Consider the following 112,189-nt stretch of genomic DNA (forward strand, 5'->3'; position numbering starts at 1 on the left):
ACAATTTGCATGCCATAACAATTACAAAGTCATTTGAAAGAGACTGCAATTAAAAACGGGCTTGAAATGACACCTGAAAGCTACATTAAAACACAAACCAATGATTTTTTTTCCAGAATGACGTCTTATACGTTGATATTTGTTTAAAAAAAGTATTTTCATCCTTTATTAGAAGGCATGCCTGACTTTTAGTGTATAAAAATATTACAAAATGTCTTTACTTTCATCTCCTTTATCTCCTCACGAGCATATTCATTGCTGTCTAGTGTCCTCTTGTGGCTAAAGGGTGTAACTGCATACGCGATGTTGTTAAGGTCTTCATTCAGGTCACCGATTAAGATTTATGTCTACAACACGGTAACGTTTACATTTTCCGAGTCTTTCGGCTAATATATTCTAAAAGCAGTTATCAAAATAACTCTAAAAATAGAGGAAGTTGTAGTTGCATATGAGGATCACCTGAGGGCAACAATTGCACACGGACGTCAGTGAAGATATAAAAAAATAAAAACAAATCATTACATAAATGCTCTGTGAGTACACACGTTTTATTTTGCAGCAAGTGTCATTTGTGGATGGTGAAGCTATTTAGCAATGAACCCTTCGTTTTGAAAACGTGTGCAGTAGTGGCTTTGTAGCCCAAATGGGGGAAGTAGTGAGCTTTGACATTCATTGTTAACCGCCTTCATATTAAACAGCCGAAGAAGAAAACCGGAAGCGTCTGGTGCGCATGGCGCTCTTTGAATAATATTTTCTTCTCTGCTTATAAACACAACTCTCGGTTTGCTCGAAATCGATAATTAAGTTATTCCCACAGGATACAGGTACGTGTATTTAGCAGCATGCAGCACTGAGTTATCTTTAACTAAAATCTCTGAACAACAACAACGTAACTCAAACGTCGCTTTCAAGCCATTCATTTCTGTGCTTGTTAGCCGGCTAGCACGGTCGTCTTAGGATCGCTAGTGCAGTAATAGAAGAGCTGCTTATGTCAAACGGAAACGTCTTAGTCAAGATGCATTTTCTGTGCTGATTATCTGTGGACCGAAAACTCGAGTGAACTTGATAAAAGTAACTGAACTGCGACCCTGCATGCTATGCAGCGGTTAGCGTTAGCATTCGCTTTAGCGGTGACTTACAGTGACATATACTTTCTCATGAATGTTAACCGCCACTGGCAGACAGAAAACAAGCTAAAGCTAACTTATATTAAAAGTACATTTCATTTTCCAGTGAAGCATTAAAGTGAAGAAGTTACTGATGTGTTATTGATGACTCAGTGACACGTTGCGTTTTGGCTAACTTTAAACAGCAATAAGATACGTTATACATTTTAAATATCTCGTCTTTCCCCCCTCTCATATATATATATATATATATTTCTGCTGAAACGTTATGCGTTTTGTATGCTACAGTGGATCGTATTTATTAAATTAACTTTGCCACCAGATTCACTTGCTCATTGATATATCAACCCCTCATTTAGTTCTCTGCGATATGGAGGCTGATTTGTATGACGAGTTTGGGAACTACATCGGTCCAGAGCTGGACTCTGACGACGATGATGATGACCTGGATGCAGAGGACAGAGACGTCGACGAGGTATGCTTAACACTCAAGAACCAGCAGTAATTACCAGGTAGTACCGAAGTTCGTGTTTGCAGTGTATACATGAGTTTGTGGTATTTACAATTTGCAGGGTGATGAAGATGACGAGGATGAGCCAGCGGATGCTGATGATGATGTCCCTGGCATGGAGGTGGTCCTGCATGAGGACAAGAAGTACTATCCTACAGCAGAGGAGGTCTATGGGCCTGAAGTGGAAACTATTGTACAGGAGGAAGATACACAACCACTTACAGGTAGGGCTGCTTAAATTGATCTAAAGATGGAAAAAAAAAACCTTGTTGACCAAAATCCAAGGTTTCTACATACAGAAAAGAGGTTTTTGCCTTCTCTCAACAGAAAATTACCAGCACCATGACTAACATTATTATAAATGTAAAGTCGGCATTATTTTAAAAATGGGCTTTAATTTAGTCAAAAATAAAAAAAAATGATAGGAAAATGCTTAGACTTCTGTCAAGTAACAGATGCTCATGGCTTTAACTTTGAGGACCAATCATGCTTACATGTGTAGTCACTAACGAGAAACCCCGAAGGTCTTGTCATCTTGGTCGAGCTGAACTTAACAGTGAATTTGGGTTTGTTAGGAAGCAGCATAAGTGGAAGAACATAGATGGATGAAAACAGGCGCAATAGTACACTGGGCAAAATTAAAGGAAAATGTAAATGTTTTGAAAACCCACAGATTCCCTCTCTGTATTTTCAGATACATTTTAACAGTAGACTGGATTTTTCTGTACTGTAAACATAGTCAAGGAGTGCAGTCTTAAAAATGCTTCTTTTCATAATCCTGTACACAATATTGTCTTTTTACTCCTTCCAGAGCCGATCATCAAGCCTGTGAAGAACAAGCAGTTCACCCTGATGGAACAGGAGTTGCCTGCCACAGTTTACGATATGGAGTAAGAAATTTTCAAGTGTTTCGTTGCATCTGAAAATGCAATTCAGCGTTTCACAGACTGATCTCGTGTAATATTCTTTACACATTAGTCCATCTACATGCATTTACAGTGTGTCTTTAGCAAGCAGCATTAACCCTCTTCTCCCTCGCCAGATTTCTCGCAGATCTGATGGACGGGCCAGAGCTGATTCGTAACGTCACCCTCTGCGGTCACCTTCACCACGGCAAGGTTAGAGTCTGCCTTATTCCTGCTCCGGGCTCAGGCTTCTTTAAATATGCTCTTCCAGTCGTGGTCCTCCTCCAGCATGTAGCCAAGCGAACATGTGTTCCTAAGATGAAAAATTGAACAGATTTGGAACATTTTGGAGCATATGCTAATAACATGGCTGCACTTTAGAGCCATCTGTGGCTCACGGGAATCTAATGAATGTGTTTATTCCATTCAGACCTGTTTTGTGGATTGCCTGATTGAGCAGACACACCCAGAAATCAGGAAGAGAGATGATGTGGATGTGAGTGTTGTGTACAATAATTCAAAATGTTTGCAGTCTGTTATACATAAATTCTGTATATGACAGCTGAGACCAACATGATCTGTTTTACTTTTTCAGCTCCGGTACACAGACATCCTCTTTACCGAACAAGAGGTGAGTGGCTTGGTTTAACAGCTGTAATGCTACATAGCATTCATTACTAAATAATTCTATCAATATTTATAAGTATCCAGAGTCTATTTAGCCTGAATATCTTCTTTAGAAGACTGTATTGATGTTTTCCTTGCTTTTGCCTGATCCATGTTTTTATAGAGAGGGGTTGGCATCAAAAGTACCCCTGTCACAATGGTCCTGCCTGACTCCAGAGGAAAATCCTACCTTTTCAATATAATGGATACACCAGGTATTGTATTCACACTGGATCCTTTAGTTGTTAGATGCATATTTTGAGGTTTTATAGAATGAGCTAAAAGTTGCTGACAAAAAACATAAAAACTAACAAGTCTACTTTTGTGCTTGTCCTCCCATAGGCCACGTGAATTTCTCTGACGAGGTCACATCTAGCATCCGCCTCTCAGATGGCGTTGTCCTCTTCATAGATGCAGCAGAAGGAGTGAGTCAACTCCTATTTGCGGTTCTCCCAAACCAACACCATCTATATCTTTTTATGTCATTATACGTGTGTTCTTCAGCTGCCCATAGATCTCACAGATATTTGTGTATCTCTGCCCAGGTGATGCTGAACACAGAGCGTCTCATCAAGCATGCAGTTCAGGAGCGAATGGCGATCACCATCTGCATCAACAAGGTTGATCGTCTCATTCTGGAGCTCAAACTGCCGCCCACAGATGCTTATTATAAACTTCGCCACATTGTAGATGAGGTCAATGGTTTGCTGAGGTAATACTGGGAACCCCTCGCTAACAGTGTCTGAAGTGTTTTATGTGATTTTTTTTTTCCCCCCCCAAAGGAAATTATCATAAAAATATTTGTTAATAATAAATATTATTGTCTTGGTGTATGTTAAGTTACTACGTTTAAATATTTTCTAATATGATATCTTGGTGGTATGAGGTAGTGTGAAGCTTGCTAGCACTGCACTGCTGACAATAGCAGGATTCTTTATTTTGTCAGGCGGTAAACATGGTCGCAGCAAGAATTTCTTTTAAAGGAAAGCCACATTAATCTGGAACTGACCACCCAGTGACACTGGTTGCTGATTGGCTATTTCTCTTCCCTCTCAGCACATATTCTACAGATGAGAACTTGGTGGTGTCTCCTCTCCTTGGAAATGTCTGCTTTGCCAGCTCTCAGTACAGCATCTGTTTCACCCTGGGGTCCTTTGCAAAGATCTACTCAGATACCTATGGTGAGATGACTTTTGGGCTTATAAAGTAGTGAAATCAGTGCTTCACTACAGCAGTATTAATATATTGCTGTTTTTAACCATAAAGCTTTGTCTGAATATAGAACCATGTGTATTTCTGCTATTTTGACCCAATTTAATTCATTTAAAACATGTAAATGCATAAGAAACATGGCATCCTTATACAGTTTATCTATTTCAGTTTTTATGTGTTGTTTATGTTTTGTTAAATGAACCTTTTTTGTTTACATAGCATAGTTGATGGATTAAATAATTTCTGGTTTCTAAAGTACATTCGATAAGCTAAAACCATAAGATTACAAAATACTCTGAAGTTAGGGGGCTTTTAGGTTGTAAATCTAACAAGTGCTTATGGCTTTTACTGAAAGCTGATGTATAATATATCGTTTTGATATTTTTCTGTCTTGAAAAATAATCTTAACACACGTGATTTTGATTTTTAAAATGGTTCAGGAAGCCTGAAAAACAAATGTCAGAACTGAAGAATCTTAGTTCAGTCTGGGGGCTTCAAAGCTTCGACTTTCATGTGACCAGCCCTACAAAAAGCCATGACTTTATTTCATACACTGCACAGTATCCTCTTACCCTTTCTCTCTCTGTTTGTAGGTGACATCAACTATAATGAGTTTGCCAAGAGGCTCTGGGGAGATATTTATTTCAACCCCAAAACGTGAGTAGCTAATGTGGATACGCAGCTACGCTCTTAATACACCATTACTATTATTACTACTACAGCAGTTTTCTCCTCTTCCTAATTCAGTCGCAAGTTCACGAAAAAAGCTCCCAGTAGTAACTCCCAGCGCAGCTTTGTGGAATTTGTTCTGGAGCCTCTCTACAAGATCCTCTCACAGGTTCGATGCATTTAACGTCTTATTTATTTATTTATTTTTTTAACATATGCACAACCAGGTAGCTCGGTACATTCTGGCTGCAGGAAGGGTGGGATGAACTCGCAAAGCTCTGTGTGTAATCCTTACCTAAATCCTCTTTGTGCCTAGGTGGTTGGGGATGTGGACACGTCTCTCCCTCGAGTTTTGGATGAGCTTGGTATCCATCTGACTAAGGAGGAGCTGAAGCTGAACATTAGACCCTTGCTGAGGCTCGTCTGTAATCGCTTCTTTGGAGAGTTCACTGGTATTGCCCGATTTATTTATTTTGTTTTGTTTATATATATATATATATATTATTATTTCTTTCTTTTTTTCAACTTAAAATACTATACAGGCTTGTATGCTTGGCTGCGTAATCAATAAAGTAGTAATAATACTATAGACTATTAGCTTGTCTGTATTTTGTAGCTGTAATCTGTAGATTAATGGTCATTCTTTAGAAAATCTGAGTCTCATATCTCCAGTACATCAAATATTGAAATCTTGGCGCTTTTCTTGCAGGCTTTGTAGACATGTGCGTGCAACACATTCCTTCACCACAAGAGGGTGCTAGGAACAAGATCGAGCACACCTACACCGGAGGTCTTGACTCAGACTTGGGGGAAGTCATGGCAGAGTGTGATCCTGATGTAAGTTTAATGGAAGGTCAGGTTTGTTGTGTGCTGAGAAGATGCAGCAGTTAATTACTAAAGGTGGCAGTCTCCTTCCAGTGGAATTCTTTCAGGTCTGATGCAAAAAAAGTCAAAGGGCTCCTTGAATTGCTTGAAAAACACAAATTGTTAATTGATACCTTTACTAAAAGTTATGTTCCAGTGGTTAAAACTTTCCACTTCTTCATCATTCCTCTTATGTTCTCATGTCTGTCGTCCTCAGGGTCCTCTGATGTGCCACACCACTAAGATGTACAGTACAGAGGATGGCGTTCAGTTCCATGCTTTCGGTCGGGTGCTGAGTGGGACCATTCAGGCAGGTCAGCCCGTCAAGGTCTTGGGAGAGAACTACACACTTGAAGATGAGGAGGACTCTCAGGTCTGCACTGTGGGGCGTCTCTGGATTTCTGTGGCCAGGTATACTTTTAAAGCTTGAATTCTTTGTTTTGTCACAAATCAGGGATTGGTTATTAAAATTTCAGTTCATCCCACTATTTTAGGTATCAGATTGAAGTGAATCGAGTGCCCGCCGGCAACTGGGTTCTCATTGAGGGCTGTGACCAGCCGATCGTCAAGACCGCCACAATCACAGAGCCCAGAGGGAACGAAGAGGTGGGAGATCGGCAGAAAAATATGCCCAACGTCTTAGAAAAATAAAAAAAGAGTCAAATCCAGATTCTCATGTTTTTTTTAACTCTGCCTTTTAGGCTCAGATTTTTAGGCCGTTGAAGTTCAACACAGCATCAGTCATCAAGATCGCAGTGGAGCCAGTGAATCCATCAGAGCTGCCCAAAATGCTCGACGGACTGAGGAAGGTTAACAAGAGCTATCCTTCTCTCACCACAAAGGTATGACATCACACATATTTCAATAGTTTTCTTCTTTTCTTTTTTTTTAAATAACAGCCTGAGCCTGTTATTTTAAAGTCAGTATGTTTTAAAAGATTTCAGTGTAGTTTTACCTTTGAAAGGACAAACATTGGAAGTGTCACTGCTCCAGACTGTAATCTAAACAACAGTTAAATGAATTGACTGGTGTGTTTGTCTTTCAGGTGGAGGAGTCTGGAGAGCATGTCATCCTGGGGACAGGAGAGCTTTACTTGGACTGCGTCATGCACGACTTGAGGAAGATGTACTCTGAAATCGACATTAAAGTAATTTTTCCTCCGCATTGCTTTACTAATGATGTACAACTTGTGGCATTTATTTCACGTCTCGTAATGACAACTTTAGGGACCACGAGAATTAGTAAGAAAATTTAAATGATGAGATTTAGTTTTTGCTGCAATTTCCCTGAAAGTTATTAGGCTGTAGCTGGAATGTTAGTCTGTTAAAGGGGAGGAAACGGTGTGTTATCCACTCCGCTGCCAACCCAGATGTGCTTTGATGTTTTTTATTTTGTGGTTTTTATTTACTTTTTTGGTAGAAAAATGAAACATTGCTTTCTATTTGTAATTTCGCTCCTCGTCCCCCTCAGGTTGCCGACCCTGTTGTGACTTTCTGTGAAACGGTTGTGGAGACATCGTCCCTGAAGTGCTTTGCTGAGACGCCTAATAAAAAGTACGTGTCGAGGGTAATATTTTTAGATCTTATCCAAACAAACAACAGCATGAGGGCAGTCTGGGATAGATTATTAATATAATTTAGAGCACCCGGCTCTAAAATAATTTTCTTTTTAAGTTTTAAAGTTTCAAATCTAATGCATGCTGTTTTGCAGTTTGTAGTGTTTGATGTTGAGAAGTTAAATATGTGCACTGTTCAGAGTGTTTCAGTCAGTCTTTCCCTTGAGCTGAGTGTCTCTCCAACCCATAATTAGTGATTGATAGATGTATGATATGATTGACAGGAATAAGATCACCATGATTGCCGAGCCCTTGGAGAAGGGGCTGGCCGAGGACATCGAGAATGAAGTAGTGCAGATATCTTGGAACAGGTAGGTGAAGACATTACTCTTATCCTCACACGTATAGAAGATAGAATGAACTAAAATTATGTAATTTACTTTTTTATTTTAGACGTGTTAATTTCTTCCTTTTCCTTCTAATATGATACCAGGGTTATAAAATACTTAATACTTCAGCGCCATCCTGACCAATATTTTATTTTCATTTATCTTATTGTAAAAGTCTACAGTCAAGCGGCGCTTCACAAATCTAAATAGTTTACAACATGGAAACTGCTGGCAACACTCAAGAAACAGAAACAGATCAAATTTAGATTTTCCAGAAAAGACCTAAAAAGGAAAGAAATGCCCAGTTGATTAATGGTTTGGGGTTTTTTTTATTTGTAAATGAAAGTAAAATGAACTCATGCCAGAATGGTGGGCACATAGAATGAAAAAGGAAGGAAAGAAAGGGTTCATGATCCAAACAATACCACATTATCTATCAAACGCAGTGAAGGCAGTGTTATGTTAGCGGAATGCATGGCATCCAGAGGCACTGGGTCACCGATTGCTACTGATTTTGTGACTGCAGCAAGAAGTAGCAAGATGTTTTTAAGTTATAGAACTATAGTTTCTGCTCACATTCAGTTAAATACTGCAAAACTAATTTGAACATTACAAGAAAAGATGCAGAAAAACGCATTGGAGCAGCTTTTTAAGGTAAAAGACATGCACGTGTTCTTAGATGGCTAACTCGGTCACCTGACCTCAATACGGCCGAGTATGATTTTGGTTTTTTTTTTGTATATATATTTTTATTGAAGGAAAAAAAAGGACTTGTTACAATAAGGTGCATTGCTATTATTTAGTCCCCCCCCCCCAAAAAAAAACAAAGAGAGAGGAAAAAAAAGAAGAAGACTTTTTCTTAGTCCTTTTGTTTTACATTCAGATAGCGAAGAAATGAACTCGGTGGCTTGACAGTACATATTATGAAGTTGAGGGTCAACCTGACATTGTACGATACATGGGAGATACACCAATTCAGGGCTGGTCTTACCTAAATTCAGGGCGGATGGGGGACACAAAGCTAATCCATTTATTCCATATTTTGTAGAATTTGTCTTTTCGAATTTTTAAAAAGAATGTCAATTTTTCCATTTCAAATATTTCAAAAAACACATTAAACCAATCCTCAAGTGTTAGCGGAGTTGGATTTAACCACTTTCTGGTTATTGGTTTTTTGCTGGCCACTAATAGTGCTTGTAAGAGCTTTGTGTCCCCTCCCCGGACCGAGCCAGCAACCAAGCCCAAGTACAAATTTACAAATTTATCTTAAAAACCTCACACAGAGTTTTATGAATTCCCAGCCAGTAATTTTTTAAGTTAGGGCAGTCCCAAAAGATATAGTAATGATGTGCCTCTTCTGATCCACATCTTCTCCAGCATTCCGCTGTCCCATTTTTATATTTAGATCTATATATCTATTTATTTAGATTACTGAAGCCAAAACTAAAAGCACAAGGCCAGGAAAAGCATCTCAAGAGAGAGAACTATTTTTTTGTGCCAGACTTTATACAATCAATGCTGGTATTTTACATTAAGGTATTAAAAATAATCCATGCATTTAAAATTTGGACAAACATTTTACAGTTGGTTCTATTGGTTTGTCGATTTTTCTAGCGCTTGCACAAATGAAGGGACACTGTATTAACAAAAAAAACCTCAATGGTCAATGAAAGTCTATATTTTAGTCACATCTTAATTGCCTCTTATGTTTCTTTTTCTTTAAAATGTATTACTGGTATTCAAGACTATTGGGTGAAGGAAATGTGAAATACAAAAGCAGCTACTGTCACCAATATATCTATTTAAAGTGTATATAAACAACTTTCTGTATTTTAACATTAAGGCAATATGAAGAACAAACGTCTGTGCATTATGAATGTATGTCTTCATTTTTTTTTAAAAATCCTCCATGCTATATTGATCAAGTCACTTACAGTAATTGAATCATTCACTAAAAGCATGGATGAATTTCTTCCTCTCTCTGACATGATTACATGCATGAGTGTCTATGGTGCTCGAGAGAGGCTTCCAGTCAGTACATGTCTGAGCTCATTGGTACCCAGCAGAGCCAGCATGGGATACTCTTCCTCTTCCATTAACCCCTTTACCCCCCAGCGAGCCAATATCTTTAATGTTACACAGTTGCACAGTGGTGCAGCCCTCTTTTCAACTGGGCTCTGTTCTTTTCTCATGACAGGAAGAAGCTGGGAGAGTTTTTCCAGACCAAGTACGACTGGGATTTGCTGGCTGCCAGATCTATTTGGGCCTTCGGACCAGACACTACAGGACCAAACATTCTTGTAGACGACACACTGCCTTCTGAGGTGAGGTTTTAATTCAGCCATGCAGCTCAGTCACAACAGTGTGTGCGCCTGTTTGTCTATGCAAAGATTTAATGCTAGACGCTTTTTCCTACTTGAGCACAGACTCTTCAAAACAAAATAAAACTCTTTGACAGTTTAAAAAAGCATCCAAAAACATAACAGAAAATGGGGCTTTTAAAAGCACAAAATTCAAATTGTTTTTATGCAAAAGAATTTGTCATTTGAAAAGCTGAAACCCTGTGAGTATTTGGCAGTTTGACTTTTTTCAGTCTTGCCGAAATTCATGCATTAACAATAGAAACCCAGAGGAGCATACTTGCACCAAATCTCAAAATCCCCCATATTCATATGAACATCTGGATCTGAATTAGTTTGTGATACTTCAAGGTGATGACACTATTTCTTCACTTTTCAAATTAACATTTGTGTATATGAGACATGGTCTCGTTTTTGCTCGATTCCAATCGGGAATTTCAATCACTTCTAAACTGGTCCAAGGTCCACATCTGGTTTAAAAAAAAAATCATGCAAATGAGCACAGTTTTTTGAGTAGCTTAGAGACCGACAAACTGAACCAATCAGAACTTGTTGGCAGTGCTCTTAAACCAGGGGTCTCAAACTCCAGTTCTCGAGAGCCGCTGTCCTGAAAACTTTTCCATGTGTCCCTGTTGCAACTCACCTGAATACAGTTAGCAGGTTATTAGCAAGACTCTATAGAACTTGACTGCATGCTGAGGTGGCAATTCAGCCATTTGATTCATGTTACAGCAGCTCATGAGTGAATGAACACGGTGCAATAAAAGAACTTTTGGAAGTACATTTTTCCAAACACTTACATTTACTTAAATTGACTTGAGTAGGGTTTGGGGTTGCCACTTAAGCATGCAGTCAAGTTTTGTTCTCTCTGAATGACCTACTAATTTATTCAGGTGTGTTGCAACAGGGACACATGGAAAACTTTCAGGACACTGGTCCTCGAGGACTGGAGTTTGAGATCCCTGCCTTAAACTATGCCGTTATATGAAATTTGTGACAGTAGTTTAGTTATCGATGATTCATTTTAATTTTTATTCTATAAGATCAAAAAAATACATTTCAAAGAAACAAAAGTTTAGAACATCCACTCCTGGCTAGCTGTGCTTAGTTTCTACCCGTCAAATCATACAAGGATATTGAACTGTCAAGGTTTTAGCCAATCCTCCATCAACTTGTGTTTCACCTACAGGTGGACAAAGCACTGCTTGGTTCAGTCAAAGACAGTATTGTGCAAGGCTTCCAGTGGGGCACCAGGGAAGGACCTCTGTGTGACGAACGTAAGTTCTCTCTTTGATCCCCGCACCACTGAAACACGCTGCTTCTATGGAGAAAATCTTTGTTTTGTTTGGATTGCATCTGGTGCTGGAATTTCCTCCTAACCTTGTAGAAACTGTACTCTGTCAAAATGTGCCTTTCCTCATCAGTGTTATTTAACCATAATCGTGTGTTTTGCTGCCTTCAGCCATCAGAAATGTCAAGTTCAAGATCCTGGACGCGGTCATAGCTCAGGAGCCTCTCCACAGAGGAGGAGGTCAGGTCATCCCAACAGCAAGGAGAGTGGTGTACTCTGCTTTCCTCATGGTGAGCTCATTCTTCCCCCGATCCCCATTCTTCTCATCTGCCATTAGCTTCTCCAGTTTTTCCTTTCACCTGCACTTTCTTTAATGTTCCATTACCTTGATTAGAGTATGGATCTTTGCTGATGTGCGGTCTTTTTAATTGCAGTGTGATAACATTTCTCTTTCATGATGTTGGCTTCTTTCCTCATCTTCTTTGGCTTGTATGCTGCTGTTTTCATAAATCTGTCAGTCAGCTGTACATGCCATTGCCGTATTTTTAATTTTTTTTTCTCCAGGCTTTTGTCCTTGCTTTAATGTATACTGTCCCTTATGTCTCAGGCCACTCCGAGGTTGATGGAGCCATATTACTTTGTAGAGGTTCAGGCTCCAGCTGATTGTGTGTCTGCAGTTTACACAGTGCTGGCTCGAAGGAGGTTTGTCTGTTTTCATTATATATCGATGTAGGGTTTAGTGCAAAGCAGTGCAAATATTAGTAAATACAAATTCCTTCTGCTTTTTAATTATTGGTGTCGTGTTTGTCATTAATCAGGGGTCACGTCACCCAGGATGCACCAATTCCAGGCTCTCCTCTCTACACAATTAAGGCTTTCATCCCAGCCATCGACTCGTTCGGCTTTGAGACAGACCTTCGCACGCACACACAGGGTCAGGCCTTTGCTCTGTCTGTGTTCCACCACTGGCAGGTAAGATTTAAAGACATTAACTTGCTTTCCAGCTCATGTTTGTTCAGTAAAGTCAGTAACAACATCAGTGAAAATCCAGGTGGAAATGCTAAGAAAACGCAGACATTCAAGGAGCTTTGGAGACGTCTAGAGGTGTCAGACTTACACATGGAGTTTGGTACGCGCTGTACTTTAATACAAGTAAAGAAAAAGCTTAGATTCATTGAGAATGAAATAATGGCCAACCCTCACCTGCTTGCACCTGAGGAGCGGAATAAGATTTTATCAAAAGAGACAAAAAAAACCACCCCAAAGATACGGTTAATTTGTGAATTTCATAGTGAATATTCACTAAACGACAGCGTGATTTTTGGTTCGTCTGCTGAAACCCATGCACTTACTTGCACGGACAAACTCTGACACCACATAAAATTATGGCAGCTTGTGCAGCAGAGTGACCCACGTCGTGCACATGTCTGCCACTCTGGTTAAAACGCTTTTGATGTGGAGTAGAGGGGAGTGTTGAGTCATTACGTTTTAAGTATAACGTGGCTGTCCGGGTATCTTTCTGCACATGTCTGACATGTGTTTGTGTCTGCACTCTGCAGAGCTGTGTCAGGGAAAATTAACTCTACTTAGTGTAGATTAATACTTTGCTGCTCTGAAATTAATCTGAAAGAAAAAAGGATTATCCTGGATGGAAATATTAAGTATTTTTATACTCCTAAGTTTTGTTTTATCCTCTTGAGGTGAAAATGAAAGTGTGACAAGAAGCTAGGCATGAATTATTTATTCATAAGCTTGTTGAAATACTGTAAAAAGATGTATTATAGGTACACTGATCCTTTGGGACATGAAAAATAAATGAAACCCACTGATGACAAATGCACACAGGGTTTTTTTTTCCTCCCTCGTAACTTATTTCAGTCAACTTGTTAGGTTCCAAAGTATTGTGTGTAGTTTTTTTTCCCTGAGAATATAAATTACCCTTCATGTTTTAGGGCAGTTACCAACTCAGATTTCCCCTGGGAAAATTCCTAATTTTATTTTCATTTTTAAAACTGCAGCAGAAATATTTTGATATTTTGCAATTATGTGAACCAGTGTGATGAATTATTTCCACCTAGCTCAGTTGTAGAGTGTTTGGAGAAACCCTCCCTCAAAAAACAAGGGAAGTCCCCCCCAGCAGACTTCCAAGATGAAGTACCAATCACCATGACCACCTATCCTTTAATGACTCTTCAAAAGGCAGCCTCTCTTTCTGTAACCGATACAATCAACAGTATTAATGTTCACTGCTGACTAGTCCTGCCAGCACATATAGATTCAGCTGTCCCAGATAATAAGAATATAGCACAGTGAGCTATGCTGTTTGCCACATTTAACTCAAGAGGCTATATTGTGCCTCCCTCATTAGTTTGATCATGTAGTGCCAGTATTGGCATGCTATCAGTGCGCTGCTGACTTATTCTTGTTCGAGGCTCCCATCCATCTGTTGATTAGGCTTCAGCCATGCTATTGATGATATTTTTCCCCTTTTCCTCTACTTTTAATCTCTCCTCGAGGCTGAGAAAGTCTTAGTTACTTGCCTCACACTACTTACTTCAGATTCAAGCTTTCCTCTTCTTCCTGGATTTAAGAACTGTATCACATCTCACTAAAAACTTTCAAAGGTTATCCAATGAGTTAGTGGATTTAATAAATTGTTTAAAAACCTTCAAACTAATTTCTTCTGACTCAACTTGTTAACAAGACGCTGATGCCATGTCGGTCACAGACGAAAAGAGTGACAGCACTTTCACGTTGCGCTTTCCATCATGTTGATGGACGCACCCCTGACTCAGTAACAAAGGGACAGACTTGCAACTGAATCAGATATTTAATGAAATGCCCACTCAGCTTGTTAATGCTCTGAGTTTGATGTGCTTCGCGTTGTCAGATTATTTCACAGATTGTGCACAGTTGAGTAAAAAGGGGAAGAATTGCCATGTTGACCAGTCACAGCTGCCATTTGCTCTTTCTCTCTTTATTTTTCACCATGACGATCGTGTTTGTCTTTCAGATTGTGCCCGGTGACCCTTTAGATAAGAGCATTGTGATCAGGCCCCTCGAGCCTCAGCCTGCCCCCCATCTAGCCAGAGAGTTCATGATCAAGACCCGAAGACGCAAAGTGAGCCTTTTGACCACTTGTTCATCGATACTTCTATAAAATGTGCTTGTAAATTGTCTTATTTTCTTTATGCTATCTAATTATTTTTTGGGTTCTCCGAAGGGCCTGAGCGAGGATGTGAGCATCAGCAAGTTCTTCGACGACCCTATGTTGTTGGAGCTGGCCAAACAAGACGTGGTGCTCAACTATCCCATGTGAGATCACAGCATTCACTGCAAACTCCAGCAACACCACCAAGACCTCTGCTGCTCAATGAACAGCAAATCCTGCTTGTTTTAGAAGTTATGGGGTATAATGTTGCTACACCTTACCCATTGCAGAGCAGCTGTAGTTGTCAAACATCGCAGAAGTTTGTTGCTTCATCAATCTCTTGTATTTTTATTTTTTATATGTACAAACTGTCATTGTTTTTGTAGAGGAAAAAGAGACATATGGTGTTCGATCTAGCGTATGTCTAAATAAAAGTTTGTAAGTCAAAGGTTGAGATGTCTGGTTCTTTCTAGTGCTGCAATCTTTTAACTTAATTTTACATTTCAAAGTCAACGTATGGGTGTATTGGATTTGAAACACCTGGATGGGAATCTTCAGTGTTTGTGTCTGTGGGTGAAAATGTTGCTTAGTTGGACTTTTTGCTGATGGCTTGAGTGAGCGGTGCGTGTCTGTCTGGAACTCAGTGTGGGCAGTGACTGATAGGTTGTGGGATGATTTGAGGCAGCCAGGAAGGAAGCAAAGGTTAGGGTCACATGACCAAATAAAAGGGGGAACAAAGGAATGATGGAGCATATCAAAGGAGACAGATGTCATTGGATTAAATGTTTGGTCTTCCTTCATCTTGAGTGTGTGCTGTAAACTTAAAAGGCCTGGAAGTGACACAACCCAACAAATGACTTCTTCCTATGGATGTAGTTTCAATGGTGTGTAGAGAATGTGGAGTGGCTCAGGTAATTTCAGGTAATTAGACGAAGGGGTAGGGTTATCCAAATTTGTGTCAGGCTAATCAGCAGTACATTTACAGTGAAATAAAATTGGCCCGCTGTGTAACTTTTCTGTAGCTGTGAAGTTGTGTGAATTCAAATTTAACAGGAAGGAGCTAAGAATGTAAAATGAACAATGCCAGGATTTTTTTTTTAAAGGTGTCAATAACTTATATAATGCTGTCATATAAAATCCACTTTAATGATGTGATTGGGTTTTTAAGGATGCTTCATAAATCATAAATCCATATATAATAGTTTCTAAAGGCCTTGGTTATGAGTTTTCAGTTGCCCAAGTATATTAAGAGCTCATCTATAGGCAGGATAAAATTTGGCAAACAATACAAACTGCCTTCTCAACTGATGGGATCACCAGAAGTCAGTTTATGTAACTTACAGAGTATAGCATTACTTAAATGCAGGTTTGATATTTTTGGGGGGGGGGTTTGTATGGGAATTGTTTTCCAAAAGTTTGGTGGTGCAGTATCCCAAATAACTCCTTCTGAAAAATCCAATAAAAGCATGAAGAACTGCCTGCAACTCAGCATTTAGGAGACCGTCTTTTTGAGCAGTTTAAAGTTACACAATGAGTGATCCTCCAGCCAAATCAGCAGCAGAGAAGTGGATAATGCTGCAGGAGCAGTTTGAGAGGCACCATCTGCTGTGAAACTTGATTTCAAACTGACCACAGCCACTGCGCTTGGTGAAAGATGAAACTTTCAAGCCTGTAGGGTGTAAGCATTTGAACACAAAACCTATATACTGAGTACATTATCACTCTAAAGAGCAGCTTTTAACTTCACTTCAGGACACATTGGTTGGCGTATCTTGTCACACCTTCGGAGCACAGCAGTGTCTGAACAGCTCGGTCCTTCATCACTCACCACTGACAATCCCTCAAACAGTCCCGGAGGTGATGGAGATTGGGAAGGTTAGCCCTGGAATAGGAAGAGTTGAAAATGGCAAGCTACTTTTGACATTTGGACTGAATGTCAATCCTGTTCAGGGTGACAAGTGATTTTTGTGTATTTATTTATTTTTGGCAAATGTGGGTAGATAGCAGGGGTGGGGTGGGGGTTTCTCTGCCCTTTACAAATGCTTCAGGGAAGGAGAATTGAAAGGAATTGGATATTTGTGAACAAGAACTCACTAATATGAGCAGCGAAGCTTCCTTTCTCATTGATGTATTTAGATGCAGGTTCTGTCAGAGGTTTACATCCAGTTACCTCTGTTCTAAAAGAATATGATCAACTCTGCGCATTTGTTAAGTAAGCGTGCACTCAGACACGGTCCCATCACTCCTCCCTTATGTGCTGGCGTGAGATCGTGCCTGGCCCCGGGCGCAGAGACGGATGGCAGCAGTTCTTGCCGGTCTGAACACAAGGCCCCGGAGCAGTCATTACAATCTGTGGTCCCTGTGCTAAATATAGACAGGAGCAAGGTTCTGCCGTGGTATAGGGCCAACTAGGGGCACTCTCCTCCTCCTCAGTCAGGCCTTTTCCTTTGCATCTTCATCTGATTTCAACATCTCATCAGTCACCCTTTCCCACAGTTTGTCCGTCCTCTGCTCTTACTTTTTTATTCGTGCTGTCCTTTCTCACTGCAACTACACACCTCTCAGGCTCTGCCATGTGTCTATGACTCAATCACACTTGTCTCTTCCTGCTAACATCATGAGCGGATCTCTCCCTCTGGATTATCCGGCACAACGTGGACAGCTATAGGCACTGAGAGTCCAGGCAGACAGTTTCATAATAAGAATCTGTTTATAGCGAAGATGTAGCCACAATTATCTACTCGCTGAAGGAAGATTATGAAGGTTGAGTCAGCCTCCAAACAATGTCATGACTACAGCAACTACAAAGAAGGCAAAAAAGAAAAAAAAACTATACAAAGTGAAGCAAAACAAACAACGAGTACTTTCAGACTGGATGTCTTGCTGCTTTGTTGAGGCCTTTCATACGTCTGCACCAGGGGCCTGCTTTCTCATAAGTAAAAAAGGCAGTCGATCTGAACGATGTTTCCAAACCTTCCCAGAATATATCCTATTGCTCCTCCTTTCATATCTACCTTCCAGCAGATCCATGAAAATCTGAGGTAGGGGATTTGATCTGGCACACAAAGAAACACATGACTGTGTGACTCCTGCACCCGCGGGCACCCAAAGAACCAACAGTACTGATTCATTTCCTATCAGGGGATCCAGAGGTTAGTTCATGCCAGAGTTTAGCTCACATACTCATTGAGGCTGCACATGCATGGGTGCCTGCAGAATCAGAGAGGGTGGATGGACTCGTGAGCCACCCCGCCTTTAGAACAATGAAGCTGCAACCTCAAAGCTGCTAGCTGTCTCAATTTGCCAAATGAACCATATGTGTTCCCATGCTTGAGGCCTTCTAAACAAGCAGATTGAGACCAGACGTGGGCCCTCACTCAGTGGTGCGATTGAGATGGTAATGAATGGTAGAACACCTTGAAGTGATCCAAATCATTTCATGAATTACTCATCTGTAAGCCCCTTTTCACTGTAAGGAATCGAAGAACCCTGATCCCTTCAGTCACTTCCTTAGATATCGTTTTTGTTTTTTGCCCTTCTCCCCCGTCCCTCTTCTCAGCTGTTTTTCTTTCCCTCTTTCTTTCTTTCTCCCCCTCTTTCCCCCAGTCAAGTCTGTCCCGTATTCAGCAAGTGAAAATAAAATAAACAATAAAAGGTGAATCAAATGGACCATTACGGCAAGGCTGGGATGGTCAATTTGGTAAAGTAAATCCGTTGGGCATCTTTCTTCGGCTTTAGACAATAATTCTGATGGCAAAAGAGCCAAACGGGACAGGCAAAAAAAAAAAAAAGGATATCATTTGCAGCCCAATAATTATTCATTGTTTTTTGTCAATGGTTAAATTAATTAACCTAGTTTTTTTTCCCATATAAAAAGCCAAGTACGTCAAATTGACACTTTATTTGTTCTTTATGGATTTGGACCACAAACGAAACTACACCAGACTAGACCAAGACTAATCTTGCTAAATAAAGACAGTTTTAACTTTGCATTTCTTTCTTTATTTTTTAGGGGGTTTTTTGTATTTCTCCAGTTTGCTTTTATGGGAAGAGAAGTGTCCCCCATTTGCTCTGAATTAAATTTCCTCTTGACTGCTGTAAATATTTTTATAATGTAAACAAAACATTTTTTTAGCAAAACATTACAAACATTCTGAGCATGTTTTGAAATTTTTTGATTTTATTTTTAGATTTATTTCATAAAATGTCTTCTTTTAGACTAGCTGAAAGAAAATTCACATCTACACTCACCGGCCTCTTTATTAGTAACGCCTTGCTACTACTTGCTCTGTTGGATCCTCCTTTGCCTTCAGAACCGCCGTTATTCTTTGTGGTATAGATTCACCGAGGTGCTGGAAACATCAAGAGATTCTGGTTCATTTTGACATCATAGCATCACAGTTCTGCTTTAGGTTTGTTGATTGCACATCCATGATGGGAATCCTCCTTCCTGTCACATCCCTAAAGTAGCTTATTTGGATTGATATCTGGTGACTGTGGAGGCCATTTGAGTACAGTGATCTAATTTTCATGTTCAAGAAACCAGACTAAGATGATTTCAGCTTTGTGACATGACCACCATAATCTACATGGTGGTCATAAAGGAGTGGTCATGGCAGATCCATGTTTTCATGCTGTTTAGTATAAATTCTGATCCTATTTAAATGTTGGAGCAGAAACTCAAACTTAGACCAGGCCACATTTTGAAGTTTTCTGTTGTCCAGGTCTTGTGAGCTCGGCTGCTGTAGCCCACTGGCTTCAAGGTTCAGCGTGTTGTACATTCAGAGATACTCTGCATTCTCTGTAAATCCTCGAGATGGCTGTTTGGGAAAATCCCAGCAGATCAGCAGTTTCTGAAATACTCAGACCAGCCAGACTGACACCAACAGCCATGCCATGTTCAAAATAACATATGACATTGTCTCCTCATTCCGATGCTCAGTTAGAACTTAAGCAGGCCTTGTTGACCATGCCTGATTGCTTCCATGTGATTGGCTGATAGATTAGATTTGCACTGATGAGTAGAAAACATGTTATTTTTATTGCACTATGACAGGCTTGCAAAACAGAAAGAAGTATAATTACTATAAGTCATTAATGGAGCAAAATCAACTGTGAGGACTATTTGTTGTTTGTGAAAAATGGATAGAATTTTCCCCAAAGCCCATATTTTCCCAAATCACGGTCAAAATACATATATTTTTTTTTTACCCTTCTATTAAATTTAATAGGTAATAAAAATATATTTCCAAAACCGAATCTGTAAATCTTCCACCCCAGTGTGCCAACAAAAATGAAACGATGCCTTTGAAACTGGGTTTATCTAATATTGCCCATATAAGTGTTCCAGAGTGACACACATTTTATTTATAATGCCTCATTGCTATACTAAGGAAATACACTTGCAGTACAATAGCACATTCCACCCCCCACCCCCCCGTCCCCGCCCCCAATATATCTGAGACCCCACCAGCGTCTTCCGTTAATTGTGGATAAGCAGATTAAGAACATAAACTCATGGCAATACTAATTTGAATAAATAAATAAGTATTACCTCTAACATTCCCAGTGCTTTTTTATAAAAATATATTAAATGTTGTATTCAAATGATACCATAGCAGATAATTATCCTATTGATTATTCCATTATAAAACAGCAGAAATACGCCGAGCCTCTAACTGTGATATCTGAACGGCTGCACCACAAACAAAGACTACAAGTACAAACTGCCCTTTCCTTAGGCAGATGTTTATGGACCCGAGATGTGTGACCTGTCGGGTACGCGCACTACCAAAGACACGTACGCGCAACATCGCTGCTCCCCTCCTGCAAAGATGGGTCTCCAAGCTTACAGTCAGAGACTCCAGCTGTCACTCATCGATATCCGCGTTCAGCTAATGTCAGACTGCATGTGGAAAACGGCGAAGGCTCCGTTCCCGATAAATACGAGACAAGGACACCGCTGGATGGAGGTGGACCTCCAGTGATCAACAGATCAGCAACTCCACTGTTCACTCCCCCTGTGAGGACAAGACGAGGAACCCGAAAGACAACGCTGGAGCCAAATGGCACATGTGAGCCGCTGACGTATTTATTAGCAAATTCTCGAGCCGGTCATAGTGATATGGACAAACTAGCGCTGAAGATTTGGTTTTAAAAAGCCGATACAGCTGTTATCAGAGCTGGTGTGGGTTCGGTTCTTGTCAAGATGACCAGACTATTGTTTAGCATCGCTGTAATGGAATGGGCCCGCAGGAATTTTGGCACCGGTTTTACGCAACAGACCACATAGTTGAATCGACGTAGCTCGACCGAAGACAGAATAGCGTGGCTGGCATGGACAAAGACTGCTTACACATCTCGTAGTGATGCTCTGAGACTAAATTGAAACCCAATAGTGAAACATCCTGCTGGTTCCTCCCGAGAAGTGGAGCTGATAATCAACGGCGGGATTCAAGTTTGGACCTCACCAAGTCCAAAACGACCTTTCCCTCCCAAAAAACGGATCATCTTATATCTTAAAGCATCCTCACAGACTCGCATAGCGGTAAGAATACGCCTGTCAATTGCTGTAATAGTGTTACAGTGTCCCTCCTTTGTTCCTAAAGGGGCTAATTTAACCCAGCGGGCACCCTGCTAAGGTTGCTTGGGGGGGTCATAGACGCACCATTTGGCACCATAACGCACAGAAGACGGTTTCAGCTTTTCGTTTCATTTCTGTTGGACCGAATCTCCTCTGTTGTTTGGCATGTGTAACAGAGTGGTCAAGGCCAAGCTGTGAGCAACAAGAAATCAACTTCTTTGTACAAGTGTGCTTTGGGGAAGGAGCTGCAAACGACACGTCTAATTAATATAAACTGTCAATTCAGAGACACATATCCGCACAACAGAAAACAAATATAGGTTAAAAATCCACGCTGTGTATGCTTTGAGAAACAAAACCAAACCCATTTATTCTCAAATCATATCAGCATGTAGACGATGTAGAGGGCGGTGCAGGGATTCTCCTCAGGGTTTCGTTAAATCCCGCAGGAGCTTTTGAGATTAGTTGAATCGCATGCAGATTCTATAACGGCATTATTGGTAAAATCTTTGTTTTGTATAATTAATGAATTGATTTCACAAGTATTGGACGTATATGTATAGCTTTTAAGAGGTTTGCATTGATTTAAATTTATGAATAGAATTTTGGCAACATTTGAATTATTTAAATTAGACCAAAAATGTTATCTGCATCAGTAAAGCTCATTATAATTCAGGTTTATTTCTTATGAAATGTGCTTAAACTAAAAGAATATAACAATAAGGTTGTTCATACCATTCCAGATGTAAATAACTGTGTATTTAAAAAATATATATTTTAATATAAAAAAAATCAATTCAAATCAGAATATAAAGACAGCAAATTAAAAAATAAATAAATACCTAAAAGCACTCCCCAGGTTTTTGTGAGTGTCTTTATCCGTGGTGCTCCATACCTACATATATTTGCTGATTCAGGGATTATTTCATAAATCCAGAAGTCAATATATCAAAAGTAACATTCCCACCACTTAAAGCTGAGAAGCAGCCAGCACCCAGCATTATTCACCATGATGAGAAACCCTTTCATTGTGCTGGACGTCTTTGAATTATGCCGCATTGGCTTCTCTGTCGAGCATTTGTCAATGCCATACGAGCAGTGTCTCACATATGAGCCTCCATAATGAGTTTCTCCCCCTGTGCTTCAGAAAAATCCTCGCTATATGTGCAGCTATTGTGATGGATTTGGGATATTGCCAGTGAAAGAGCTTAGGGCTAGTGAGTGATGCTTACTTTGCACATAACATATGGATGCTATGTATTTATTTTGAATTTATTCCTTGGTAGGATTCTAAGAGCAACATGTCAACCTCCATTTGCCCTCCATTCTTTGTTCTATATTTCCATCAAGTAAATGCAGTTTTGGCATTTCACAGCCTTGCAAACTATAGATTTAATTAACATTTTCTGCATGTGAAACTACTCTGCAAGGCAGTCCATCTGTGCTGTTGGATTCTCCCCCCACCTTTTTACCCTTGTACCCCACTGGAGACCATTATTTAACTCTCACTGTGCATTGGGGGTGGAACCTACGCCAGTATGGGAGGAAGGGAAGGGAAGTCCACCCCTGTGTACTCCAGCACTGCGAGAAAGATGAGGAGCACATTCTCTTTGGCAGCAAGAAAATGCCCCATCAGTTAGTATCATGATGAATGCGTTACTGTCCTCTTTTTATATTCAATACAATGCTTTTTTGCATTATTTCACCCCTGGGGACACTAAAGAAACTCATGACCTGGCAGATATAAGTGATAAATTGTGCATGGATGTTTACTAAATGACCAGAAGATGTCCCAGAAAAGTTGGAGATATGTTACATTAGGTGTCTGGTAAGTTGATTTATCCAATCGATCAAAGCAAAAAAAAGAGAAAAAAGCAAAAAAAAAAAAAAGCAAAAAAATGAAGTAAGAAAGAAGAAAAGTGCTGAGCCTTTACAGTAATCCCCCCAAAAATGTAACTTTAAGTCAAGTCCAGAAGAGACAAACAAAAGAAAAGAAAAAGACCAAGCAGGCTATCCGCTCTGCTGAAAAAGCATGTGATGATTTCCAAATCGCAAGATCAAAGCTTGAAATTTAGAGTGTACACTACAGAATGTCACGTACCTGAAATGAAAGAAATGCACTAGTTACTGAGGACGTGTTAAGCTTAAGCTTTGATTATATATGCATTAAAATATGTATATTTGAATGTACCTGTACAAATATGTACATATGTAAGAAACATTTTACCTTTGTAGCTGGTGGACGTGGGGCTATATTCCTAAATACTTTAAAGCTGCACATTTTAAAAGCTCCATGTGTAAAAAATGAAAAAGTTAATACATGTTATTAGTCGGATTGTTTCAGTTGAATGAGTCTATTCCTGTTGCTTGGCTCAGGACCAAGCCACAGGATACAGTGTATTAAATGTTCATGTATAGATCTCATTATGGCTTACTATGAATGGTCAGTACTGCAGTATAATGTAGAATGCATTAGCATTGTCTTCTTTCAATTTACAGTTAAAATTTAGTATGATGCTCCTTAATTAAAATGAAGATGCATTCAAGTTTCTTGAGCCTTTGTAGGACTTTTGACGAAAACAATATTTTGCATAGTTTGAGGATCACAGCTCAATGGCGGAGAAGTCAATAATAATTTTTTTCGGATTCAAAATAAAATCTTTGATGCCAATATTACTACACAAGAGTGGAAATGTAAGAAAAGTTTATAGATGTCAGTTGGATGTTTGAATCATAAAGAAGTGAAATATGTTTGCTTCCGAAAGTCTACATACATCTTATTGTATGATTCATTATCTGTTTTGTAAAATTTCACAATGTATTTTTATTCTATGAAACAGGTTAAAAATTAGCAAAACATGTTTTCTTGTATTAAGTTATTTTGCATTAGTTTGATGCTCCTGCCCATTTTAGGTTTGACACCACAGTATTACATACTACAGTATTACATGTCTGTGAAGGTTCTCAGTCATCCAGGTCATCGTAGTCAAAGGAGCTTGCAAAGAAAAGCATCTGGACTTCTTTAAGTTACTTGAAGATGTTTCACTTCTCATCCGAGAAGCTTCTTCAGTTCTAAGGTCACTCCTCCAGATGGTTTGAAAGAGGAGTGAAAGAAGCCATCTATGACCACTGTGAGCGACCATCTTTGAACAGAGGCGGTGGTTTACGACACCAACTGTCTGCCATCTATAATCCAGTTTTGAGTTCCCTCCCCAGACGCCTTAACGCCCACTCACATCCTGGGCCATCTGACCTCAGGAATTCACATGATAAGGTGGGGCCAGGTTTCACAATGAGCTCACCTGAAACCCTGGCTGATTGGGACCCACACCCAGATCATCAGGGGGTCCTTTTGTCCCTCTGTGGGGGGATACTCCCACTAGGCTTATATCTGGGACTCTCCACCATTTGACCTTAGAACTGAAGAAGCTTCTCGGATGAGAGGTGAAACGTCTTCAAGTAACTTATAGAAGTCCAGACGCTTTTCTTTGCAAGCTCCTTTGACTACAGTATTACAGTGTATTTTGTTAGGCACCCAAGATAACAGCAACAATGAAGCCCTGCAACTCTTCAAATGTAAATAATAGCAGTAAAGAATCATTAATACAAAGTAGTTTTAAAACCATGAAATTCCTCTTTTAGTTTCCACCGCTGAAAACTGCCTTAATCTCTAAAATATATTATGTGTATCAAATTATCTACCTTTGTGCTGTTATTCGAACGTTATTTTACGATAATCACTTGCAACTAAATCAGCCGTCTGCAATTACCATAATTGTCAGCTGAAATATCTGCGGGATGTGTTTAAGTCAATTACATGCTTTATGGCAGCTATCTTGAATAAATGAAGTAATTCACTTCCTGCTTTTTCCAGTTCTTTCCTTCAGAATGTGTGATGTGGAGCCAGTACAGTAAGAGCTAAATTTTATGCTTTCAGCCACTACTTCAAAAAAACCTATCCCTACTTGCATATTAGAAGCAGGTGTTGTGCAGCACAAAACCGTCAGTCATCAAAACATGCAATGTTACTGGAACCTCAAAGAAAACTGTTTGAGTGACGAGGGAGTGCAGTGTAGTAGATAAAGTGGGAAAAATGTAGAGATGTTGGGAGATTCTTCGCCACTGCAGCGTCTCCTAACTGGCTTTGCCCAACATGAAACATCAAGGTATTATGTCTATATCTTGTTTAGCAGACGTGAGCACACAGGCAGGCTTAATCCTCAGAGTGCAGCACACTGAGGGAAAAGTGTCTTTATGCCTGCCAACTAGTCTGGATTCCCTCTGCTTGACACTGTGTACTCTGCTCTGCAATTTCTGGTTGCCAGTTCCTGTAAATGACTTTAAAGTAAGAGCAGAAGGAAGGTGGCTTGCTCTCTTTGTAATTACCGAGCGTTTAGAATTTTAAGAAGTCACCAAATGCAAATGATAGTTAGAGCAGAATGTGCGTTTTGCTGCATTACTTCCATGTTTGCTCTATAAATGCACATTTGTACTTTGTTTATAACTTGGCTGTCTTTGGTAGTACAGTTGGGATCTAATTTACGGATTTGCATGATGTGGTGGAAATGTTTCTGCAATGAGCAAATGATTCTGGGAGAATAATTTCATTTAGAAGATTTAGTGAAAATATTAAAATTTGTTTCACAACACTGCTATAAAAATAACTGGTAACTAACTGCATCTGGTCTCTTAAGATAACTTTGAAGATTTTAATATGTTTTGCAAATACTTTTCGTTAAGCTAAACTAAACAGATTTTGACCTTCACGTGCTTCCCAAATTAAGTAAGTTCAGTGGTGAGATTATTGTAGTTTGATGTGTGCATGTGAGTGCAGTTGAGCATGCTCTGTGTCCTGTGTGCCTGATATTTAAGGGGAGACCTTAAATATTGGGCATCAAAGAGTAGGGGAGGGTTGTGCATGCTCTCTGTGACTCAGGATGACTCCTCTGGAAAACGAGCCCTGGAGTCGGCCCTGACCCCTCGCAGTTGTGTCGGTGCACGTGTCGCCGTGATGCCACAGCAGATCTCCGAATCTTTAGCTAAAAACAGGCGATGGGGAGTGTCTGATTTTGTCTAACAAAGGGAATCCTGAACACCAGGATTTTTGTGTCATCCTAGTTGTATTGCTGCAGCATGTCGTAGTCGTGCAATACACGTGTCCAGATCGCAAAGTCCCTGCAATGCAGTAGTGCTGTGTACTTTGATTTAAAACTGCAGTATTGCGATATAATTCTATGACACACTCTTTCCCTGTAGAGTTTGATTAATATGTTGATTAGTAAACAGGAAATTAAGTAGCAACAATTTTCATAAGTGGGCATTAATTCTAACTGTAGAATAACAAACTTAATTTATAAAGCAATTTCCCAATAAAGCTGCAAAGTGCTTCACAGAAAGAAAGTAAACACTTACAAAAACAACAAATAGGAGCAAAAAATAATATTAAAATATATATGCCATAAATCAAACATCTATAAAGCCCTTTCAACAAAAGAATTTTTAAAGTAGAATCTTTCAGGGAAATAAAGTTGCCATTCTGCTCTTAATTGGCAGATTGAAAACCAGCAGAATACTTTTAAAGATCAAGATAAATGCCCAGGTGGATAAGAGGTTAGTAGGTCTATGATGTATTCGGGAGCAAGGCCATTCAATATTTAATGATTCTTTTCAAATTAATGCTTTAAAATAATGAGTAGGATTTTATGAAGCAAAAAGCCAGTTCCGGGATCTCCATTGTGAGGATTTTTGACTTTTTCCCATTAACCCTCTCAAGGCAGGCGTTGCAGATTTGCAACAGTTAAAAACTAACAACCTGATTACCCCACATACATATTTTATGAGTTTTTTTACTCAGAAGTACCACTAAAGGACTTGGTTGTGCATTAGCAACAAAAGGTTTAATTTGAGCCTGAGAGGGTTAAAATATAACTTCCATTTTTGGAGTGGAATAACTAATGGAATAACTAATAATTAGTCACAGCACTAACTAGGTATGTCAACAGCTTTAGCTTGTTGGATTTTATAGTTTTTGAAAGTGAATTTTTCTGCCATTCAATGTGATGTAAATGCTAAGAAGGAAGTAAATTTATTCAGCTTTAATTGAAATAAATGGCACAGTTACATCCTTAATTACTAGCACCCATTCCGGTATGACATATTCAAAACAGACCACAGGTAAAATCATTTATACTGATGTGAAACAGAGAAAACTAGTAAATGCCTCCTTGCAGAAGGCACAATAGGGGACATTTATTGTAAGAGAAGAAGATATAGGCAGACAGAGAGAACCCCCCGTGAGTGTGGATGAAATTGGATGTCACTTTCACCTACCCAGCACTCATGAAGACATACGGGCAGTCCAGCAAATGAAAACAGTTGTGAGGGACCTTCCCACTGGGAATGTCACTATGACATACTGGGATCAGCTTAGACATACATACCATGAGCCTGGAAACATACATGCAGATGTACCGAGACCTGCATGTACAGAGATGTTTGCGCTTCAGTCAGTGTTGCACATGCATATTCAAACTGATATGTCCTGCTCACGAATCTGTGTATGCTGACACATTTACATATGAGCATAGCTGTCATAGCCCAGGCTGTGATTCGGGGTGACAGGTCTTATGCCACTTCCCTCGGGTCATCGGAGGGGCGGAGTCACAACGTGACAGGGATGGGGGCAGAGAGATGTCTTTCATTCACTGTCACTCACCAATGACACAACCTTTCCTGTGGTTTACTCACATTCCCGGGTTCAGCAGTGATGAGGTAACGTTTGAGCTTCTGCACTGTGTGCTCATGTGACTCATACCTGTTGTTTTGGTTTTGTCTGCGGTTGCTCATCTTAATCTCCTCTTGTTGGTAAACTTGTATTAATGTAAAGTGTCAGTCTGACAATCATCAGAAGTTCTTTAGTATCTCAAATTATATATATGTGAAGGCATCTTTAATATATCTGACCAAACTCTCTTGGGTTTCTTTGCTTCCGATTATTAGAAATCTAACAATTACTGTGCCTGTGTATACTCTTAGTTGATTCATTTAATTTTTCTTTCAAAATTTTGGAAAATACCCATTATAACATTTTAAAGGCTGAGGGAATGTACCCAAAACAAAGAATTTAAATTAATCATCATATGTTTAAATATACTTGAAAAAAATATTGAAAAGCTCGACATTCTTCTTCTTCTTTGGAAAAAAGACTGAAATAAGTTTTTTGCAATTACCATAGAAAAATGTTATATTGAGTGTGTTTTAAACATGTTTTAGTTTGATAGAATGCAGGTTAATTTTAAGGAACATTTCTTTATGAGAATGAAAAGCTTGTAATGTTTTATCTTAAATTTTGTTTCAAAACTTGCCATGGTTCCCCCTAAGAGTAGTCAGTAAAGAGTACAGGAAGTATTGTGGCCTGGGGGACCTCTGACATCCCTCACATTACTCTCCTGTCTGTTCTTTTTAACCTTTTTACTCCCCATTTGAAATATCATTGTCTTGGGTGTAATATTTTTAAGGACAGATGTCATCCATGATAAGAAGAAATGAACATTAAATTCAAATAAACTTAAAATAAAAATGTATTAAATACACTTCAATCCATTAATTAAAGTAAGTGGGATCGATATTGAAAGAGTAAATGAAAACAAATTTCTGTGGGTAATGGCAGATGAGAGACTTAGTTGAAAAGCACACATTAAATATGTCAATTATGAAGATTAAAGAAGCACTGTAATAATAAAAGGACAATGCATCTACTTTTTCTTCTTCTTCTTAAAAATGCACAGTTTGGATTTTTTACTATGAGTGTTGTTGGGATTATACAAATTGACTATTTTTACAGCTTGAGACATTTAAATATGCAGATCTCGTGAAATTCTGAACAACATAAATTTGTTCAGAGGAAAAAATAATGAACTACAGGGAAACATTCAAGGCATGCTTTCTACAAGAATAAGCATCTCTTGTGTAAATGTATAAGGATAGGATTAAAATGAATGTAGATAATAACAGGTAATGTAAAGGTTAAATTTAAGGACTGTTGATGTGACTTTTCTTCAGTAAAATTCTTTGCATGGCGTTTATACTGTTTCCTCTGCATGAAGTGATCTCATTTTTTTTCCAAGACCAACATGAAAAACAGTCATTGATATGATAAACTATCATTGCACTCAGATGAACCCTAAATACTACCTCAGTGAATGAGTTTTTGCTATATCTAAAAATAGCCATGTACTATTTCAGTGTATAACTCATCTTCTTCATGTGCTTTGTTAAAATAAAATCTAAAAATCACACAAATGCATTTAATGTCCTTTATTTTTATAAATAATACAAAATTATTTTGTGTACAATAGACAGTTTCCCATTCAATGAAAAAATACAAAATACCACAATGATTAAAATCATGTTTTTTTAATTAAATTTGGCAGAGCTGTATTTGAGGTTTCACAGAATGGGTTCAATGATGTCATCGTTATTAACTCTAATACATCAGCTCTAATCTACAGATTTGAATAAGTTCAAATTTATTCTAGTTTTCAGATGTCACTCTGACCTGGTGATGGAATTGTGGCCTCACAATGTTACAGCTGGATCTGACTAAATCTGGATGTGTTTCAGGTCAAAAGAAAAAGAAAAAAAAAAGAGCCCTGGACAGTCACACAGGCCCAGAGACCGGTTGACAAAAACGGTGTATTTCAAACAGTTGCAATTGGTTGCTTGCAGTAACTGTAAAAAGTGATTGCTAAAGCTCCGTTCACACAGGTAAGCGATTCCCTGGTCACAAGGAAAAAGTGCTTATTCCACGAACAGTCGGCAAGTGGCTGCTGTACTGTTTATTGCTGGCAGTCACCAGTATGAAATTCCTATAAAGAGAAATATATCTCGCTGCATCCAAAATGTGCTTATGATTACTTTGGTTGCCAGCATACTCCCGCAAACTCCCATAGTTTTGTAGAAGGTTCTGACTTATGTGTAAACAGTCGCAAACTGCTCGACATGTGTTTGTGAAACTTAAAGAAGTGCAATGCAAAAAAGAAACTGAGAATGTTGACCTTCAAAATAAAAGTTGTGTCTTAATTCAAAAGAGACAGCTTTTCCTTTAAAGGCAAACATTCTCTGTCTCCAGTTTACATTTAACGGTGAATTTACATTGAAATTGTTTCACTACAGCTGAAAAATAGGTGAGGCACCCTTTGTTATTTTGGATAATTTGGGAAATCCTAAAAAAAACCCTCATTTTTGACCCAAAAGGTCACTGATATCAGATTTTGGAGGGCCATAATAATCAAAATCAAAGTTTTCATAGCAAACGCACATACGGTTACACTAGAAGCCTGTTTTTCAGCCATGTGATCACATAATGCTGTTAAACATTATCAGCACAGGTGCAGTGAAGGAGGGCACACATATTTTTTAATGAAACACACAGAGTTACCTTTATTATCTGAGCAAACACATGCAAGTCATCAGCAGAATGCCACTACAACTGTGGAGAGCATGTTAGGGGATCTGTGCCACAGAGCTGCACATGGCAAAAGGCATGCGCTGATGTGACCGTAAGCGCTCACGCCCGATTGGCTCAGCTGGGGCAGCCACGGCTGGGTGATGTCCCCCTCGCTCTCTGTCACAGGCGGAGCTAAACAGAGCAGCCAGGTTCACAGACCGCGGCCGAAACCCTGTCACTGCCTTGCCTGGCAGACTCTGCCACACTCTGAGAGGCACACACATACACACACACACACACACACACACACACACACACACACACACACACACACACACACACACACACACACACACACAGGCTAAAATGAGATGAAAGCTAGATGCAGGGCAGACTGCATGAAGTGCGATATGTAAGACGTTTTTTTTTATTTTTTTGTTGCCTGCATGTGTAGTCTTAATGATTTATCCACAATAACCCTGTGAACATATTACTTCAATTTCATCCCACGCCTTCTTTTCACAATACCCCTGAAGGTCACCACCTCCATTACTGGGTCACAAAGCTCATAATCATTAGCTGCTGATAGACTCACTGAGGTGTCTCCAATCATCATTCATGAAATGCCTTTATTGATGCATTCTTACATTATAAAAACCTCCAGCTCCGTCTTTTTCTTTAACGTGTTTGAAACATAAACCAGAATAGTGTCCCTTTGATTTACTTTTAAAGGAATTTTGTTGAATTGAACAACTGCAGGGGGTTACACTAATAAAAAGATAGAAAGAGACAAGCTAACACTGGGTTATTTTTAGCCACTGTTCCATATACAACATGTTCCTCCTGACACAAAGATGCTCTGGGGTCATGTTCAGTGTTTATACAGCCTCCAATGGAGATGTCATACCTAAGACTAACTGGATTATTGGTTAAAACTCAGACAGAGGAAAGTAGGTTTTGAAAATATGCTGCAACCTGACTCCTGGCTTCCTCTAATACCTGTGAATATATATTCATAATGACTGGTGTTTTCTGCTAATCTTTTACAGACCATGTGGATCAGGTAAGTAATGATAGAAACTTTCTGTCCTGTCTTCTGTCCCGTTTCGTTAACCAGTTAAATCATGAGAAACTCTTCTTGATTTTTGGAGTATGTTTTATTGCTAGACTGTGATAGCACCACAGAACTTCTACTTACATTCAGATACTTTACAGTTGTGTGAGGAAAGCCCCACACACAACCTCTCAGCTTCTTCTTGTCTGCATCATTTTTGGGCACCAAAACACCGAGTCTTTTTTTCCTCCACTTTATTGTTACATCACCCACACGTGACGTGTCTTCCAGGACATTCCTGTCCCGTCCTTTCCTCTCTGTGTCTTCTCCTGGAGTCATGTTTAAACAAAGTAACATTCATACATGAGTGGGTTTCTATGACTACGAGGCCCCAGGATTTTTTGAGCCGTAGACCATCATGGTGCGATGGGTATAGGAAAAAGCCCAAAGGCGAGCACAGATGCTCTCGTGCTACTAGTGTTGCCTTGATAATAGCCTTATGGGCTAAAATTTGAGACTCCACATCTAAAATGAAAGAAAAAAAAAAGGAAAAAGCTGATTCACTTGACAGAAGTGCTTAAGGCCTAACTTTAAATAGCTCATTGCAATTTCTGTTTCCTCTTCTTCTGTTTTTTTTTTTTTGTCCTTCTGTTGGACGTAGGACTGTCTTTAACTCTTATGAAGCCTTAGGGCGGCCTGTTTAAATAAAGGGTAACTCAGGTGAAGATCATGTTTGTTCGAAATGATAATGATTTAGTAAATGCATGCGCAGACGGCAGGGAGAGCAACATCAGTTTCCTCGACTGGAACAGTGCAGTACTTTCTGGATTTTATCACAGCTCCTGTCTCCAGCTTGGTGTGGGAAAAGATGAGCAGTCTAGAACCAGCTGTCTGCTCAAACCTCCAGAAGTAGTTCCCCTTAAGGTTTGAAAAAACATAATCCTTTATGTATGTACACATTCTTATTTGTGTTGTCTTTAGACTTGTAATCCCCACAGTTTCAGATTTGGCACATTTTGCATTACCACGATAGCAGCAGACAGCATAGTTTAGGACTGCTGCAGACAAAACAAGCCATTTCCACCCTGAAGGGGTCCCTGCACTGAAGCCAGTTTGTATCTGTTATTAAAGATACACATTGTGACCTTCTACAAATGGCATTTCTAGAGGGGTGCAGAGTGTGGCACGTTCAGTTAAGAGGCTGAATAGTACTAATATGATTCAAGTAGATACAGCTTTGTTATGCTTTAATTATGTTCGATCAATTTTGATGGAAATACAGATGAGACGATTGCATCAGGACTATATGATTTTAGTGATAATATAACGCCATTCAAAACAGAGATTACCCTAAGCTACTTGTGCAAATGCTGACATTGCTATACAAAGCTTTGATGGTGTTTAAAGTAAGTTTCCATGACTATAACAGCTTATATAAAAACAGGCAATAATAGGTCACCTCTAAGTGACATTGGTGAGTTGGCATGATAGTGTTTTCCTATGGCTCCTTTAATGAGAAGCAGATTGAGCCAGATGTTGCATTAGCATTAACAATCATAATTAGCAGGTGGACATCTGAATGCACACAATCACACACACTCATATAAAGAGAAAAATCAGAAAATACACTGTGTTGTTACTGCCCATAATAAACAGCTATAAAAACTTATCTAGAGAGTATTGTCTATGTATGAGTAGAAATCAAAACAACTTTGGTCTGTAACCCTTCTTACGTTTTGCACTCATCTTTACTTTATCGCTTATTATACCAGGAGCCGTTCATAGCACTAACAAGAAGAGACTTGATTCTGTTTACTTTATTCTTGATGTAGATACAAACATTGGGTTGTGTGGTCTTCAGAGTGATGAAGGAGATTTCATTAGGCCTTTGGTGGTTGTATAAGCAGGGTGCCTAGTCTGTGAGGTACCCTGAAGGATTTGCCTTAGGCAATAATGTATTTATGGAGTTAATATTTTTGGCTTAAAAAATATATTTTTCTTGAGCCACTCCTTAATAAGACACTTCTTTTTATAGGTTTACATACACATGTAACCTCAAAAGACCAATTTCTGAGGGTATAAAAACTGTTACTCTATTATTTTCTCTGTCCTTTCCCCCTTTTCCTCTTGTTGGGTAATTGTCGTTCGATAGTATCCACACTGTAGCTGTGAATGCAGGCTTTTCTTCTTTTACTCCTGGGTTTTAGATCCAATATCAGTGAGAGCACGATCAATTATTTTGCACAACCAGACCTGTCAGTTAACATGGCAAGCCCGATTGCATCATTAAACTTGTATTGGAACAAGTGTAACTGCAGGCAAGAACATATTGCTGGAATAGGGCTCGTTTTGTTCCCCTTTCCTTTCAGTATGTTTCCTTCTCAGCTCTCCAATCCTCTTATGCCTTTTCAGTCTTTTCTCTTCTCCCCCCTTCTGCATCCATAAAGTGTTTTGTAGGAAATTTGATTGCCAAGTTCCGTGTACATTCACCCACCATCTGCTGAAATTGGCTGCAACTGTGAATCATTTCTTAATATTGGCAGCTTTGCATTGACTTGCCTCCTTATTTTTCCTCCATTTCATCTTTTCCCAATGTCTGGCATGCTTTGACCTATTAGTAGTGAGCAAAAACAACTGTCCAATCCGTAACTCTCAATAAAAGACAGCTCACAGGAAGAACACTTGAACCATAAGTGGTTGGACTGTAGAGATAAAAGTTTTTTACTGGGAGTATATGCTAGCAGATCACACATGAAGTATGAAACTGTCTGCTTTTGAAGTGGTGCAGTCAATATTTTTCCAGCGAGTGATTCAAAGAACTCATTGATATTCATATAACACATTAAAACTACAGTTTGTTGGGGTTTTTTTTACAACAAATCCATACTTAACTTTATGTTATTTATGTTATTTATGCTTAACATTTATATCATCGGTAGAGGATAGAGGATACAATTTGTGCTACTCTGTTACTATGTCACATGTAATATTACTTCCCTGAAAATACTATAAACCGCTGGGAAGCTTCATTTATCAAAAACATCACCTTTGAAACTCTTGATCTCATTTGTTTACATTTTTTAACAAAGCTAAAGTTGTACAATCAAGTACAACATTACAAGTACAACTATTATAAGATGCAGTTGAGTAGAAGTGGAAAGTACAATCAAAAATGTAACTAAAGTTAACTCAAGGAAAGTAAAGAAAGCAATTACCAGAAGTACAGCCCTTCAGTAAATACTTTGGTATGCTTAAGTGCCACATCAGCATGCTAATATCCTTACACAATATTAATATGTGCCTGTTTAATGGCTTCTGCGTGCTATATGCCCACTATCTTAGATTACCAAATGTGCTAATGCTAAACAAACTAATCACAAAGTAGTGCCCTGTTATAAACCTTTGGTTAGAGTCATGTAGTTAAAACTCAATGTACTGAGTGAAATTGTAATCGGTTGTATATGGATGCTGCTATTGCATGTCATTAATTTTATCCGCTCCCTCCTATAGATTGCGCTCCTCTTTCCAGCTTCTTTTCCCCCTTTATCCTCAACCCAAGGTTTCAACTGTTCACGGTCTCTTTGTTTTAAAAGAGGTTTTCCTTCCCCACAGTCATAAAGTGCTCGCTCACACCTGACCGTTTTCTCTGGAGGTTCTTTGGCTTACATTATGAAGTGCTTTGAAATGACTATTATGAACTGGTACTGTATAAATAAAATGGAGTGTTACTTAATGTAACGCCATCATTAAGTCTTGAATGTGAAGGAGTGTCTGACAAATTTAGAGTTCTCGATCCTGTAGAGATTGAGATGCTTCAGATTGGATCATAGTGGCTTATTAAAAACCGACCAAGAGGCCAACATTGCCATAGCTACATCTGCACTGGTATCTTGGGAACAATTAAGGTCATTGCCACTCACCGTTACACATTTACCTCTTGGGTCTCACCTGTTAATTTGGTATTTACAGTGACCCGAGTGTCACTGTGTGGTGGCAGTTTGTGAAGGATTTTTTAGTTTGAACTCTATTTCAACTCTGTCTCTGAGTGTTATCCTTTGATAAACCTTGGCCCTTCCTTTACTCCTCAAGGAAAATACAGTGACAGTGGAGTGATCACATCCATGGTGCAGTCAGATGAAAGTGAATGAAGGCTGATGAATGCTGTGACACTGACAGAGACTTGTTATCTACCGGTAGATATTAAAGTATAATAACTTGAAAAATCCGTGTCCTCTGCCAGTCAGTTTCCCAGTGCTGGCCTGTTATATTTATGACTGATGTCTTCTGGATTTGTCAGATGAAACAGGAACAGGGTCAGAGTTTTGTGTTCAAATGTTTTGGCTGGCTGGTGCATCCTTGAGCAAGACACTTGACCTCTAACAGCTCCTAGCACAGGGTGAAGTATTGCCTCGAAGCAAACAAGTCATGAAGAGAGAAGATGCAGGGGGAAAGCAAGAGATCAGTATTCAGGGCTTACGAAAGTAATTCTAAGATTTATTATCAAATTTAATTATTAGAAAATTAAGATGAATTAAGGATTTCTGTTCAAAAGCTATTTTAAAACACTGAAGATGTTGGTAGTCATTCAGTATTCTGGCTGCACACCACAGGTGGCAAGATTATCGGTGTTAACTAAATAATTTATTCTAACAGAAGATTCAGTTGCAGATTATCAAGGGTCCGTGTCATTAACTTAACCCAAATAAAATCTTAATGAGAGCACTGGGAGCTCCTCTATGCATCGTGTGTGCACATGCTCCCATGCATGTTTGTGAATGCACTCACATTTATGCCACCGTGAACCCTGAATGCAGCGGGATCCCTCCTCCTTTCTCCACACAAACTGAGCCAAAATCATCATCTCGGCGTTCAGTCACTGTGATGGCAAGGATGTCTCTACTTATCTGCAGTAAACAAATTCAACCGTGGCTGGCAGTGGCATTTGGCCTCTGTGTGCTCTCCTTCCTGGCAGCATGTGTGAGTGGAGCTGCTGCAACTGGAGCAACAGAGGATCCTGAAGCCGACGGTTTCTCCTCTAACGTGTCTGATTTAAACAGTGCGGCGCCGCAGGCTGAAAGTCACATTTCATTAAACAATGCTAATTAATTTTTGCGGGAAGTCATGCGTGTTTCAAACTGATTGACTCATTGTCACACCCTAAATAGATGAAGCATTAACGGTCCACCACATGTGATGCTTTGAGTGTCAATTTCACGCCAGCTGTAGGGGTGGAAGTTATGGTCTTAATGTTTGTAAAGTCAAATTTTGGGTATTAAGAAAAGGGTAGCTTCATAGGGCTGCTGCTAATCAGTCACTCATTACTGTTGTTGCATTGTAATAATCCTCTGGGACCTGTTTGTGCTTTATGTTCCATTAACAGCGAGTCTGTCATCTGTATGGAGAGCGCTGACAGAGTTAGCTCTGACAGCAGGGGGGCGGATGAGCGCTGTTGGCAGGTATCAGGTCTGCTTTGGCTCGAGACAATGAGCTTCATGGTGAATCTGGGCTTCTGCACAGGAGCAGCCTAATGCTCTTAAGACTCCCTTCATCTCATTCCCTCTTTCCCGCTTTACCTTGCTTAACCCATATGTCTTTTCCCCATGCATTCCCACTATCATTCCTCTAAGGTCAGTGTAGCTGAGCTCAGGGACCCATTATTCATGGTCAGTCATAAGCCAGCTCTTTAATCATATGACAGAGTGCAAGAAATCAGTTTCATCAATAAGTGGAGAATTTGTGCTTTCTGTGTGTGTGCATGTTTGTGTGTGGTAATTGACCCTTGTGTTGCAGTTGGCATATCTTTTTGCACTGTGGTGGATTATTCCTGTCTCCCTGGGCTTGTTAGTGGTTTGTTTCACATCGGTTCCATGTCACACTGAAAGCACACAAAGCCCCGCGTGGATAAGAGCGTGATAGTGTGTCTGCTCTGGGTTCCATCGACACAAAAAAAAAGAAGTTAAGAAAAAAAAGAAAAAGCCATAGCTAATTGACATTAAAACGGCATCATTTCAGCCTCATTTGTTCCTGAAAAACCTCAAGGCAATTTGTCTCCAGCAAAAAAAGTTAAGTTAATTGCTGCTTCTTTTATGCTTTTTGTGTGCTTTTTGTGCTTTTTGTGTGCTTTGTTATCCCTCAACGATGCAACTTGTGGCTGACATCAAAATGAAACATTTTACAAAACAAGAAAGAGCTAGTGTGCCTCCATTTTCCTACTGCAGTGTCTGCTTTAAAAAAAAATATCATAGCGCAGCCATTACTATTAAAATGTTGCCTTGAATCACGGTCCTCTGTGATGGTACAGCACAGAAAAGAACGATGGAAGAATCCCCTCATGAAAACAACATTTGATTTTGACAACTTTACATTCCCCACTAATATACAATGGCAAATGTGTACTCACCAGCCACTTTATTAGGTATGCTGTTCAGTGGCTCGTTAATGCAAATATCTAATCAGCCAAGTAGACATGGCTAACAAGACCAGCTGAAGTTCAACTGAGCTTCAGAATGCCGCTTTCAGAGTCACTTACTTTGAAAGAAAATGGAGAAGGCATGGGTTTTGGTGCCTGATGGGCTTGTAAGAGTATTTTAGAAACTGCTGATCTAATAGGATTTTCCCACACAACCAGAGAATTACAGCGAATGGGCCGAGTGGGTGAAAACACCTTGTTGAGGCCAGAGATGAGAGGAGAATGGACAGTCTGCTTCGAGCTAATAGGAAAACAGTAGTAACTCAAATAAACACGTCTTACAACGAAAGAATAAGAAAGCATTTCTGACCTTGAAGTAAATGCACTATGGCAGCAGAAGACCACACCTAGTGCCACTTCTGTTAGCTAAGAACAGCAAACTGAGGTTACAATTCACAAACACTCGCCAGAAGTGGTCAGCATATTTCTCGCACCTTGTTGAATCTATGCCACTGAGAATCAAGGCAGTTCTAAAGGTAAAAGAGGGTCCAGCCCACTGCTAGCAAAATGTAGTTAGCAAAGTTTCCAGTGAGTGTACATTAGAGATGAAATGAACACACTGTTTCATACCACTCTCCACTTTTATTTGAAATCTTAATTTACCAACGCAGCAGAGAAAAAGGAAATATTGCCCTTGTGAAGCAGGTGGCATTTAAGGAGTCCCCTACATAGTTAGCATCTGGAAAAAACAACAGCTCTATACTCTTTTCTAAACTTCAATCACATTTGATTGAGTGAATGGTTTATAAGGATTAGGAGGTGGGCTGAATATTGGAATAAATAAGGATCCATAATGGGTCCAGAGGGAAAGTGTCTCAGTGAGCTTCAGCCACACCGTCCCTCTGTGCTAGCTGAAAGAGAAGGAGAAACAGTGTTTAGAGGAAGGGCTTTGAGTATTACCAAGCAGGTAAGTGAAGGAGAATTAATATGACATGTGGTGTTGTTCCAAAATTTAAGTTGTAATAACCTGATTTAATACTTTCTATATCTGTAACACGTTTGGCTGTCAGATTAATAAAAATCTCTAGCATGATGTATTTTTTCTTCTTAGCCAATCAGCTTGTGAAACCAATAAAAAAATAGAAAGAAACCTTATTACTAGCATAGAGTGGACTTGAAAAGAGAAGACTTGCTGACTAATTCTCAACTTTGGAGTTGGAATCCCCTAAAGGAAAACAGGAGGTGACAGGAGGTGAACTTAGATTTGTGATTGCTGTTGTTAAGTTGCGCAGAGCAAATGCAAGTGGAGCACAGACACCCAATAAATGTTGAAGAAGTCCAAATCATTTAGAATTGCACCTGGATTCTTGTGCTCTAATATTAAAGCTGATTCACCAAATTGATCGATTTGTTTTTATCTTATGGGATTACACACTACACTAAATGTCTTTTGCAAACATTCATCAGACATAGTGAAACAAGCAAACTGGATATTTTTTGGGCTTTAGGAAACGGTGACATGTTTTTTTTTCTAATAATATATGATTTAAGGAAAAAGTGTTTTTTTTAAAGGAATTAATTTAAATAATTCATAGTTGAAGAGGCACATCACATGTAAAGTCAAATTTGGACTCTAGTGTGAATGCAGCTTTTTTCTAAACTTGTAGTATAATTAAATTGTCTATATAAGGGGCTGTTGGCTTCACGTGGACTCAGACTAATGGAATAAGCCATTATGCAAATCAAGCAGTGTATCTGATATGTAGGAAGCGAGAGTCAGTCCTTATGGTTCTTGATGGATGATGAAGAGAAGGAAGTGGAAGAGGGGGGGATGGAGATGGCAAACAGCAGGAAGAGTGACTGTATTGGGATTTGTGGGGGTGGGCAGTGAGATAGGGGGGATTGTGGGGGAAGGAAACACTAGTCAGCCAAGTCCTTGCATTTCATTTATTATAATACCTCTATACTGTGAGCCAGCCTTTGAGTAAGCTTCATTTTTTTGCTGTCTGTGCATTGGCACTGACTGGGATGTTGCATGAGAGCGTTGTCTCTGCTCAGCTCTCAGTGCCATGAGCTGAAACAGGGGACTCCATTCATGCGCTCTGATTTTGTCTCATTAGCCTGTGGTTACCATAGTGGCTCCATAGTGTAGTAGCTTACAACGAGTGAAAGAGTCTCAGTTTGGATCTAGGAGGAGACATAAATCCCTTTGAGTTGCATCATCTCGCAAATCTGGCAAATCCAACATGCAGAGTTACCCACTGTGGCGGCCCCTTGTGAACACAGGTGGAACCTAAAGTATCTTAGACTGTGGGTGCCATATGTGCTGAGCTGCCTTTATGCATTTGTATGTTGTTTCTATAGAATAAGAGAATTTACATTGCTGGAAGTGTTTTCCAATTTATCATATTTGTAAACTGGACATATGTCAGCAACCATTATTTTTTAAGATGGCAGACAGATGATAGCAACAAATCAGGGAAGGCGGGAGGAGCTGGTGTACTCGTTTCAATTTCTGTCAAGATTTTGCCGCCCTCTGGTCAAGAGTTTTGAAATTGACCCTTGTGTTCCCCTTGTCCAAAAAGCCTACTTTAGCTCTTGATCCGGAAGAGTGGTTTTTGTTTTTCCTTTCACACTGATGTCAAATTACAAGCAGCAGAGAGGGAACAAGTGTGTTTGAAACACACCATCAGAGCTCTCCTCTGGTTCATCTCCATCACCATTCTGCTCTTTGTTCCTATCAGTCTTTCAGACAGCAGAATGGCCCCTACAGTATAGACCGAGGCTGAAAGCTGCAGCTGCTGCACACACTGAGCAGAGGCGAGGGACAGCACTCCCCCAGTTACTACACACACACACACACACACACACACGGATGGAGGAGAGAGCTGCTCCTCCCTGTTTGTCTGATGTTTTGCTTTGCTTTAATAGCAAGACTGATGCCATTTAAAACTTTCGCTTCATTTCACTCAATGCAAATCCAGCTGCATTAGTGGGTTGCCAAAGTCCTTCACTGACATAGGACAGTACATGCAGTGGCTCTACACAGCCAGCTCAACCTAATTAGTCCTAATGTTAGTTAAAAAAAAGTACAGCTATGCAGAGACTTTTTTTTTGCATATGACTAAAATCTATATTTAAAAATACCTTTCTTGCCCCCAGAATTATATTACATAATTTTAAATACATCACATCTACCACGTCCTGAATAAAGAATTATTAGTGTGTGAAATTAGCAGGGTTTTTTTTTCTTGCTGTTTGTTTTTCAACCAGACAAACAAAACTGAACATAAAAAACAAACAAAAAAAAGCTGTCTTCTAAGACCTTTTCCCCTATGTGCACATTTTGACAGTTGTTCAAGGTGACAAGTAATATTTATAATAGTTACTTTTAATAGAAATGATATCAACACTTAAATAAAAAAGAAAAAAACACTGACACTTAAAATGTTTGAGCAACTTTGCTGATTTTGTTAAAAGTTTAAAATGTTCTTATCATTGTCACACAACTTTGGATTTGAGGACCCAAATACAGACTACAGGGGAAAAAAGCCCCAAAAGTCAAAGTCTAAACATGAGGAGCCAAGGAAGAAATGGAATACAAACTTGGGCCCAGCTCCAGAAGACAGGTTCAACAAAGCCTGAGTCTAATCCTTGGTGGAAAACTCTTAGTTTTCAGTTGCAGAAAAGCTGGAAAAATGAAGCCATCATCACTGGATTTCTGATAGCATTCACCATGACAATGAGTAAATGAAGAACAGCGGCTTCATTTTTATGAAGCTATGTGAATGATGCCATTTGGGCGATCGTGGCTCAAGAGTTCGCCTTGTAATCGGAAGGTTGCCGGTTCGAGCCCCGGCTCCGACAGTCTCGGTCGTTGTGTCCTTGTGCAAGACACTTCACCCGTTGCCTACTGGTGGTGGTCAGAGGGCCCGGTGGCGCCAGTGTCCGGCAGCCTCGCCTCTGTCAGTGCGCCCCAGGGTGGCTGTGGCTACAATGTAGCTGCTATCACCAGTGTGTGAATGGGTGGATGACTGGGCTTGTAAAGCGTTTTGGGGTCCTTAGGGACTAGTAAAGCGCTATACAAATACAGGCCATTTACCATTCATCATAAACACCAGGGGAGAAAAATGTAATTGTCATCCAAATTTACCTTTACAGGTAAAGGTGAAACCCGACCAAATTTTACTTTTGATCTTTAAGTTAAAACTATCCAGCTTCACCCTGACAAGGACAAAATGCAGGTCCTAAAGGACAAATATGAAATAATGAGATAAAAAAAATAGATTACTTTGACATGCGATATTATTTAGATTCATTAAAATTCATTTAGTTTATTTTCAATAAAAACAATGGTTCAGACTTTGCACAACATAATTTGATGACTATATTTGAATATATGAAAATATTTCAGCATAAAATCCAGTGACACAGACTGCCTGTATTCAAAAACCTCACTTTGAACTACATTTAGTCTCACATTACAACTTTCAACTAAAATATTCACAAAATCTCCAACTGATAAACAATGACAGGTATTTATTCACCATTGTGACTGATACTACTACTTCTTCTTCTTCTTCTTCTTCTTCTTAAAATGCTGATGAATACACTAATCCATGCTAAATGTTTTAATGTAGAGAAACTAGCAGACAACCTGACAACTGCCTTACTGACCCGAGTCATGGAGATACAGACTTCATATTTTATTTTGCTATATTTTATTCAGCGATCATCATTTGTGCCCTTGCATAGATGACCAATTAGTAAAAAAAATGCTAATTATTAAACACAACCAATATCTAACCAGGGTTTCAGTGCTTGTGAAGGTGCTTGGACATCAGTTACACAAATGAAAAAGCAGGAGTGAAGGAGTCAAAGAGAAACTTTGTTGACCCTGGCACCTGACACAGTTCTTGTGGGGCAGGGATAGCTCAGTAGGTAGAGTGGTGGCCCCATGATCGGAAGGTCGGGGGTTCGACTCCACTGAACGGCTACCCTGAGGTACCCCTGAGCAAGGTACCGTCCCTACACACTGCTCCCCGGGCGCTGCACTGGTGGCTGCCCACTGCTTCACTGGGTGAATGGGTTAAATGCAGAGGAACTATTTCCCTATGGGGACTAACACGCACACTTTACTTTACACAGTTTAAGTTTAAAGTCTCTTTCTAGAACAAAAAAGCCAGAAATTTCTCTCATGTGTCAACAAACTCAGAACTTTCACTAAACTTGCTTTCTGGAACAAAGCCTTGGGAAACACACTGAGACAAAAAGTTGGACTGGACTATATATACAGAGATCACTGATTAGGGATTAGACAAAGGAGGGGAATGAGATGCAGAGGAATGCAAATAACAACAGTTAATCAGAAAACAAAATAATCAGAGAATCAAGGCAGGCTGTCACAAAGCATCTTTAACTCAGGACATAGAAGAAAACGAACCTTCAAGCATTTAAAATCTGGAGAAAAAACCCCGGACAAAACAAAAGAGAGTACCATAGACTTGAATATTAACACTTAATAAGGGAACACAAAGGGACGAACATGGGAACAAAAAGAAAGGAAGGCAGACAGAAACAGAAACACTCGGGCAACTGCTGCTACTGACAGTAACAGACATGAACCAAAACACAAGATAACACAAAAATGAAGAAACAAAGCTCAAGAAAGGGATAAGATATAAGGCAAGTTTAACATAGACAAATTTCTTAGTTTCTTAGTTGTCTTCACTAAACATAAAACCTCAGAGATAATGAACATTTCCACACGGGCAATCGGTTTTCTTTGTTTTCACTAGCCCAGCCTTTCTTCTTCAGGCTCTGCTTGCGCTCACATAGAAGGGACGTTTGATGTATTATTTGACTCTTCTTCTGCACAATGTTGACCAGTTGAATCTCTCTCACCCCCCCCCCCCCCCCCCCCCCCAAACTCCAAGGCAGATGCATTATTGGAGGAATGTGTGACAGAGCTCTCTAAAAGAAAAGAAAAATATAGCAGTAAAAGGGGAGATTGCCATTGCAGATTGGACAAGAGATTAATGCTGCAGATCAAAAGAAGCATGCAGAGAAGTTAGAAAAAATGTATATGTTAACTCAAGATAATATGCAATATTTATTTTATTGTGTGTGTTCTTACTTAATTCTGACATGACAGCAGCAGTACATGAATTCTCACTGTGTCATATACTAATAAACAGGAGGTTGAAATCACTTACGCTTGTTGTCAGATTCTTCTCAAATTAATCTTACTGATTGGTGATAAACAGTCTACATGTTATGTGTTTAGCATGTGTTACCATGGTAACACCGTAAAAAGACAGCCATATTTGTTGTTCTGGCTGTTAGCTTCATAGTATGCCTCTCCAGGCCCGGTAATACAGAGCAACTCCAACACACCCAGGATATCTTTCCACCGTCTGGTTTCACTTACCCTGACAGCAGCAGTTGGGTTCAGGATCATAAGCAGGTTATTATCACCTTGATAAATCTATCATGGGATTCCAAATCTAGCAATCAGTACACTTAAAAAAGTGTTAAAAAAGTGGTGCTGACTTTACAAAGAAACTATAGTACTGTGGAAAAGTCTTGAGCCAACCTTCACTTCTTTACATTTTGTTTAAAAAAATGAGATTCTAACAATTCTAACAAAGTCAGCATTTGGTACGACCACTTTTATTCTTCAGCTCAGACTGAATTCTCTTAGTAAGTCATTCTTGTCATTTCGTTAAGTAGTCCTCAGGAACAGTTCTCAGGGCTTCTTGAATGACATTCGAAGCTCTTCTTTGTTGGGTGTTTTTTTTTCCATTCTCTGTTAAGACGATCCCACACTGCTTCCATAATGTTGAGGTCTTGGTCTGTCCAGGTGTGCTTTTACCACATTGGCAGTATGTTTGGGATAACTGTCGCCGTTTCCAATCAATTAATTTCTGGATCTGGCATCATGAATCAAAAGCTGATGGTACGTTGGAACATTTTTGTATTCATAATTTCATCAGTATCCCCAACACCACTGGCTAAAATCCAGCAGCAAACCATTCCAGAGCCATTGTGTTTTACAGGTAGACACTCACTGTTATACCTCTCTCCTGACCTCTGTAGATATTGATGATGGTTTAAACCAGATATTTGAAATTTGGATTCATCACTCCGTAAGTCCTCTTGGCACTGATTTTCAGTCAACATCAGCCTTTTCTCCCTGTTTCCCTTCATTAATAATAGCTATTTGACAGCCACTTTCCCACTGAGACCATTTTGGGGGACATTTTTCTCTGTTATTGGGTAGTGCAGCAGTGATAAATAAACAAGAAGGAAGGGGAGACATGCAGTGAAGTGCCACTGGTCAGACTTGAACATTTGCCTTATGGAATATGGTCGCCTGCTCACCCAGTGAGCTAAACTGGCTTTTTTCTTTCTTACTTTCTTTTTTTTTTTGTCTGGTCATAGCTGAATTTTTTCCTTTCTTAGGGGCATCACTCTCATACATGGTTTTTCAACAGTTTATTTTTTTAGGCTTGCCACTTCTTCTTTTGTCATCCACTGTACAGTTTCTTCCTATCTTTTAGACCCACACTACATGCCGTTCTGTGTATGTACTGTATGGGGTAGGTACAAAATTGGCTAGGTACAAGGAGTGGACTGTAAACAAGACATCAATCAGCCAATGTCCAGAGAACAACTTTGAAAGACCTTTAGAAAGATTGGAGAACTATTGCTCACACCACTTAAAAAAAAAAAAGTCTGGCTTCTTGGATGCAAAATAAAGATATAATAAGGAAAAGATGGCGGGTTCAAGGCTTTTCTACAGTACTGCATACTACGGGGAAAGTATGAAGAAGTTAAACACAGGGGTTTTAAGAATTTTCACCAGTGGGCCTGAAAAAGATGGACCATATTAATAAAGTTTAACTTTAACCAGGAAGGAAAGTCAACAAAGATTCTGCATGGTTATATTTGAGATTTTGCATATTAGTCTATTTATATTGGCGTAATATATTATGCTTATTATGTGAACACAACTATGTTTAGAACTCCTTGTCAAAGACCAGTTTCCCCATGGGACAAAAAAGTTTATTTTTAGCTTATCTTAAAGTTCCCTCACTGTATCTGTATATTTACTACTAAGATATGTTCCAGGCAGGACCTTTTTCTTTTTTAAAGTAGCCTGTTGGGTAATATATTAAGCAAAAAGCCCGGCATACTTGACTCCAGACAATTCACCAGTCTAATGGGAGCTGAACCATTAAATTGCCTGTTAATTGGAATTTCAGCACTAACATTTAAGTATATATAATGTATTTAATATACCATGGCACAAAGAAAAAAACTGCCCGTGGCTTTCCTCAGTGTATCTGAAGTGTCAGATTACTGTGTAGGTTCTGGCTTTCAGAAGGCTTTACGGTCACAGTATACCTATATTGCGTATTTAATGCAGAAGTACAAATCTCTTGTTAGCATTTATTAGAGGTAGTCCTACTCCACTTGGAAGCTGTGACTCTTTTGTGTCACATAAAGCCATAAAAATACATGCACACATATTACCATTTGCATTAATGTGCAGCATGTTTTTGCCATCCCGCAAATTAAATTCCTATTTTGCAGCAATAGTTTGGGAACCAGTGGTGTGGTATTTATAATGCACTTCTATGTTTTATCATATTTAAAGAACTGTTCTCTTCCTTTATCTATCTTCCCTCTGCCCAGCTTTTCAGCTCCTGCGGTATTAAAGATACGCTGCTGTAAAAGAAGTCATCTGTAATCCTACATGTGCTGTATGGCCCCTCTAAAGAAGGCTCATCAAGGTGAAACTCTTGTATGATTTTTTTAGACACTAAAAGCATGATAGCAGGTTTTTTGGGATGAGAGGGAAAAGCACACACTGTGCATCCAGGTGTGTGATATTTAGCAGCAGCAATCGCCTCAGGAGCAGAACCGTCAAACAAGTGAGCGCACTGTAATGAAAGACTAGCCACTTCCCTGGAGAATGTGAATAATGTGAATAGGAATAAATGACATACAGTACTTTGCATGAAAATACACACACACACACACGCACACACACTTTTTCTGCCCTTAGAACCTGTCACCAGTGGGTAAGGTGCTCCGCATGCGCACACACAGGCAAGCACGCACACTGAATACATCCATGCCTGAAGACACAACAAGAAATAATAATTGTGAGTCAGCCTCACATATGCATACAGACACACACATACAGTATATACACAGACACCGCCAATAGCCAATCTGCTTTTTCCATAGGAACACATTTTGTTGTTACGGGAGACATTATTTCAAATTAACCACACATTTTATTCTCATTGAGTGGATATTTTACACACCTTTGATTCAATAATACAGACCCACAGATTCTTCCTCAGCTCCATCTGCCCTGCTCCTCTTCCTCAGTCCTTCTCTGACAGGTCTCTATATTTGCAGGTGAGCCCGAGGAGATGATAGCAGTGTGTTTTTGTGTGCGTGGGTGTTTTGGGGACTTGCTCTGCATGATTATGTATGATAACATACGCATGCTGAAGTATCCATTCAACTCAGGTTAACTCGTCTCCTCAACACTAATTACAGATGTTAATCTAATCTGCGGCCGATGAGTTAAATGAGGCTTTTTATGGCGAGGCATGAGATGAAGTGTGGCTCAGTGATGTACGTGTGATAGGAACACACAACCTAAACCTTTTAAGAATTTACTATCTCAAAAAAAAGCAGTTGTCTGTTTTACTCCAACTAATGGCTGCAGCTATATGAGAGTCAAACAGCAAATATGAATTTCTGCACTTTTTGTCTCTTTTCTATGCCATTTGCAGCATAGATTATCTCTTCTAAAATTAAAAAAATGCTGTCACTGGTTTGCAAAATCTTGTTCACTGTCACTGGCATTAGCTTGCTTTATAACTAATGCATTTAGAGTAGATAAATGCACGCCCATCTAAAGCCTTATTATCCACACAGCTATAACTGTGTGATGATAGCATTATAAGATAAAATACGTTTATTTTAAGATGTTTAAATGCAGGGTTTTTATGGTTGAATTCTGCTAAAAGAAGATATATGAAAAGAAACGAGCAGCAACAAAATGCAGATCTAAGGAGCACATTCAGAGAATATGTGGTATTAGCCTGTCTCCCCTAAAGCCTTTCCACAGAGCAGAAAGCTTTTCTATTGTCTGCCACCGTGTTGCCTCTGACATGCAGCAGAGCTTTATCACATGTGCAAAGATTCCTGTTTACATACAGCAATTGAAGAGGCAAAATGGGAACCTGTTGATCTACAGATAAATGTTCCACCACTGAGCTGTACTCCCTCATGATTTGTACGTGCTTTATCTGTGAATTCAGCTCTGTTTGATAATGAATTGTATCCACAAAGCCCGAGTCAAGGAGGCAGCCTCTCTCTGAACTGCAAATATTTAACAGCCCAAATGTGTTTGTTCACTCGTGAGTCTCTGCATGTTTGTGTATGATAATGAACCTGCGCTTGTAGCATCCATCCTCCCTCTATTAATTAATTTGCTCCATGGCACAGATAAAAATCAACAATAGTTTATTATTTCCCAGGATTTTTGCTTTTTATCGTGGAGGAAAAAAGGCTTTTAAACATTTCCACACATAAGATGAAGATACATGAACCTTACAGAGAACTCATATACAACATGCTCTATAATAGCCAATAAAAGGATCAGAAGTCACCTGAATATGAATGTAATTTATATAATGATCTTTAAAAGAATACCTGACACTATTATTTTTTTTAGCTTGAGAGATACAGTATGAACAATAATTAATTTATTTCTTTTTTTGGACATGGGCATTCTGTACTCTGGATTATATAGCAGGCTGGTCAGTTCATTAGTGTTTAATGCTATTTAGAGTGTGCATTCATTTATGGCATGCTTTCTTAGGCTCCAGTAGTTGCCTGGAAAAAATACATACAAAGACAAATCTGAGTGCCCCCTGTGTTTACTTTATATGCCCATAAGTCCATGAGCGCTGCTTACGGTAGACTGAGGTTCATTTAATATTACCTCCTGTAGAGAGGCTGGAATGCCCTGAATGCAACAAGCAGGGGAAATTATTGTCGCAGAGCGAGAACTACTGGCATTGTTATACAGGACAGGAGATTGTATAACAACTCAGCCACAGGTGCCAAACTGGATCCTATCAACTTCTTAAAATCTGCAGTTTTCTGTTCTAATTTCATTTATTCACTGGAAGGGTTTTTCACAGAGGAAATAGATTTTGCAGATGATCAAATTAAACAGATGACTATAATGATCAAGCATTTTCAGACAAAACTGATGAAGCCCAGCTGAGTGACCCCACCCCCTTTTTTAAACTTGTGTTTAAACATTCATGCGTGATAATGTCACATTATGTGTGATAATGTCATAGTTAGAAAAGGGCATTTTGATCCATAGTCTGACGCTTTATCTTTCTGCTGTTCCTCCTTGTTCTTCTAATTTAGGGTTCACTTATAGTTCAATCCATGAATAATGTAGAAAATTAAATTTCCCTTTGCTCTCTCTGATGTATTTAATGTTTCTATAGTGGTGGCTGCCTATGTATCCAGCTCATTTCCTACAAATCTAAAAAAAGAGTACTTCCTATGATAAGGGTGATTTCAGAAAGGCATGAAATGATTTTTCGCTACAAAGGCAGCATTGATTGACTGGTGATAAAGATTCTTAAAGGAACACTGCAGCCTCTATAAGCACCCATGATTTTAATTAATATAGGATTTTTTTTTAAATACAAATGATCTGTTCTGCTAGTCATAACTCTAACCCTTTGCACTGCAGATGTGCCATACAGTATATGCATTGCCAAACTTCATTACAATAACATATGCTACGTCATCATTTACTTTGCAGCTTTCGGATCGTGTGATGTTGTTACCATTTTTTCATACTACCACTGTAGTGCAAAAAGGGGGCACCCAGATTTGAACTGGGGACCTCTTGATCTGCAGTCAATTGCTCTACCACTGAGCTATACCCCCTTGGTGTTAGCCCAGGAAATGACCTGTATATAAAGGCAAATGTAGATCAAACAAATGACGGGTTTTTACATGTTCTTCATTTGTAAACAAATAAAAGTTGTTTACATCCATGTAATGAACCCACTGACCTGCTGTACTTCCTGATTGGTTCAGTGGGATGGTTGCATCCACTTAAACTTTGGTTGTGAATATATAAAACCTATTAATCCCTGTGAAGGGAGACGAAAGTGGTAGCTAAAGTTAAACTGGAGCAGTATAAACTACTCAGACCACAAGAATGTCTCTTGCTCCCTGATTAATGTTAATCAGGTGAAGAAACTCTGCAATAGCACTAGAATGGACACAGAAGGCAGCAAGTAACCCAATAAGAAGAGGGGCTGGTTTGGTATTTATCGTAGAAATAGATTGCAGCTGAAGTGAAGTGTAGAGTCACTGGAGATGCCGAGATTTGAACAGCAAACCATTAAATTTAAAGGGAAATATTTTGTTTAATACCACCTTCTGCACAAGACATGCAAACATGCTTTCTGATACAAACTGCTAAGCCAACCCAAACATTAAAAAATGATACTTGCTTCTGAGTTTCTTTCTACATGCTGGCCCCATTAGATACATGGCCTTTAAAAGTAAAATGAAATATATATAAGATATCAAAGATTAAATATCTTTAAGTATCCCTATCTTTTCACAATTTTCCTTACCTACACGTGAGACTAATGTAGTAAAACAGAGAAAATAAGATCCCGCCACATTTATTGACAATGCATAAGATTAGAATTTAGGGAATTTTAAGGTTCTCCGTTTGCATTTTATTCTAAAAATCTAAACATGAATTAGAAACTCAAAGAAACTCGATCACTGAAGCACACACAAGCAGTCAGACCAGCCTCTCCTCTTTTTATTAGAACGTCAGAAAAAAAATGACAATTTATTCCTTGTTTGGTATTTTTTGTTTGTTTGTTTACATAAATAAAAACATTTCCACTACTAATTGATGTGGAAACGGCATTAACGTGAAAAAAAAAATAACTAAAATGAAATGTCAAACTTTCAAAATTTCTTTGAGGATGATCTCCTTAAATGTTTCCCTCTTGTTTAAACATCTGTGTGTCAGTGTATCATCTCAAATTTATGTTTGTTGATTCATATGTTTACAGCAACAGCCTGCCTCCACTCTGTGAGGTGTTCAACCCACCATTGAAGAGCTTAATTTGACGGCTGGCATTTGAAAAATTGTGGTACTTTAATTTGGTAAAATTACGACAGTCTTGAGAAAGTTTACCATCAGGAAGTCATCGATCAAATTTAACTTTCTTGTTTAAACTTGGAAATTCCACACTGCATATGCAAATGGGTCCAAAACACTCCACACATCTTGTACAATTTTTTCATAAAGCTAAACTTTTTGATGAAACCCATATTTTAAGATGACTCGGCTGTCTTGGGCTTCATGCATATTAATAGCTACTCATCAGTAGTGTTGTCGAATTTCCCAGAGGAACCCACCCGAGGGATTAATAAAGTTCTATCTTATCTTATCTTATCTTATCTCATCATTCTACGGCTCTGAAAGAGAGTTCTTTAATGGCCCGGGTGGAAGTATGTTGCAAAAATACAGACAAGAAGCCAAATGACAACTTTGTCGCTTAAGCCTCTTCTTTAAGTGCTTCACTGTTTACATGGACGATACACAGTAAAATGAGCCAAATTAGTTTGGTTTATGCAAGCCGAGTGAGGGATTATGGGTGTTAAGCGGTCCCAATCTCCTCAATCCATCTATGAGCAGCCTGTGTTATGACGTGCTCATATATACACATTTTCTGAAGGCTGCTCATATGCGCTCAGAATATAAAATGCACACAGAAGACTTAGAAGAACCCAGTGTTGATGACTTGCCTCAAATGCTAAGCAGTGAAACTGTTGATTGTTTGCTTTGGTGCTGTATGGAAAATGAAAGGCTTTTCCTTTGCAGTATGACAAGATCTGCATGTTATCTAGCAGCACGCATGACTACTGCATATATATGCAAGCATATGCATGTGTGACACAGATGTTTGCAGTTCAAAAAAAAGGCATGTTATTATGGATGGTTTTTGCACATGCTATTGGTGTTAACAAATTCTGGTTTCTAGTTTACTCTTATTTGAGTAATTGTATAGTGTGCTTCACATAGGGTGCAAATGGAATTGCATTAAGGATCTCTTGATTTGATTTGTGTACTCACCTTACAGTATAATGTGTCATGCTGAGAGACGTTGTTGTCAATGTGGTGCTATTTAAGTAAATACTGAAATTAAAACGAAAAACTGTGGACAAGGGAAGCAGTTAAAGACAGTCAAAGTTTGTGGCCTTCACAGAGGGCAACCAGAGTTGAACTGGGGACATGTTGAGCTGCAGTCATATGCTGTAACCCACAGCTAAACCCCTCTGCGTGGCAAACTAGCACTGACAGTAACATGGAGTATGTCCATTTCATGTCAGCAGGGAAAAGAATGAAACCATCTCTCCCCCTCAATGTCTGTGTAATCACACAAACACAGATGGTCTTTCACAGAATGACTTACTGTGTATTACTTGAATGCTAAAGTTTGTCACATAGTCTGATTAGAAGTAGCTGTAAATCACGATAAGCGTGCTTAAAAACCTATCACAAATTTGACTTAGCTCCAGTTAAGGACTTGGGTGTTCATTCCCATCATTACTCTGAACTTCAGCATCAGCACCATCATTAAAAACAACTCAAATGAATTGACATCAAAGGAAAGAATGTTCCCAGAGTTACTGCCAACATTAAAAAAGACTCACACATAGGAAGGAAACTTGGCAAAAAAACATTTTTAACCAAAGCTGTGGCTTTTGAGCGACATGATATGAATTTAAAGAAGAATTATACTCTGTGCTTTCTCAGCGTATGATCTGTGAAATTCGGCGATAGGAATTGGTCCGCTCAAAGGAGAGCGATAAGAAAAGAGGCTGCGATAGCGTGCAGTCCTAATTTGAGCAACCACCACTGGTGAGTGGATTTAGACAATATCAGACGAACATCTTTTATTGTTCGTAGCGTGCATGATTATGACTCATGAGGAAGCGAGGGGAGGGGAAAGAGGGAAGGAGTGAGGAGGGCATGTGGACGCTGGAAGAGATGGAGGATTATGATTGAGTCTTCATGCTTCTGAAAGCACCAACTAAAGTCCATAAACGTTGGCGATAAACGAAGACAAAAGGGGGTCCTAACTGGTGCTAGCAACATATAGTGAATATAAAAAATAGTTTAGTGTGCGTCTACATTAGTTGTCCATGTCTATGGGTTAGTTTATGCTGGGGGAAAAAAATCGAACAAACAAAAACCCCACAAAGAAACAAAAGAACAAGTTCATGTAAAATTATTGTTTTGATTGTTGCCTTTATTTTTATTTTTTTATTGATTATATTCATAGTTTAGTAAGTGTTATGTTTTCTTCTCTTTTCTTCTGTCCTGGTGAAATCTGCAGCATTTAACATTCAGTTTTTATGGTGCTTTATAAACAGAGCGTTACTTCTGTTTTCGTCTTTTTCGTCTTCTCCTTCTTCTTCTAAATATAGAGCAAATGAAGCATGTTATAAGTCTGTAGAAGAGGGAATTAGTGTAAGTGTGAGACATGCTTACCTCTTTTGCCTCTCCTTTGCCTTTGTTCTGAAAGGTCACATAGAATAAACATGTAAAGCCTGTTTTAGTAGCTGTAGCAGCAAGTAGTACTTATGGCTTAAGGGTATAGTCAGTACTGTCACAGTTACTAATTATATGAGATTGGACATCCAAACCAGGCAGCACGGTGGCACGGTGGTTAGCACTGTTGCCGCACAGCAAGAAGGTCCTGAGTTCAATTCCAACATCAGGCCGGGGTCTTTCTGTGTGGAGTTTGTATGTTCTCCCCGTGTTTGCGTGGGTTCTCTCCGGGTACTCCGGCTTCCTCCCACAGTCCAAAGACATGCAGCTTGTGGGGATAGGTTAATTGGATAATCCAAATTGCCACTAGGTGTGAATGTGCGAGTGAATGTGAGTGCGAATGGTTGTCTGTCCCTATGTGTTAGCCCTGCGACAGACTGGCGACCTGTCCAGGGTGTACCCTGCCTCTCGCCCAATGACAGCTGGGATAGGCTTCAGCGTCCCCCGCGACCCTGAAAAGGACAAGCGGAAGCGAATGGATGGACATCCAAACCTCCCATGTCATGAACAGCTGACAGTGAACTGGCTAAACAACAACAGCTGGTTAAGCTGTTTTGCATTATTGTACTAACCAAAATAAAAATTTCCCCCTGATAAAGAGTTTAATTACATCCTCACAACGTATGAGACTTTATTTACCATGTGTCCGAGTGCAACAATGTTAGACCCACTTCAAAGAAAGTTTGAATAACAACAACTAACAGCAGCTAACTCCAGATGCTAACAGCAGTGGCAAAAGCAGTAGCGCTTATTGACATTGACAAGTTCAGGATATCTTCAACAGCTCATCTCAGTATCGCTGTCATCACATAGAAGTTAGCTTCACTAACTCTTCCACTTGTATTAGTGTCCTTTTACAAAGTTTTACTGCCTCTTCCTGATTAAGTAGACATGGATTCATATTGACAGCTGAATTAAACGGTGGATTGACATCCGCTGTAGCTTGGATTATGCACTTGAATTGGGAGGGTTAAGAAAAAAGAATTCAGTTGACAGCAGTGAGGTTTCACATACTGTAACCTTCAATATAGAGATTAAATATCCTGTAGATATACAAACACATTAGTCATTTCAACATTCAGCTTTGTTTTTCTCAGTTCAGTTAAAGCAGACAGCACAACTTGTGGCCCTTAAACAATGCTGCAAAAGCACAAAGAGCTCTAATTACAAACCTACCTTTAGATTTGCTGAAATCCTCCTCATGTCCTGCTTCTCTCCAGTGGCTAGAGGTCTCACAAAATCAGTGAGTTGAGAATTATTTACCTCCAAAAGCCCTCCTATGTTTTGACTGTCTGTCAGTCCTAGACCTCCCCCCCTCCTTTACCCCTCCAAGGGGTATTAACCCCCCCCCACCACCACCACCACCTCTTCCTCATCATCACCACACATACAAACACACCCCCACCCCCAACCATGACCCAGTTTGGAGGGGATGAGGGGGGTAAGTGAGGACCATTGTGTGAGTACCACAGGGAGAGAGGCAAGATGCTCTGCCTCTCTCATTCCTCTCCCTTTCAGGAAGGACTCACACTTGGTTAAGCACACACACTGAGACTCTTCATAAGAGAACGTCCAGAAAGCCGAGTGTTTTGTTGTGAGGTTTTTGTTGTCGAAATGCCGCTTTTGATTTTAGGTTAGGTTTGTTTGATGTCAGGCGAGGTTAAGAGCCTGTAAAGGAGACTATAAGTGAGACGAGGAGATAGAGATGAGCGGGCCTCATGTTGAGAGACAAAGGACACAGTACCTGGCATCCGGGAGAGAAGGAGTAGAGTGAGTATGCTGCTTCATCACTTTACTTTGCTCCTTGTGTTGTTTTTTATAAAATTTCCAAGTATTTTTTTAATCTGAAACGATGTCAGGTTGCCTGACCAAAGATCCAGTATTTCCAAAACGAGACAGCAGATGAATGACTTCCTGAACTTGTTTGTAATCTTCTGGAGAACTTACATTACTATTTCTAACAGCGTAAGGCACAGATGCACGTGGAGAGGCTGCTCCTGCCTCAGAGATTCTTCCTGTAACATATGGAACTAGTTTTCCGTTGTGTTCCTTCCCTTTGGAAACTATTAATGAGGGATTTTTTCTTTTTTTTGCCACAAACGCAGAGAGGCATGCTTCTTGAAAACCCGCCTCTTATATGTAAAATGAAAAGGACTTAATTTAAGCAACGAGCTCCTCATTTTGAGATCTCCTTATAGGCCGGGGTCCATGACCATTTTCCTTTTTTTAAAAACTGTCAGCAGTTTCTGTTTTTATCTCTCACTACTGAGATTGATTTGAATTCCTTTATCTTTTCTGCTGCACGTTTTATGAACCAGAGGCCCAAATCGGGGTGCAGTGCCTACTTAACTCTTTGGAATTCATAGTTTATTTGTGTTTCATGGCCGCCCACATTGATCACTCTGCAAGTAAGTTTGATGTCTGTTTGTATGTGTGTGTCTGTGTAGAAACATGAACCATAGAATCTGAAAATAGATGTTAATTATAGTGTTCAAAACCATTTGTCATTGAACCTAATGCTAAGTCACTCTTGATGTGCATGATTTTAATCACTTGAGATAATTTTTTAAACAGAGTTACTGCTCAGGAAAAACAGAAGATAGTCAGAAAATGTTGGTAAGAATTTCCTTTTTAGCTATGCTGGATTTTTGGATGATTTGAAACACAGTACAGAAAATCCCTTTTCTACTTAATCCACACATTTGCCAGCTGTCAGTCCTCTACTGAAGCTGTAGACATTAAGATTTATTGTAATTATTATATCATGATATAGTTGTTATCTTTTAGTCAAACTGCAGATTCACAAAGCAGAAGCAGAAGCTAATGACCTTGTTGTGACTTAAATTTGGTGGTTTTATGTTCGGGTCTTATTGCTACAAAACAGCCATGATTAAACCCAAATATGACGATCCAGGGGGTTATCATGGACAGATGTCTGGCCAGCTACTGCGTGAGCAGATTAGTTTGATCTGTGCCGTCTGCGTAGGACAAGTTGGGACTGTGAAGGGCAACGGTGAAGCCTGAAGATGCCACTGGCAGAACAGAGGGAGAGGGCACTACGGTGCTGACCCCCACACAAGGACAGGCAGAGGAGTTCTGACTCTAGAAGATGCTCTTGGTTTTTCCTCTGATAACTCTGAGGCTTCCTTTTTAATGTTAACAGAACAATCAGCATTTATGGTGAATTGTGGAATAAGACATGTCACTCTCTTGGTATGATATAAAATGCAATAGCAGAAAAGACTAATGACAGGCTACAACACATACACAACTGACTTCACTGTGCCTGAATTCCCATTGCAACGCAAATTAATTATTAGCTGCAGTGTTCATTCTTTGGAAAGAAATATGTCTTTTTTGTGATTAAGCTTTCCAAGGACAGCATATTAAATTTCTGAACACACTACAGCATTTAGAGCACGGGCAGCTTGGAACTCAAGCACTGGAACTCCGCTGATTAAATTCCTGTTAATATAAAAATTGAAAATGTGACTTTATGACAAGCAAGCAGTGCAATTAACTCTTCTCCCAGTGGAATAGTTCTTTTTCTCTTGCTGGTTTGCCTGCCTGTCAGCCACGATATTCTGCTTTAGCAATAATTGCTGAATGTTTATTTTCACTATATGACTTTGTAGATGTGATTTTTATTTGGTGAAAGAAGATAACCCATCAGCTCAACTCTATAAGTACTAAGTACTAGTATTGTACTTGTCTTGTTGGATTTAGTAAGTACTAAATGCAACAAAACCTTGACACGGGGCATTGTTGAAGACAAGTAATATAAATAAAATATAAATAAAATACAGAGGACAAAAAGGGAAGCAGACATAAAGTTTAGGTAGCATTGTTTTCACAACACGTTGCTCACCTAAAACTGCTGCAAAAACAAAATATAATACAGGTTGAAATTATTTAACCTTTTACATTAACATGCTGTGATTGTCAATGTGATAACGCTTCTGGTTAGATACTGAAAAGAAAGAGAAACTTTGTCTGCCACTAACATCTACAGATAGGTCCCAGAAGGCAGTAAAAGTTCAAATGAGGAGTGTTTTAAAGGCAGCAGTCCAACAGCAGATCAGCAGGATCAGGAGCCAAATCAGCGTCGACTGAATAAAACGCTGACAGTGATATTTTTTTTCTTTACAATCACTTTAAAAACACTAAGAGAGATCTAATTGATGATTAGCAGACTAAGAAAATTAATTCCCTGTGGGAAAACAGTCTGTACTTTAATGGCTGTGGACTGACTGATCAATGACCACTACTGTAATTGTACAGGTTTGCTGGTCTGTGAATGAGTACAGTCGGAGTAAAGTGCAATATGTTAATTATGGAAAATGTTCCCAAAAAAATCAATGCAATCGCAATATGCATTTCTAAATATGGTGACCAGTAATAGAGTCATGCATTTATACAAACAGAAACAAATGTATAAATATACGCATTAGTGTGCTTCACTTGATTAAAGTTCAACCAAACGCTAATAAATCTATTAGCTTTACATGCGATCATTAGAGGTTTTTCTTTTCTCTGTTTTACAGTACATTTATTATTCAAACTGCCCTGAAACGTAGCAAAAAACCATTAGACATTCAGTCCTTCTTGTCAGGGTAGTACATAAAGTATAAAATAAACCTATGCAAAACATGATATATATGTAATTTAAGTACAGCGTTCAATATTTAAATGCACAACTTGCTCCAAAAATACTCCAAGTTAGTGTGTGCCAAGTCACAGGCAGGAAACTGAGGGGGCCTTTGAACTTGTAAGTGTGTCTGCTTGTCTGTTGGTCTACATACTATATCTGGATATGAGTCTCTGTGGATCCTGCAGGAGAAGAGTTAGTGACTGAGGGGATCCCTGCGGTGACGCTCACTGTAACTGTCTGTTTGATTCAGTACGTAAGGGCTGTGATGTGGAGTTTTCAACCCCCGAGAAGTGATCGTGTTAACTTCTGACCTTGTACTTCAGCGTGGCTCCGATATATCAAAGAGAGACTGATATATCTGTGTTTGTTGACCTGTGATTACACAGCCATGACCTTTTCGCAGATGGCTGTGGAGCCATTGATCCTGACTGTGATTCACTTTCAAAGCTCATTAGTTGAAAATTGCTGTGTTTACACTGGAGGGGATTTCCTTGTGACTCTTACCATTTTTAACTTTTGAACTAGAGTCTGCTGTGCTTTTTGACGTTTTCTTGTGTGACATGATTTCCACCAATTTGCTGTTCATTCTTCATATCAAAATTTTTGACAGAAAGTCTGCCTGTTGTGTCTGCACGGTGCTATTCGGGAGGCTGACTCACCTCGGTAACTTAATGCACAGAGTCAGCTTCTTACCCCTAACTGCCCCACTAGCTCCTGAAGACGTAAATTGGATGAGAAAGCAAAATGCCAGGTTATATGCAACTAAGGTAGCAGGAGGATTAAAAACAGGCAGCTATGTGCCTGGATCAGAGCATCTCTCCTGGTCAGGGTGAAGCTTTTCAATTCCTGGTGCAAAAATTACCTAAGGACTTAACACGGGTGAACAAGGGCCCATCAAAGGACATAGTGAAGTTCCTCTATTACTTGTGGATTTTCAATGATTGTTTTAACCTAAGCCTTAAGCTAAATGCATAAAAGGGTTGTCATGCATGTTTTACAAACCTACAGAACATTTTTTTAATCTTTTTTTGTATCTATAATTGAAAACTATGGTGGGTTAACTATATTATCAGTATGTTTGGATAAAAGGGTGCAGTATTGCTTTATCAGCTATAATGCTTAACCAGTAACACAATTTTTAACAGATGAATAACATAGCGAAGTAGAAAAACAGCTGCAGAAACCAAAATTGTTTTATATATCAGTCTGTGCTCTGATATAGATGTACTCACCTCTGCTCTGGAATTTGGGTATTTCACCACCTGAGTCAGTAGGAGTTAACTCTGTTTTAGAGCCAATTGAGGAAGTGCAGTTTTGGGCTTCATTCGCTAAATTTCTTTAACCACATGATTAGAATAGACCAAATAGAGCTTATATCAGATATCGGGGAAAAAAAGATTTGCAAATACAAGCCAGTAAATTAAATAATAAATAAAGCAAGCTTGCAGTTCAAGTGTCTGGGATCTGTAAAATTCAAAATAAATCAGCTCCATGACTAAACAAGTCAAAGTAGTGCTGGACCATAATGCATATTACTCCCAGGAGCTGTAAAGTGACCGCATATCAAAAATTACTGTGTGAATAACACCCCAAATCAGCAGTACCTGTTAGGTGAAGAGGTCACAGCAGAAAAGGTAAAAAATATAGCAAAAGGTCCGATGTGAAAATACCAGTACCATAAAATAAGAAGTAGAAAAGTAAAGAAAGTAGACAGAGAGAAAAGATAGAGTAAGATAGATAGAATAGCCTTATTTATTCAAACTTTCACCTCTGTGGTTGCTTTTTTGTCTGTGGAACTGGATATTATTAGCTAAAGGACAACTGTGCAGAAGAATTATGTAAAGAAATGCTGTGATGTAATGCAGGAACAGTCAGACAGAGCTCCACGATGAAAGGACACTGTTATGACTCTTTGTGCTTATGGCAACCTCTTGCTCCGCTCCGGCCATGTGCTGCTTACTCATATTTGTTGCTCACATACTCTTAGAGTTGGCGCTCTTTCAAGGACTTCAATGCTTACTCTAACTGCAAAAACACTCTCAGAAGGAGCTGTTGTGCACTCACGTGTTGGTAATACGCACACCGGAGCGTACTCACACAGAGGATTCCTGACATTTACCTCCTGTGTCTCAGGCATGCCCTTATATGGTCAGAATGATCAATACTTACGACATGTTTTATCACAAGCCTTCTTCCAAACATTCCTGCCCTCTTGACTCCTACTGGAGACACAAAGCAGAGGGCTGGGAGCTCATGCGTCTCTGCTATAGCTACATTTTCTCTCTTAATGTAGCTCATTTGAACTAAGCTCTCAACCTGCTTGGTAAGGATATCGTCCCTGGAAGCCCTTTAAAGCCCAAACTAAGCTCGTATTCATGCCTGGATTTTCCTCTCAGTCAAGCTGACAATAAGCCATGCGCTACTGTGCCTTCATAAGGGGGAAAGTTCTGTGGAGGTGCCACACTCATCCCCCAAAGCCACCCTCAGGGACAGCAGTGTTTGGGTTCAGCTCCACTGCCTGAGATAATGTGGGTCTGCTGTCTGAAATCCCGCTCCAGTGGCTTGTGCCTGGCCACCTGCTGGTTCTGCTGGTGAGGATGGACAGCCTGGAGCCCAGACCTAACCTACATAGGCAACATGTCTCTATCCCTGAACTGCACATGCACACATGCAGCAGAGTAGAGTTCAATTCCATTTACCTCCCAACCAGAACAAACCAGTGAAGTTAATACAATCCTGAAAACTGCACCTCATACAGAAGAAGGCTCACTAAGAGGATTTATTTCTTCTGAAAGAGATAGGCTGTTAAATAACGTGTGTGTGTATTTGGTGATAGCAAATTCCCTATTTGGATTATTTCAGCTCCTTCTCAGTGCTGTTTGATGGTATTTTTTTTAATACTGAGATCCTCTTTCCACCCTGTTTGGTCTGCTAATTCTCTAAAAAGCCCAAAGTTGACAGCAACCTCACTGTGGCACTGAGCTAAAATCAGTGGGCTTGCATTTGAAATGTATAGAGCAACAGATCAAATTAAGAACTTAGTGACTCCGTGAGATCAGAGGGGAACATTCATTTTAATTAAGGCAATTATTATGTCACACCCTTAACCATCTTGCTGCTAAACTTGCAGGGCTAATGCTATTTCTGCATGAATTAAAGTCTTATTAATATTTGGACAAAAGTGACTAAATGCTTTGATCGTGTTTTGAAATGTTGGTGATACTCGTGTGGAGGCATTTACTGTCAGCTCACTGTACCTTCCTTGTTTCACTCTTGTCTTGACACTTTTTCTCTTTCTTTACTTTCTCCAGAGTCTGTGAACAGGTGAGAGAGGGACACTGTCTGCCCCACTGTCCAGCGACACCATGAGCTGGAGCTTCCTCACGCGGCTGCTGGAGGAGATCCACAACCACTCCACCTTCGTGGGGAAGCTGTGGCTCACCGTGCTCATCGTCTTCCGCATTGTTCTTACTGCCGTTGGGGGAGAGTCCATCTACTACGACGAACAGAGCAAGTTTGTTTGCAACTCAGGCCAGCCAGGCTGTGAGAATGTCTGCTATGATGCCTTCGCCCCTCTGTCTCACGTCCGCTTTTGGGTCTTCCAGATTATCTTGGTGGCAATGCCTTCTCTCATGTACATGGGCTATGCTGTCAACAGAATTGCACGATTAGATGAAGCCAAAGGAGGAGCTGGATCTGTTGCTGTTAGGACAGGAGGAGGGGGCTACACGCACAGAAAACCTAGGAAAATGTGCTTTGGAGCAAGACAGCACCGAGGCATTGAGGAGACAGAGGAAGACCAGGAGGATGATCCAATGATCTATGAGGTGCCGGAGATCGAGCCCCCAAAAAGGCCACGGGACCCACTGCAGCCCACACCCAGACCCAAAATCCGACATGATGGGCGTAAGCGAATCCGAGATGAAGGGCTAATGCGGGTCTATGTTTTGCAGCTGGTGACTCGTACGGTGTTGGAGGCTGGTTTCCTTACAGGCCAGTATTTGCTGTATGGTTTCCGTGTGATGCCCATATTTGTGTGCTCAGGGAAACCTTGTCCACACAGTGTTGATTGCTTTGTGTCGAGGCCTACAGAGAAGACCATTTTCCTGCGCATCATGTATGGTGTCACTGTCCTTTGCCTCACACTCAATGTTTGGGAAATGCTCCATTTGGGCATTGGTTCCATTTGTGACATTCTTCGCCGTCGCCGCTGCCCACCTCAGGAGGATGAGTACCAGCTGGGCCTGTTGGGTACCAGTGGGGGTGTGGAGGGCTCAGTAGGGGCAGCAGGTCCTGAGGCAGGTTCTGAGGGAGGCGTAGGAGGAGATGGTGCTGCCGATTATGTTGGCTACCCCTTCTCGTGGAACACCCCGTCAGCTCCACCTGGTTACAACATTGTTGTGAAGCCAGAACAGATGCCCTACACAGATCTTAGCAACGCTAAGATGGCATGCAAACAGAACAGGGCTAACATTGCCCAGGAGGAGCAGCAGCAGTTTGGCAGCAATGAGGACAATTTCCCCACTGGAGGAGAGGCCCGTGTAGCCCTGAACAAAGACATGATCCAGCAGGCTCATGAGCAACTGGAGGCAGCTATCCAGGCCTACAGTCAGCAGCACCGGGCAGAGGAGCAGCTTGGGGACAACCAGGATGACAAGCCCCAAAGTAACATTATCCAGGCCCAACCTCAGCCACAACCCCAGCCTCAGAAAGAGCGCAAGCATAGATTTAAGCATGGGAAAGGCGGGAGCAGTGGAGGTGGAAGCAGCAGCAACAGTAGCAGCAGCAAATCAGGAGAGGGCAAGCCCTCTGTATGGATTTAACCCCAGAAACAGTGACCCGTATTGAAAACATGTAAATATTGGAGACTGGATGATGAGCTGTTGCAATGTTACTTGGATATTTAAACACCATTATGCCTTACAGAATCCTGCAAGCTGGAGAAGATGCGTGTTTGCGTATAATGGTGTGTAAAGAAAAAAGAGAGAGAAAAAAACATGTGATATTGCAGCTGACAAATTGTTTTGTCTGGGTAATCACTGTTTAACTTGAAACATCACACCAACACAAACTATGTTAGGCTACAGTCTGTCGTTTACATGTGTCGTTCTTCTCAAGTCCCAAAGCAGATTATTGACCTCTGTTTTCTTCCCGTTCACCCTTTCAGGAGAATCCCAGGATCATAATGTGTTCTCTTGCAAAATTAGACTGATTCCAAATTTCGATGATCACAATGTAAATGCAATAAAATGATGCATGATTCCATGGTGCCGCCCAAAGGATTGGCTTTATAGTGCAGTGAGAAGATCAGCTTCCTGAAGGTTGTGTCCTGTCACTCATGTTCCATGTCTGCTTCATTAATAATGTTATATTGCTGTGACTTTGCATTTGACCGTGTGTTTGTAAATGTTTGTTGTGTATTTTTTGATAACAGTAGTACACCAGCTGCTACAGAAACCTATGAGTACAGCTGGTGGATTTTTATCCAGTCTACATCTGAAATTATCTGTGAAAAAATAAATAATAAGGTGCAGAAGCAATCCAGATTTTATAGTTTATTCTTAAATATCTCATTTTCTCCTTATGGCTTTTCATGGCTCAGTACCATCGTTCCTCTATCTGCCTTGTGTTTGGCTGCCCCCTGGTGGTGTCTTCAATGGGGCTTGATACTGAGGAGAAGATACCAGTTGCCAATGCTACCTGCATCCAGCAACACCTTAACCAGCTGTAATGTTCCTTTTCTATTGACAATACTTGTATCACTTATGTCTTCCCAGTGCTACAAGTCCAGTGTTAGATGCACAAGGCTGCAATATTACAACATTGTAATGGAAAAGGTTTAAAGCCATTACTATAACACAGTGAGACCAAACACTGTCTGTGTGATGCAAGTTGTCAGTGCCAAGATTTTATGCTAGGCTGCCACGAAGCCTGGTTGTTTGTAGCTTTGGAATACTGTGGCCATGCTACTCCACTTGTGGAAATATGCCTATGTGAGACCAACCCTTTTGTAAAAGTCATTTTTCTTTTTTTTTCCTTCTTTTTTTGTACAACAGTATGTCTTGCATTTTTTCATATGGGATTTAAAATGATAAAACTTCAAAATGGAGTCAAATTTTATGTTCCAGACAGTGTTTTATATGAAAACACTCTGTTTTTCAATTAAAGTTTTGTTTTGTTTTGTAAAATAAATAAACAAAAAACAAGATCTTTTGAAAATGAATTAGCTGTATGAATATTTATGTTTATTGTGATTTAAATTGCCTTCTAATTGTAAAGAAAATGTTAAATAGGACATAGTATATTTTTATAATATGTTAACTACAGTGACTTAAAGAAGTAAAGAAAAAACAGTCTTTTCCTTGTATGTTGCCGTATCAGTATTTAATGTATGTAAAAAAAAAAACCTCTGGGCTGTATTTTAATAAACAGTGTCACTCCTTTTTCAACACTGGTCTGAGATCTGCTGAACACCGTTGTGGGTCATTGAATCCAAGTGCCAAGTAATTCAAATAATTCGAGCTGCACAGTAGCTTCCCAAACAAGCTGTATGAAGGCAGGAGGAAAAACAATTAAAAAAGAAAGTAAATAAAGCTGATTTAATACATTTCATGTTAAAAGTCTACAATTCTCTCAGTAAACATTAAATGAGTTAAACAAAGCATCACTCGTGAAGCAGTGGCTGAACACATAGCTTTCTAAATATGGAATACAGTGCAGCAGAGTGCTTGAAAAACCTTTTTGGATTGTTCACCACTGGGCTCCACATGTCTATTCATCAAGCCCAGCCATCATTAGACAGACATAAGTCACCCGAAGCAATCCAACCAGCCTTACCCAAAGCAGTGATTGGCTTGTCTGAAGCGACCCTAATCCCAAAGAGCCATAGGTGATTTACTGAGAATTTGCCGGTCCCTGTCAGTCTTTTCCCTACAAGGCATATCAACCCTCATTACATTCTTCTCCAGTAAGCAAAGTTTCTCCACTGCTGCTGTTTTTTTGAGAGAAGGCAATAAGATCCAGCAGGGACCACAAGAGGGCGACATCCTGTTAAATAAATGACATCTTCAGGAGTGAATGAGAGCGAGTAAAGGCCATTCTGTTAGAGTGCCACGAGGGTACTCAGCGACCCCATCTGCTTAGATCTTGATGACTGCCAGCTTGTGTTTATATATTCAAAACATCTCCAAGTTGTATTGTTGAGAAACTGAGAAATTTGGCCAGCTATCCAGGTCAAAAGAACTACCCTGTGGCACATTTGTGTGTTTGGCATGACCTGTTTTCTGTGCTGAGTGACTGGAGAAAAAAAATAGAATACTAAAACAGAAAGTGTTCACAAATGGAGTTTATGCCCCTATGTATTCTGTCCTTGTTATCTACAGTAACATCCACTATTAACCAAACATCTCCAAAATCTTATAACAAGGGCTTTTTTTCTTAGAAAAATACAAGAAAAAAAAAGTTAAGATAAACTAAGATGCCCTGTCTGATACACAATAGTGTGAATATGTGTTTTAGCTTTGTGGCAGTGGATTTACAAGACAATAGAAAAAATTCTCAATACAAAAGTGTTTAATCCTCCAGCTCTCGCTGCATGTCTGTGTAGAATTCTTACATAAAAGATTATGTTTGTACAAGTACTTCAGAAGCTACTTATCACAATTTTTGCACAACTATTTATAAGCATAGTGAGGTCAATAATTGTATCTGACTTTTTAACCCCTGAGCTACCAAGCCACTTAAATAACTACATTATATTCCTCATACTGTTTCTATATCTGTGATAGATATTCTATTATATGTTAAATTAAATAATTATGGTCTTCCATTATTTTTTATATCACTGAAGATTGATAAAAATCAATCTTGATAGTCATGATAAAAATCTCTGACTTTTATCATGACTTTGGTCACTTTTAGTCATTATTCTGCTGCAGTAAATCTTGCTACTTTACTTTCTACTTTATATATATATATATATATATATATATATATATATATATATATATATATATATATATATACATAATCCAAATACATATAGATTGCTTTAAAAAACCTCCTATTATATCTTGTCACATCACTGTGCCAATTCATGTTAATGAAAAATAGTAGCAGTATGAAGCATTTTAACAATTAAAATGATTAACGATATATATCAGTATAAATCTGGGATCATAAATAATCCCACTTGGTCACTTGAGGGTTAAAAATTTTCAGCAAACTAAATTAACTTGAATGACAGTGGCTGGATTGGCAGTACTGGCAAAATGATGAGGTGCGGGTATTTATGCTCAAACATTTTATGACATAATGTAGTGAGAGAAAGATTTTGCAGTTAAAGACAATAGAAATTCCAGGAAACATAAACACACCTTGTGATTTTCAAGAAACTTTAAGGCTGAAAGACTCTCGTCACAGTTGGAAGATTTTGGTCTCAGTTGAATTATCAAAGAAGAAGAAAGAGGTATGTGGGAACTTTTCTGGAAAACCATAACTGGTCTTGTCAGCATCTGGGGGAGGAGCAATGTTCACACATTTAAAAAAATATTTTTTTTTAAATGGCTGTTTCGGATTAAATGTTTTGTGATTGTTCACAAAAACAGCTGTGTTGTTCCCTTAGATGTTTCCTCTAGTTAATTGTGTAGGTTGTGACAAATGAAAGAAAATGTGCTGAAAAACTCAGATTCTCATTTGAGTGTTTTTCTATGCCTTTTTGTAAAATATATATTTCTTTGAGTGCCATTGTTGTGTCCCTTTTTTCATATTCTTCAGCGAATGCATTTGATTTGCATGTGAAAGGGCCTATTTTACTATAAAAAAAATAAATCAAAAGATACATTACATAAAGTCTCTGCATCTTTTGTTTTGGGTTCACAGCCAGTAAAATGGTTTCCCTGGGCCTGTTCTTCGTACGTCGCTTACTACATCCAAGATCAAATGACACATCCAAGATCAAATCATCGCGCTAACTCTGAGCTCGCTATTCCGGTTCCCCGAACACACCTGTTGTTGACGATTAGTATAGCTGGATGAAGTAATGTGAGATCACTGGGTGGCCCAACAGGGGCTACGCATCGATAGAAACATTGATCGGCAACCCTTTGATTGGTCGGCGAAAATGTCGAAGGAGCGCGCTCGGTATTCTTCGGCAGCAGAGCAAGAACTCTTGAGTGAGGGATTTTAGGAGTTTCAGAGTCTAATTAAAACGCAAGGGAACACTGCAAAGGCTGCAAAAGCAAGGAGAGAGGGCTGGCAGAAAGTTGCTGACAAATTAAACTCGTAAGTAATTTAATAATAACAATAATAATGGAGTGGATCTATATAGCGCTCTTCAAGGCACCCAAAGCGTTTTACAATGCCACTATTCAGTCACTCTCACATTCACACACTGGTAGCTGTCACAGCTGCCCTGGGGCAGACTGACAGAAGCCAGGCTGCCATATCGCGCCATCGGCCCCTCTGGCCAACACCAGTAGGTGGTAGGGTAGATTTATCATATCACACTATATTATCCAATATTATATTACATTATATTATATTACATTATGTTATATTATATCCCCTTTCACATTAGAGCCACAACAGGACCCACTAGAACATGGGAACAAGTAAAAGTGAAATATAAGAATATTCTACAGAATGGTAATATTGATCACTTATATTGCTTTTCGTCTCTTGGACAGAGACCCTGAAATAATCTGTTTGTTTGTTTATAACAGCAACCAAGAAAAGGGGCAGCGCAAAAAAAGACAGGTGGTGGTCCTGCACCCCCTCGTCAACAAGTTGGTTAAGTAAATAATACCCTCACGGGAAAATCGATATCTCTCTATGAGCACACTGTCGCGCTGAGCTAAAGGATCCTGTCTGTCCCGCAATATACGCTGGATTCTGAGGACTCTCCTTATCAATCTTGCACCTTCCGCAATGGGTTTCTCGCGTATACGGACAGGACATGGCTGCGACAGGCTTCCCAAATCCACCTTCGCTTTTATAGCCGTGGTCTCCCATCTTGATTACACGAAGTAAATTGCAATTACTACTCTGAAATCTGAATTACATCTGTAATAATCACATACATGTAATAGAATGTTAATAGTACATTTCCCTTTTTTAGGAAATGACCTGTATGTATCTGTGTGACATCAATAAAAGGATCAAGTGCTGCATTATCTTTAGTTACATTGATGTTATTTATTTATGGTACAACAGTGGTAAAATATCGCTGTTGCTTTCGTATACATGAAGCGGAAATACCTGAGTGGCCGCGATCTAATCCTGTTTACATAAAGTAAACCTGCTCCCGAGCAGGTTTACGCTTACGGCTCTGTTGCTATGACAGCAAGTCCCGGATGGGCTTCGAAGAACCGAACGATCCAGGATCACGCGAAATCGTCAACAGTCAAATCCGGCTAACTTACTTAGCGAGGTACGAAGAACGGGCCCCCTGTCCTGACACACTGAGTGTTGTCCTCTTCCTGTTGTCAACACAAGATTTGTGTTTGATTTTGATTGGTGAAAAGCAGGAGGCCCCCACCATCCTATCAGGATAATTACAGTCACACAAGTTGATATCACCGGCAGGAACAACCGACGAGATTGAAGAGATGTCATTTCAGTTTGTGTCACCCCTGACATTTTGTTTGTCGCTTTGGTTTGTCGTTCACTTGGTGAGTTTGTGAGGAGAGAACATGTGAGTCTTTGAGGCCTAGTGTTTCCTCCAAATAGCCCCTGACTCAAAAAGCTTTTATATAAAAATGAATATATCCTCACTCTCTTTTTTCATCAAGTTCAGAGTCTAGAGAATACACAACAAAAAATGGAAAGTAGACAGTGCATTTTTGTTATTTGCTGATATAAAAAGGGTCCCTGGAGAGAGTAGCCTGGGGGAACAAGTGGAGTGCTGCAGCTGGGTGTTCAAACAAGGTCACTGCTACTATGACTGGAATCCCACGAGCAATGTCTGGGATAGGAACTTGTGGCAGCGGGCTATTTTGTCTATAAAGAAACAAACATTAGAGCCCCTAATTGGCTAGATGCACTGACCCTATTTGTATGTCATTTTAAAGAAATTTTACACAGTTTCTCTAAGCGGGCATGGGGCTGCCCTAGTAGCCTACTTTTGGAATTTGTTTTACAAAGTCTATGAATTCACAACCACATGTTTGAATGTGTGCTTCATTTACAAGAAGGGAAGAAGAATGTGCAGTAAAATATAGGCCATCAATATCACAACTGGACAAAAACATGATCAAATATTAATTCTAATAATAAATTAAAAACACAATGTACCCATCTTCTCCCAGCAGAATAAGAAAACATGTACAAAAAGCTCAAATAATCTCAACATGCCACAACTCACTATACGCAATGGCCTCCACAGTCACCAGATCTCAATCAGATAAGCTTTTGGATATGGTGGAATAAAACATTTGCTTCATGGATGTGTAGTTAATGAATCTCCATCACATCAATATTGAACACAATATTTGAGGAATGTTTCCAGCACTTTGTTGAAAGGTACTTCTGAAGTGAACAAAGGGGCTGTACTGTTTTTAATGATTCTAATTACACATCACTAATCAAAATTAAAATCTGGAAAGCTGCACAGCACCTCACGATGAAACCTATAAAAAGAAATGATTCATGTTTCCTTTATTACCTACCTGGGGGATATAGCTATCTATCTATAGATAACATAGACAAAAGTCATACGTCAGAAGTGACCAAAGCAGGTGGGTCATTACAGTATATGAGAGATTTAAAAGTGAAATACTGTACATTATATATACAGTGGAGAATTTGCTAAATTTGCTGTCCAGTTTTGGGTGCTATGGGAAAAGGCATGATCTGTAACTCAGGAACAATAGGATGTAGCAAGCGGTTTGGAGATGAAGGAAATAACTGTGCACTCACTTAAATATGATTGAGGGTTTAATATTTGATGTTATTTAAATGTTTTTGTATTTTTTTACTTCAAGTTTCTGATGCAAAGGATCAAGATAACATTCAAGTCATCTTTAAGCTGACAGAGTAACTATGCTCAAACAGCACTGCCAATCCCACGGTCAAAGTGCTGTGTTTTTGAGCAGGTGTATGTTTTTATAATGAAGTATGTAAAAATAATTTCAAGTTAAAATTTGGAAAATTGGAAACAACAATAACTTAAATAATAATTTAACCACTTGATTTAATGTATGCTTGTTTTACCCGACAGTAAATGTTAAATAAAATGGTTAAATAACTTAATACATTCTTAAAAGTCTTTTAATTCTTTTTTTAAATGAAAAAAGTTAATTTATGGTCCATTTCTAACTTTTGAAGTAAAGCACTGTGTGTCTGTGATCATTTCAAAGGTTGTGGACACAAGTAATGATTAATGGTTTGAGTTAAAAGTATATAAAACAGTGAAATAAAATAAATAATCTGCTCACTTGGAAAAGATGTTGCTGTCCTGCCAAAAACACACGTTTCTATTGCTAAATTAAAATACATCTTGCTTGCTTGGAAGTGCAAACAGTGTGGTATTTCTGGTTACAGTGGTTATGGACTGCATTTTTTTTAGCCGTGCGTGTCAGTGCAAATGAACCCACATCAAGATACCATCGGCCATCCTGACAAACTGAACCAACTGCATATAAATGTCTTTTCTTTTGCTTAAATTTCCATTGCCTTTGTTTGTATTGGCAGAATTTAGAAAATGATACCAGTCTATAGTGATTCTATTTATCACATTATAGTTTGCATCCAAACATCATGTCACATTTGGCCTCTGAGCTGAGTCTGTACAACATACTTGTGTTTTTGCTCCCTACCAAGAATTAACACCACAGTTCTTGACTGTTGCTCATTTTTGTTCATTTTTATTCTGACAGCTTGGTCCTTCAAGCTGGATCTCAACATCTCCCCCACTCGCCTCGGGAACATGACTGAAACAGTGCATGGGGGAGTCTGGGGCTCCTTAAGATAAAAGACCTCCACCCCAGTGGTTTTAAAAATGCTGTTTCAGGATGTAAAAAGCAGGACGTGATATATGCTGAGGTGTAACCTCTGAGGGAAATCTAAATATTTTGCAATGGATTTTAACTGCTATTTGTTTGTCCAGCTTGATTTGGTGATGGGCAATTTAAAGATTCTTCTCTTCTGAATGTCAAGGTAATCATGCAGAAGGAAAAGCCTCCATGAGGTTGTCTCCTCCATGGAATGTTTCATTACAAGATATAGTTAAATGTGCAAGTTATCCTCTGACTGTTCTTTATGATGTACCCATGGCTAAGACATAAACAATTTACCTTTACTCTGTCTTCTCGGAAGGCTTTCTGACATTAATAGGAGGAAAGTGTTTGTGCCAATACATCAGAAATTCCTTCATATCTGATAATCTGTGCTGGTTCTCCCAGTAGAGCTATTTTTTTTAAAGTTCATCCATCCATTATCTTCCACTTATCCTTATCAGAGCAGCAGAGGCCAGGAGCTTATCACAGCTACATATGAGCCGGGGCAAACCCTGGACAGGTCGCCAATGTGACACAGGGCTAACACAGAAAGCCACTGCAACCTTCTTGCTGTGAGGCAACAGTGCTAACCATCGTGGATGCATCGGAGAGCAACTTGGGGTTAGTATCTTGCCCAAGGATACTTGACATGCAGACTGGAGGAGCCAAGGGTCAAACCACCAACCTGACATGCATGAACTTCTGCATGCATGTCAAGTTCATACAAGAGAGAGGCAAAGCATGATAATGGATAAGAATTAACTGCAATTTTAGTGGGTGCAGAAAACATGTACAAGTCCCACATGCAAGGTTATTCTCTTTTATTGCACAGAGTACATAGCAGTAAGTCTTTTTTAAAAGGTTTGTATTCTATGTGTTAGCTAAAGTTGAATCAATATTGACAATTAATGCTGAGTTTACCTTGTGCCTTATATGAGTGGTCAATGGAGCTCCAATACCAGGATTCATCATGGAGCAAAGCCTCCATTTTAATCTAGTTGACCAAGAATATGAATATGTGTGGACCCTGATGAGGGAAGAATTAATTTTAATTACCTCATCATATACATCATCATCATAGACAGCATAAAGATTTGTGATACATTTGATTTTCAAATCGAATTATTCAGCTGTAACATGACAAACTGTACAAAATGAAGGTGACAGAAAATCAAGATAAAAATATGGGAAAACAGATACAATGCAGTTTGAAACGTTTATTTTTTTCAGTAATTATTCTGTAAAATTTTAACGGACTGATGGGATGTAACGATCTAAATCTGGATCCATGATCCTTATCCGTTCTGGATACATCTTGCAGTGCAAGTCGGCCCATACATCATTTGATGGTCCATTGTCATACCTGTGATACCTGCAGGTATCACACGTTCTGAGTAGAGCCACTGAGACTGATTTAGGTTTTCAGTGGAAAATATGTTGAGGTTCAGAATCAGAATTTCAGAAACTTAAAATGTTGTTTGACATAATTTAAAACTGAATCTCAATCTGTGAACTAATTTCAACATGAAATGTTCAGAACACGACCACGCTCTGTGCAGGCTGCATTTAAAAAGTATGTTTGAATTTAATTTAATTCCGTTTTAAAATCATTTCAACCTTAACTTCACTCAAATATTCACATCATCTCCAAACCCCAACCATCAGAGACATCTTTCCATTAGTGTGAACAGTTAAAACACAACAAATAAGTGATCAGTAATCATCAAACTTTACATGGATGTTGTGTTTTTGTTTTGTTTATTGTGATTACAACAGTAACTTACAGTAAGTGTTTCCAGTGCAGGGAAGCTGGCAGACAGTGTGACAGCTGCTTTACAGTCCACATGGAGTGATAAGTATGAATGAGGAAATGAGGGTTCATAAACTCACTAATCTTGATTACTGGAATGATGGTTTGACTACAATAAGATAGTCAGATCGACAAACATACTGACTCTAAAAAGTAATTCATCAGGCCTTTTACCACCACTTGATTAAATCCATGGCTGCAACATAAAAATTCTAATTTATTGATTAAGATAGACCTTCTAAGTTGCAAACTTTATTTTTTTGGGTTGTGTTGAATTAATAATGTTGGTAATTACATTGAATTAATTTTATATGTAATTTGAAATTAAATCCCAATGTTAGTGGGTTCAAAATAAAATTCAAGTTGTAATTACTTAAAGAAATTTAATACATAACTTATTTTTTTCCACTGTAACTTCTGATTTCAAATTCCCTCCCCTACTGACTTAACTAGCCCGGGCAAATTCACACATGTTGCGTTGCATGGTGCAAGCTTTTGTAAAAGACACATCAAGGTAAGTAACATTTCATTTACAAATAACAGTTCTACCAAAGCAAAACATTTGTGCTAGTCACCTGTAGTGGATTTGTGTATGATGTGATGCTCATACAGATAAGGAAATACTTTGCACTACCACATGTAGCTAATGCTAGCCATTCTAAACTTTAGCACAGCAGAGGATAAGACTTATAAAGTTTCATTTGACAAAAGTCTTCAGCTAGAGAGTGCAACTGTGGCTGGGAAAAGCATGGTTAAAGTTTTGCTACACAGTGCAATCTAATTTCGATCATAGGCTGATTTTGTTTTTCTTTTTACCAAAATTAGAAGCCTTTAAACTGTGAATAGTTTTGTCAGAGGGATAACCTAGAGGCTTCTTTTTTCCATCTGGGGTAGCCTTAGATCACTTCTATCCTCTTTAAATAATGTATTACAGCATTCATTAATGCAGTATAGCTAATAGTCTGCAAGGTTTAATTCTTCTCTTTCTGTGGTCTACAGATAAAGGAGGAGTTCAAGAGAATAACCACTGTAAGCCTTGAATAGCTACACTTGACCACTGCACCCCAAAACTGATGGATGTCATTTTATCAAGGGGAGGAGCTAAGGGAGTGAGAATCAGGCAGATCAAGGACATGCTTCTTGAGGTAGGACAACTATTTAGACTTTGGGTAGCTTTGAAATGCACTTTGTTGGCAGTCAGCCATGTATTTTATACTCATACTTTATTTTTTCTTAAATAGCACAATACAATTGAAACACGCAGAGAAGTAGCCATCTGCTGCCTTATCACTTTCCTTGGAGAGAAGGAAGAGATCCTTTTCATGGAGTTCGGTATAAGTAATTCAGCATTGTGTGTGTGTGTGTGTGTGTGTGTGTGTGTGTGTGTGTGTGTGTGTGTGTGTGTGTGTGTGTGTGTGTGTGTGTTCCATTGATCATCTGAATTCATTAAGTTTCAGTAAGTATAAAAGTCTAATCTATAATTCACTAACCTATTAATTCCTTAACTTAAGGTTGGCCTTAAGTTAACGCCGAAGAACTTAAGGCCAACCTTGAAAGGCGGGTGATGAAAACTGCCATCATCAGTGACCGGTACACCCCTGGATCTAACCATAAGACTGCAACCATTGTGGTGGAGGAAACAAAAATCATGGAGGGCCAGAATTTCCCAAGGTGCTGTGTTTTGCTCATGGGCATAATATATGCTCTCAATCTGAGCTAATGCAAGGATCTGAAATATACTTTTGAAGTTGTTCAGAAGCTGTTCCTTGACCTTGATGGAACCATCATTATGTTAAAGATGTTGACTCTTTTTCAAAAATTGTTAACTGTTTTGAATCCTGTATGTGTAACATTGATCTTAAAGGTGTTTGCTGCATTGTGTAATAGAAAGATGCAAGATCTTGTAAAGTTTGGTAGGCATTGAAAGTTAACATTTACTGAACACTTGCATGGAAGTATTACTGTAACAAAATGTTTTCTAAGTAGATTTTTTTTTACCAATTGAACACATTTGTTTCTGTGGTGTTAAATACATAAAGGCAAATACTATAACTTGGCTGAGATGGTATAAATCTAAATTTCTGGTTTATTTTCACTTTTTAAATACAAAGTGTTGAAATGCCTACAGTTAAAAAATAAAGTTTTTTGATAAAAAAAAAATGTTGAATGAATTCCTTTCTTAAAAGCTATTACAATAAAAAAAATAAGAGAAAGCTAAAATGATGATAATAATGATGAAAATCAGCAACTTAATATTTTAAATAATGAACTTTAAAAAATAGTTTTTGTAATTGCTGTAATTAATTACATAACACTTAAAAATCATTTTTAAATAATGTGGAAAAAGTAATTGGAGGAAGAAAATTTTTACGAGTAAACAACTTAAAAATATGTTTTTAAGATACCAAATATTACATAAATGGTAATTAAAATCACCTTTGATTATGGAGGAAAAGTTAATTCCCCTAACTCAATATAGTTTGTTGGTTCAATCTAATTTCAACATAAGTTATCGTAACTCAAAAAGAGTAATGGAAACTGTTGCGTTAATTTTTTTTTGTTGAGCTTAAACAATAGTTTTTAGAGTGCACTGCCAGTATGTCAAGACAAATATCCACACCTACTGTAAGGAGATAGTAGTCAGTGATTGTTAGAGACAATGTCATATTTATCACAGTTTAATAAAGTCCATTTTCTGAGTGATAGCAATCAAAAGGCTGTTGATGGTCACTGCTGGGACATATGCTGACTCCACAATTGTCAGCATTTTGTTTGTGTTATAAAAGTACATAGTACAGTTTGTATCAGACACAGTCACTATGATTGATGATTTACAATTAGAGTAATTTAAAAGTAGTTCACAGTGTTGGGGGGGGGGGGGGGGGGGGGGTTGTAACATTAATAAACAACATATATAGATTTGCCAACATCTTCCCTTGGCTGCTTGCTTTAGGGGTTGCCACACTGGATCATCTGCTTTTAGCATGCAGCTCCTGTACGTAGGGCTCGAAGCAAAGAATAAAACAAAGCAAAGCTAAAAACAAACAAACAAACAAAAAACAAAAAAAAACCTTTCCACCTTATATATGTAACTACATCAAAGCAAAACAACCAAGAGTTTGAGTATTATTATTATTGATCTTTTCAGTTTTTTTTTGTTTTGTTTTTTAAAGAAACCTGTTCCCCTTATGTCATATTGACTCTCTCTGACTTTAAACAGCTTCTGAGTACTGCGCCAAAGAAAGTTATTTTGTGCTTTATACATTATCTGTGCCATTTTATATTCAACGAAATCATAAAATTTCAGGGTATTCAAATTAATAAACAAAATGTTAGTTGGTTCTATATAACATTTTGTTTATTAATCTGAATACCCTGAAATTTTATGATGTGATGGCATGATGGCTTTTCTTTTGATCTGAACATTCACATTAAAATATGTGAATTCTCTCACCTCAAGACATGTGTTTAGACAAATTGAATACTTGGTATTGACTACATCATAACATTTAAATGGTTGATCGCTCTAAATACCTTGGATTCTGAAATAACTACCCACAAGTGAATGTCAACATATCCACAATTCCGAAATCTTTTGATAAGTACTTATTCACGTTCACTTAATTTTCCCTCTCCTTTCATACTGTTTATGAAACAACAACAGCCATGAACAGTTCCAGTATGACCAGAATACACCTAACCCGCAGTGCCCTGCCAACACACGTATCTGATATCCACATTCCTGTGTTGTTCCTGGATCAAGAGAAAAATGTTGGTCTAGGATCAACATTGCAACAGACAAATCAATGCCAAAACTTTGAGATTTTTGCTGAATTTGAATAAACTTAGAGTGGCGTTGGGCAGAAATACTGTGGGACTGGGCAAAAGTGACAGAAACGGGAGCGAGCAGTAGTGGTCACAAATTCAGCGGCGCTGGGATTTTAAAAATTGTTTTGCAAAGGACCGATAAAAAGATAAATTGACACAAACCATTACCTTTGCCTGCATCATATGTAGAAATAATGTGTAATTTGTACTATACAGAGACTATGGTGTAGCTTATGAAAGCGGCCAGCAAAGTTCTCTATTCAAGTTCATCCATTCCCTTGCAGTCAATTTAGAAAATGGCAGCAGTAAAAGAAGTAGCTGGAAATGCCTAGGAAATGACAGTACTGATCTAGCCAATCACAGTCATTGTAGACTTCATCCACTCAGTGTTTAATTTAATTTCAATGGAGGTGCAGGCTCAGTTACTGAATTATGACATTGGGTTTCAGGGAGGTTTGAAGTTATGCTGTACATTACCTGTGGTGCAGATTTAACACAGAAGCATGAATCTCACTTAAAATCAGACAAATGTGGTAGTTGTGTGATATGATTTTTGCACTTTTATCAGGCACTATACATTTATCTTCTGCTGGTACCAAAGTATTTTTCATGGTTACATTTTTTAAGATATTGTCAAAATAGTCCTTAGAGTTTTGTTTTCTAAAAATCAAGAGAATGTAATTGAGGTATTTCAGAATACAGGGTGAGAGATATTTGTAATAAAGCACTAAAATGTACAGAGCAATGGCCTTATAAAGGCAAAAAAGTTACTGGATTCATCCTGAGGCTATAGAGAAGGCATTTGACTCTGTACTTTGCTTCTGTGCTGTTGTCTATCCCTGGGAACTATTTTTTATCTGATTTACAGTCTCCCAGGTGAAGCCTGAGTACCCCTTCAGTGTGCAGCTGCAACAAGTGTTCAAACTCAGCCGGCATTGCGTGAAAAAACGTTTTAACCGGTACATCATCATAGTAGTGGTTAGTCAGGGTATAGAGGTCATATGGGTGGTTACTAAAGGGCCAGAATCCATACAGATGTACATTTTCACACAATTCCAGGGCCATGCTAACCATAATGAATCCAGTGCTGAGCCGCCTTTCTTTCAGGCCTTCAGAGCTCCAGAATTGATCCAGACTGTGGAGGTACTGAGCGTTGGAGAAAACAGGTCGAATAGGGCTTTCAAAGTCCTCTATTGTATATGCAGCCCGCTGACACATAGCAGTATTCCTGCCAAAGGAGAAGGCAGGAAGGAGCAGCAGAGAGTTGCCGTACTTGTGCAGACTCTCCACAAATGGAAGGCGACGTCCAGTCAGCGCACCATACCTGTGCAAAAGAAACAGCTGACTTTGAGCAACAACGCATACATAATGTGAGGTGACAAGTAGGGATAGGAATCGAGAGCTGGTTCTCTAAAAGAACTAGTTCCCAGTGTTTGCCTATCAGTCACATTTGTTGTACTTGTCATCAGCTGTTTTAAGTTCATGTGCCAGAGGAGAAAAAAATAGCGGTGTGGCCTACAGTGTAGATTTGGACATTTAATTATTTTTTATTTAATTATTTTTGTTTTTATTGGGAAATACCTCTAATATATACAAAAATTTTAACAACAGCATGCAATTAAGTTGCAGAATGTAATGTCTTTGACATGCTGCTTAGCGGTGACTCAATGTGAAAACAATGAGGACCCAACGAGCCTCAATAAGAGAGTTGATAAGAAATCAAATTGGAAGGTGATTCTGATAATAGAATCAGAATCGTTAAATTCTTATCAGTTCCCTTCCCTAGTGACAAGGAATTATTTCTTTTGCTCACTTTTGGAAAATGATGCTTGGATTTGCTGTCGCAAGGCTAGTTTTGCTGCCAACATCTTTCTCATATCCATTTTCCAAAGGAGGTAAGTTGCACCTGAACAAACAAAAAAGTAGACACAGAAATGGTTAAGTGGAATTTCCACTCTGGATTTGGTCTACATTGGACACTTTTCTCACCTGATAACAAAGTCAGCAGAATCAATCATTTTTCCACAGCCACTGTCAAACAGGATCCCACCATTCCCAACAACCGAACAAGTGTCCCATTGTTTATTTGAGAAAGGATTCTCCTGGAATAGACAGCGAAAGACAAGGCATTATGAAAACACATTTACATTGTTGCTGATTTCACATGTTGAAGGAAAAAGGATTTTAAAAAGACATTTTATTCTAGTTTTATAGTCTGATGCTTTTTATGCTTGCTATTGCTAATGATAGGTCTGTCGTTTTTATAGATTACAACCATGGGAATATTATATCCAAAAGAACAATGATCACAAAAGTGTATATAAATAGTCATAATTATTAGAAATTATTAAAAAAAATGACAAATAACTTTGTTTATTGTGTGGGTTTTTTTCTCTTTTGGAAAAAAAAATGGGCAGCACGGTGGCACGGTGGTTAGCACTGTTGCCGCACAGCAAGAAGGTCCTGAGTTCAATTCCTCCATCAGGCCGGGGTCTTTCTGTGTGGAGTTTGCATGTTCTCCCCGTGTTTGCGTGGGTTCTCTCCGGGTACTCCGGCTTCCTCCCACCATCCAAAGACATGCAGCTTGTGGGGATAGGTTAATTGGATAATCCAAATTGCCACTAGGTGTGAATGTGCGAGTGAATGTGAGTGTGAATGGTTGTCTGTCCCTATGTGTTAGCCCTGTGACAGACTGGCGACCTGTCCAGGGTGTACCCTGCCTCTCGCCCAATGACTGCTGGGATAGGCTCCAGCGCCCCCCGCGACCCTGAAAAGGACAAGCGGAAGCGAATGGATGGATGGATGGAAAAAAAAATTACACACAAAAGTAAATAGAGCTGAAACAGACTATATAAATACAGCGTCTTATAAATGCAATAGCTCCTCTAATGGACAGTGTATCAATTGGGATATGCTCCGATATCAAGCATCTCCAAATAAGATCATATTTAAGCTGTTTGGCCTTTTTAGCAGAGATGCAAAATGCTCCAGGCTTTTAATAACAATTTTGCTTAAATATGTTAACGGTACAGATTTTCAGACAGTTTCTCTCTTGTATGGCTCTGCAGACCGGTCAAGTTTGAGGCTTGAGGCAGACCAGACTACAAAACGTGTATAATTATATAATCACAAATGATGAATTATATTTGAGTTTCTTTCTGTGCAGCTATAAATTGATACAGAAAATGGTTCATCATAAAAATGTATGTTGTCATTGAGGCTGTAACATGTTGCTTTTCAGTTTCATAACCATTTTGATTTTGAGGTTGAAAAAAAATTCAATGCTAGGGACGGTCGTGGCTCAAGAGTTGGGAGTTCGCCTTGTAATCAGAAGGTTGCCGGTTCGAGCCCCGGCTTGGACAGTCTCGTCGTTGTGTCCTTGGGCAAGACACTTCACCCGTTGCCTACTGGTGGTGGTCAGAGGGCCCGGTGGCGCCAGTGTTCGGCAGCCTCGCCTCTGTCAGTGCGCCCCAGGGTGGCTGTGGCTACAATGTAGCTTGCCATCACCAGTGTGTGAATGTGTGTGTGAATGGGTGGATGACAGGTTGTGTAAAGCGCTTTGGGGTCCTTAGGGGCTAGAAAAGCGCTATACAAATACAGACCATTTAGATTTCAGTAAATTGCAGATTGCAGTCACTTCAATTCTGTTTTCTTATTCCTCCTAGTTTGAGTGCATAATCCTTGCTATAACGGCTGCTATACAACAAACAAACTGCTGTTTGTGTAAAAATCTGTATATTTTAACCTATTTGAACCGAGAAGGCTGACAGAGAAAGTTCTATTTGCCAAATAAGACTGAAACCAATTAAGTGCAGTGCCACCAATACCCACTACATCATTTAATCGAGAAATTAGAATATTGTGGTCTACTGTGTCAAAGGCAGCAGTTAAATCAAGCAAGACCAGAACATTGTGGTTACCAGAATCAAATGCCAGTAGGATGTCATTAAAAACCCTTAATAATGCAGATTCTGTGCTATGTATTTAGTTATAAATACTATATACACCATATACACATGCAGAACCCAAGAAAATCAATTGAGATAAAAAAAAAAAAAATACTGTTCACACTTTTTCAGGTTAGAACAGCACAAACAAAATTATCTCCAAAAGCTCATTTCAAAAGCAAAAGAGAGTTCAGTTGAAGATACAAAAAAATAGAAAAGTTGCGAAATAATCACTGTGTCAGTCAAATAAAACATAAGAGAACCAATGAAGATATCAAAGAAGCAGCACAAACAGTTTCCATGAATGAAAATGAACCTACCTTCAAAAACAAGTCGAATAAGTCCTTGTTCACCTGAAGAGTCCTCTTTTCCCCACTGTAAACAATATTCGATCCTATAGGAGTATTGTTCTGTGTCACAATGGCGTTGTCAAAGCCATTGCATGCAACTCTCAGATTAGTTCTGTAAAACAACAAACACTCAGTTAACACTGACTGACTTTTTACCAGATGAGTAGGTTCATACACTTCTGATGTTGCTGCATGTTTAACTTATGTTAGTAGTTATTGCCAACAAAAGGAAAGGTCAGTAATCTGTTTCTGAATGTCATGGCAAGGAACAATATTTTTTTCTGTTTATCATGTTCAATGGAAAGATAACACTCGACAGAGAGATAACATGGAAGGACACCTACAGAGAAGGGTGAGCAAACAAAAGGTTATTTGCTCACCTGTTGTTTGATCTTAACTATCCAACACCATCTTATTAAGATAGTTAAGATCCACAGTTAAACAAGGGAAGATGAAAAAAGGAGCAAACAAAACAGTTAGATCCAGTAAAAATAATAGCATAAAAAAGTTAACCCCATATGTTACTAGAATTTTCTCATTTTATTTTCTAGGGTTTAGATTAGTGACTACCACCACTGCGAGTGTTGACTCCAAAAGCTGTAAGCAATAAAGACAAATGCAACTCCTGATAATGTTTTTTCCAGCTCAAAACCTCTCCATTATATACTTATAATAACATCATTTGTCCATATGGCAAATATCTCTCTGCTCTTTGTTGTGCCATCAGTTTTCTTACAGTTCCTCTGTCCTAAACTCCTTGTGCGTCTTTACTCTTTCTTTCTTGTCTGTAGTTGATTCAGTTCATATAAAAGGTGTATATATATATGTATATGTATATATGTATGTATATGTATATATGTATGTATAAACCAGCCCATCATTATCATTTCCCCTCCGGTTGATATACTGGATATCATAGCATTATATCTCATATGCAAGACTAGGCTCCTGTTTGCTGTATGGTAATCTTTTTACATCCAATTCGTATTCTTCATAGAAGAAATATTAAGCATTAGTACTTACCTGAATTTTAAGTAATTTTTCTCGTTCTTCTTCCAGGTTTGATTGTAACGCTGATGTACTTTGTCAATGATTTCCCTGTGACACACACACACGTCCAAACACAGTCAGCAGATCATACCTGTACAGCTGACATGACTTCATTTTTGATGATGGCATAAACAAAGAGGTTTCTCAGGGAAACAGTGTGACAAATCATGCTTTTTCTCACTTGCAGGGTTTGAAAATTTCTGACAGCTTTGGGGCATGTTTCTTTTGAGGAGGTGGTTGGAAAGGTTCCTCACAACTGCAAAAGAAAATATTTTGTTGACAGATCAGACAGTTGAAAAATGCAGATACTGCAGTTAGATCTGCACAATAGCTAAGATTACATATTACAACAGCATTTTTTTTTTTACTATGGTCGGTTGAGCATGATGTCAAAGTGCTGTTTGAAATTCAACATTGTTGTGCGTTTCTTCATTTTTTCATTTTTTGTTTCGTATGTATTAAAACACGATTCTTTGATCCCCATGATAGAACAGAGAAAACCCGACTCATAGTGTCCAAAATATTTATAATTCTTTTTATTCAATCATCTTCCGGAAGAAAGAGCCCTGCACAGCCCCAAAAGCCAGTTGCAGAAACTCTAACATTAGAATTTAAAAACGTCTCACATATAGGTGTTATTTTGGTACTTTACACGTCACACAGTTTTGATACAAACACTCCTTATATGGAACAAGTTCCTCTTTTCTGTCTGGCTTCCTGTATTTATTAATATACTTGTATAGCTCTACACTAACTTCCTGTTTTTCAGTCTGGCTTGCTTTACAAACCTTCATTATTAAAGTACATAAAACAATATAATAAGAAAATAAGCACTAAGGATATATTAATTACATGACAGTTCTCCCCCTTTTCGTGTTTCCTAAGAAACACGACATAATTTCTAATTTATCCCATTAAGTTTACTTGCATGTTAAAAAGCTAAAATATAACAAAAGAGATTATGCTAAACAAAACGAAACCTTTGAATTGCCCAACCCTGTCTGTCCCCTCAAAGGGTTGTATGTTTTCAATGTTTCCTTATTATTTTGTCATAATTACTTCTATCCACAACAAATAAATCAAGCTCTAAGACAGCACCTGTGAAATGTGAAATATCCTAAATCTACTTCCTACACCCCCTTTTTACCCAGAATCCCAATTTAAACCCACTTCTGACTTCCCTCAGTGCTCACTGTAAACTCCAAAAAGATACAATTAGCTTTTTCTGGTAAAAGGTCCTAGATTATTTTGTCAATCTTTGGAAAACATCCTCTATAGAGTTAACCCGTTTCATCTTTAAAACTTAGTCCTGGTTTCTTCGCCCCCTTTAACAGGTAGCGCATATCCGGACTGAACACTGTGTTTGGGCAATTTACATAACATAGAAATCCTACAAACTATTCAATCTACACAACAAATTGTCTGAAACTGGGCGATTCTCTCTGCTCTGTGCTTCTTTTGAGTCCCCCTTTCTCTGGTTGGTTCCGTTCGGTCTGGGGCTTCCAGGATTCTCGCCACCCCTGTGGTTGCTGTGGTCCTGAAATCTTCTCCTGTAAAGGATAGAAAACAAAACGCCTCTCTCTGCTACACCTCAATAACCTACTGTGTTCATCTATTGTTCCCTTAATTATTCAAAGTTGGTTCAAAATATCATGTTCTGGGCTCTATCCTTTATATTAACTTTACTTAATCTTTACTTAATCTTAATTTACTTACTCTCAATGTTCTTTATGTGTGTTAGCAACACTTTTAATTTTATTAAACACACCCAGAGTAAGATATACACCATCACCATATCAGCATAAAAACAGACAGAGACGTTCCTCTTTCTATCACATTCTTCCATACATGGCAATTTGTTTCACCTCCCTTATGATTCCTTGGGACTTACAATTTCTTGACTCTTCTAGGCAGCTCAAATGCAGTTAGAAGCTAAATGAATTCCAGGCCCTCCGCCTGGCCTAACTTTAAATCATTTGTGTTTGTAAGCATGTATGCGGTTTAACCTTCTATTGCTCCAAGTCACTTACACAATAGATCGTCGGGTCATCGCTCCAAACGAAGCTTAAGACCTTGAATAGACTGAGCAACAACTCTTTCATGAGCACGATCTGCAATGTGTGTATACAATGATTATAGCTGCACCTTTAATAAAAGTTTTAGTCTGATGTCAGTAGCTTTAAAAAACATTGTAATGCAATGTTAAAGCCTATATTGCAGCAGTAAAATATTTTCTTTATTCCCAGGATTATCCTTCCCTCTCTTGACCTTTCAAAAAGAAATGTCACCGCACTTTGTGTCGTGTCACTCCTCGGCCCATTCGGTCCATCAATGGCATCATGGCCACCGGAACTACCGCTCCGGGGTCCACTGCCCTCGTTATTACCTTTTCCAGCAGTCCTCTGGCACAAGGAATGAGACAACAACCGCAGGTGACCAGTATCCCTAAAAAAAAAGCGGCAGTAGAAAACATTGCAGACACGAAAATCCCCTTCCATTTCCCAAACACGGAGGTCATCCAGCTGTCCAGCGGATTGTCGATTCCCGAGTGTTCATGCATGGTTTTAGACAGAGTTTTCAGCCCCTCCAGAACTCGGGTTACTGAGCCATCTGGAGCAGTATTGTTTGGGATGAAGGTACAACACGTCTCCCTCTAGTACCAGCTCTTTTAATAATTTACTTTTTTAAAGGGAAAAAACCATGGTCACTTGGACAAGTCTTTGTTATTCTATAACGGCATTTTTATATGAAAAGTCTAGCGATCCCCTATTTGACTCATAAATATTACTTGGGTTGTAATTATTTTCCTCTATCAAATTTAATTTACTGCTACAGTGGCCTGCTTTTGTTAATAGTAACATGAGTAACATCCAACATTTTCTCCCCTTTAACATTTGGTATTTCCCCACTATATAATGTACTACCATAATCTATACACCCAGTCAATAAAACAGAATTTTCTCAAAGCAAACATCAGCAACCCAAAATCAGCAGCCCCAGAATTAAGTCTTCCGCTCCTCCTGCTCATGGCAAAACAAAACAAAACAAAGCAAAGCAAAGCAAAGCATCCCCTTTCTCTTGCCAGCGTGGTGAATTGTTTGTCAACATTTATTCATCCCACCCTTGGTCCAGTCTTTATCTCAGTGTCCAGTCAGTCCAACCTTTAGTCCACAGCATCAGTCCAGTCACAGTCCATTCACACACATTCACTCAGATATTGCTGATAGTGGAGACTCCGCGCAAATAATCAGATTCTCCACCCTCAGCAACATGAGCTCATTCATTGGTTTTATTTTGTTTGGTTTTTTTGTTTTTTAGGAAAAGAGTTCTTTATGCTCTTGGACTGGATTGACTCGCTGCAATCCTTTTAGACAGGGACTTACAACCTGATCAGGTCCCCACAGGTAGCCTTTTCCTCGGCCCATTGTAATCTGGAAAAGCTCCCCTTAAATTTATTCTCCCGAAAATATTTACAGCGCTGTTAATTCAATCTTTCAGGCCTGCTTAGAACAAAAATGAGAAAAAGAGAGCTGATTATTAGCTCATCAAAGCACAAAACATAATCACCTGACAGGATTTCTCTTAAGTGCACTATTACAATTTTAAAGGGCCCAGTTCTAACCATGTCCATGATTAATAAAACTCCCTCTATTAAAATAAGAAAACAACCCCTCTGGCACAAGGAATGAGACAACAACCGCAGGTGACCAGTATCCCTAAATCAACCGACAGAATCAACCCATCACTAAAACAACAACCCCAAAAAATCTTAATCACAGCAAAGTTTTGCTTACTAATTTAACCATATGTTGGCCTCAGGTTCTTCAGCGTCCTGACAGTCTGAGGTCAACTGACATAATTTCACCTGCTAAATACACAGATAATCTTGTTAAAAGCCACACAGTTTTGCACACCATTGATATTCTCATTAAGCCCTTTCTAAAGACGTTATAACAATCTATCATCACTAAATACTAAATTTCCTTTCCAAATTTGGACTACTGCACTTAGTCACAGACCTGACCACTTTATTTAATTATCCTGTATGTTACCAAGCCATTCTTCTCACACAGTCACAGTGTGTCTTTCAGTGCAAGCTTCACTCATCCAGTCAGACAGGAAACCCAAGTTCTCCTTTTTCATTTCCCGTCCCCAGTCATTCAACTAATTTGCATACTGAGTCAAATCTCAAGAAGTTGCGTCCGCTCCACCACAACCACCCACACATGCAGGGCCTTGGAGTAGGGGTTTCTCTTTAACTGCCATGTGAGAGCTCGCTTATCAGGTTTAGTGACACATGGCACTGTAAATAATTCAACCAGAAACTTGGCCTGAACATTTCCAGTGATCTTAACCTATAACTTTCTTCCAACTTCTGCTGGTTGAATTATTTACAGCGCCATGTGTCAATAAACCTGACAAGCGAGCTCTCACATGGCAGTTAAAGAGAAACAGTTGAGAATGCAGGACAAAGCGGAAAGAGAACTGCCTGGTATTGGACTGTTGGAATGCTGTTATTTAATGTGGGAAATCAAAATTTGGGTTAGCAAACCTGGGAAAAAGAAAACTGACTGCTTAAGTGGGAAAATTGTGAAGGAGTCTGAAACACTGCAAAAAGAAACATATACAAAATCACACACACAAACAGAAAATGTATTAACCTTACTAACACTTACAAATACAAGAGAGCTCATGAAGATTAGACAGCATCTTGAGCATGTGAGTCTGTTTATCATATTGTCCAAGTCGCTTAGTGTGATGAAAAGTGATGCAAAGACCAGTGGACTAATAGCAAAGTAGTTAGAAAATGATCCAATTATAGCAGAGAAATGTGTAGGAAAGGCAGCTTTGAGAACATGCCCTGGTGGATCTGCAGCTCCACTGCACAGACATTGATTAAACCTGATTAATAACACACACACATGGAATGAAAATCAGCTTGCTATCTTTCATTAGTGTTAAAATAGTGTGAAGTTAACACACTTAAAGCCTGAAGTTGAGGAATAACTCAGGGAAGTTCCACGACAATAGAGTGATTTTTGTGAAAAGGAAAAAGTGATTAAAGCTTAAGCGCATTACCACCATGCCACTGCAGTCCAGATTACTCTCACAGATGGATGTGCTAATCTGACAAACTAATAAAGGTCTTCAAAAGGCGAGGAGGACAAATAGGAAGAAGACTGCAGAACATTCTGGAGCCCTCGGCCCAGGTAAGAAAAAAATTAATTTGTGTATACACTTTAGAGAAAATAATAATTTTAACAAAATGCTGCTTGTCACTCTATGCCAGGAGTATGTTGAAAATCACCTGGTGGGGGAGATGGTCACATCTTGCAGGAGCTTTCCTCTCTTCAGGAACTCTCTCTGCAGGAGGGGGAGATACAGGAGAGGTGGAGGAAGATCTCAGCCTGGGCGTTTACTGTCTTATGTAGTCTGGAAGATGAGTGGATGGTGGGGTGGGTGCAGTTTTCTCTGTGGTGGGGTTGGGTGGACTGTCCCGGGCTCTGTGGGGCCGGGAGGCGCTGCTGCACTGGGCCCCGGTCTGGATGGGCCTGGGCCCCCTTTCCCTGGCGGGTCGCAGAGTGTGGGAGTGCCTACTGGGGTCAGCGGGGGAGCTGGCCCCATGGAGGGGTTACCTGCCCCTCCCTTCCTTCCCTCCCCATCTCCAGCTGCCTCTCTCTTCCCGCTCCACCACAACCACCCACACATGCAGGGCCTTGGAGTAGGGGTATGTCACCAGGGTGCAGAGGAGGCTACCCCCCCCCCTCTGTCCCCTTCTGGCTGCCTCTGCCTCAATTTTATCCCACAACTTAGACATTCACATTATTCACACTCTCATTACACATACATATAGGATCTTGGGGGTGGGCACAATCACGGAGTCCAAATTACCATCAGGGTGTACACCTCACCCCTGGTGTCGTTGCCCACCTCTCAATTTTAAATACACTTAGACATTGAGGGCTATCAGGAGGGACTATGCGCTTACCTGCTGCTCCTTGGCAGGTAGCTCCATGCCCTCCTGGGTTTTAATTGCACCTTAGAACACACATGCATCAACACTACAATGAGCGGGTGGAGGGAGGTTTGGAGTCTTCTCCCACTCCCCATTCTCTGCGGCCTGCTGGAGCGGGAGGGCTAGGTGGAGTTGGCCGTCCGACTGCGGTCTGGAGTGTGGGGCCTCCCTGCTGCTACGGAGTCGGGGTGGTCTACCTCTCCCCACCGCAGGGAAAAGGGTAACACCACCTGGGTCTGGGTGCAGTTCCCCCCTCCAGGGGCAAGGGTACCTAGACCCGGTTTGTAGAGTACGCTTGGGGAGTGTGATCGTGTGTACAGCGTCTCTTTATGTCTGTCTCCACGTTGGTTGAGTGTGGAGTGAGTGCATTTGAGAGCATGAGGGGGGGAATGGATGTTTGTGTCTGTGTGTGCCTGTATGTCTGTGTCTATATGTCAGGTTGGGTATCAGACGCCACCTCTCTGGGGACACCTCAGGCCCTCCAAGGTTTGGAGGCCTATCTCCACCTACCACCACTTCCCCTGCCGGTTGCGGACTCCCTCAGGTGTCGGTGCGTTGGTGGTTCTTTGTGTCTGGGGGTGGGCGTCCAGGTACACACCGGCTCACTCCTTGGCGGCCGCTTATCGGGGCCTGGAGCCTGGGGCTCGCTCGGGCCCCTTCGGGGGTGGGGTGCCCCCGGCCTCTCGGCCTGGGACTCGGTCACTCAGCCACAGCTGGCGGCCGGCGGAGCTCACGGGCGCGTCACTGCAACTCCCCCTGGCTTCTGCTCCACGGCTGCTGAGTGAACCCTCATCTGGGACTCTCCTCAGCTCTTACTGGAACAGTGGCGCGGCTGCCCCTCTGTTGGTCTTCCATGGTTTCTTGTGTTCTGGGGGCCTCTGGATGTCTGGAGTTTTGATCTCCTCCATACCTGCTTCACACCCTGGAGGACGGGGCTGTGGCCCCCCCACACTCCCTAGCAGATCGTTACATGGAGAAACCTTTGGAATACAAGCGCGCTGATCCACACAGGTATGCACACGGGTGTTCACTGCTCGTAGACCCAAATTACACCTTTCTTGGCTGCTACCTCGAAGCACATCTGTCCTGCGTGCTGCACAACAACATTGAATATTTAGTATTTACTGCTGTTTACACTTAGCTAGATTAATGCGATGGTGTTGTGTTTAGTATGTTGCTTTGTTTTTTGTTTTTTTTGTCTTTTTTTGCTTGTTTTCTATTCTTCTCTCAACAGGTGATCCAGGAGATTTTTTTTTCTCCCCCCCTTTCTCACTGTCCCTCTCCCCTTCTGTTTTTCCTTTCCTTCCTCTTTCTTTCTCCCTTTCCTATCTCTCACTCATGTCTGTCCCGTCTGTAACATCTGAAAATAAAATATAATAAATAATAAAAACAAAGATCGACCAAATGGACCAATACAGCAATGCCACAATGATCCATTTGGCAAAGTAAATCCATTGGGTATCCTTGTTGGTCTTCAGACAACAATTCTGATGGCTAAAGAACCAAATGGGACAGGCGAAAAAAAAAGAAAAAAAAAAAAGAAAAAAGAAAAAAAAAAGAAAAGAAAATCACCTGGGATTTTCACAATTTACCCTGGGTGCTTTTTCTTTTACCTGTGTTAGAACTATGTGTGGAGTTCATAGTTGAACACCTCTCTATGCTCTGACAGTATTCTGCTTCTTTGCATGGAGATTTCACTTCATGCATTACCTTTTTAAGCATTCTGAGGACTCAAATCACATGCTGTAATGAATCCATTTTTGTTCACCTAATGTGTTAATGTTAACATTTTTTGGAATAGTGACACAGATTGAAATAAGATTTGGTATAATGTTCTTTGACCAGTGTTCTGTTTAATTAAATTTTGGAATTCTGCATTTTCTAGGCCACAGATGAAGCCATTATCCAACGATCTAATAAGGAAACAACCATGGGAATTTACATCATAAAGTCAAGAGATGCCAATGGCAGCCCTGAGGACATCGGGATAGTCCTTGAAGGCCAGAGAGTCTGGCAGGATTTGGATAACTATACCCTAGCAGCTGCAATGCTGTTTGGACTAATGTACACTTTGAACCTCACCTACCCACTGGAAAAGTATACCTTCGAGGTATTATAGAAACTGGTTATGGAGCTCAAACAGAACAGCCTTTCAAAGAAGGCCCAGGTTTTCAGGACCAGACTGTACGATTGAACAGTTTTCCAGTTATGATGTGGGAACAACATGTTTACCTCTTTGAATATGTACCATCCTTTCTTTTAAGCCAGCACTGGTAAAGTTGCAGTACATAGTGAAACTTATTTTTCTGGCACTTTTCAACTTGGGGCCTTTATTACTGCAGTTTTCACTTTTCAAGCCATTGCTCTTTTAAAAAAAAATTCTAACTTTGAATGTCCATTTTTCTCAATGGAAATGGTGCCTTGCACCAATTTCACCAGTTTGCAATTTTTTTCCCAAGGTGCACCACTACAAACAGACATCGTGTAGTATTAGTGGTTGTGATGTTTAGTGATAGAAGCAAGCCAATACTAATCAGTTTAGGTCTCTTGGTTGTGTGCCTGTGGGTTATAATGTTATTTTAAGTCTCTTCTTTGTGTCACTTTAATAATTACACCCCTGTTGCCATATTACCTTATGGCTCTTACATTTAAAAAACCATTTTTTACATAAGCGCGATGTCATAAGGCCCCACAATGTTGAATTCAGGTTACAGCAGATAACTTTGAGGAATGTTGTGGAATGTTTTTCAAGAGATGCATTGTACAAATATGACTCATGTATATTTTGGAAGCCTGAATTGAAAGTCCATTGTTACAACTGTGTAGTATTTTCAAAAATACAGGTCATTGTTCAAAAATGTTTTGCTTATTTCTTTGATTGAGAGAAAGTGTACAGTACATACAGTAAGATCAGCCTTAATTTAGTTTTATTTATTGAACACTCAATTATATATTAGATTATATATTATATATTAGAAATTTGTTATAAAATAAAATAAGCTTACCATAAAATAATCTTGTCAATATAACACATAGTAGTCCAATACAATTAACACAAAAAGTTCATGTCTGATAAACAAGTGGTTTCTATAAATATTTGACCGGAATGAAAAACATAACAACAACATAAAAAAGTCATGTTCGTGTTACCGGAAAAATGTCTGCAGGTATAACATAAAAAACGAAGGTTAACCAAATATAACTTAATTTCGTGCAACCGCTTACAATAATTTTTTTATGTTTATCCCACTGATTATTTTTTTCAGTGTAGGTCGGGCCCTTGTTCGCATGGTACTCTCAACAACTAAGTGATACACCTATCTTTTGTCTTCCTATGGAATCACAACAATTAAATGATACCCGTGGTGGGCTTTTGCAATCCTGAACAATTTCAAACAATTAACCGGCTGTTGAAAAGACGGAGCGGGTCTGTGCGACTGGTTTTAGAAGTATCACTGCAGCGTTTATTTTCTAAAGGGCTGAATGTTATTTGTATGGAAGCCCGTTTCCGCCACTAAAAAAAAAAAAAAAAAAGGATCCATAACTCAAAATTTCGAGTTATTATCTCGAAATTTCGACATATTAACTCAAAATTTTGAGAAAAGCAACTTGAAATTTCGAGTTAGCGCTGCCAATCAGTAATCTACGTGAATGACGTCATTTCCATGTTACCCGGAAGCTGAAGCCCTCAGCTACAAATGCTACAGCTAAGCTACCGGTATTACATCCAGTCGTGAATGCACAGATTGCTGAGTGTTTTCAGCCTGGCTTCACAAATGATGAAATCCCTGTGTTATTAGCTGAATCACATGGTGTTACTATCAGCAAACATACTTTAATTTGTTGGGATCCGTTTTTGAGTGCGCGGTCCTGCGCCATATGCTTCCGGGTAACCTCATTCACGTATATTTTTGATTGGCAGAGCTAACTCGAAATTTCGAGAAAAGTAACTCGAAATTTCGAGTTATATTTCTCGAAATTTCGAGATAATAACTCGAAATTTCGAGAAAATAACTCGAAATTTCGAGTTATGGATACTAGCTTTTTTTTTTTTTTAGTGGCGGAAACGGGCTTCCATATATTTGCGACCATCTGTTGTGTTAAAAACTATTCTGAAACCATGAAACCCCTTACGGAAGAAATTCCCGTTTGATCCATTTTTAAATAAATAAAATGCTTGCATCACTGCATGCTGTGACATCAGAATCACAAAATGAGTGTGATTAAAACACAATTAGTTTGAAAGAGCGATACTGGCTGCTTTGGGGGGGAAAGGTGACATCGTGTTCAATGTGTTTTAGAAGTAGCCCAATAGCGTTTATTTTCTAAAGGGCTGAATGTTATTTGTGACCATTTACTGTGTTAAAAAACTAGCTGGCTCTGTCTCTCTCATAGTTCAACATTCCGAAATCCCGATTTTTAAATAAAATGATCGCATCAACCCGTGAACAAAAACCCCAGTAGATGCGTAAAAACTAGTTAGATTAAAAACTAGTGGTTTGATTAAATGAAACGCTTGTGAACAGGCTGACATTGCCCATTCAGAAGAAATTCCCATTTGTGCCGTTTTTAAAATAAAATGCTTGCATCGCTGCATGCTGAGACATTGTCAGAATCACAAAATTAGTGTGATTAAAACACTGTTACCAACACTTTTGACTAGATGTAAATAAAAAGCATTCCAGCTTTGTTAATGCGCACTGTGAAGCAAAACGGCTTCCACCCCTCCATACAAAAACAAAGAATTGCTCTTAAGAACACATATGTCTGCATAACTGAATGTTGAGGCACGCAAAAGCCATAAAATAGTTTAATTAAAAACCCTATGGTTTGTTTAAATTAAAACCCAGTTAAAAACACATAAACTCATATAACCTCTCTGACGCCCTGTGTGTTTCCACACATGAACTCGCGTACCCAGAGCACACCTGAACGCACACACGCACGAAACCATCAAACAGGTTGCCAACCTTTTGCCATCGTTTTACTACTAACACTGAAGAAGCGCTTTACTTTTGACACTTTAATTAATTTAATGATACTATGTTTATTATAATACTTCTTCAAGAGCCTCTTTAGTTTTTGCTCTTTGAGCACAAAGGTAGTTATGTACTTACTTGCTGTCCAACATGTACCAGATAAGGGTGGTCATCACGGTCCCCAAACTGAGGAAAGTGAACATGAAAGACAAGAAAGACTTCATACGATGTCCTCTCATACCTCTCCCCTCCTGTTAGTCTTACACTTCAGTCTGTCCAAATTTTCTCTCCCCCTCTTCTTCCTTCTCCCGCTTTTACCTTTCACAAAACTCACTTTTTTTTTATCTGCCCTATTCCAGTTGCTTAGGTTTTCAGTTTTTTCCCACTCCTACTCAGATTGCTCTACCTCAAGCATTACATGCCAGCTCAATGAAGACTATGAATCCCATTATGAACCCTAGCCTGTTTGGCGCCCTGGGCGAACACTCCCTCCCCAATGAGAACAGGACAAATCAACAATTGACAATGACTAATTAATACTAAAATCTGTAGCATATTGTATTGTTTGGAGTTTAGTCTGTTACTGTTGCTAGTTTTACCATTTCTTCTTGGATCGACTGTAACCCACATAATTTCCTTAGAGATTAATAAAGTATTCTGATTCTGATTGTTTCAGGATACATGAGCTGCCATTATCCAATCACACATCTGCTTACCTGTATCTTTTGCTCGTTTCTCCTTCTCCTCTTTTCTATTTTTTTCTAAACAGAGCACCTGATGGCTTTGAACTTTTCTTGTCCATCTTCCATTGATTTTCATTTTGCACTCCAATATGAACACCCATCTCTCAACCCGAGGATCACCACAACATAACCTAACAGACCTACACCTTAGTTCACAGGTTCACTTTGTCTAGGGTGCATTTCTGAGATTTCACACAACCCAGGATTCAAATCATGAATACATAATGGTCTTGGATTTACAACATTATAAATGAAATGTGCTCTATTTGGAAGCAGCCGGCCTTTTCGACGGGTTGTGTGTGAGACTTTAAATCATCAAACTGTAAATTTTAAATTGTTATTGATCCCTTTACCTCTAGTCCTAAAGCGTATATTTATTTTCTTACTCTTCTTATATATATTGTTTGTTTACTTGCACTGCTGTAACTGGAGCCTCGTCGTCTCGTCTCTCTATATATTGGATTGTATGTAGCGGAGATGACAATAAAGTTTACTTTGACTTCGGCAGCAAGCAGGCGCACCGAGGGCTCTAGCGCTCACTTTTCGCGTATAGAATTTCGAAAAAACATCAGTGCAAATTATAAGTCTGTATTATAATGTCTGGTGTTTTCGTGTTTGTTGCTTTGTTTTTATTTTGTTTTATTTTGCAAGTTGGTTATTAGATGCTGCTCCAGCCGGTCAGTGAATCCCCCGCCGCCCCGCCCTCTCCTCCCTGCGCCGCAAGCAGCAGGCGCACCTCGCAAACGAAGGGCGCCCTTACTCCCCGCAAATGGGCGATAGAAAACCGATCGGTGCGTATGCCATTCCCAATGTGTGCTGGCTGACGTCGGGGGAGCTTGAGTACAAGCATTTTTTTTGGCCAATGCCCGTTATGCCGCCCAATCAATCAGATGAACTCCTAATACCAACCAAACGCTTATGAACACATAAAAGCTTTCAGCTGGTGTTTCTCTAACTAAGTAACGAACAGCTGGAAAAATGAGAGAAGTGGGAAGTGATGATTTACTTGCTCTCTGTTGCCAAATGACTAATGTTAGCAGAATTAAATTCTTGCAGTGATTAGATTAATACTGGCAAAGCACTTTTTTCAAAATTAACTAAAAAAAAGCATGCCTTTAAAAACACATCTGATAATGTATTAATATTTTAAAATTGTATTATATTTTACTTAAAACTACATTATACAAGCATTTCACATATCAGTACATGCAAGTGTCCACTTTGTGGCAGCACTTCTTCACCACTATGTTGTCACTGTTGCATATATATTATACCTGCACATTGTTACTGCTCTTTTGAAACAGATGCCTCCCAAAACAAATATTTTTAATCAACTATTTGCTCAAATTACCACAGATATTCAGATATTCTTGTGTATTATGCTTTTGGTCCCTACCAAGAACTAACGCCCCAGTTCTTGACTGTTGTTTATTTTTGTTCCTTTTTTTTCTGGCAGCTTGGTCCTTCAAGCTGGATCTCAACATTTCCCCCACTCACCTCGGGAACATGACCGAGACCGTGCATACGGGAGTCTGGGGCTCCACCCCAGTATTGGGGTTAGAAGTGCTGTTTCAGAATGTAGAGAGCGGGAGCTAGAGGCAACTGAAAGAGTGACGAGAATCATAAACTAGAGGAGCAACTAGAATTGGGAGCAAGTGGCCTGGGACCTCGAAAAGGAAACCTCACACGGAAAATAAGATAGGCCTGCTACTAGAATCCTAGAATCTGACTTTTCTAGACTTTTCTAAGAGAGACTAGTCATTTAAAAGGGTGTGATCAAAGCCCAATGATCAAACACCACTTGTTGTAGAGACCCACCTTTTAGCACATCCCAGCACACCCACTCACTTCACCAGATGCACCTTGTTTAGTTCTCTCACCTTTGATTGGGTGTGGTGCTTGTCCTTAATTGCACTCACCTGTCACACATTATATAAGGACTGCATTCACTTTTGGCTCACTTTTTCTTCACTCCCACACGGAGCGGCAGCAGAGCAATGGCAGTCCATGTGTGTCCTTCCTTCCTTCCTTCCTTCCTTCCTTCCTTCCTTCCTTTATTGATTTGGAGAATAAAAGGAAAACCCTGTGAATGATTAGATGACTGCTTATTCTTATTCTAATCGGATGAGCCCATGATGCTGATTACTTAAGCCCTGAGCCTTCCTTCCTTCAAAACACCACTGATCAAAGCCCACTGATCAATGGCCATGAGTACCATTCACAGAGAGTTGGGGAATGACTGCAATCACAGCATTGTAAGATGGCGAAAGATGTACCCTTAGGCCCCCACCTCGATTCAGAGATGGTCTTTCCCTTTTCACGTAAATAGCCTCCAGAGGAACCAGTGTTCCTCTGGTTTGAGCGCTGGCCTGTGTGGACTCCTAGCCTGACGAGTTAGCTCTTCTGTGTTGTGCCATCTGCTTCACCAGAGGTTGTTTGGTTTCCCTGATCTATAAATCTTGGCAATTCTCCTGGCACTAAACAGCGTACACTATGTTACTCTGTTTGTATCGGGTGACCCGATCCTTGGGGTGGACCAGTTTTTGGTGCAGCGTGTTTTGGGGTTTAAAAGCCACAGAGACATGGCGTTTAGAAAAAATGCATCTCAGCTGGTCCGATACTCCTGACATGTACGGGGTCACTAAGTGTTTTCCCTTAGGCAGCAGTTGTCCTTCTCTCCTGGATCAGCTGGAGCTTTCTTTTGGTGCCTTACCAGTTTTGACACATGTCCAGCTGGGATAACCACATTTACGAGGGGGCTTCTTGATGTGATGTTCATCTGCTTCCCTGGCTGCTGTGGCTGTGGGTGGGGATGGTGTTCGCTCTGTGTTGTAGTGTCCTGATGACACCCAGATGAACAGAATCAATCTTTTGGGATTTACTTACCTGGATGATTGAGCATGCATCAAGACATGTCATTTAAGGGAATGAAACACATGAAAAAAATGTTGAATAACAAAACTGTGATTTCCTCAAATTCTGTTCCACAGCAGGAACCAGGACCTTCAACAGAAAAGGGTGAAGCCAGGAGACTGGGTGTTCCTTAAAGTCATTAAGAGCAGTGAAAATAGTGGAGAGAAGAACCTGGATGTGTCTAAGCCATTGTAAGTCTGCCACACATGTCAACCACAAAGACAACAAATAAAGCTGAGGTAAAGCAACACTTTCAAATGCACTTTAAAACTATCTATGCAATGGAACCTGTACTTGTGCCCTAGTTTATCTGGTTATATCTTTTACTGTGGTTTTAGGCCTAAAGGCAAACACTTTGGCATCAGAAAGTAAACTTTCTCACAAATTCTATAAAGGAGACCTACCCACAGTTGAATGGCACGTGTATATATATATATATATATATAGACCCCATGGGGGTTCCAAGAGGACTCCCAGATGACTTTAAAGCACATAACCAGATAGCTGCAGGGTTTTAATCCATGTTCTGGTAGCTAACTATTATTAAAATGTTGATTGGATAAATTAACTGTATTACAAACAACAAAGATTCTTGAATTACTTTAGAGTTGCAAATAAGAGACTTTTGGAAGAGCAGAAAGATAATATACTTTAAAGGCATGTTGAAAGTCTTATCTTCAAAAATAATAAAAATAAATAGAAGCTTAGCAAGAGAAAGAACTCTTACTCTTCCCAAAGAGCCTGAAACAAGAAAAGTGGAGAAAATGAGGAGGAAAATCTTGTCCTAAAGGAATTGCTAGACAATATAAACCCTTGTTTTAAGGGGGGGAAAAGACAACATTATTCCAAACTTATTAGACTATAGTGGGCGGGATGCAGATGTTGAATTCATCTATCACAGGGGTGGGGAACGCCAGGCCTCAAGGGCCAGTGTCCTGCAGGTTTTAGATGTGTCCTTGAACACAGCTGATTTAAATGGATAAATGACCTCCTCAACATGTCTTGAAGTTTCCCAGAGGCCTTGTAATGAACTACTCATTACTACTGATTCAGGTGTGTTGACCCAGGGTGATATCTCGAACCTGCAGGACACCGGCCCTCAGGGCCTGGAGTTCCCCCACCCCTGATCTATCAGAATAACTCTGTGACAGGATGTCACATGTTGGATTTGATTAAATATTTGTAGGTTTCACATAAGACCAAACAAAGTCACAGTGTAGGATGATTTGTTTTCCACCTTCAGTAGCAGGTAATTCAATTGCACATCAGCAGATTCTGCTGATCGACGCCATGCAGGACACCACAACATGACACATCAACAGGAGACGAGCATTTTAATAACCTGATCTTCCTTCATAACAATATCATGCACATCAGTTATATCGTTTTACAAAAATTGACATCATGGCATAATTTTACTGGCAGCTAACCCACGCTGGTTTTGTTTTCCAGAATTGTCGAGATGATTTTAGAGTAACATATTCAGGTGGAAATCTAAAAAGAAAAATATAAATAAATAAAAAGGTCCCATTCCCAGAGTTAAAGATGATTATTGTACTTCAGGTTTATGTCTTGCAAAAATGAGCCAACATTCCCTTCTCTAAGCAATCTTGCCAAGAAACATCTGGAACTTATTACATCATCTGTACCTTCAGTTAGGATTTTCTCAAAGACAAAGTTAGTGAGCTAGAAAAGAAGTACAAGAAAACATTTATTTTCCATTAATAATTTGTACACTTTATTTTAAAAAGACACAAGTGCAATAACAGGGAAAATGTCTTATTATATTATTGTTTCTGAACAAAAAAGTGGAGTGTGCCATGCGAGATTTAGAGCAACAAATACTTCCCTAGCAGTCTGTCTAATTAAATATCCAGGCCTAGTGTGTGGTTTCACCTCATTACAGGCTACAACTTGGCATGCCAACGCACTCAGTACACTCTGACAGCGCCTCAGACAGCAGCTCCATTACAGACTACAGGAACCTGGACACCAGTATCTCATAAGGGTGGAAGTACAATACTGTACAATAGAATACAATCAAACTTTCAAAATAAGATCCCACAGGTTTCAAAGTGTCCGTGATGGGGTTGAATTAGGATTGTGATTTCATGCATGAGGTGGGAAGTTGTATTTTCTAAAATATTTGACCAATAATATTTAAGAAATCTACTATCAGATCAATTTATTAGACATGCAGTTCTTTAAGGTAATCAAAAATGCACCTCTCTGAGAGAATCATACATTGTCGTGGTCCCTCGGTCCTACCTGGCTGACATATCAGGGTTTGTTTTGTCTCTCTCTAGGCTTCCGTTTCTTTCTCCTCTCTTCTGTCTGTTATTGTTTGTTGTTGTCTGTGCTGTGAGGCAGTACTCATTCGTGTTCCTACCCTTGAGTCTACACACCTGAAGATAATCAACCCCCTCTGGCCTCTGATCTCATCATCAGCCATTACTTAAGGTAGTCATTACTGGATTGTTGAACTACCTTGTTAGTTAAGCACTGGCTCCTAGCTTGTATTTTGCTCGTGTGTGTTTGCCTCAAAGGATCCGACATTGTCTTCTCCCTCTGCACAGACCTTCCCTTTCCCCTTCCTGGACTGTGGTGAGTGTGCCTATTTTGAGAGAGTATTGTACTGGAGAGACAATTGAATGTTTTCGGATGCAGTTTCACCATGGACCCCTGGAGACCCATTTTTCCACCTGCACTGTTATTTATAGCATATTCTGGTGAAAACGCTGTAAATAGAATGCACTAAACTTTAAAATCATAAAACATAAATTATCTGTCTGCATCACTAACAGCTTTAAGCATAAGAAAATTAAGTTGTTGTGAACCCATGCTTTCATTTAGTGTGAAACATGTTTAACAACCATTTAGTAAATACAATAACTGAGGCCTTGGTTATAAATTCCACGTTACTTTCCATGTCCGCAGGTCTGCTGGACTCTACTTGAGTCAGAGTGACTTAACTTCAGGAACAGCTATGAGGGTGTGTGCATGGCATCATGGGCCTGCCAGTTTTTTGTCACTAATTGCACATTCACCCCAGATGGCAAACTTCAGATAAGTATGACGAACAGTTACTCAGCCATGGTGTCTCCAGCTCTCTGCACCAAGGTTTAAGTGACTAAGCTCCCTTAACCTTATAGTTAGAAGAGAAGGTTGTATGTTACTTTTCTCTGGTAGGGTGTCCCTAGGCAAATTAGACAATTTTCATTTCTTCCTATGTTGAATGCATAGCCATCTATCATGAAATCTTCTGTCTATTAGGAAGTATCTCCAATGGTATTAAGTCAAGTGTCTTAGTGCCCTAGTGGTCAGTATATTGATAGGAGTTCCACAGAGATATATTTTAAGAGCTCTATTATTTACCATTTATATAAAGAATAAATATGTCATGTATATCTTTACACTATTTTATATGCCACTTGAGAGCTTTTTCTTTTATCTGGACATTGCAAAACTGTTGTATTCTTTTGCTATATTTCAAATCTACCAAGAAGAGGCCAAGAAATCTATCAAGAAATGGAATGCTCATCATTGCTACAGTAATTACAATCGCTGGTCATAGGACTTTCTAATATTAGCTGTGCTTCTTATTGAAATCTGTATTTAAAAACACAAAACAGGATTATAAAAATAATAAAAGGGAAACAATGCATATAAATATATGTATATATATACACTAACCACAAAAATGCCCAAAAGACAGCAAGTTTTTAAGCACTTGAGATACTAAATCTTCCAACTGAGACATCCAGATAAATCTTTCCCCACCTGGTTAGAGAAGTGAAAGGCACCACACTTTTTGATATTTATGTATTCATTTGAATTTCATTTTCCTTTTATAACATACTGTTAAAAACAAAATATACAAATGTTCACAATATGTTGCCGTTGCTACAAGAGATGTCAGGTGTGATAATTCACAGCTTTATAATGCAGTGTTATGCTAAGAAACCTTGCATAATACTCCACGTAACTTGGCATGCACCTCACAAAACACGTAACTACACATCAGCGCCAATGTGTAGTTACACCAGAGGATACCCACAAAGGTCTAATGTCTCTTGTGGAAGCAAAAGCGGGACCTTAATGGCAGGAGGCATGTCATTTTAACATCGTGGCTTATTAGGGGCATTTCTGCATGACAAAAATCAATGCTAATACTTTAAAAAATACCAGCCTAAAAGGCAACATTCCCACCTACATCAGACACACCTAAATACTGGTACAAATATTGCATAAGAAATTGTTCTGAACAGAGGTTTTCACTCTAAGTGCAAATTTTACAATTACATTTTTACATTTACAATTAACAATGAGATAAAAAGAACTTACACAACTAACATTTTACCAATAAATGTATGTTGCCACTTTGTGGCAGTAAGTTTTTTATCACCGTCTGGTCACTGCAGTGACGAAGCATAACACACATTTGTGTGATTTTATCAGGCACTACACATTCATTACCAGCTGGTACTAAAATACAAAGAGGTTAATAGTTTAAAAAATGTCAAAATAGGCCTTACATTCAGTGTATTCGTTTTCTTTCTAAAAAGCTTTTCAGCACGAACGTCTTCATGTAATGGAGGTATTTCAGAATATAAGGTGAGATCAATCTTTCATGAGGCACTAGACTGAGAGCAACTGCCTTACACAGGCATCAAACTGCATTAAAATCATTCCAGACTCCAAATGGAACATCTGTTTAATAAATAGGGTTAAAGAGGCACTCATCAGTGCAAATGTCTTGGTTGCTGGAAGGTAAGGAAGGTGTCTATGTGGCCATTTTCCATCTTTCCACTAACCAAAAATAATGTCTAAATTTTCTTAAACACATATGAAATGAATTGAGTGTCTAACTTCATCCTGAGGCTATAGAGAAGGCACTTAATTCTGCACTTTGCTTCTGTGCTGTTGTCTATCCCTGGGAACTATTTTTCATCTGATTCACAGTCTCCCAGGTGAAGCCTGAGTACCCCTTCAGTGTGCAGCTGCAACAAGCGGTTAAATTCAGCTGGCATTGCATGAAAACTCGCTTTAGCTGGTTTGTCATCATAGTAGTGGTTAGTCAGGGTATAGAGGCCATATGGGTGATTACTAAAGGGCCAGAATCCATACAGATGCACATTTTCACACAATTCCAGGGCCATGCTAACCATAATTAATCCAGTGCTGAGCCGCCTTTCTTTCAGGCCTTCAGAGCTCCAGAATTGAGCCAGACTGTCAAGGTACTGAGGGTTAAAGAAAACAGGTCGAATAGGGCTTTTAAAGTCCTCTATTGTATATGCAACTCGCTGACACACAGCAGTATTTATACCAAAGGAGAAGGCAGGAAGGAGCAGCAGAGAGTTGCCGTACTTGCGAAGACTCTCCACGAATGGAAGGCGGCGTCCCACCAGGGAGCCATACCTGTGCAAAAGAAATAGCTGACTTTGAGCAACAACTCATAAGTAATGTGAGGTGGCAGCAACTTTTTTTCTTGCTTACCTCTGTGTGAAGATGCTTGGATTTGCTGTCACAAGGCTAGTTTTGCTGCCAACATCTTTCTCATATCCATTTTCCAAAGGAGGTAAGTTGCACCTGAACAAACAAAAAAGTAGACACAGGAATGGTTATGTGGAATTTCCACTCTGAATTTGGTCTACATTGGACACTTTTCTCACCTGATAACAAAGTCAGCTGAATCAATCATTTTTCCACAGCTGCTGTCAGACAGGATCCCACCATTCCCAACTACTGAACAAGTGTCCCATTTCTTACTTGAAAAAGGATTCTCCTGGAATAGACAGCGACAAATAAGGCATTATAAAAAAAACATTTACCATTGTTGCTGATGTCAAATGTTGAAGCAAAAAGGATTTATATATAATCTTTCCTCTTCAATTCACACGTTTTCTGTCAATTTAAACTGATACTGAACTAAATCAGCATTTGTTGCTTTGCTGGTTGAGATGCTACTATATCACCTTAGCTTTTGTGGTTTGGTAGCTTACATATTTTTATATCTCTCATTCTGGATTTGACTTTATTTTTGAAACACTTCATAACAACTGACCGAATTGCAGTCGAAACAGAGTAATTAAAATGTTTAAAAAAAATAAGATAACAAGAACAGAAGAATAAATCAGTACAGGTACAAACAAAGAGCAAGAGGTTAAACACAGATAACAACTCACACTGGGTTAAAAGCCAAGGAGAAACGCTGTGTTCTTAAATGATTTTTAAAAACAGCAAGAGATGGAGCCTGCCTGACAGCTCATTCCACATTTTAGGAGGCAAAACTGCAAAGGCTGTGCCTCCTCTGGATTTACAAAATGTCTACGGGACAATCAAAAGCATTTGGTTATCTGATGTAAGAGCGTGAAGGCATGTAAAGGTGAAGCAGCTCAGACAAATAAGAAGGGGCAAGACCATTAAGACACTTAAAAACAAATAAAAGAATTTGAAATGGATGAAATGACTGCATGTCTGTTATTACTATGCAGTTTTTCTGCTTCTCCTTTTTTTATACTGGTGTATACTTTATAGAGCTGGGCGATATATCGAGTTTTTAAAACATATCGATATATTTTTATACGAGATATAAGATGTGACAATATCCTTTATATCGATATAGTCTATGTTACGTTATAATTATAGTTGTGGAGCCGCAAGTTTGCCTCTCTTTCGTCCACTTTTGTCTCTACGCAACGTTACTCCGCCTCGCCTTCACTGAAGACAACTCCCCCTCCTACCCCATCGCTTCACGTGCAGGCAGCGACAAGACGGACACGGCAAACCTCCGTTAACGAGTTACTGCGCATCGCCCCATGCGTGGGGCTGGACGGCGTCAACGTGCTAACGAGCTAAACATGCTAACGAGCTAACCGCGCTAACGAGCTAACCGCGCTAACCCTAAAATCCTTTCATTCTCTCAAAAGTTGATAGCGCGCCTTATGTATGAATTCTGGTTGTGCTTGGTGGCCGCGAACCGATTTTATGTGGTACACGGCGTTCAGCAATCTGTCAAAAATGTTTGAGTACGACTTTGGTAAGCTACGGAGCTGCACCGCTTGATAGATTGTCGGCGCATTACGGCTACCGAGGAGCTTCGCGGAGTGATACGTACTGTGCATCAACGTAATATTACCGTATTGTGTGTGTATAAGGACCATAAATGGCAGAGACGTGGTTATGAAGCGGATTTCAAACTCCAGGCTATCAGTCACACAGTAAAACTTGGGAACAGAGCAGCTGTAAAATCTGTCTGTCTTTGTTATTACGCTCAGCGTCTTTTAGTTTACATTTTGACTGCACAATTGTGAGCTCTTTGTTTAGCACAAAAACAACCTTGTTTTCTTTTATTTATGGAGCATTATTATTTAATGAATGCTCATAATTTAATTTTGAGTAATTTTTCATGTACATCTGTGCTGTATGTTAATAAAAGTGCCTGTGTGACATCTGGGACACAGCTTTGACTAAGAACTCTTTTTGTTCTTACTTTATGGCTTAAAAAAAATATCGAGATATATATCTTATATCGCCATCCAGCTAAAAAATATCGAGATATGAATTTTGGGTCATATCGCCCAGCCCTAATACTTTATACTTAGTTTGTATCCGTTTGAGGGGGTGTAGCATTTAAGTTCCTGTTTGTAATACTTCTAAAAACATATTTTTAAAAGTGATGGTGCATTACTTACATATGGCTGTGTATGTATTTACATAAGCAAGCCCCAGCCCCTCCCGCCTCTCTCACACACACACACACACACAAACAAACAAACAAACAAAAACAAAAAACCCTACCTTTGTAAAAATGCTGAACAGCTCTTTGTTCACCTGTAGAGTCCTCTTCTTTTCCCCATCATAAACGAGCTTCAACCCCACTGGAGTGTTATTCTTGGTAATGATTGCTTTGTCAATGCCATTGCACTTAAGTCTCAGATCAGTTCTGGGGAATATAAAACACTTTGTTGACACAGGCTAGCTATTTACCAGACAAACCGGTTCGCAGTTATTAACTGGGAACAGAAATATTGCTTTTCTCAAAATACAAGCTATCTGGATTGTCATATACGGTAATTTCATATTATGCAGTAAATTAGAAGAATGTTTTAGGAAATAACATTAGTTTATTAAAAACATGACAATGGTTGGATCTCGAATAAAAATAAATTTTAATGCCATTATAAGAAATGCATATTAGCCATGTGTCTGAAAGCCTGTGTGACATCTAAGAAAACTGTCAATATTTAAAGTTGATGCTTGTTTAATTTATACTAACAGACATTGCCAATCTAAATGAAACCACTGCTATCGGTCCCTTAACGTAATGCCAAGGAATACCATTTCTTTAATGCTTTTGATTCTCTTCATGTTCATTGACGTGTTCAGTGAAATAGTTCAGTGTGAATAAATAGACAGAGAGAGATGAGACATCAGTACACCCACAGGGCAGGAGAGCATACAACAGGTGAGTGAGGGGAGGAACAAACATTGATCAATATAAAGTTAAACAGGAAAAGGTTAAAAATAAAATAAAAGAGCAGTGTATTACAACACAGTTAGCTTTAGTAATCGGTATAAAAAAATCTTTCTTTCAGCTGTAGGTAACAAATACAACAACAACTCCTGTTAATGTTTTATGCAGCTCGAGCTAATAGAAAGTCTCAGTCACATAGTCTTAAAGAGATATTTACCCACATGGTAAATATCTCAAGTATTCTTTGTTGTGCCTACAGAGATATTATGTCAAAGTCATCGTCCCTCATTGCAGGGCTCCTTTGGTTTAAGCTACTGGCTCACTGACTCCTACATGAGGCTGATGACACCTGATACCTGATAGGCTGATACCTCAATCAAATCTTTGCATAAAAAAATCCTGTTATCGATACACTATTTGAATATATTGTGGTAGGGATCATATTATGCTTGCAGAGCTCATCTGTGACTTTAATTTTATTTTATTTTTAATTAAAAATTTACTCGAGCAGACACACACACTCCTATTTAGTAAAACATTTTACTTTGATCTGTAATTTCTATAGAAAAAAATTGGAAGTGTTTGCAAATTGGTTCTTACCTGAATTTTAAGTATTTCTCCTCCTGCTTCTTCCAGGTTTGATTGTAACGCTCTTGTACCTTGCTAATGATTTCCCTGTGAAACACACAAACACACAGTCAACAGAATCATATCTGCACAGCTGACTTTGCACAGCTCATTTTTGACGATGGCATAAACAAAGAGGTTTCTCAGGGAAATTCTGAGACTGTTATGTTTTCTCTCACTTGCAGCCTTTGCAAATTTCTGAGGGCTTTGCGGCATGTTTCTTTTGAGAAGCTGGTTGGTGAGGCTTCACATGTCTGCAAAAAAACACAAACAAACAACAAAAACAAAGAAAACTGGTCAGATTAAGTAATACAGATCAGGAAAATGCAGAAAAAAGAGATGACATATTATAACAGCATTTCATTGTTGTTGTCAGTTGTTCACACATCCTGGTGTGAACAACTTAGTGATTCAGAGTGACGTATTGTTCCAGTCAGTGTCAAGCACTGTACTTAAAACTTGCTTGTTGTCCTTTTTTTCCAGTTTGTGCAACTAAATAATTATAATACGTAATATAATATAATTATATTACATCATATCACAGCAACTGTTCCTAATTTTTACTCAACTAAACTGATCCGACAACTTAAGTAATTATTTACAAAGGACAGTTGGACTGAATGATATGTTATCCTGGCTGTTATCCTTCCAACCTCCATAAAGATTAAATAATCTTGCATGCAATTGGTGTTCATGACTTAAACACTTCTTCGTGCAAATGATAGCCTCAGTTTCCTGTTCCTAGCTGGCAGCAGTGACAGTGTGTGGTCACCTGCTGCTGTAGCCCACCTGCTTCAAGGTTCAATATGCTGTAAGGAACCTTGGAGTCATTTTTGACCAAGACATGTCCTTCAATGCACATATTAAACAAATATGTAAATATGTAATATGCTTTCTTCCATTTGCACAACATCTCTAAAATTAGAAATATCCTGTCTCACAGTTACGCTGAAAAACTAGTTCGTGCATTTATTACTTCCAGGCTGGACGACTGCAATTCATTATTATCAGGATGTCCTAAAACCTCCCTGAAAAGCCTTCAGTTAATCCAAAATGCTACAGCAAGAGTTACTGACAGGGACTAGAAAGAGAGAGCATATTTCTCCTATATTGGCTTCCCTTCATTGGCTCCCTGTTAAATCCAGAATTGAATTCAAAATCCTGCTCCTCACATACAAGGTCTTAAATAATCAGGCACCATCTTATCTTAATGACATTGTGGTACCATATCACCCCAGTAGAGCACTTCGTTCTTGCACTGCAGGCTTACTTGTTGTTCCTAGAGTATTTAAAAGTACACAATATCTCCACTTTCAAGATTAGGCTTAAAACTTTCCTTTTTGCTAAAGCATATAGTTAGGGCTGGACCAGGTGACCCTGAATCCTCCCTTAGTTATGCTGCAATAGGCATAAGCTGTTGGGGGATTCCCATGATGCATTGAGTTTTTCCTTTTCAGTCACCTTTTTCACTCACTATGTGTTAACAGACCTCTCTGCATTGAATCGTACTTGTTATTAATCTCTGCCTCTCTTCCACAGCATGTTTTTATCCTGTTTTCCTTCTCTCACCCCAACCAGTCACAGCAGATGGCCCCGCCCCTCCCTCATCCTGGTTCTGCCGGAGGTTTCTTCCTGTTAAAAGGGAGTTTTTCCTTCCCACTGTCGCCAAAGTGCTTGCTCATAGGGGGTCATATGATTGTTGGGTTTTTCTCTGTATGTATTATTGTAGGGTCTACCTTAAAATATAAAGCGCCTTGAGACGAGTGTTGTTGTGATTTGGCGCTATATAAATAAAATTTAATTTAATTTAATCTTCAGTGTACCCTTTCAAATAAAGATGTCTATAGCAAATACTTCAGCTTCTACACCTCTTTTCAGAAGATAGTTCTGCTTCTGCTTTTTTCAGCAGAAAATTTCCGCTACACAACATTCTCATTGCATTCTCACAGGAAATGCAACTTTTTCTAGTTTTTACTATTACTATTGTTGTTGTTGTTGTTGTTAAATAATGATAAAAAGAAACATTTTATTGCTATTAATAGTAGCTATGTGATATTATATCAAGACTTATGTTTGGATAGGGTTTAAAATATTTAGTTTAATGAATCAAAACTAATTCAGTCCTACCTAAGTGGTAAAACGGAATATACACAATAATGCAACAGCCATCATATACAGCACACCATATCTATGTCAATCTTTGACAGGGGTGCGTTGGTCTAAATAAGGCTTGCTATTCAAATAATAAATAAATAAAGCAATGCATATTTACATTTACAAATTTAGCCACAGTTATAAAACTATAGAATTATCTGTCTTAGATTGCAGAAAATTTGTTTTGCAAGCTGATCGATGAATATCTTTCATTTCATAGAGACTTGGGGGGTATTTCTCAAAGTCTGTCCTGCTTAAGCTCAATGTATGTCTCAGTCCGGGGGTTACGACTGCTGCAGAAGGATCGAACTAGAGTGAAACGAATTAAACTGAGCAATGAATACAAAACTGCATGAATTAGTGTAACTTACAGTTTAAGTGTATCAGCAGAATTCAGCTAAAGGGCCACAGTAACTTTCCTGGGCGAGCCTGGACTCCCGAGGTCCTTAACCCTTACGCTGTCTCACTCAACAGCCTAATATCTAAATGTAGCTTTAATACAAGAATTTTATCATGTCTTTTTCAACACTTAACACCTTTTAATTTTCATATTTCAAAAGGTTATTACATTTTCATATTTCAGATTTGAGGTATATTTCTTCAGCTCCAAAAAGGCTGAATATATTATTTAAATATCTAGGCTACAGGTCCATATGTCCCCAAACCTTGACCCCAAAACGCTGGCAGTCGCATTATTTATCAGAAAACATCATAACAGAAATACTGAAAAAGTCCTTTACTTTTGACACTTTAGCTTCACTTTAAGGAAATGTGCTTAAGTGTGCCTATGGCACACTTATTACTATTTGGCAGATTTATTATTGTTATTATTATTATTACCGTTATTCCCACCCCATGCAGCAGACTGTGACAGCACTGAGCAGCTCCTTCAGTGGGAGACTGCGGCACCCACGGTGTGGGACGGAGAGATTTCACAGGTCTTTCCTCCCCACTGCTGTCAGACTCCACAATAAAGACTTTAACTGATCAAACGCACACATCCACACATGTGCAATAACACTAAGTGCAATAATCTTTTCTGGCATCGTTGTTTTTTTACTCAGTTGTATATAGCATTTGTATTCTATTTTTATCTTATTGTATATTTTTTTCTACTGTATATAATATTTTATTTTATTCTATTCTGTACAGTTGTGTACTGTATTTATTCTTATTGTATTCTAATTTTTGCTTCATAACTTTTGCACTGTCCACTTCCTGCTGTGACAAAACAAATTTCCAACATGTGGGAATAATAAAGGTTATCTTATCTTATCTTATTCCGCTTAAAATTTTGATCACGCCCCACAGCTTTGAGACAACCCCCATATTTATTATACCGTTTCATACAGCTCGATAGGGAATGGTGTGCTATGGGAAAGGGCCTGAAAAAAGGTCCCAACCCAGGCCACTTTGAAGGTCCACCGCTCGGCCATACTTTGTCATAGAAACATCATTTAAACTTCTACAGGTCACAAGACTTTGGACTTTTATTGACCAAATCCATGTTGTGAGTCTGGAGAATAATTTGAAAAAAAGGTCTTTCTCTTCCTTTCCCACCCAAACCGTTTGCCCTACATGTATAATTTATACATCAAAACGTAGCTATCGTTGTCTACTTTCATCCAGTGTCTTCCTCACTGAGATCATATTTACGGTTTTCACACAAATGCCATCAAAGCGCAGCCTCCTCCCTCTCTGTCCCCATAGACGGCCATTCTAAACCTGCTCTCAATTTTCGGTTCAAATTTAACATCAGAGCGTGTCTTTACACTGTCACCACGTCAGTATAATACACTCTACAGGCATGGAAATTTATTATGTTGTAGTCTGGAAGTTCCTACCACTCACAGTGAAAGAATCTTTGTGATCGGACCTACAGTTTTCTCTTGGGAACAATTTGTTTCAGAGTTTAATTCCTGTTTGCCGTTCTCTGTGTTTGACCCCAAATGCAGTGTGTGTGTGTCCCAGCGCCTCCTGCCACTCACACGAGTTACTATAGCAACCAGCCTTAACAGCTATGAACTGATGACTTTTTAAAACTCAACAGTTTTTTCCTCCAACCACATAGATCCTGTCTTCTGACAACTACCTTTGTTAATATGAGCTCAAAACATACTCTGACGAGTAAAATTAAGTGCAAAACCGTCATACCATTGTGAATGTAACCTACAAGCATACTTTAACAGCAAAAATTAAGTGGCAGATCACCCTACCTTTGTTAATAAGCGCTAGAAACACACTCTGACGGGTACAATTAAGTTCCAAGCCATGCTACTTTTGTGAATGTGACCTACAAGCATACTTAAACCGGTAAAATGAAGTGGCAAACCGTCCTGGCTTTATGGATATGAGCTACAAGCATACTCTGATGGCCAAAAGTGGCAAACCGTCAAACCTACTTAAATTTATGCTGGAATTACTCTGTGACAGCAGAAATGTGCATAAACTACTTACGGTAGGACGTTTTGCCAAAGTAGGATGGTTTATCAGAACACCGGCATAGGCACAATTAAAGTTTCTTCAGAAATGTTCGCTTTCTAGTTTCACATCTTTGTTGCTACTTTTATACGGTGAGCACAATCGTTCTTCCACAGCCTCTTTAGTTTTTGCTCTCTAGGCACAAATATAGTTATGCACTCACTTGCCGTCCGACTTGTACCAGATGAGAGTGGTCATCAGGCTCCCCAGACAGACGAGAGTGATCATGAGAGACAAGAAAGACTTCGAGAGCTGTCCCCTCATACCTCTCCCCTCCTGTTAGTCTTTCCCTTTAGAGGCCCACCTTTGTCTGTCTCTCTCCCTCTCTTCCTCCTTGTCCTGCTTTTACCTTGCGCAACACGCGCTTGTTTTATCTACCCTGTCCCGTTGCCTATGTTCTCATATTTCCAAACTCGGTTTGCACTGCCACGAAGTACTTCACAAGCACACACGCCGGCTCAGTGAAGGCTGTTAATCTTTTTCCTCATGCCTGTCTGCTGTTTTACGCACTCATCACTCCCGCCTCCCTCGCTCACTCTCTTCCTGTCTCATTTGCCTCTGTGGTTCAAATCCCTCCCCGATAAATTAAGCACCAGAAATTCAGTCATTTCTCTCTGTCTAGTATGATTTCTTTTCCGCCAGACTGGTCGAGACAAGTTTGAGCCCCTGTGCGCACTTCTGTTACTCTTGTTTCCTCTCGTTACACTTTGGTGGCAGTCAGCCGAGATGAAACCGATAGAACGTTCCTCCACATCCCTCTTAAATTCTCGCCACTTCTGCTTTGCTCGTCCGTTTCTTTATGTTGTCGCGCACCTTTTTTGTCATTTGCTCACACGATGAAAGTCCGCCATTTCTTCTCAACTACAGCTCTGTTTTAGCCCCATTCTCTCGGGCTTCTGTGTGTACTTTCCCCTCCCTCTGCCCACATTGGCTAAACCCCTCTCCCCTCTGCACTAAAAGCACGTAGTAACATGAGTGCCCTGTACTGAATTAGCTCACAGTTGTCTCTTGACTCGACTGGTTCGTGTGTTGGTGAGTGTGTGTGTGTGTGATAAGAAAAACGTTCAAAATCAATGAGAGTCAGAGGAGGCAGGAGCCTATGATTGCCCCTCCAATCAGAGGGGCTCTTAAAACCTACCAAACTCTTATTAACGCACACAAAAGCTTCTTTGATTCGCGTGTGAAACTTTGCAAGCTTACAGCTGGTCTTTCTCTATGTAAATAACAGCTGGAAAAAATGAGAGAAAGAGGAAGCCATAA

General features: G+C 39.4%; 4 protein-coding genes and 1 non-coding gene across 10 annotated transcripts; 2 read left to right on the top strand and 3 right to left on the bottom strand.

Annotated features, from left to right (window-relative positions):
* The first annotated feature begins 669 nt into the window (after window positions 1-669).
* eftud2 (elongation factor Tu GTP binding domain containing 2) lies at window positions 670-15,148 on the top strand. The gene is made up of 28 exons (XM_004552347.5): window positions 670-824; window positions 1,487-1,602; window positions 1,700-1,862; window positions 2,450-2,528; window positions 2,681-2,756; window positions 2,974-3,039; window positions 3,139-3,174; window positions 3,334-3,424; window positions 3,552-3,634; window positions 3,755-3,921; window positions 4,266-4,390; window positions 5,015-5,078; window positions 5,169-5,259; window positions 5,407-5,542; window positions 5,800-5,927; window positions 6,172-6,365; window positions 6,449-6,560; window positions 6,656-6,796; window positions 7,000-7,101; window positions 7,425-7,507; window positions 7,794-7,880; window positions 10,096-10,222; window positions 11,448-11,535; window positions 11,721-11,839; window positions 12,157-12,251; window positions 12,368-12,521; window positions 14,563-14,670; window positions 14,773-15,148. Exons 2-28 carry the CDS (start codon window positions 1,498-1,500, stop codon window positions 14,866-14,868), a joined length of 2,916 nt encoding a protein of 971 aa, XP_004552404.1. The 5' UTR covers window positions 670-824; window positions 1,487-1,497; the 3' UTR covers window positions 14,869-15,148.
* A 5,374-nt stretch (window positions 15,149-20,522) lies between these two features.
* On the top strand, window positions 20,523-65,109 carry gjc1 (gap junction protein gamma 1). 6 transcript variants are annotated; one of them, XM_076883370.1, is made up of 3 exons: window positions 20,523-21,247; window positions 46,895-46,992; window positions 61,872-65,109. In XM_076883370.1, the coding sequence occupies exon 3, from the start codon at window positions 61,926-61,928 to the stop codon at window positions 63,381-63,383; it is 1,458 nt and encodes a 485-aa protein (XP_076739485.1). In that variant the 5' UTR covers window positions 20,523-21,247; window positions 46,895-46,992; window positions 61,872-61,925; the 3' UTR covers window positions 63,384-65,109. The 6 variants fall into 6 exon arrangements, with proteins under 6 accessions (XP_076739485.1, XP_004552405.1, XP_012774828.1 ...); XM_076883371.1 differs by lacking the exon at window positions 20,523-21,247 and adding an exon at window positions 44,573-44,660; XM_004552348.2 differs by lacking the exon at window positions 46,895-46,992.
* trnac-gca (transfer RNA cysteine (anticodon GCA)) lies at window positions 50,132-50,203 on the bottom strand. The gene has a single exon. It is a non-coding gene; the product is annotated as a tRNA-Cys (tRNA).
* A 10,918-nt stretch (window positions 65,110-76,027) lies between the features above and the next one.
* Window positions 76,028-95,954, bottom strand: LOC101469284 (alpha-2,8-sialyltransferase 8F). Its single transcript, XM_012919376.4, has 8 exons — window positions 95,776-95,954; window positions 93,674-93,721; window positions 82,722-82,796; window positions 82,514-82,588; window positions 81,461-81,602; window positions 79,183-79,295; window positions 79,007-79,099; window positions 76,028-78,517 (listed from the first exon to the last, which is right to left on the bottom strand). Exons 1-8 carry the CDS (start codon window positions 95,784-95,786, stop codon window positions 78,040-78,042), a joined length of 1,035 nt encoding a protein of 344 aa, XP_012774830.1. The 5' UTR covers window positions 95,787-95,954; the 3' UTR covers window positions 76,028-78,039.
* Window positions 95,955-98,552: 2,598 nt separating this feature from the next.
* On the bottom strand, window positions 98,553-111,856 carry st8sia6 (ST8 alpha-N-acetyl-neuraminide alpha-2,8-sialyltransferase 6). The gene is made up of 7 exons (XM_014408056.4): window positions 111,093-111,856; window positions 106,474-106,548; window positions 106,268-106,342; window positions 104,992-105,136; window positions 102,864-102,976; window positions 102,688-102,780; window positions 98,553-102,609 (listed from the first exon to the last, which is right to left on the bottom strand). The coding sequence occupies exons 1-7, from the start codon at window positions 111,191-111,193 to the stop codon at window positions 102,132-102,134; spliced, it is 1,080 nt and encodes a 359-aa protein (XP_014263542.1). The 5' UTR covers window positions 111,194-111,856; the 3' UTR covers window positions 98,553-102,131.
* Window positions 111,857-112,189: the final 333 nt, after the last annotated feature.

Source organism: Maylandia zebra, linkage group LG4, assembly GCF_041146795.1.
Source record: "Maylandia zebra isolate NMK-2024a linkage group LG4, Mzebra_GT3a, whole genome shotgun sequence".
NCBI classification, from domain to species: Eukaryota; Metazoa; Chordata; class Actinopteri; order Cichliformes; family Cichlidae; genus Maylandia; species Maylandia zebra.

Bases quoted from the DNA above. Each gene is read 5' to 3' on its own strand.
- eftud2 (XM_004552347.5), top strand. From the start codon at position 1,498: ATGGAGGCTGATTTGTATGACGAGTTTGGGAACTACATCGGTCCAGAG. The intron at 3,922-4,265 runs GTAATACTGGGA...CTTCCCTCTCAG, and splicing joins GAGGTCAATGGTTTGCTGAG to CACATATTCTACAGATGAGA. The intron at 7,102-7,424 runs GTAATTTTTCCT...CGTCCCCCTCAG, and splicing joins ACTCTGAAATCGACATTAAA to GTTGCCGACCCTGTTGTGAC.
- gjc1 (XM_076883370.1), top strand. From the start codon at position 61,926: ATGAGCTGGAGCTTCCTCACGCGGCTGCTGGAGGAGATCCACAACCAC.
- LOC101469284 (XM_012919376.4), bottom strand. The intron at 79,296-81,460 runs GTAGGTTCATTT...TGTCTATTCCAG, and splicing joins TATTCGACTTGTTTTTGAAG to GAGAATCCTTTCTCAAATAA. The intron at 78,518-79,006 runs GTGAGCAAAAGA...TCTTTTGCACAG, and splicing joins CCAAGCATCATTTTCCAAAA to GTATGGTGCGCTGACTGGAC.
- st8sia6 (XM_014408056.4), bottom strand. From the start codon at position 111,193: ATGAGGGGACAGCTCTCGAAGTCTTTCTTGTCTCTCATGATCACTCTC. The intron at 106,549-111,092 runs GTGAGTGCATAA...GTTTTTTTGCAG, and splicing joins TGGTACAAGTCGGACGGCAA to ACATGTGAAGCCTCACCAAC. The intron at 102,610-102,687 runs GTAAGCAAGAAA...TCTTTTGCACAG, and splicing joins CCAAGCATCTTCACACAGAG to GTATGGCTCCCTGGTGGGAC.